The sequence below is a fragment of the Salmo trutta genome, chromosome 4, assembly GCF_901001165.1.
Source record: "Salmo trutta chromosome 4, fSalTru1.1, whole genome shotgun sequence".
Classification (NCBI taxonomy): Eukaryota; Metazoa; Chordata; class Actinopteri; order Salmoniformes; family Salmonidae; genus Salmo; species Salmo trutta.
In genome coordinates, this window is record NC_042960.1 from 25,652,419 (window position 1) to 25,764,219 (window position 111,801).

The 111,801-nt window shown below is 42.8% G+C and overlaps 5 protein-coding genes across 13 annotated transcripts; all 5 read right to left on the minus strand.

Moving 5' to 3' along the window:
• Positions 1 to 13,941: 13,941 nt before the first annotated feature.
• LOC115192153 (trafficking regulator of GLUT4 1) lies at positions 13,942 to 25,179 on the minus strand. Of its 5 annotated transcripts, none has more exons than XM_029750344.1 (5): positions 24,943 to 25,179; positions 17,640 to 17,891; positions 15,632 to 15,918; positions 14,970 to 15,102; positions 13,942 to 14,061 (listed from the first exon to the last, which is right to left on the minus strand). In XM_029750344.1, the coding sequence occupies exons 2-5, from the start codon at positions 17,806 to 17,808 to the stop codon at positions 14,045 to 14,047; spliced, it is 606 nt and encodes a 201-aa protein (XP_029606204.1). In that variant the 5' UTR covers positions 17,809 to 17,891; positions 24,943 to 25,179; the 3' UTR covers positions 13,942 to 14,044. The 5 variants fall into 5 exon arrangements, with proteins under 5 accessions (XP_029606204.1, XP_029606201.1, XP_029606200.1 ...); XM_029750341.1 differs by having other exon boundaries at positions 24,789 to 25,179; XM_029750340.1 differs by having other exon boundaries at positions 24,677 to 25,178.
• An 803-nt stretch (positions 25,180 to 25,982) lies between these two features.
• LOC115192154 (major vault protein) lies at positions 25,983 to 53,313 on the minus strand. 2 transcript variants are annotated; one of them, XM_029750345.1, is made up of 17 exons: positions 53,149 to 53,313; positions 49,274 to 49,443; positions 47,126 to 47,321; positions 45,069 to 45,192; positions 44,110 to 44,241; positions 43,869 to 43,963; positions 42,519 to 42,755; positions 42,202 to 42,327; positions 41,751 to 41,963; positions 37,594 to 37,829; positions 37,158 to 37,355; positions 36,869 to 37,013; positions 36,458 to 36,669; positions 35,595 to 35,711; positions 27,585 to 27,711; positions 27,183 to 27,371; positions 25,983 to 26,811 (listed from the first exon to the last, which is right to left on the minus strand). In XM_029750345.1, the coding sequence occupies exons 2-17, from the start codon at positions 49,441 to 49,443 to the stop codon at positions 26,689 to 26,691; spliced, it is 2,640 nt and encodes an 879-aa protein (XP_029606205.1). In that variant the 5' UTR covers positions 53,149 to 53,313; the 3' UTR covers positions 25,983 to 26,688. The 2 variants fall into 2 exon arrangements, with proteins under 2 accessions (XP_029606205.1, XP_029606206.1); XM_029750346.1 differs by having other exon boundaries at positions 41,751 to 41,960; positions 53,149 to 53,312.
• A 7,786-nt stretch (positions 53,314 to 61,099) lies between these two features.
• Positions 61,100 to 78,315, minus strand: LOC115192157 (protein FAM57B). 4 transcript variants are annotated; one of them, XM_029750350.1, is made up of 8 exons: positions 78,023 to 78,303; positions 77,635 to 77,778; positions 75,337 to 75,979; positions 75,018 to 75,101; positions 71,276 to 71,501; positions 70,806 to 70,901; positions 70,318 to 70,427; positions 61,100 to 65,056 (listed from the first exon to the last, which is right to left on the minus strand). In XM_029750350.1, exons 3-8 carry the CDS (start codon positions 75,603 to 75,605, stop codon positions 64,780 to 64,782), a joined length of 1,062 nt encoding a protein of 353 aa, XP_029606210.1. In that variant the 5' UTR covers positions 75,606 to 75,979; positions 77,635 to 77,778; positions 78,023 to 78,303; the 3' UTR covers positions 61,100 to 64,779. The 4 variants fall into 4 exon arrangements, with proteins under 4 accessions (XP_029606210.1, XP_029606211.1, XP_029606212.1 ...); XM_029750351.1 differs by lacking the exon at positions 77,635 to 77,778; XM_029750352.1 differs by lacking the exons at positions 77,635 to 77,778; positions 78,023 to 78,303 and adding an exon at positions 77,542 to 77,616.
• Positions 78,316 to 78,986: 671 nt separating this feature from the next.
• LOC115192155 (serine/threonine-protein kinase NLK2-like) lies at positions 78,987 to 97,206 on the minus strand. The gene is made up of 11 exons (XM_029750347.1): positions 95,537 to 97,206; positions 95,225 to 95,354; positions 94,654 to 94,709; positions 94,235 to 94,341; positions 93,865 to 93,950; positions 92,393 to 92,602; positions 86,135 to 86,236; positions 82,399 to 82,485; positions 82,011 to 82,209; positions 81,769 to 81,862; positions 78,987 to 81,653 (listed from the first exon to the last, which is right to left on the minus strand). The coding sequence occupies exons 1-11, from the start codon at positions 95,845 to 95,847 to the stop codon at positions 81,605 to 81,607; spliced, it is 1,431 nt and encodes a 476-aa protein (XP_029606207.1). The 5' UTR covers positions 95,848 to 97,206; the 3' UTR covers positions 78,987 to 81,604.
• Positions 97,207 to 97,316: 110 nt separating this feature from the next.
• LOC115192156 (myc-associated zinc finger protein) lies at positions 97,317 to 107,844 on the minus strand. The gene is made up of 7 exons (XM_029750349.1): positions 106,755 to 107,844; positions 106,069 to 106,219; positions 101,832 to 102,196; positions 101,409 to 101,677; positions 99,585 to 99,648; positions 98,764 to 98,935; positions 97,317 to 98,568 (listed from the first exon to the last, which is right to left on the minus strand). Exons 1-7 carry the CDS (start codon positions 106,785 to 106,787, stop codon positions 98,237 to 98,239), a joined length of 1,386 nt encoding a protein of 461 aa, XP_029606209.1. The 5' UTR covers positions 106,788 to 107,844; the 3' UTR covers positions 97,317 to 98,236.
• Between the last annotated feature and the right edge of the window lie 3,957 nt (positions 107,845 to 111,801).

The window sequence follows — 111,801 nt, forward strand, 5'->3', positions numbered from 1 at the left end:
TACAGACAGCAAACACAATTGTGTTTTATTGATGATCATTTGAATTCACAGAGATACTGGGACGAGATCCTGAGGCCCATTGTCGTGCCATTCATCCGCTGCCATCACCTCATGTTTCAGCAGGATAAACACGGCCCCGTGTTGCAAGGTCAACTCTATGTGAAGGAGATGTGTTGCACTGCATGACAGGTTTTCTGATCTATGACCGGCCTTTTTTAAGGTATCTGTGACGAAGTCATGTGAAGTCAATAGATTACGGCCTAATGAATTTATTTAAATTGACTGATTTCCTTATATGAACTGTAAAATCTTAGAAATTGTTTAATTTACATTTATGTTCAGTGTAGCAATGTACCATGTGAAACAGAGCTCGTACTCAACTAGGGTTTATTGTTGTTTACATGCTGCTTTGCGTTTTGTTGCTAGCATTGCTACTTGCCAACTTTACGGTTTTTACTTTTTAATTGCCGTGTTATATTTTTATTTTTTCCTTCGCTCAACGTTTTTCATTCAGCTATTTCATTGTTGTTTACATGCTGCTTTGCGTTTTGTTGCTAGCGTTACTTTGCTACCTGCCAACTTTACGGTTTTTACTTTTTAATTGCCGTGTTATATTTTTATTTTTTCCTTCGCTCAACGTTTTTCATTCAACTATTTCACCCCAGACGTTTTATCTGGACATGGTTCTACAGGACCTCCACCAGCTGAAGCTAAGTAGTAACATTAACATTATGCCTTCTAATTGCAGTCGCTGTACTCATAATATACAGGAGAACGATCGCCTTATTTACATTTACGACATTTAGCAGACGCTCTTATCCAGAGCGACTTACAAATTGGTGCATTCACCTTATGTTTTCCAGTGGAACAACCACTTTACAATAGTACATCTATATCTTTTTTGGGGGGGGGGGGGGGGTTAGAAGGATTACTTTATCCTATCCTAGGTATTCCTTAAAGAGGTGGGGTTTCAGGTGTCTCCGAAGGTGGTGATTGACTCCGCTGTCCTGGCGTCGTGAGGGAGCTTGTTCCACCATTGGGGTGCCAGAGCAGCGAGCAGTTTTAACTGGGCTGAGCGGGAACTGTGCTTCCGCAGAGGTAGGGGGGCCAGCAGGCCAGAGGTGCCCTTGTTTGGGTGTAGGGACTGATCAGAGCCTGAAGGTACGGAGGTGCCGTTCCCCTCACAGCTCCGTAGGCAAGCACCATGGTCTTGTAGCAGATGCGAGCTTCAACTGGAAGCCAGTGGAGTGTGCCTTCTGGTGAGGATTTCGTCTGAAGCTGGGTTTGCAGCACGGCTATCGTTAGGCAAGGGTAATTTAAGTGTAGGAAAGGATGAAACAGCATCTGTGCCACAAATAAGTACAGATAGTAGTATAAATCCCCTCGCACAGTCCCCGCAGCCGGACAATTTTCTCATGAATTCTGGAAGGAAATGCTGTAGGAATGCTCAACCGGTGTCGCTCATTCAGCCAACAGAAACGTTCAACCGGTTCTCCCCATTAAGCACCGAGTCGGAGTCAGAGGCCGTGCCTTCTCTGGTCTCTCCTCCACCCGTTACGGGGTCTGAGACGCCGAAGCCTCCCACCATTAGCTCTGACAAATTCAAAACCCTAGTCATTGGCGACTCCATCACCCACAGTATTAGACTTAAAAAGAATCATCCAGCGATCATACACTGTTAACCAGGGGGCAGGGCAACCGACATTAAGGCTAATCTAAAGATTGTGCTGGCTAAGGCTAAAACTGGCGAGTATAGGAATATTATTATCCACGTCGGCACTAACGATGTTAGGATGAAACAGTCGGAGGTCACCAAGCACAACATAGCCTCAGCGTGTAAATCAGCTAGAAAGATGTGTCGGCATCGAGTAATTGTCTCTGGCCCCCTCCCAGTTAAGGGGAGTGATGAGCTCTAACAGCAGAGTCTCACAACTCAATCGCTGGTTGAAAACTGTTTTCTGCCCCTTCCAAAAGATAGAATTTGTTGATAATTGGCCGTCTTTCTGGGACTCACCCACAAACAGAACCAAGCCTGGCCTGCTGAGGAGTGACGGACTCCATCCTAGCTGGAGGGGTGCTCTCATCTTATCTATGAACATAGACAGGGCTCTAACTCCTCTAGCTCCACAATGAGAGGGTGCAGGCCAGGCAGCAGGCTTTTAGCCAGCCTGCTAAGCTTAGGGGAGTCTGCCACTAGCACAGTCAGTGTAGTCAGCTCAGCTATCCCCATTGAGACCATGTCTGTGCCTCGATCTAGGTTGGGCAAAACTAAACAAGGCGGTGTACGCCTTAGCAATCTCACTGGAATAAAGACCTCCATTCCTGTCATTATTGAAAGAGATTGTGATATCTCACATCTCAAAATAGGGCTACTTAATGTTAGATCCCTCACTCCAAGGCAGTTATAGTCAATTAACTAATCACTGATCATAATCTTGATGTGACTGGCCTGACTGAAATATGTCTTAAGCCTGATGAATTTACTGTGTTAAATGAGGCCTCTCCTCCTGGTTACACTAGTGACCATATCCCCTGCGCAGGGACGTAATAAAATTGTGGTCAAAAGACGAAAACGTAGTCATTTTTTTGTAAATTGAAATTTGGTATCGTAAATGACAGCAACATGAAATCTATGCAGCCTACTCAATCAGTTGCTATAGCTACAGTGGGGCAAAAAAGTATTTGATCCCCTGCAGATTTTGTACGTTTGCCCACTTACAAAGAAATAATCAATCTATAATTTTAATGGTAGGTTTATTTGAACAGTGAGAGACAGAATAACAACAAAAAAATCCAGAAAAACGCATGTCAAAAATTTTATAAAATGATTTCCATTTTGATGAGGGAAATAAGTATTTGACCCCTCTGCAAAACACGACTTAGTACTTGGTGGCAAAACCCTTGTTGGCAATCACAGAGATCAGACGTTTCTTGTAGTTGGCCACCAGGTTTGCACACATCTCAGGAGGGATTTTGTCCCACTCCTTTTGCAGATCTTCTCCAAGTCATTAAGGTTTTGAGGCTGACGTTTGGCAACTCAAACCTTGAGCTCCCTCCACAGATTTTCTATGGGATTAAGGTCTGGAGACTGGCTAGGCCACTCCAGGACCTTAATGTGCTTTTTCTTGAGCCACTCCTTTGTTGCCTTGGCCGTGTGTTTTGGGTCATTGTCATGCTGGAATACCCATCCACGACCCATTTTCAATGCCCTGGCTAAGGGAAGGAGGTTCTCACCCAAGATTTGACAGTACATGGCCCCGTCCAATGATGCGGTGAAGTTGTCCTGTCCCCTTAGCAGAAAAACACCCCCAAAGCATAATGTTTCCACCTCCATGTTTGACGGTGGAAATGGTGTTCTTGGGGTCATAGGCAGCATTCCTCCTCCTCGAAACACGGCGAGTTGAGTTGATGCCAAAGACTTCCATTTTGGTCTCATCTGACCACAACACTTTCACCAGTTGTCCTCTGAATCATTCAGATGTTCATTGGCAAACTTCAGACTTGAGCAGGGGGACCTTGTGGGCGCTGCAGGATTTCAGTCCTTCACGGCGTAGTGTGTTACCAATTGTTTTCTTGGTGACTATGGTCCCAGCTGCCTCAAGGATCCTCCCGTGTAGTTCTGGGCTGATTCCTCACCGTTCTCATGATCATTGCAAACCCACGAGGTGAGATCTTGCATGGAGCCCCAGGCCGAGGGATATTGACAGTTCTTTTGTGTTTCTTCCATTTGCGAATAATCGCACCAACTGTTGTCACCTTCTCACCAAGCTGCTTGGCGATGGTCTTGTAGCCCATTCCAGCCTTGTGTAGGTCTACAATCTTGTCCCTGACATCCTTGGAGAGCTCTTTGGTCTTGGCCATGGTGGAGAGTTTGGAATCTGATTGATTGATTGCTTCTGTGGACAGGTGTCTTTTTTACAGGTAACAAGCTGCGGTTAGGAGCACTCCCTAGAGTGTGCTCCTAATCTCAGCTTGTTACCTGTATAAAAGACACCTGGGAGCCAGAAATCTTTTTGATTGAGAGGGGGTCAAATACTTATTTCCCTCATTAAAATGCAAATCAATTTATAACATTTTTGACATGCATTTTTCTCTATATTTTTGTTGTTATTCTCTCTCACTGTTCAAATAAACCTACCATTAAAATTATAGACTGATCCTTTCTTTATCAGTGGGCAAACGTACAAAATCAGCAGGGGATCAAATACTTTTTCCCCCCACTGTACTGTTTACAGGCCTTCGGGCCACATACAGCGTTCCTCACTGAGTTCCCTGAATTCCTATCGGATCTTGTGGTCATGGCAGATAATATTCTAATTGTTGGTGACTTTAATATTCACATGGAAAAGTCCACAGACCCACTCCAAAAGGCTTTCGGAGCCATCATCGACTCAGCGGGTTTTGTCCAATATGTCTCCGGACCTACTCACTGCCACAGTCATACTCGGAACCTAGTTTTGTCCCGTGGAATAAATATTGTGGATCTTAATGTTTTTCCTCATAATCCTGAACTATCGGACCACCATTTTATTACGTTTGCAATCGCAACAAATAATCTGCTCAGACCCCAACCAAGGATCATCAAAAGCCGTGCAAAAAATTTCGGACAACCCAAAGATTCCTAGATGCCCTTCTAGACTCCCTCCACCTACCCAAGGATGTCAGAATACAACAATTGGTTAACCACCTAACTGAGGAACTTAATTTAACCTTGCGTAATACCCTAGATGCAGTCACACCTCTAAAAACAAAAAATATTTGTCACAAGGAATGAGCTCCCTGGTGTACAGAAAATACCCAAGCCCTGAAGCAAGCTTCCAGAAAATTGGAACGGAAATTGCGCTACACCAAACTGGAAGTCTTCCGATTAGCTTAGAAAGACAGTACCGTACATTATCAAAGAGCCCTCACTGCTGCTTGATCATCCTATTTTTCCAATTTAATTGAGGATAATTTATTTTTTATACTGTCGCAAAGCTAACTAAAAAGCAGCATTCCCCAAGAGAAGATGGCTTTCACTTCAGCAGTGATAAATTCATGAACTTCTTTGACAAAAAGATCATGATCATTAGAAAGCAAATTACGCACTCCTCTTTAAATCTGCGTATTTCTCCAAAGCTCAGTTGTCCTGAGTTTGCACAACACTGCCAGGACCTAGGATCAAGGGAGACACTCAAGTTTTTTAATACTATATCTCTTGACACATTGATGGAAATAGTCATGGCCTTTAACTAAACTACTGAACTACTAAACTACTAAACAACTAAACTACTGAAAGAGCTGCTTCCTGTGCTTGGCCCTCCTATGTTGAACATAATAAACGTCTCCCTAGACACCGGACGTGTACCAAACTCACTAAAAGTGGCAGTAATAAAGCCTCTCTTGAAAAAGACAAACCTTGACCCAGAAAATATAAAAAACTATCGGCCTAAATCAAATCTCCCATTCCTCTCCAAAAAAATTGAAAAAGCTGTTGCGCAGCAACTCACTGCCTTCCTGAAGACAAACAATGTATACGAAACACTTCAGTCTGGTTTTAGACCCCATCATAGCACTGAGACTGCACTCGTGAAGGTGGTAAATTACCTTTAATGGCGTCAGACCAAGGCTCTGCATCTGTTCTCGTGCTCCTAGATCTTAGTGCTGCTTTTGATACCATCGATCACCACATTCTTTTGGAGAGATTGGAAACCCAAATTGATCTACACGGACAAGTTCTGGCCTGGTTTAGATCTTATCTGTCGGAAAGATATCAGTTTGTCTCTGTGGATGGCTTGTCCTTTGACAAATTAACTGTAAATGTTGGTGTTCCTCAAGGTTCCGTTTTAGGACCTCTATTGTTTTCACAATATATTTTACCTCTTGGTGATGTCATTCGGAAACATAATGTTAACTTTCACTGCTATGCGGACGATACGCAGCTATACATTTCGATGAAACATGGTGAAGCCCCAAAATTGCCCTCCCTGGAAGCCTGTGTTTCAGACAGACATAAGGAAGTGGATGGCGGCAAATGTTTTACTTTTAAACTCAGACAAAACAGAGATGCTAGTTCTAGGTCCCAAGAAACAAAGAGATCTTCTGTTGGATCTGAAAATTAATCTTGATGGTTGTACAGTTGTCTCAAATAAAACTGTAAAGGACCTCGGCGTTACTCTGGACCCTGACCTCTCTTTTGACGAACATGTTAAGACTGTTTCAAGGACAGCTTTTTTCCATCTACGTAACAAAAATCTGAAACTTTGTCCAAAAATGATGCAGACAAATGCATCTATGCTTTTGTCACTTCTAGATTAGACTACTGCAATGCTATACTTTCCAGCTACCCGGATAAAGCACCAAATACACTTCAGTTAGTACTAAACACGGCTGCTAGAATCTTGGCTAGAACCCAAAAATGTGATCATATTACTCCAGTGCTAGCCCCTCTACACTGGCCTCCTGTGAAGGCTATGGCTTATTTCAAGGTTTTACTGCTAACCTACAAAGCATTACATGGGCTTGCTCCTATCGGTCTTTCCGATTTGGTCCTGCCGTACATACCTACACGTCATACCTATGGTCACAAGATGCAGGCCTTCTTATTGTCCCTAGAATTTCTAAGCAAACAGCTGGAGGCAGAGCTTTCTCCTATAGAGCTACATTTTATGCAATGGTCTGCCTATCCATGTGAGAGATGCAGACTTGGTCTCAACCTTTAACTTCTTTGGGATAGGGGGTGTTATTTTGACGTCTGGATGAAAAGCGTGCCCAAAGTAAACTGCCTGCTACTCAGGCCCAGAAGTGAGGATTTGCATATAATTGGTAGATTTGGATAGTAAACACTCTAAAGTTTCTAAAACTGTTAAAATAATGTATGTGAGTATAACAGAACTGAAATGGCAGGCGAAACCCCGAGGACAAACCATCAACAAAACAAAAAAAGAATTCAGCATGCCACTGATTTCAATGCCTGGCACTTTTATAATAGGGCGAAATCGTCCCCGATTGCAGTTCCTAGGGCTTCCACTAATGTCAGCAGTCGTTAGAAAGAGTTTCAGGCTGTTTTTTGTAAAAATGAGGGACAAGTTGTAGTTTTTCTAAGTGACTCCCATTTTGGCTGTAGTGTTTCGAAGTGCATGGCCGAGAGAGCACGTTCTTTATCTCTGGTAAAGACAATAACGATTCTCCGTCTTAAATTTTATTGTTTATTTGCGTATTAGGGTACCTAAGGATTGATTATAAACGTTGATTGACTTGTTTGGATAAGTTTATTGGTAACGTTTGGGATTCATTTTTTATGCATTTTGAACGAAGGAAACCGAGTGGATTATTGACTGAAGCGCGCCAGCTAAACTGAGTTTTTATGGATATAAAGAAGGAATTTATCGAACAAAAGGATAATTTGTAATGTAACTGGGACATTTTGGAGTGCCAACAGAAGAAGATCTTCAAAGGTAAGGCATATATTATATCGTTATTTCTGACTTTCGTGTCGTAACTCCCTGATTGAAAATGATTTGTTATGCATTTGTGTGCTGGACGCTGTCCTCAGATAATCGCATGGTTTGCTTTCGCCGTAAAGCCTTTTTGAAATCTGACACCTTGGCTGGATTAACAACAAGTTAAGCTGTATTTTGATGTATTGCACTTGTGATTTCATGAAAGTTTAATGTTTATAGTAATTTAATTTGAATTTCGCTCTCTGCAATTTCACCAGCTGTTGGCCAGGTAGGACGCTAATGTCCCACCTATCCCAAAGAAGTGTTAAGTCTTTATTGAACACTCATCTCTTCAGTAGGTCCTATGTTTGAGTGTAGTCTGGCCCAGGGGTGTTTTTTATTTGTTTATTTAATTAGGCAAGTCAGTTAAGAACAAATTCTTATTTTCAATGACAGCCTAAGAACAGTGGGTTAACTGCCTTGTTCAGGGGCAGAACTACAGATTTTTACCTCGTCAGCTCGGCGATTCAATCTTGCAACCTTGCGGTTACTAGTCCAACGCTCTAACTACTAGGCTACCTGCCGCCCCAAGGTGTGTGAAGGTGAACAGAAAGGCACTGGAGCAACAAACCACCCTTACTGTCTCTGCCTGGCCAGTTCCTCTCTCTCCACTGGGATTCTCTGCCTCTAACCCTATTACGGGGGCTGAGTCACTGGATTACTGGTGCTCTTCCATGCAGTCCCTAGGAGGGGTGCGTCACTTGAGTGGATTGAGTCTCTGATGTGATCTTCCTGTCTGGGTTGGCGCCCCCCTCAGGTTTGTGCCATGGGGGAGATCGTCGTGGGCTATACTCGGCCTTGTCTCAGGGTAGTAAGTTGGTGGTTGAAGATATCCCTCTAGTGGTGTGGGGGCTTTGCTTTGGCAAAGTGGGTGGGGTTATATCCTGCCTAGTTGGCCCTGTCTGGGGGTATTGTCGGACGGGGCCAGTGTCTCCCGACCCCTCCTGTCTCAGCCTCCATTAATTATGCTGCAATAGTCTGTGTCGGGGGCTAGGGTCAGTCTGTTATATCTGGAGTATTTCTCCTGTCTTGTCCTGTGTGAATTTAAGTACGCTCCCTCTAATTCTCTCTCTCTCTTTCTTTTTCTCTTCTCTTAGAGGCCTCAGGACTACCTGGCCTGATGACTCCTTGCTGTCCCCAGTCCACCTGGTCGTGCTGCTGCTCCAGTTTCAACTGTTCTGCCTGCGGCTATGGAACCCTGACCTGTTCACCAGACGTGCTACCTTGTCCCAGACCTGCTGTTTTCGACTCTCTCTCTCTGCGGCACCTGCTGTCTCTAACTCTGAATGATCGGCTATGAAAAGCCAACTGACATTTACTCTACAACCACTGTCATTTATTATTATTTGAACCTGCTGGTCATCTATGAACGTTTGAACATCTTGGCTATGTATTGTTATAATCTCCACCCGGCACAGCCAGAAGAGGACTGGCCACCCCTCAGAGCCTGGTTTCTCTCTAGGTTTCTTCCTAGATTCCTTCCTTTCTAGGGAATATTTCCTAGCCACCATGCTTCTACATCTGCATTGCTTGCTGTTTAGGGTTTTAGGCTGGGTTTCTGTATAGCACTTTGTGACATTGGCTGATGTAAAAAGGGCTTTATAAATACATTTGATTGATTGATTGATTCACAAGGTTCCTTTCAAACTTCATCATTAATAATACAAATACAGAATAGGATCAAGATCAATACAGAGTTCTTTATCAATATCTTGGATTAACATAGTAGTGTACATACATTCTCATACTGTATGTTTATAAAGCAGTCAATTAAGGCATGCACAGTCAGGCAAGTCGGCGCAGATGTCTGATTCAGGATTATAGTATAGATCCGTAACCAACGACAATAAGAAGAACAACACCGATTAACTAAGTGGGCCGATGGTCTGGAACCACCGGTGCTGCAGTCTGTGGATACCTCCCAAATGGCACCATTTTCCCTATATAGTGCACTAGTTTTGACCAAAGCCCTGGGAGTAGGGTGCCATTTGGGAGTCACCCAAGATCCCTCCTCCAAAGAGATAACATATCAAACAGGATATAGATTATATTGGACAGGAAATAGTGCATAACAAACAGGAAACGGGAGCAAATAGATAATTGTATAGTGATCCTGAATGGCTCAGTTGGTAGAGCATGACGCTTGCAATGCCAGGAATGTGGGTTCAATTCCCGTGGACCAACCCTATATAAAAATGTATGCACGCATGACTGTAAGTCGCTTTGGATAAAAGCGTCTGCTAAATAGTATATAACAATATCATAATAAACTATAGAAAATAGAAGGTGAAGAAGAACTAATGTTCAATTGGTTGGGAATAATTTTGTTATTAATGAATTAGTAGGAGAAAGAAAGGCCTGAGAGATTAATATGAAATGACTAAAAAGACATGAAGAAAAGGTGGAGATTACTCAGCTGGTGGCTTGAAAGACATTTATGTTTGTGTATAAATTATCTCATGAACTGGTTGGTCATGATCGTTGTAATCACACAAGGTGATTACAACGATCACCTTCGAAGCATATGAATTGTGTAACTAACTAACTGTAAACATGCTTTTTTAGAGCAGTTTTCTTGTGAAGGAAGCTCACAATCAATCATTTGAATAACAGTGAAGGCCATTATAGAATATTGTTTTCTGCTGTTCTATTGTAATGTCATAAAGAGAACAACAACGCTAGTAGAAATAACAATGAAAATAGAAATAGTAACCATAATAATGACAATAGTAATACTAGTGATGATAATAATGTAATAATACAAATAATAGCACTAATAGCTCAATAACAGTCAATATCAAACCAAAGGCATAATCAGGTATATAAATAAATAAATACATACATACATACATCTACAATATAGTGCAAGCAGGTTAAATATCCATAGTTGTGCACAACCATTGAGAAATGGAAATAAAAGAAGCCAAACGTCAGTATTCACTTTCAGCTGAAAACATTTTTACATATGTGGTTAGTACAAACAGACATGCTACACTTTGGCGTGAATGGGGTTACAGGAGACTTCGACAATGTCCTAATTATCTCTCCTTCCTCCCAAAGTGTGCACTTGTTAACTTCCCTTCACTGATTTGAAAATAAATAACTGGTACAATAAATACTGTAGAAACTGCCTCTAGCCAATGCCATCAGGGTAGGAAATAAAAACCAGCCAACAGCCAAATGATGGTAGATTTTGGCATTGGCTGGAAGAATGTCTATTCTTTCCAGCCACATTGGTGGGTGATCACACAGAGCATTTGGGAGCAGTTTGGTTTTTGTTCAACAAAGCACACGTAAAAAAAATATTTTAAAATTGTGTGTGTGTTTGTGTGTGTGTTTATCTATTCTTGTGGGGACCAGAAGTCCCCACAATAATAGTAAACATACAAAATCTGTGGGGCATTTTGTTAGTCCCAATGAGGTCAAATGCTATTTCTAGGGGGTTTAGTGTTAAGGTTAGGGTTAGGAGCTAGGGTTCGTTTTAGGGTTAGGGTAAGAGTACAGGTTAGGGTTGGGGAAAATATGATTTTGAATGGGACTGAATTGTGTGTCCCCACAAGGTTAGCTGTACAAGACTTTGTGTGTGTGTGTGTTTTCTGTGGCTGGTGGACCAAAAAACGTTATTTCCCACCCTGCATGCCTCCACTAATCCAATGCTTTTAGATTTTTGGGAAGTAGTGAACGAGTGTACACTTCAGTAGAAAGGCAATATTATTGGGACAGACCCCCTCACTAACCCTCCAAACCTCAAACCCTGGCACTGTCAGAGTGGAACATCCTCACTTGTCATTCGCAATGGGAAACCTTCTTTGGTTTTCAACCTTATTGTTGCCTTTCTATGGTAGCTAGTCTAGCCTTCAAGGGTGGCTCGGAGGAAGTGCTTCAAAACAGTCGGGTGGAGCAGAGTCTCAAAATAACAAATTGGCATTGATTATTCTGGACTACTCAAACAAATCTAAGTGAAAAAGTAACCTTTGGACGTGAATATCATGCGTCATCATGGCAAATAAATATGCATATTATTTATTTACAAAGCGCTGCACAAGTCAACGAGCCTCTCAACTACATAAAGATGTCCTTGGTGTAAAAGCATTAGAGTTAACCCATCCTCCATTAAAAACTCTTAAGTATAAACACACTGTAAACGATACTGTAAACATGCACAGGGGACTGGGCTCGGGAAGTGAAGGGAGTGTGGGTGCCAAGTAGAATATGATACCTTTAAACTGAGTGGGAGGGGACTGACTCAACTGCTTCTCCCTAAAAACAGCATTCAGGGGCAGACACACATGCACACTCTTAAAGACTATCACACACACACACACACACACACACACACACACACACACACACACACACACACACACACACACACACACACACACACACACACACACACACACACACACACACGCGCACAGTAAGTGTTACACTGCATTTCTCTCTCACACTCTTTGGCTCTCTCTCTCACACACACACACACACAGACACACCGACAGAGTGCTTAGCCGGAGTCAAGCCAAAGACTGCCTTGCCCCTACTGTACATGGCTTGGCTCACATTCCAGGCTTTGGCACACAGTGACACACTGACTGACTCCCAGAGGGAGAAGAGGTCATTCTGCTTTGTGAATAACAACCAGACAAGGGCAAACACTAAGCACATAGGAGCTGATACTGACCACGGTGGAGAAGGAGTAACAACTGACCAAATACCCCAGCGAGGCATTTGCATAGAATATTAACAATTTTAACCATCAAAGATAATGACTACATATTAGAGAGGTGAGAGGTAAAGTGGGCAATACATTTGCAATACTGAAGGGAGAGGAATGAATTCAAACTGACCAGAGATGGTAGACTATGTTTAGAATTGTGTAAATACTGGCAAGCAGACTGTCATAACATTGTTGTTGTGTAAATTGTAAGATGCATGGCTCCCTTGCAAAAGAGACCTTGGTCTCAATAGGACACCCTGTTAAAATAAAAGGTCAAATTAATAAATAACATTACCAATAAATGATAGATAATGGACAGAAGAGGGTGAAATGAAGAGTAAGCAACAAAAAATTGTATTTATTCTATAACCAGCTCTGCTCAGTTCGTTTTTCCAGTCTAGTATGCTCGGACTTTTTATCCAGCATTAGTAACAAGCACCACACCATCTCTCTCCCTCTCTCTCTCTCTCTCTCACACACACACACACACACACACACACACACACACACACACACACACACACACACACACACACACACACACACACACACACACACACGCACCCTCTTTGCCTCCATCTGTGCCAAACAAAGGACCGCAGCCCATGCAGCTATCCCCAATCCCCTCTCCTCTCCTGTTCTTTATCTCCCTCTTTCTCTCAGCCAATGAGAATCAGTCATTCTAACACTCTATGTGTATGGGTGTGTGTGTGTCCGTGTGTGTGTGTGCATGTGCGCAGGGGGAGGGTGTACGATAGTGTGTTTGAGAGCGCATATGAATTACCAGCCCAGCCTCAATCCCAAACCCAGAGTGGCTCATCCCCAGATTCCAGTTGTTTGTAAACGAAGACGATGAAGCAAAGAGATGGAGACCCCAGGTTTGTCCCTAAATTAAAGTACAGATGGTCCCATCTGTCTCTAACTCCTCCCTCCCTTCACAGAAAATAACCATCTGGAACAAATTCAGAACTAAAAAGCCTCCATCAATATCATCACATTGATCAAAGATCAATTCCAATCCCCGTCACCTCCCTCCCTAACTCTTCCTTTGCCATCATTAACATTATCCTATAGGGTGGGCTGGTTTTGGCGTCACAGTTAAAAGGATCCCTTGGTTGTGTTACAGAGGTGTGGACTGACTGGAGATGAATGATACAGTGGAAGGAAATAATAACATTACAGAGAAAAGCAAATGTCCTTTCCGGCGACAATAGAGACACTTCATGTTTTGTCACATTGGAACAGCCTGGGAGGAGCAGCCTGGTCCCGGAAAATCATGCAGAGACTTTAAATACATTCTGAGACTCAGGCAACCATTGCAGGAGATCATGGCATCGTTGACGAGAGTTAGACTCGTTAGACGCATCTCTCTCATTCAGAGGAACCAGTCCGTTTGTCACCGTCTATCCTACCTCAGTGTTGTTCTACATGACGCCTTCGACCTTCTGAGTGATGGTGGCAGCCAGTGACGAGTGGTCAAAAAAAAATAGGTGGGTACTGTGACTCCTGATCACCGTTGACGGTCAATAAAGTAACGCCCCCTATACTTTCAATGCATTTGTCTGCAAAAGGTGGATAAACACTGGAGCAAAATGTGTGTAAACGACGTTTATGTACGTTTACCCTGCACTACACCACTGGTGGCAGCATTGGGGTCCGATGTGTAGGAGGTAGAGGTGACGGCCATACATGATCGTGCAGCGAAAAAGGGGTCAAAGGGGTATGCTGTAGGTTGCAGGCGACTTTTGTAGAATAGTGTTTTGATCGTAGGAAAGGGGAAAAGTCTGGTTGGGATGGTTGTTGGTGTGCTGTCATGTGATCTTGCTCCTGGTTTCCATGGTGACCCTCAGGATTTTATTATACCTAATAATAAACAGAAAGCACAAGGGTGTTTGCAAAGATGTCATCAATAATGTTATATAGTACAAACACTGAAAACGGTCTAACTCAAACCAGCCACAGATGGACGCAAATTAAGAACCAGACACATCAAACGCAGGTTGGCATTTATTGGGATGAATCTTGTCCTGGAGGCAGCTCTGCAGGGTGGTCACTAGCTGGCCAAGCCACAAAGTCATAAACTCTGATTTTAAACCCACACCCTGGCACCAACCTCCAGGGGCGCCCCACCCCTCCAAATTATCTTTTGGGCACCCAAACCCCAAATAAAACAAGAATAAGAATAATTTGACTGGGGTCCCCTTGGAGGTCGGGGGCCCAGGGGCACGTGCCCTGTGTTACCGTTCTGTAAGCTGGCACTGCCCTAAACTTAACCTCATGCCTAAGACTAACCTTACATTTTTTTTCATAGCTTTTTTACGATATAGCCAATTTTGACTTTGCGGCTGGCCCATCTAGCGGAAACCGCTCAGCTCTGCCTCCGGGACAAGATTCCTCCCATTAAATTTCAACCTGCACAAAAAAAAATCTGGGATTGAATCCGATCGCGTTTGTAGACAATGCAGCTTTTAAAGGCAATGATCCATCGATCGCATTAACGGTAAACTCGGCATATGTCGACACAACAGGAAATTACCTTTAAACGGAGAGTTGTTGACACAATCAGATTGAATCCCGGCCAAGATGGGGGGGAAAAAAACAAAACAAAGGTACAACAACGGGCACAAACCTAACCAACCACCAAAAATCAAGCACAAACATGACCAAAAGCAAGATAGAACACACACAAACAGACAAAAGCTGCACATAACGACAGACACAAAACGGCACCACAACAAGAACTTGAGAACTCAGCCACTTTGGCCACTCACTTCCCCAGTTTAAGACGATGGCTGCGATGATGATGATGACCCCGCCAACTAGCGAAACGATGGACAGCACCATTGCGTTCCGGCCTAGACGCCGCGCCCCGTCTACGTTCCCCAGCTGCAGGCTGTTCCTCGACTGGAGAATAGGGTGAAATGTTATTGATTAGGTTACAAAATGCTGGTTAAGTTTCCCTAAATTCCCAGGTTGTCCAGAAATCCTGGTTGGAAGATTCCTGGAATCAGGAGGGAATAAGCAGAAAATCTTTGGGACCCTAGTTGGTGTATATAAAGGGACAACTGCATGAGGAACACAGACACAACATGTAAACACAGTAATTCATTCACATACCCCTGCTTCAACATACATACACAAATAGACCCATGCAGGCAGGTAGGCGGACAGACAGACGGAGAGACAGACACACAGGCAAAACACACTGTGAAGACAAAAGGTTAAAAGCAGTGGGTGGCAGTCCCATCTCTTCTGACCAGAACATTGGCCATCATTTTCTGTTCATTTCCCAGCAGGTGATCACTAACACACCGCAACCTCCCACTGCTTTTAGCTCTTCTTCTTTGTGGTGTTTCTTAGATATCACACACACACATTCCTTCACAGACAACACGTACAAACCACATGTCAAATACTTAAAAGTTCCACTCGCCATAACAGAGAAGACGAGAGCCACGATGTTGATCGGCCACAAGGGGCAGAAGCAGGACAGGATGGCCAGTATTAGGTAGTCTCTAGGGGGTTTGCCGTCGTCCTCCTCTGTCACGGTGCTGGGCTGACGGCTGATGGAAGGTCTGGGAGACCCTGCCCCATGGCCCAGCAGGGACCCAGAGCGGCTTCCTTTCCGCGCCCGGCCGTTGGTTGGTTTGGCGTGTTGCAGTCGCTTTGGGGACGAGATGGAAGATGTGGGCGAGGAGTCGGCAGCACACATTCCATTACCTGTAGTAGGGTGGGTAGAGGGAGGCAAGGAGAGGGAAGGAGGGTGAAAAGGAGGGAGGAAGAAGGAACGAGAGAATGTCCTCATTGTTTCATCACCAAAATCGGGAATCCTGACATGATTCAACATTTATAGATGGGTTGGCTGGAAGGTGTGTGTTGTTATGATTCTGAACGGTCAGATAACTAGCAACAGTGCCAAGAAGCCGCCATTAGTAACGCGCATGCCCCGCTGACCTGAGGATCTGTCTTTTTCAGCCATCTATTTCCTGTGTTTTGAGTGGTGCAAAATCTACTTGTCACTTAAATCTCGCTGGATTGATTGCTTTCATTTTACTACTGACTGTACACTGTAATGCTACTGCATAATTGTAGATGGTTTACTAACGCGTTACTTATATTAGCTATGTTGACTATGATGTTACTTTAGCTAATATGGTGACAATGATGTAGGCTGTGTGTAGCGTTTATAGTATGGTTTGGCTTGGAAAGTTTTTTTTGCCTGGTCACATACAGCTGATGTGTTGTGCATTGAAGTACATAAGTGAAGGGAAAAGGTCAGAGGAGAGCGAATAGATGCGAGAAGGAATAATCCGTGGCTGTGATGAAAGTGAACTGTGTTTACGTGTGTTCAGGGGTGTATTCATTCTGCAAATTCTGTTGAAAAACGTTTCTTAAACGAAACAAAATGGGGATAAACATACTCTGGTTTGCAACTGTTGGACTAATGATTACACCCTATATCAGCTAGATGCAGGCAAGAGTGTGCAAGGCGGTATTGAATGTGTCCATGTCTGTCCATGTGATACTGTCTGTCTCCTCAAATGTTTCTCTCAACCTGTGTACACCTACATTGTAAACTTTCATTTATTGGCTAGGTTGTAGCAACCTCATGATGGGTATAGGAAAAATTTGAGTATCATGTAGTAGCCTAAACCTATCGCTGTTACATTGAACTGGGTGAATGGAATATGAATGACAATAGAATGTAATAGAAATAAGGCCACGCTCATGATGACACTGACCGCCATTGATGTATAGATAGCTCTAGATTACACCTCTCTTTCTTGCTTCTCCTTCACTCTGGAAGAAATTAAATAGTTCAAAACTGTTCTAGAGCATGTTGATGTTTAATCTGAAGGTATCCTGTTATTGACACACTTGTTGAATTATGCTGCACAACCTGACAACAACAGTAATTAATCAATATATTTGTACAATTCTCAAATGGCTCTGAAACCCCTTACAAAAAAATATTGCAGTCAGAGTGCAGTATAATTGCAAAAACTGCGTCCAAAGTACCACAGTTGATTTTTTTTTTAAGGGCACAAGGGATTGACGTATTGTCTGGTCAAGCCAATAACCTAAATTGACTTTTAGTCTGGGAGAGTGTGTAATTGAAAGACTAGAGAAGGAAGGTGGGGATTGAGTCATTGAAAAAATAAAGGGTGCTGAAGAGAAGAGAAGGCAGCTAGCTATCTGTAAATCATGCATCTGTCTTAAGTGATTCCTGGACAGACAGGGCCAGACACTCAGGGAAATGAGAAGGGGAAGTGAGGGGACAGCTCTAGAACACAAACATTCATAGAGTCGTAGATCACAACAACAGAGATGAGCTCAAAGTGTTGAGAGGGGTGTTAATTGTATGTTGGGATGGTTAGGGTTGAGATGGAGAGGGTGGGAGGGGAGGACGATATGGGGGAGGTTGTTGAATATTTATTTACTGGTCTCCATCTTCTCGCTGATTACTGCCAAGTGATCTTTGGATTCCGATTGGCTGGAGTCAGGGGCTGTCTCTTGGTGCTCAGCGCTGGTTGGCTGGGAGGTGATGGTCTGCTCCGGCTGCTGTTCTCCCTCCGCTCCACTGGGGGCAGCACTGTTGTTGGAAGCCATGGCGGAATGCGGACAATGTTGTTTCACTGGTAGTTTGGGCCTTTTTGATGATTGGTCTTGATTGGACTTTTGATCTTCTTCAACTGAAATGAACGGGGGAAATAGGGAACATAATACATTTTACTTGCATTGTGGTGTTATCGAATTACCAGTTTGTTAGCATAGAAGTCTTACAGCTCCTGCAATGTTCTGATCAACCATACGGTATACTATAGTCTATTGTTTATAAACATTTTATACAGGTATACCAGGAACCAGCCAGGAAGCTATGGCTTTCTTCATTGGGGGACTGCTTAGATTAAACTTGACATTTTACCAAACCGTAGTCAGCTAACCATCTGAGGGGCGGGTCAGCAACATCCAGGGACCATATAGGAAGGAAACTGCTCAGGGATTTCTCCATGATGCCAATGGTGACTTAAACAGTTAAGGAGTTTATTGCCTGTGATAACGGAAAACTGAGGCTGCATCAACATTGTAGTTACTCCACAATACTAACCTAATTGACAGTGTGAAAAGTCGGAAGCCTGTAAAGAATACAAATACTCAAAAAATGCATCCTGTTTGCAACAAGACACTAAAGTAATACTACAAAAATTTGGCAAAGCAATTCACTTTTTGTACTGACGACAAAGTGTTATGTTTGGGGCAAATCCATCCTTATAACACATTGCTGAGTATCACTCTCCATATTTTCAAGCACAGTGGTGGCTGCCTCATGTTAAGGGTATGCTTGTAATTGTTAAGGACTGGGGAGTTTTCAGGATAAAAAAAAATTACGGAATGGAGCTAAGCACAGGCAAAATCCTAGAGGAAAACCTGTTCAGTATGCTTTCCACCAGACACTGGGAGATTCACATGTCAGCAGGACAATAACTTAAAACACAAGGCAAATATACACGAGTTGCTTACCAAGAAGACAGTGAATGTTCCTGAGTGGCTGAGTTACAGTTTTGACTTAAATATACTTGAAAATCTATGGCAAGTCCTGAAAATGGTGGTCTAGCAATGATGAACAACCAGAGCTTGAAGAATTCAGAAAAATATTATGGGCAAATGCTGCAAAATCCAGGTGTGGAAAGCTCTTAGAGACTTACCTAGACAGACTCACAGCTGTAATCGCTGCTAAAGGTGCTTCTACAAAGTATTGACTCTGGGGTGTGAATACTTAAATTAGCAAAGATTTCTAAAAACATGTTTTCACTTTGTCATTATTGGTTATTGTGTGTAGATGGATGAGAAAATGTTTTATTTAATCCATTTTGAATTCAGGCTGTTACACAACAAAATGTGTAATAAGTCAAGGGGTATGAATACTTTCTGAAGGCATATACTGCAGGGAATAGGGTACCATTTGGGATGTAACCAGTATATCCATAGAGACTACGGCCAATAAACATTGTACCTGCTCTGTTAATAATACACTGTTGCCGGTAGCAACCAACTGACTGACTGATGAGAATATCTTTCCACATAGCCTCTGGGAATATGATAGATGTCTTCAAAGAGAGGACATTTTTTTTTAAGAGAACATGTTTGTTACAACTATGCAATACAATAAAGCAATAACACAGTAAGGAGTAGGCTATGACTGAAGACCCGCATTGTTATACAGAGTAAATGGCAGAGGAAAAGGCACTTCTCTTATAACTAGTCTGTGTTATAATCGAGGGTTGGAACCGGTTCAGTGAAAAGAAAGAAAACTGAAAAATAAGGAAATTATTTGAGGAACAAAACCCAAACCAAAAACGAAAGTGATCTATACTGTTCCGAAACAGAACCATTATTTTAAATGCATGGTAAACGGTTAATAACGTTCTATTAAGCTCCGGGATTTTTTTTTCCAGTCCCACAAAAATCGCAACAAGCTGCCTATGCAAAGCCATCACTCTGTCACTTAAAAACATATTCCAGTTTGTGCCTGCCAGCTATAAATGGCAGACTACAACCCCAAAAGGTGCTTTGCCCCTGCCAACACGGACCAGTCGAAAAAAAAAAATAATAAGAAGAAGAAGAAAATCCGATCTGTGGTTCAAACCCCTGGTTATAATGCCACAATATCTAACTGTTGACCATGACAGGAAATGTAAAAATAGCAGTTCCCTTGTAGGATGTGAAGTATCTGACTCCTCCTTAAGATAAGCCACACCCACCAAGCCCCACCCCTCTAACCTTTATGCCACACCCCTCCTATCTGCATACCTCTCTCAGCCTTTGTTTCCAGGCTGACTACACAACGCCTTGATAGGCGTTTTAAATATCTGCTAATCACGTCATATAATAGAACAATCTAATGTCTGAATGCCCAGTTGATGATGTGGCACGCAGGCATCGGTTGGTGAAACGCAACTTCTGCAATGTAGTCGGCCTGGAATGCGACCAAAGTCTTCTGACAGGTTAGATCCCACCTACGTAGCCCTATTCCCTTACACAAGTTACACAACCTAAGTTAGCTAAGTTAGACAACCATATATCACAGTCACTTGACTGACCAAATCTGACATAAGACAATTCTGTCAAACCTCTTATCGTTTTGAATAAGAGTTAGAGTGAGGATTAGACGGAATAAGGATTAGTCCATATTGAACAAACAAAGGCTGGGATTCATTAAACCCGCCATAGAGACAGAATCATTGGATCACTTGTTTCAGGTTTTGGTCGCAGGTTCAGGAATGGCTGAAGAATTGCAACATTTACTTGGAGCTAACTCTTTAGATAGCATTGCTGGGTGATTTGAAAAGTCATAGTCAATCGATCAAACAAAAATATAAATGTAAAGCGTTGGTCCTGTGTTTCATGAGCTGAAAAAAAAGATCCCAGAAAAATTCCACATGCACAAAAAGCTTATTTCTCTCATATTTTGTGCACAAATTTGTTAACATCCCTATTAGTGAGCATTTATTCTTTGTCAAGATAATCTATCCACCTGACAGGTGTGGCATATCAAGAAGCTGATTAAACAGCATGATCATTACACAGGTGCACCTTGTGCTGGGGACACTCTAAGATGTGCAGTTTTGTCACACAACACAATGCCACAGATGTCTCAAGTTTTGAGGGAGTGGGAAATTGCATGCTGACTGCAGGAATGTCCACCAGAGCTGTTTCCAGAGAATTGAAGGTTCCTTTCTCTACCATAAGCCATATCCAACCGGCCTCACAACCGTAGACCACGTGTAACCACGCCAGCCCAGGACCTCCACATCCGGCTTCTTTATCTATGGGATTGTCTGAGACCAGCCACCCGGATAGCAGATGAAACTGAGGAGTATTTTTGTCTGTAATAAAGCCCCTTTGTGGGGAAAAACTCATTCTGATTGGCTGGGCCTGGGTCCCAAGTGGGTGGGCCTATGCCCTCCCAGACCCATCCATGGCTGCGCCACCTGCCCAGTCATGCGAAATCCATAGATAAGGGCCTAATGAATTTATTTAAATTGACTGATTTCCTTCTATGAACTGTAACTGAGTAAAATTGTTGAAATTGTTGCATGTTGTGTTTATGCTCGCACGCGCCAACGAGTGTCTGCGTTATCAGGTGCTAAAATAGAAGTTGCTTATTTTTGTGACGCCGAACATGATGCAAGTCCTGCCTCTCCCATCTCCTCATTGGCTTTTAGAAGCATATACCCACGTGCCATCGATTGTGGTAATACACCTTTATTATGAAAGTCCAAAGAAGAAAAAGCCTGGAAGGAGAGATGACTAGAAATTATTCGGTTGACTGTTTGATGTGTGGATTAATTGTCAGAGTCGAGGACCTTGTGCATTTCAGGTAAAATAGCCATGTTTAAATCCCAGGGCAAATTAGCTAGCAACTGCAAGCTAGCTAGCTAAATTGCCATACATATTTAATGCTTTTCGACCTCTCCCCAAATTAATATAATTGGTTCAGAGTTTGTTTGATATTTCAACCTGCATGTAGTGATCGCGTTTGGTGGGGGGGACAAAATATATTTGCGCACGCGCGGTTTGAGCATGGTGTCTCTGTGCTCCCCAACGAGCCAAGTTCCCCGTGATCATTTGGTTGCACATCTGCCCATGCTGCAGAGCTGATAAAATCACTATTTTAGTAGTTCATCGAAGTAGGTATGGCATACTTTCAAGACTGCTACAACTATCAATCGGGTAGTATAACTAACTTTCTCTATCCCTCTCATTTCTGTGTTGACTACATTCCTCTCCCATGCGGTCTGTCAGGAAGAATATGCGCAATGGATTCTGGTCATTGTAGTTAATTACCACATTTTCGGCGCTGAACGAGGTTTAATATTTGCCTATTGAAAACGAAATTCCTTGCAGCGTTTTTGATTTGATATCTCTCGTGCTTGATAGGATTTCTCTCTAGAGAAACGGCGCGTTGAGCTCACAAAAAAGGAACTATGTAATTGAAGCGACGTTGGTCAATCAGTTGTTTAATAATCTGAGAGAAAAAAAACGAAATTTCGGTTAATTGCTCGGCACTACGTGACGTGGTCCATTATATTAGGCTACCAGTATTATTGGGCTATATCAGCCAATAAGCTAGACGTAGTTCGAAAGAGAGCCAGAGTTGGGGTGAAATAGAATAGGAGACTGGACACTTGCACTTCACTTGAACCACGTTTTGCATAACTTTTAGCAGGCAGAGACAAATAAATGTGTTACCAATACTTAATATTTAGACAAAGTAGGAGCCTAAACTATAGCCTGTTATACTTCGGAAGTTAATTTCCTTGAAAAGACAACTGCCCGGGCTTATCCGCCCATGCATGTAGCCTACAGGCTATTTAATTGAAACAACACATATTAGGAGCACTTGATCTCGCAAGCCCAATAAAAGGGGAATGCAGCTATCTAGCGTCAATTACCTTTAAAAGTTAAGTGCAATGCGCTTGCCGAAAAGGTACCTTTGACTGACTCCCGGCCGAACTTCTACACCTTGATATCTGAATATTCATTGTCTTGTAAATACTTTCATTCCATTTACAGGGTTGTTAGCAGTGGCAGATTTAGGTACAGGCCACACGGGCAGCCGCCCAGGGCGTCATCCGGTTTTCTATCGCTCGTTTGCACGTTACGTCAATGATATCGTGGGACTGTGGGTCAATTAACCTTGTCGGAGTGGGCGCCCTGATTCTAGTTTATGAGCTAGGCAGGCTACTGCCTGGGAATGTCTCCCACTCAGAAATACGAGATGGGGCGGGGGTAGGTTGACCTCAGGTCTCCCCACTGGAAGCCCAAGGCAGGCGAATCTATCAAATAGCCCACCTCTAACTTTGTACAGTACTAATGCAATTAGTAAAATCAGTCACACTACGAAATTATATCAAATAAACCACAATTCATTCATAATACTGCGAATATATAATTTCAGAGATATATTGTTACATTTTTTTCTGGTTTGTGCGAAATCGTTGAAAATAACCGTGTGGCTCAGTTGGTAGAGCATGGTGTTTGCAACGCCCGGGTTGTGGGTTCGATTCCCACGGGGGACCAGTACGGAGAAAAACATGTATGAAATGTATGTATTCACTACTGTAAGTCGCTCTGGATAAGAGCGTCTGCTAAATGGCTAAAATGTAAATGTCAAATGTAATAATATAAAACCAGTCTGCACACCACCAAGGTGAATTGGTTTAGTCTTGACTCAGTGTTGGGGGATGGGTAATGTATTGATGCTCGAGTGCCAAATCAACACAATTTTGTTTCTATTTGTCTTTGGTTACTTATTTTGATATTTGAGTCTTATTTTTGTATATATTTTTATAGTTTTAAATGTTATAAATATTTATTTGCGTTGTTCCAAATGTCTGAATAAAAAGTACAGTTTTTCCCAGGAAGCCATACAAGCTAGAACCGCCACTGGTTGTTAGAGTATACTGTGTGTATCCATTTGGGCTCAACATAGCTCCATCTATGAATCTGAGAGCGGTTACATTTCTCCAGCTCCATCCCTCAGCTTTATCGAAAAACCAAATGGCTGGTTTGCTGTTTGGCTGAAAAACTAATTAAGGATGTACATGTCATTTCTAAAAAGGGTTCGGCCTCGCTAAAAGGAGTTGTTGAGTCATAAAATCTAATCTAAGTACCACCCAACCCACTTTACAAAGATGAATGTTGTGAAAATAGGAACTTCTATGGGAAATGTAATGGGTATTATAAGAAATGTTGTACATTATGATGACATTTAAATATACTGATCTGCAATTCATGCAGGGAGTGAGACTGACATAGTAGAGGAGATGTGGTTAGAATGAAGAGGGGATGGAGGAGAGAAGGGAGGGGAGGAAAGGGGGATGAGCACATCAAGGAAAAGGTGATCTTGACACACCTAGACCTGCGTGTGTGTGTGCGCGCGCGAGAGAGAGAGGGAGGGAGTGGAATATGGAGGACTTGCGGTGAATTGCACATGTAATTCAACAAAAAAAGCAGGAACACTGTAAATTCCAGCAAATTCTATGTAAAGATGATAAATGATGTATTACAATGCAACGTGACTTATGAAGACTAACATAGGTCTGTTTGGAAAATCACTGAATGCATAATAAAGATGCCTACAGACATACATGCATGGCTGCCTTACACACACACACATACACAGAGAGAGAGAGAGAGAGATAAACACATGCACCCTCTCCCTGCCCTTCTCTCATGTACAGGAGTAAAATACTGAACGAAGAAATTACTGGTGCATTCTCTCTCTCTCACACAGACACATGCGCGCGCGCCATTGTCTGCATGCACACACACACACACACAATGATGACACACCCACTTCAAACCACACATGCAGTGCATACTGTGCACTACAGATAGGCTACTGTACACCACAGATAGCAAAATATGAACTAAATCACATAGAAACCGCATGCTATCCGCCTAGGCCTACCTGATCTTATTGAGTGACATGAAACATTATCCTTAACATTTTGCTTTTCTTGATCACAATTCCAAATATTACTGTAAATGCAACGTGTAATAAAAAAGAGAAAATATTACACAAGTTCAGTAGGCTACGATTAAAATCTCCACCCAGAATTCGTCGAATTGTCTTTTTCTTTTGATACAGGCTATGGTAAACGGTAACGGTCAAATTAGGCTACAGACCACGCCGGGGGATGTCAAATTGCGCTCTTGTGCTTGCTATGTTGCTACCTCATCATCTCTCGCTCTCTTTCTCTTTTGTTCAACGGCGCTGCAAGATTGAGGAGAGGGAGGGGGAGACAGGAAACTCCTATGCCCGGAGGCGGGTAGAAAGGAGGGGAGAGAGGGAGAAGTCGACGCAGCACATGCAATAGGATGCTTTCGCTCGCTTTTCTCTCTCACCCCGCTTACCCTTACTTTTTTCTCTCTCAGGGTCTATTTTGCTGATGGGGCAATAGTAGACAAACGCGCAACTTGTGCCGTCCACATACCAATTTAGCTAGGCATACTGCCTCAAGCATTCCTTTGTCGCTGGTTCACTGACTGTTTTATATGTCTATGTTTATTCCTAGGGGTCATGTGAACCAACCATCATGTGGTCAATATTGTTGACAGTATTCACCAGCAATTGAAAATACAGTGCATGCTTGGCTATTATTTAGTCATTTCTGGCCCAACTTTGCTCATCGCACCTGAAGTGGAGTTATAAAGTACCAGTCAGGCCGAGCCATGAGGGATACTTTAACGAAGTGTTGCACTCTAGCGACGTCCTGTGTACAATTTCTGTCCACACACACACACACACGCACCCAACACAAACATAAAAAATAGAGTAAAATTACACAAATGACCTATGTAGGCCAAGTTATAGTGGGTCTTGTTGCTCATTGGACAAACAAAACATTTGATCACGTTATCAGCTACCTGCAACTAAACCACATTTTGTTCTAGTATTTTGCATGGCCAAATATGCATTGGGATGGTTGGGAATAGACCAAATGGAGTAAAAATCTGTGCTAAAATATCCAGTGGTCTTCTAATAAAAATATAATCAGTATCAATTCATTGATTAAAGGTGCAATCAGTAATATTTGTAATGCTCTCCAATGGTCATTTCAATTTATGATATACATTGATATGATACAATTTGAGAGTTGATACATTTCTCAAGCTCTGGCCATCCCTCAGCTTTATAGCAAACCAAGTGGCATGGCTGCCATTTGGCTGAGAAGCCAATAGAAGATTGTGTAATAAGTCAGGCCAGAGCATGTAGCTTAATGTTGTTTTTATTAGTCACTACTGCATGAGCTACAGACATAAGAGGTAGATGAAGAGTTCGATACATGATGGTTATTGCAAAAATATGGTTTGTTCAAATGGATTGAAACACTTTATCCAGTGTGTGTGTGTGTGTGTGTGTGTACAGACAGACCATGGATACAAACTGAAGCCTTGACATTTAAGGTTACGGGGAAAAGCCATGCTTTAATTTCTTTGATAAATTTACATCATTTAGCAGACGCTCTTATCCAGAGCGACTTACAAATTGGTGCATTCACCTTATGATACCCATATCTATAAATGGATCAACAAATGAATTAAACACATTTGCATAAACCTCAAAAGCAGAACAAGGAAAGATTCCTTACTATCCAGGATTATGGTTTGTATAGATATGCAACACATGGAGTGGACAGCACTTTATAGGGCATCGACGGCACCAAACAGATGAGCAAAAAAGCCATGTAAACTAAGGGGAACGTTCACTTAGATGTGTATCTGACTAAAGACGTCTATGTGCGCACACACACACACACCAGAATAATCGCAACCGTACAGTCATACATATCATATCCCTAATTGTCAGTTACTACATCAGACAAAAAACAACCAGAAATCCTACATCTGTAGGGGATATTATCAGACTGGACATTATTCTCTTATTGTCAACGTTCTCCTCCTTTTCTCTTCCCCCTCTCACTGACCCTGGCTCTGAGAAAGAGCTCCCAGAAGGCCATTGGCCGTGCTGAAGAGGTTGATGGGAGAAGAGCCGTCTGTGATCAGGGTTGACTTCAAACCCAGAGACTGGAGCAGCTTGACCTGGGAGAGGGTGGGGGAGAAAGGGAGGGAGTGGGGAAAAGAGGGGAGTGAGGGACAGAAACAGAGAGATTATTAATTTAATATGATCATTTCTCCTTTATGTTATAACTGATTGAATAAGATCCTGTGTTCCAGTTCCAAAATCCTAAACTGTATTTTATAATGTCTTGTCACGCCAATATAGCTAATTTAATTAAATTGAGATTGGGTGGGAGAAAGGCAGACATGCTCAGTGAAACGTTACAGTAAAGTAAAACATTACAGAATGATTCTGACCTGAACAAGAGCTTAATGATTCTCCAGGTGCCATTTTAATTCAGACAAATGTATTGGTGTAGCACAAGTATTATGGTATGTAAGGAGTTATGTACCTGTAGCTCGGGGCCGGCTCTGGCCATCTCCTGCAGGGTGTCGGCGCCGATACTGTCCACCAGCTTTTTAAAGCGGTTGCTCTCTATCTCAGCCAGCTTCTGCTGTTTCTCCACTTCCAAACGATCCATTGCTGACTTATAGTTTAGCTCCTGCTCCCTCGCCTTGGACAGACGGTCCAGCTCGCCCTCCTGCACACAGACTTACAGGTCAGCTACACATAGTATGTGAACCTTTCAGCATTACACAATGTAGAACACCTTCAAACATTTATCAAACACAGACCACACACACACACACACACACGTGAACTACTGGTTGTGTACCTTTCAGAATTACACAATGTGCAACACTTTCGACCATACACACGCAGCACACACACAGCATAGTGAGAGGATACGTACAGCCTCAATCTTCTGGGCCTCAGCCTTCAGTTTAGCCTCGTTGACTGCCGCCTCTCCCTGGATACGGGCTGCCTCTGCTCTGGACTGGGCCTCTGCCTTGGCTGCCCCTGTACTCTCCACCGCCGCACTGCAACACAACGACACACCTTTAGATTTGGTATTTTGTCAGGATCCCCATTAGCTGTTGCAAAAGCAGCAGCTACTCTTCCTGAGGTCCACACAAAACATTACATAATATAGAACATTAATAGACAACAGCTCAAGGACGGAACTACATTAAAAAAAGTATTACAAAAGGCACACATAGCCTACATATCAATACACACAAACTATCTAGGTCAAATAGGTGAGAGGCGTTGTGCTGTGAAGTGTTGCTTTCAGTTTTTTTTAAACCAGGTTTGCTTTTCACTTGAGCAATATGAGATGGAACAGAGTTCCATGCAAAAATGGCTCGATATAACCATTGAATCTATATGTTTTGACCATGACCGTTTACAATCTAAGGTAACGCCAAGTAATTTAGTCTCATCAACTTGTTCAACAGCCACACCATTCATTACCAGATTCAGCTGAAGTCTAGAATTAGGGAATGATTTGTACCAAATACAATGCTCTTAGTTTTAGAGATGGCCACCCATTCCAAAACAGACTGCAACTCTTTGTTAAGGGTTTCAGTGACTTCATTAGCTGTGGTTGCTGATGCGTATATGGTTGAATCATCAGCATACAAGGACACACATGCTTTGTTTAATGCCAGGTCATTGGTAGAAATAGAAAAGAGTAGAGGGCCTAGAGAGATGCCCTGCGGTACACAACACTTTACATGTTTGACATTAGAGAAGCATCCATTAAAGAAAACCCTCTATAGCTCTGAATCCATGATATGGATTCAAAAGCCATAACACAAGTTTAACAGGTTATGGTCAATAATATCAAAGGCTCCACTGAAATCTAACAGTACAGCTCCCACAATCTTCTTATTATCAATTTCTTTCAACCAATCAGTCATTTGTGTCAGTGCAGTACATGTTGAGTGCCCTTCTCTATAAGCATCCTGAAAGTCTGTTGTTAATTTGTTTATAGAGAAACAGCATTGCATTTGGTCAAACAGTTTGCTAAGAGCTGGCAGCAAGCTTATAGGTCTGCTGTTAGAACCAGTAAAGGTCGCTTTACCACTCTGGGTAGCAGAATTACTTTGGCTTCCCTCCAGCCCTGAGGACAAAGACATTCCTCTAAACTCAGATTAAAGATATGACAGATAGCTGACTCTACAGCCACTCCCTACCATCCTCAGTAGCTTTCCATCTAAGTTGTCAATGCCAGGAGGTTGGTCATTATTGATCGATAACAATAATGTTTTCCACCTCTCCAACACTTAACTTCACAAAATTCAAACTTGCAATGCTTTTCTTTCATTATGTTTTTTTATGCATGAATACAATGGCTCACTGTTCATTGTTGGAATTTCCTACCTAAGTGTGCCCACTTTGCCAATGAAGTAATCGTTAAATTAGCAACATCAAATGGTTTCGTGATGAATTCGATAAAAGATGGAGTTGAATTTTTCTTTCTGCCCATAACGTTATTTAAAGTACTCAATTTTTTCCATCATTCTTTATATCATTGATCTTAGCTTCATAATACAGTTTATTCGAATTTGTTGAGTTTAGTCACATCATTTCTCAATTTGCAGTAAGTCAGATGTGCAGCCAGACTTATTAGCCACTCCTTTTGCCACAGATTTTTCAACCATACAGTTTTTCCCAATTCCTCATTAATCCATGGATCCTTAAGTTGTAACAGTCAGTTTCTTAACATGTGCATGTTTATCAATAATTGTAAGAAGCAATTTCATAAATTCATCAAGTGCAGTGTCTGGATGTTCCTCATTAATCACAATCAGACAACAAATATTTTTTAACATCCTCCACATAAGAGTCACAGCAAAATCTTTTGTATGATCTCTTATACACTATTTTAGGCCCAGCTGTTAGAACTTTGGCTTTCCTGGATATAGCCACTATATTGTGATCACTGCATTTAATGGGTATACATCCTTAGAACAAAGTTCTACAGTATTAGTAAAAAATGTGATCGATACATGTGGATAATTTTGTTCCTGTAGTGTTTGTAAACACCCTGGTAGGTTGATTAATAACCTGAACCAGATTACAGGCACTGGTTACAGTGAGAAGCTTCCTCTTGAGCAGACAGCTTGACGAAAACCAGTCAATATTCAGGTCACCAAGAAAGTAGACCTCTCTGTTTACAACACATACATGTTCAAGCATTTCACACACATTATTTAGATACTGACTGTTAGCACTTGGTGGCCTATAGCAACACCCCAAAAGAAAAGGCTTTAGATGTGCCAAGTGAACCTGCAACCACAACACTTCAATAACACTTGACATAAGATAAGGTCGTCATTATAAATAAGAATTTGTTCTTAATTGACTTGCCTAGTTAAATTACACACACAGACACACACTTGAAGTCGGAAGTTTACATACATTTAGGTTGGAGTCATTAAAACTCGTTTTTCAACCACTCCACTAATTTCTTGTTAAACTATAGTTTTGGCAAGTCGGTTAGGACATCTACTTTGTGCATGACACAAGTCATTTTTCCAACAATTGTTTACAGACAGATTATTTCACTGTATCACAATTCCAGTTGGTCAGAAGTTTATATACACTAAATTGACTGTGCCTTTAAACAGCTTAGAAAATTCCAGAAAATGATGTCATGGCTTTAGAAGTTTCTGATAGGCTAATTGAGTCAATTGGAGGTGTACCTGTGGATGTATTTCAAGACCTACCTTCAAACTCAGTGCCTCTCCTTGACATCATGGGAAAATCAAAAGAAATCAGCCAAGACCTCAGAAAAAAAATTGTAGGCCTCCACAAGTCTGGTTCATCCTTGGGAGCAATTTCCAAACGCCCGAAGGTACCACGTTCATCTGTACCAACAATAGTACGCAAGTATAAACACCATGGGACTACGCAGCTGTCATGCCGCTCAGGAAGGAGACGCATTCCGTCTCCTAGAGATGAACGTACTTTGGTGCGAAAAGTGCAAATCAATCCCAGAACAACAGCAAAGGACCTTGTGAAGATGCTAGAGGAAACAGGTACAAAAGTATCTATATCCACAGTAAAACGAGTCCTATAAGCCCTGACCTCAATCCTATAGAACATTTGTGGGCAGAACTGAAAAAGCGTGTGCGAGCAAGGAGGCCTACAAACCTGACTCAGTTACACCAGCTCTGTCAGGAGGAATGGGCCAAAATTCACCCAACTTATTGTGGGAAGCTTTGTTTGACCCAAGTTAAACAATTTAAAGGCAATGCTACCAAATACTAATTGAGTGTATGCAAACTTCTGACCCACTGGGAATGTGATGAAACAAATGAAAGCTGAAATAAATCATTCTCTCTACTATTATTCTGACATTTCACATTCTTAAAATAAAGTGGAGATCCTAACTGACCTTAGACAGGGGATTTATACTAGGATTAATTGTCAAACTGAGATTAAATGTATTTAAACTTCCGACTTCAACTGTATGCATGTATGTATGTATGTATGTATGTATGTATGTATGTATGTATGTATGTATGTATGTATGTATGTATGTATGTATGTATGTATGTATGTATGTATGTATGTATGTATGTATGTATGTATGTATGTATGTATATATATATATACACACACACACACACACACACACACATATATACACACACACACACACACACACACACATATATACAGACAGCAGGAAGAGGTGAGGGGAGTGGTTATTGAAGGGAGATATCTTGCAGCCTGCTGGCTCCACCCCAGAGCCTTATATGGACTTCTTGCCCCAACGAGCGGATCATTAAGCCAGGGAGTACTGGGGGATAAAAGAGGGAGCGGCCTGCACAAAGGGGCAGAGAACGGACAGTGAAGTGTGTGTGTTACGGAGAGAAGTGTGTGTGTTATGGAGAGTGAAGCGTGAAGCGTGTGGGTGTGTTATGGAGAGTGAAGCGTGTGGGTGTGTTATGGAGAGTGAAGCGTGTGGGTGTGTTATGGAGAGTGAAGCGTGTGGGTGTGTTATGGAGAGTGAAGCGTGTAGTGTGTGGGTGTGTTATGGAGAGTGAAGTGTGTAGGTGTATTATGGAGAGTGAAGTATGTGTTATGGAGAGTGTGAGAAGAGAGATTTACACCCCCCCCTCCGTGTACCGAACCGGATTGCCTAAGGACCTGAGTTTTAGGATTACCCCTGGAGAATGGAACAGACAACGAGAACAGATTGTGGACTGTGAAATAGTTGGTGAATTCCCCCCTTTCCCCCAGTGTGCAAAACTCCCCATTTGCATTCTAATTATGCTACTTGTGTGTGTTTTGTTATTGAACTTGGTGACGTGGAAACCCCACACCCTTGAGCCTGCTCCATATGGTGGAGAATGCGGGCACACCAAACCAAGCTCAATAACTAAACAGACACGGAGCACAATGGAAGCATTGGTGAAACAGCTGGTGGAGGCGAACATAGCACAGCAGGCTATGCATCGGGAGCTGCTGGAGGAACAGTGTCAGCAGACCGATCTCCTACGATCTGAACTCAGCCAGCTGCCAGCCGCCCAGGCCGGCATAGCGGCAGGCGCAGCAGTCTCTCGTTCCAAACCCAGTAGGTTTGTACTGAAGTTGACAGAGGCTGACGACATCGAGGCTTACCTCCAAGCCTTCGAGAGGACGGTGGCTAGGGAGAAAAGGCCCCATGAGAAATGGCGCGGCACAGAAGAGCTATCAGGATCTGACGGCTGACCAGTCGACGCATTACGAGGGGCTGAAAAAGTAAATCCTGCGCTGGTATGGTTACACCCTGATTAGCAGGGCACAAAGATTCCACGATTGGGCGTCTGATCCTACAGCGTCCACCCCGATCGTAAATGCATGATCTAATTAGCCCAACTGCTGAACCACTGACGCCCATCGAGAAAGTGGTCATAGATCAATTTCTACGCTCTCTCCAATGTGTGTTGGTCCCCACCTCAGAATGTACGTTTTTGGCCCGATGGAATGGGCCATACGAAGTCCTTGAGGAAGTGGGTGAAGTTAACTATAGGGTCAGACAGCCTGTAAGCATCTGACCCAGATTTACCATGTGAATTTGCTAAAGAAATGGAACACAAGTGATGTACTCTACTCAATTTCCCCGAAGAAGGCTACCACAGAGACCAAGCCGGCGGAGGTATCACTGGGGGAGCAGCTGAAGCAAGCACAGAAGCAGGAGCTGAGGGATTTGGTCGGTCGGCCGGAACCAGGAAGTGTTCTCCAGTGAACCAGGACACACCGATCTGGTACAGCACAACATCATCACCGAGCCCGGGGAAAAGGTGAAGTTGAGACCCTACCGCATACCGGAAGCAAGGAGAGTGGCTGTCAGGACTGAGTTAAAAACAGTGTTGAAAGCTGATATAATCGAAGAGTGAGTGGTGCAGTCCCATAGTGTTGGTGCCGAAACCAGACGGCACCATTCGCTTCTGTCATGATTTTACAAAGGTAAATAAAATCTTGAAGTTTGACGCATACCCCATGCCCCAAACTGATGAATTAATAGAGCTCCAGGACCTAAAGGGAGCACTGTGTTCTGGACCCGTGCTGGTGACCCCTGACCTCTCCAAACCACTGGTGGTACAGACCAATGGGTCCGAAACAGGGGTGGGTGCCGTCCTATCACAGCTACAAGAAGGTGAGGAACACCCAGTTGTGTACATTAGCCGGAAGCTGTTGTCGCGGGAACAAAGATATTCCACTGTGGAGAAAGAATGTCTAGCGATCAAGTGGGCGCTCGAGACGCTGAAGTATTACTTATTGGGACGGCACTTCACCCTCGTAACGGACCATGCACCACTGGTTTGGATGTCACGGAATAAGGACAGTAACGCCCGGGTCACCCGCTGGTTCCTATCCTTACAGTCCTTTGCTTTCTCTGTCATCCACAGATCAGGTGCAACCCATGGAAATGCCAATGCCCTCTCCAGGAGGGATGCTCTAGGGCGGTGGTTCGAAATCCTGGTCCTGGGGACCCAAAAGGGTGCTGGATTTTTGTTTTTTTCCCTAGCACTACACACTGGATTCAAATCATCAAAGCCTTTTGATGAGTTGATCATTTCAATCAGCTGTGTGGTGCTAGGGCAAAAACAAAAATGTGCACCCCTTTGCGTCCCCAGGACCAGGATTGAGAACCACTGCTCTAGGGAGCTGGACCACCCCTCCCTCCCGGTCAGGCGGCAGGGAGAGGTGAGGGGAGTGGTTATTGAAGGGAGATATCTTGCAGCCCGCTGGCTCCACCCCCAAGCCTTATATGGACTTCATGCCCCAACGAGGCGAGGCTGTGGATCATTAAGCCAGGGAGTGCTGGGGGATAAAAGGGGGCAGAGAACGGAGAGTGAAGTGTGTGTTATGCAGAGTGTGAGAAGAGAGAGCAATGTCTGTGTGATTACCCGTTGTGACCTGGACTGTAATCCATGTACCGGATTGGCTGAGGACCTGAGTTTTAGGATTACCCCTGGAGAACGGAACGGACAACGAGAACGGATTGTGGACTGTGAAATAGTTGGTGAATTCCCCCCTTTTCCCCAGTGTGCAAAACTCCCTAATAAACTCTCCATTTGCATTCTAGTTGTGCTACTTGTGCATGTTTTGTTATTGAACTTAGTGACATGGAAACCCTTGAGCCTGCTACAATATATTCTCTAAGCATTACAGGGATATGGCTCTGAATATATACAGCAACATCTCCCCCATAAGCATTTGTTTCTTATATAGATGTTATATCCTTGTATTGCTATATCATCTAATGAATTATCTATGTGAGACTCAGAAATGGCTAATATGAATGTTATTGATTTCATGAACCTTATTTCTAAGGCTACATATTAATATGGGCTATTTTCAGCCCTTTCCTGGGTAGCTTATCAGAGATAAGACATAATATGGAAAAGAGCAAACAAGGCAAGAGGAAAAAAATATACATTCAGAAGTCCATTAATCAATTGGTGTGAGTGCTACGGGTTGAAGCTACGAACCCATAGCCTTGGCTCTCTCATCCTTTCCAGGCTTCTGGGAGGGAGGGTGGACAATGAGCCTGTCATAACAGATGTAAGCAATGTCCCCACAGCTTCAGGATAGTCCTCGTTGAGGAAGATATACATTCCTCTCAAGTTCTTGGCTCTTTCCAGAACAGCTACCTTGTCCTTGAACCTTAGGAACTTGACCACTATCGGCCTGGGACGGTCACCTGGGCCGGTGGTGGGTTGTCCAGTCCTGTGGCCGCGCTCCACCCTAATCTTCCTGTGGTCGATCTTCAATTTCTCAGCGATCATTTCCCTCACTTTGTCCTCAGACTTCGTCCAGGTCTCATGTGGAGATTCGTCAATTCCGCCCCGAACCATGTTATTCTACCTTGATTGTCCCTCCCTTATCAGTCATTGTTATCATGGATTCACACACAGAACTGATGTCCTCTCTCAATGACTTACAGATTGCTGTCATCTAGCCGTTCTCCTGTTTCAACTCATCGAGCTGAACCTGGGAAAACGGCAAAATGTTCTTCAGGTCCTGGACCTCTGGTCAGGTTGTCCATTCTTTTATTAGTTGAATCCACCAATATTTGGACAAAACACATGAAGCTGGGGGAGGGAAAATCTGATCCTAGATCTGTACCTAGGGGAAACTTCACCACAGATATAACCTCCGCATTCACACAACTCACAATAGCATAGCTACATTATGTTAGGATCTCTGATCTAAATGTTACTCAGTACAGCTTCGCATTCACACTACTAAGAACAGCATAATGCTAACGCTAGCCATGCCAATTCTAGCTCCTTGCCATAACTTTTTTCCATTGGCAAAGCTAATGTGTTAGCGTTATGTTAGTGATATCTCTGCCATTTTATTTCCCAAAAGCGATGCTAACGTGCATTAGTTTTAACAGCACAGCATCAGTGGTCACCTGAGGGCCTCCAGCTCCAACAGCTCTTTCCTGGTCCTCTCTGCCTCCGCCTGGTCTGTAATCCTCTGCCTCTCCAGACGACCACGCGCCTCCTGCTCGAGACGCTCTGCCTCATGGCTGCAGGGAGGGAGGGGAGAGAGAAATACAAAGAAAGGGAGAAGAAGAGAGGGGGGGGGGGTAACACTTACCAAACAGGCAAAAACAATTCTGTGTGTGTCTGTCTGGTGGCAGATAGCCTAGCAATTGAGAGTGTTGGGCCAGTAACTGAAAGGTTGCAAGTTCGAATCGAACTAGGTGAAAAATCTGTCAATGTGCCCTTGAGCAAGGCACTTAGCCCTAATTGCTCCTGTAAGTGTGCATGCATACATACATACATACATACATACATACATACATACATACATACATACATATATAAATAAATGGACAAAGCTATCGATCACGTGACACCATTCATTCCTATGTGAAGACTCAATAGCGCATTGAAGCCAAATTAAGTCTTAAGATGGCATCTCATGTGCAGCTTGAGCTACTCCAGGAAGTGAGTTGCAGGCTAGCTCAGTGCTGCCCAATCTCATTAAATAACTCAAATTGAAGGCAGACAGTGGTACTGCAGGCTGCCATTAGCAAAAATTTATTCTGTAATGAGATTTATATCTGTGGTATTAGAAGCAATTTTTGGTACCATGTTTGTTGTCTTCAAATGATTAAAAACAAATTCACGGAGATTGACATTTTTCCATTCACTAGAATGGGGGGATCCTGTTTTATGCTTTGGCCTGCAGTACCACAGTTGACCTTGAACATCGACGGCTTCAGAGGTGGCATTCGTTCTCCCCTGGCGTGCGTGTCATGTGTCCTACCGTGCGGCAGCCTCCTGGGAGTTGGTGGTGATCTCGATGGCCAGCTGGACACTCTTCTGCAGGGCGTCTCTGGTCCTCTGGTCTACCGGCTCCACTGACTGGATGTCCACACTGCTGATGACCAGACTGTTCTGGTGGAAGCGCAGGCTGGGACGCACAGTCAGCTTGTCATCAAAGCCAAACACAGAGGAGCAGATGATCCGGTTGGAGTTCTGTAGAGTGGAGGGGGTTAAAGAAGACGTTAAAGCATGGTGTGTTATTCTTGTCTTTGAATCAATTGGCATCGGTTTTCCAAAGCGGCGTATAGGCCTACCTAACTACGATAGCTAAGGGCTGGAGGCCATGTAGAATTAAAAAGTGTATTAAAAAGCCAGAAAAGCGCAGATTTAGATGATTGAAGTGTGGACGGACCTTGTGAAAGTCGTCAAACTGCACGGAGGCGACGGCTCCTCTGACGCGGGAGGCGATGGCTTTACAGGCATCCCCCACAAAGTCAGGCACCGAGAACAGAGCCGCAGCCTGGGACGGGTCCGCAGGAGACTTCAGGTCAAAGTGCCTGAGAGAGAAAGAGAGATCGAGAGAGAGGGGAGGTAGAGATATTAAATACATCAGCTGGCCTACAGACTAGACTAAGGACACCAAATCGCAGAGGATCCTCAAACACACACACACGTCGTCGTCCCCCACCCACAAACCCTACCAGTTGTAGCTGAGCTGCAGCTGCAGGCGTGCGTGGTCGGCCGTCTCTATGGTGATGATGTCAGTGAAGAAGTCCGGCCCCAGCAGCAGACACACGGCCTTGATGACGTTGGCCCTCTTGGGCTTGTCCCCTGACAGGGACAGCACGGTGAACTGCTCATCAGGACCCAACATTACCATCTCTGGCCCAAACACCACCCTGAGAGAGGGGAGGGAGAAAAGGAGGGAGGGAGGACAAGACAGGAGAGGGGGGTGGGAAGAGAGAGGGAGGGCGAAAGGGAAAAGTTAACACTAGGGGCCCAATGTTGCTCTGGTCAAAAGTAGTGCACTATATAGGGAATAGGGTGCCATTTGGAATGCAGCCCTGTGCTAGTATATGGGTTGTTTCTGGACAGGGCCAGTGCCTCCACATTCGTCTGTCTGTCAGCCATGTTTACCTGGCCTTCTTCTCCCTGTAGTCGTAGACCTGCACGGCAGCGTTGTGGGGAACCCTGTAGGACACCACCTTGGTCTTGTCCCGGTCCTTCACCTCCACTTCCTTGCTGCGGTCCGAGCGGTCAGCCAGGGGGTCCTTTGTGGAGGCCAGGAGGGCCTCAACATTCTGAGGCAGATTCTTCGCCCACAGCTCCTCGTCCTGCGTCAGCATGTAGGTGTGGCCAATCACAGCACGGACCTAGAGCCAGGCAGCCAATGGGGGAGAGGGATGGTGAGAGGTGGGTGGGGATTTAAGGCTGATAACAGGTGACTGGATTCCCTGGATCATTCGAATCAGGTGTTTTAGTGTACGTCCCAAATGGCCCCCCTACAGTACATGGTGCACTAGTTTTGACCAGAGTCCTGTGGGCCCTGGTCAATAGTGCACTATATCAAAGGCACCCGAGCAATGGAGCAGGTGCAATCCCGCTTTGTTTTTTACCATAAAAGTATCAATTGGGAATGTCATTTTCAATGACTAGTAATGTTTTGAGCTAGTCTACATTAAAATACCTGTCGATGTTATATAATAATTAAAACTGCAATATGTAACTTTTTGGGCAACCTGACCAAATTCACATAGAAGTGAGAGTTACAGATAGACTTGCTTTCATTGAGAATGACAGCTCTGAAAAGGGGTAGATCTGTTCCATGTGCACTACTTCTACGCTTCCTGTTAAGTTTTGTTTTTGAGTCTTTGACTTTCGATTTTGTACAACAGCTTCAAACAGAAAAATTGTATATGTTTGGTTACGGTACTGAAAAGATATATTTCACAGTGGTTTAGATGGTACAATAATGCTTATTTTGTCACAAACAAAAATTAGGCAAACTATTACAATTTTAGCAACCAGGAAACGGTGGAGCGATTTCTACATATTGCATTTTGCACACCCTCCCCCGTCGCCTCAAGATGAATGTTTAGCCCACTGGAAAGTTTTGCTTCCCTCCTGCATGCCACTGTGTTGGTTCAGTGCCGTCTGAAAGCACTAGTTGCACCACTGGTGTTTCAAATGAATAAATGTATAGTGGCGTACAGCAGGTCAGCCACCAGGGGAAGACGAGGCCTGGTAACAGATGGAGTATACATCACAAGGCGATGGCTCCATCTGCTGGACGTGCCAGGTCTCGAAGGGTGATCCGGCCAGGACTAATTGGGGCTGATTGGGAGTAATCAAGGGCTGACTGCTCACCAGCTGTGCAAGGCCAATAAAGCTGCCAGAAGGGCAGCACACAGGGAGAGAGTGCGGAAGAAAGGACTCCTGTATAGTTGGGGATGGTTATAGAGGTAACAGGAGTTACAGTTTTGACCCCGACAGGATACAGCAAGACCTGGAGCCCAGAAGATGGTATCCCGGAGAGGGTCTCATGGGGGAGACATATCGTTTTCTTTTTGATTTATTATTTAAATAAACACCCTCGAAACCGAGCTAATCCTACACTGTCCGTGTCTGATCTGTGTTAACGTCTTGACCAAACCCCCTGGTCAGCCACAGTATCCATTTTGTTGTGCCACTACATTTGTATCATTGTTTCATGTCCGATGCACTCAGGGTGTTTGTTGTTACATATCTTTTGAGAGGTGTGCACCATTTCACTTTGCCTGTACGAACCATGGTGAGCACGGCATGTCTGATTTAGGCTTTGCTGGACATCTGGCTTTCTCACCCAATCGGTTTTGAGAAGGAGAGAGGACGCAATTGAGATTCTCCCACTGACTAAGTAGCCTTCCATCAGCCTAGAAAATATTTCACCTTTGCAGAAAACTGCATGTCCGGTGGCTCGCAATGAGTAGTTCACAAGAAGATTCTGAGAAATAATCAGTAGGCCTAATATTACATGACTAAATCTGTGAAATAATTTCTCCCCAAGCTGTTTAGAGGCATTTAACACCATTCTGCATTTGCATCAGTTTTCCAACATTAAAAATCAGCTAAAATGTTCTCATTCGGTTACAAAAGTAACAGTCCTGACTGAGCCCCATATGCAAGCGGACTGTAGCCGCTTTGCGGTTATAACCCGGAAGCCAGTGCGGCTGGCTTCCGGGTTAAGCAGGTGAGTGTTAAGAAGCGCAGCTTGGCGGGCCATGTTTCAGAGTACTTATGACTCAACCTTCGCCTCCCAAGCCCGTTGGGGAGTTGCAGCGATGAGACAAGATCGAAATTGGGGAGAAAGGGGGTAAAATACAACAAAACAAAAAATATATAAAAACACTTCACTGGAACTAAGGGACCTACCCCGAACCATAAAAAACAGCCCCAGACCATTATTCCTCCTCCATCAATCTTTACAGTTGGCACTATGCATTGGGGCAGGTAATATGCATGTTTCTCCTTATAAATCAGACCGGTCGTAAAACTGTGTGTGAACAAGCATTAAAACTCTGCCTGGAAAACGCCCTCCATTCAACCTTTGGATGTTGAAAATAACACCCGTTATTTACTGTATAAATTGGAACTATTGGAATTAAGCCACAGCAGTTTCTAAAAGAGCAATGGCAAGTGTGAGCAGAATGTTTTGATATTTTGCAGAGACTATTTCAAACTAAACATGCATGCTGTCTATAGCGATTGCCTGTCCGTGCATTCAGCAAGATCGATAGTGTATTCGAAACAACTTAAAAGTAGGCTAAATGCAAAAGAAGAATTGTTCAATATTTCATTTATCAATAAATTATGTTTCTAGGTCCTGCCATGGTATAGGCTCTGAGATTAATAGGCAATGATGCTGTGCTCCAATCGCACAGCAATAGCCTATCCGTAGGCCTACTGTCAAATATTTTACATAAGTTACCGGTATATTTACTGTGTTGGCAGAATGTTTTAATCTTTTGCTGTAATTTATTTCGGTTGGCATTTATTGAGATTGCTCATGTAATGGAAGCAGCTCTCCAGAATGGTCAATAGTTGGCAAAGCCACAAAGTCATGAAATCTGATTTTAAACCTAACTCTAACCTTAACCACACTGCTAACCCCAATACCTTAAATTAAGACTAAAAAGCACATTTTTCTTCTATTTGAATGATATAGTCAATTTTGACTATGCAGCTGACCCATCTAGCTAAACCACTCAGTTCTGCTTCCAGGGCCAGACTCATCACAAAAATGTCAACCTGCGTAATTCATGCTGTATCGGGCAAAGGACTGTGTTAAAATGGTTGCGGACCTGTCAGCAGAACGTTTGAATTCAACAATGTTTTGCGTCGACTTTTCCCCAACCTAAACATGGTCTGCCCACGAATTCTGAAACATTGCCTATGGCTGGCTACAAAATATATATTAAAAAAAAGCAATTACAGAAGCGTACAGTAGGCCTACTTCAATGCAAAAGATAAACTGTTTACCTGTTAAATTTGACTGTATATTATAAACCGCAGTGCCTATGGGATTGCAAAACCTGATATAAAGCCTATATCTATTTACTAGGTCCAATTAAGTGAGCGATGCACATGGTAATGTGTTGTATGGCTACTTCAGGAATATGAACTCATCACAAGCCAGAAAAGGTGAGGAATTTATTCTGCAATGGTTATGAAAATAAAATAAATAGGAAGATTCCTATGTCTTAATTATTTTAGATTAAAAACATGTTTAAAAGATTTTTGCTCTTCTCACTAACAGTAATTGGCTGAATTCGTTTATGCTTTCCTGCTTTTAAATTTTCGTAATTTCCCCCATTTTCACAAAATAGCCTACTTACTTGCCAGCTTTCAATACAATATTTCAACCACTAGCAGATGTGCATACACATGGTCTAAAGTTTGCAGAGAGGTGAGCACATTCTCACATCAAAATTGTTTTAATATAAATGCCAACTTTTGTGTGAAAACTGGAGCACCCCCATGTCGGGGTGCATTTTGTACATAAGCACAGTTTATAAATGGAGGCCCCTGGTCCCCAAGACGTGGAGAGATACTGTCCACTAGGAGGAATGTGAGCGCCTATTACCATCTAGTTAAACCGTGAGCTACGGCTCTTAAGATGGTGGGTTCAATCCCAGTGCTAGGCACTTGTTTACATTTTTTCTGTTTTAACAGCCCATCTCAAACCTTAACCAGTCGGAATTAATGCCAAAAATGTACTAGCCCGTCTTCAAACATTTAGCTGGGTAAAAACTCACCTTTCCTGTCTTGATGTCTCGGACATAGATCCCTTCGTTCTCGTCCAATGGGATGGCCTGTCGCCTTAGCATCACCTCCACGGCAGCCGGGGGGACGTACTCGAGTGGTCCACGTAGCATCCAGCGGTCACCGGGGCGACGTTGGACTCCACCCCTCCGGGAGAGCTTGGCCCTCTCCTCCTCCTCCTCCTCCTCCTCTTCCTCCTCCTGCTGGCAGAGAGGAGAGGAGGAGGGAGAGAGAGAATGAGGGAGAGAGTGAAGGGGAGAGAGAAGGAGAGTGGAGGAAAATGAGAGAGAGAAAGAGAGTGTACATTGAATGGATTGTGTACCGGCCAAACCAGTCAGTCCTGTTAAGGATCGTTGTTTTATTTGACTGAGGTGCATTCGTTTCCCCTCCCATCTGCATTTAAATTCTTCCACCATTCCCTCTCCCTCCCCCCCCTTTCCTCACCTCCTGTGTATCTTTGAAGGCCTCTACGGCCCTCAGCACCAGGCCCTCCTCCTCAGAGAGAATATAAACATCCTGGATGCCCTCCTCTAAGTGCTCCCCTGGCTGCAGGAAGAACGAACGCTCACCCTGGGAGGAGGAGAAAGAGCAGTGTTAAATTAAAGCTAATTGGGGAAGTGACTAAAAGCTACAAAAGGCAAATTAATAAACAAACAAAGTCACTGAACTTCCTCACCAGTGTGTAAAACAGCAATGAGTGACTAAACAAACATTTGACCAAACAAAGGAGTGAAAGACAGCGCTCTCTTTCACAGTCTCACCTTGCACACCCTCTTCTGACCCAGCTGTGGTTTACCGTCTGGTCCCACCGGGTCCAGGATCACACAGTACTGACGGCTGCTCAGCGTGGTCACGTTGACCACTCCCACCACTTCCTCGGCAACAGACGGGATGTGTGCCTCCCGCTCCGCCATGGTAACAAGCCACTCTTCCCCAGTGCGCCGGTCCCGCCCCCCGGCGTCACGGAATGGCCGTAGTGCTCGCACGTGCAGTGCTCTCTGAGAGTGAAAAAAAACATGAATTTGTTTAGGGAGGTCCTAAGAAACATCATAAGACTAATTACATGTATTTTCTAAAGAATAGAAGAGCATATGGAGTTTAATTAGGCCTATGTTACGGGTCAGTGCAACCCTGGCTGCGCCATTCAAATGAAATCAATAGTTTGTTATTTGTTTATTAAATCAGACAAGACACACCTATCCACAGTCAGACATATTTTATAGTAAGAATATAATGGAATATAACAGAATAAAACACAAATAATATTTTTCCCACAGGGATGTGTGGAACCGCTATCAAATAAAAAAAAAGTTATTTTGAAACATGCATTTTTTTTTTTTAAATCCACGTTTCATCCCTTTCCTACCCTCACTCCACCTCGTTAGGAGCAGGATCTTATCTTCATCACGATACCGATAGAAAAATAACATCCAATCCTATTTTCAAAAACATGTGAGTCTCATATTCATATTTCACAACCTCCGAGGGTTTTTGGAGTTGCTAATACGTAAGCAAAAAAAACATTTGATCAGCGAATATATGAGATATACCACCTCCACTTGTTTTCCCAGCCAGAAACCAATTAAACAAATAGCCTATACAGATGGAAATTCAGTGAAACAAAATCACATTGATTGATTATCAGTCAGTCAAATAACAGGCTTTTGGTCAGGAATAGGCATAGGCTACTAAGCAACTGCGAGTGAAGAGCAAAATAATCCAATAGTTAAACTATTGGAGACCGCCAATCAAGAGGAGGGAGGGGGAAAACAAGAGATGGTGAATGAATAAAACAATTAAAGGGCGGGAGAGAGGAGGGAAAAGTAAAGAGAGGGGGAAAGAGGAGGGAGAGGGAATAAATGGTGAAGAGAGAGGCGAGAGAAGGAAGGTGAGTGATAGGTCAAAGAGAGGGAGAGAAAGGAGGGAGGGAGGGAGGGGGAGTAAATGGTGAAGAGAGAGGAGGAATGAGGAGTGATTGGTAAAGAGGGAGACAGTGATAGATAAAGTGAGGGAGCGAGGAGGGGGGGGGTTATAAGTAAAGCAAGGGATGGAGAGAAGGAGGGAGGGGGAGTGCTAGATAAAGTGAGGGCGAGAGAGGAGGGCGATGTTACCTTGTCAGTGAGGATGAAAGCGTTGACGATGTCAAGGACCTCCTCATGAGCTCCTGGTAGATACGCCCCCACCTTTATCACCTGCCACTCCTCACCTGGACAAACACACACAGGGAATCACTCAGCTAGGTAGGCGTGTGTGTGTGCAAATCTGTGTATGATAGTGATCCAACATCTGCTGCTTTTGTGTACATACATTATATGCACAATAAAAATATACTGTATTTTATATGTGTCTCACCAGTGACCCTGCGGACTCCGCTCCTGTCCACTCCCTCCTTGCGTGCTCGGAGGCGGATGGCCTGGTTCTCTTTGATCACCGTGGCCTTGATGGTCTCCAGCACTGCCACCTCCTTCCTGGGGATGTACGTCCCTATGGGGGGGCAGAGGTTAGGGGTCGGGGGTTAGAGAAGCATTATTAGGCAATCAGGCTGTGTTTGGAATCAGGTACTACATACTGTTTGGAATGTCAAATAAAATAGTATTTGTCACATGTGCCGAATACAACAGGTGAAATGCCCTTAACCAACAATGCAGTTAAGAAAAAAATACCCCCTCCCAAAAAAAAGAAGAAGAAATAAAAGTAACAAATAATTCAAGAGCAGCAGAATATACAGAGGGTAGCGGTACAGAGTCAATGTGCAGGGGCACCGGTTAGTTGAGGTAATATGTACATGTAGGTAGAGTTATTAATGTGACTATGCATAGATAATAACAGAGTAGCACCAGCAATGCAAATAGACTGGGTAGCCATTTGATTAGATGTTCAGGAGTCTTATGGCTTGGGGGTAAAAGCTATTTAGAAGCCTCTTGGACCTAGACTTGGTGCGCCGGTACCACTTGCCATGCGGTAGCAGAGAGAACAGTCTATGACTAGGGTGGAATGTACTATGTTTTTTGCATACTACTTTCTTCTACTACTTGTTATTTTTTATTGATATTTGTACTGCATTGTTGAGGGAGCTTGCAAGAAAGTATTTCACTGCACCTTTTATACCTGCTGTAAACTGTGTGCGTGATGAATCAAATTGGATTTGACTTCAACAAGTCAAATTAGAAACAAATTGAAAGATAACTAGTGATCTTGTTAAAACAATGCTCAGATTTGGTAAAAAAATATACACATTTATCAATATGACCCCTGTAAGGACCGAAGGAAATTGTAATGGATGTGTTAGGAGTTGTACCCAGAGAACTCACCTGGCCCTTCGAACAGCCACTCATCTCCAGCCACCCTCTTCTCTCCTCCCACCTCCTCAAAGTCCAGCAAAGCCTGAAGGCGCAGGGCGGTGTCTGGGTAGACGATCTGCAGCGCTGTCACGTGCTGGGAGGGGAGAGCACGCAATCAATATATATATACACACACACACACACACACACACACACACACACACACACACACACACTTGAAGTCAGAAGTTTGCATACACTTAGGTTGAAGCCATTAAAACTCGTTTTTCAACCACTCCACAAATTTCTTGTTAACAAACTATAGTTTTGGCAAGTCGGTTAGGACATGCATGACACAAGTAATTTTTCCAACAATTGTTTACAGATTATTTCGCTTATAATTCACTGTATCACAATTCCAGTGGGTCAGAAGTTTACATACACTAAGTTGACTGTGCCTTTAAACAGCTTGGAAAATTCCAGAAAATGATGTCATGGCTTTAGAAGCTTCTGATACGCTAATTGACATCATTTGAGTCAATTGGAGGTGTACCTGTGTATGTATTTCAAGGCCTACAAACTCAGTGCCTCTTTGCTTGACATCATGGGAAAATCAAAAGAAATCAGCCAAGACCTCAGAAAAAGAGTTGTAGACCTTCACAAGTCTGGTTCATCCTTGGGAGAAATTTCCAAACGCCTGAAGGAACCACGCTCATCTGTACAAACAATAGTATGCAAGTATAAACACCATGGGACCACGAAGCCGTCATACCGTTCAGGAAGGAGACATGTTCTGTCTCCCAGAGATGAACGTACTTTGGTGCGAAAAGTGCAAATCAATTCCAGAACAACAGCAAAGGACCTTGTGAAGATGCTGGAGGAAACAGGTACAAAAGTATCTATATCCACAGTAAAACGAGTCCTATATCGACATAACCTGAAAGGCCGCTCAGCAAGGAAGAAGCCATTGCTCCAAAACCGCCATAAAAAAAGCCAGACTACGGTTTGCAACTGCACATGGGGACAAAGATCGTACTTTTTGGAGAAATGTCCTCTGTTCTGACGAAACAAAAATAGAACTGTTTGGCCATAATGACCATCATTATATTTGGAGGAAAAGGGGGAGGCTTGCATGCCAAAGAACACCATCCCAACCGTGAAGCACGGGAGTGGCAGCATCATGTTGTGGGGGGTGCTTTGCTGCAGGAGGAACTGGTGCACTTCACAAAATAGATGGCATCATGAGGAACAAAAATGATGTGGATATATTGAAGCAACATCAAGACATCAGTCAGGAAGTTAAAGCTTGGTCTTCCATATGAACAATGACCCCAAGCATACTTACAAAGTTGTGGCAAAATGGCTTAAGGACAACAAAGTCAAGGTATTGGAGTGGCCATCACAAAGCCCTGACCTCAATCCTATAGAAAATTTGTGGGCAGAACTGAAAAAGCATGTGCGAGCAAGGAGGCCTACAAACCTGACTCAGTTACACCAGCTCTGCCAGGAGGAATGGGCCAAAATTCACCCAACTTATCGTGGGAAGCTTGTGGAAGGCTACCCGAGATGTTTGACCCAAGTTAAACAATTTAAAGGAAATACACTCAATTAGTATTTGGTTGCATGTAAACTTCTGACCCACTGGGAATGTGATGAAAGCTGAAATAAATCATTTTCTACTATTATTCTGACATTTCACATTCTTAAAAGAAAGTGGTGATCCTAACTGACCTAAGACAGGGAATTTTTACTAGGATTAAATGTCAGGAATTGTGAAAAACTGAGTTTAAATGTATTCGGCTAAGGTGTATGTAAACTTCCGACTTCAACTGTATATATAAAAAAAGAGATTAACACCCATGTAATAAGAATTGCTTCAACTCTCCAAACTTCTAATGCCTAGGCTTTAACTCCGCAGACTAACACAGTTGTAGCATTCAGGAGAACCAGGTTAGCACCCAGGTCCCAGACAGTTAGATTATCTTGTGTGCTGAGCAATCTCTGCACTGAGACCTGAAGACTTGCATCAGCTCCCTGCACTGCTAACACCTAGGCTTTAGCGCTGACGTCTAACAAACAGACTGTACCTGCTGGATGTCCTCTCCAGGGTAGAGGGGGAAGGGGTCCTGGGTGAGTCGGATCTCCAGGTCGGCATGGCGAAGCTTGGCCTGTCCTGATTGGTCAAAGAGCACCTGTCCTTGGTCGTCGCGAGCAACGGGGTTGAGAACCACGCAGTAGTGGCGAGGAGGGACCATGGTCATTCGCACGGGGGAGAACAACACTCTGAGAAGGAGGGCACAATACAATCACCTACTGACTGAAATACTAGTCTACACAGATACAGTGAGGGGAAAAAAGTATTTGATCCCCTGCTGATTTTGTACGTTTGCCCATTGACAAAGAAATTATCAGTCTATAATTTTAATGGTAGGTTTATTTGAACAGTGAGAGACAGAATAACAACAAAAAATCCTGAAAAACGCATGTCAAAAATGTTATAAATTGACTTGCATTTTAATGAGGGAAATAAGTATTTGACCCCTCTGCAAAACATGACTTAGTACTTGGTGGCAAAACCCTTGTTGGCAATCAGAGGTCAGACGTTTCTTGTAGTTGGCCACCAGGTTTGCACACATCTCAGGAGGGATTTTGTCCCACTCCTCTTTGCAGATCTTCTCCAAGTCATTAAGGTTTCGAGGCTGACGTTTGGCAACTCGAACCTTCAGCTCCCTCCACAGATTTTCTATGGGATTAAGGTCTGGAGACTGGCTAGGCCACTCCAGGACCTTAATGTGCTTCTTCTTGAGCCACTCCTTTGTTGCCTTGGCCGTGTGTTTTGGATCATTGTCATGCTGGAATACCCATCCACAACCCATTTTCAATGCCCTGGCTGAGGGAAGGAGGTTCTCACCCAAAATTTGACAGTACTTGGCCCCGTCCATCGTCCCTTTGATGCAGTGAAGTTGTCCTGTCCCCTTAGCAGAAAAACACCCCCAAAGCATAATGTTTCCACCTCCATGTTTGACGGTGGGGATGGTGTTCTTGGGGTCATAGGCAGCATTCCTCCTCCTCCAAACACGGCGAGTTGAGTTGATGCCAAAGAGCTCCATTTTGGTCTCATCTGACCACAGCACTTTTACCCAGTTGTCCTCTGAATCATTCAGATGTTCATTGGCAAACTTCAGACGGGCATGTATATGTGCTTTCTTGAGCAGGGGGACCTTGCGGGCGCTGCAGGATTTCAGTCCTTCACGGCGTAGTGTGTTACCAATTGTTTTCTTGGTGACTATGGTCCCAGCTGCCTTGAGATCATTGACAAGATCCTCCCGTGTAGTTCTGGGCTGATTCCTCACCGTTCTCATGATCATTGCAACTCCACGAGGTGAGATCTTGCATGGAGCCCCAGGCCGAGGGAGATTGACAGTTCTTTTGTGTTTCTTTTGTGTTTCTTCCATTTGCGAATAATCGCACCAACTGTTGTCACCTTCTCATCAAGCTGCTTGGCGATGGTCTTGTAGCCCATTCCAGCCTTGTGTAGGTCTACAATCTTGTCCCTGACATCCTTGGAGAGCTCTTTGGTCTTGGCCATGGTGGAGAGTTTGGAATCTGATTGATTGATTGCTTCTGTGGACAGGTGTCTTTTATACAGGTAACAAACTGAGATTAGGAGCACTCCCTTTAAGAGTGTGCTCCTAGTCTCAGCTCGTTACCTGTATAAAAGACACCTGGGAGCCAGGAATCTTTCTGATTGAGAGGGGGTCAAATACTTATTTCCCTCATTAAAATGCAAATCAATTTATAACATTTTTGACATGCGTTTTTCTGGATTTTTTTGTTGTTATTCTGTCTCTCACTGTTCAAATAAACGTGTTTGTACATGGCATATGTTGACTAACCTAAAGAAACACCTAGAATGCAGCGCCTACTTCCACTCTAGCAATGTAATCAACCTCTATGCATTTGTTCATGTGTATGCATGTGTGATTGAGTAATCATATGTTTAAACCAGCCACAGAGGACGGTTTAAAAGATGCCATTAAAAACGTGATATTTGTTAACTTTCAAAGTGTGCTGTCAAACATTGTGTGATGCTGTAACCCCAGCGATAACAGCTTGTTTGCCGTCAGTAGGCTTAGAAGAAACCAACAACCAACCGCACTTGTAATTAGGTAATTACACGCAGACCTTATCAGATAAACGACAGATAAACGCACCAACACACACACACTCCTCACCTCTCATTGTCCTGTCTGATGTAGGTGAGCGGTCCAATCTCCACACGGGCGATATTGGTGTTTTGGTCCAGGACATGGATGTAGTGGTGGGGCGGGACACGGATGATTGACGCATCTACCAGCCCCTCAAATTTCATCCCGGCTAAGCTCCCGCCATTCTTGGATGTCATCTGGAATGGCCGGAGTGGAAAGGGTTAATTCAGTGATGTGAAACGTTCCGAAATATAATTAATAGAGCTGACTCGATTTCCTATTCTATCTGACAGATAGACAAGTATCATGTAGAAGAGATCTATGATTATCTGAAAAGTTCTGTAATGTTCTGTCCTCCAGAACAGGCCCCTGAAGTAGCCTGCCCTACTGCCTAAAGGCGACGCTGGCCATGTTCAAGAGCATCAAAACTGTGATGTATCATAGGTCAATTGTGACGGACTGACCTACAAATAATATTGAGCAGTTAATTATGATGCAAGGTTATTTGTATATCAGTCCGTTTCGACCCACCTTTAAAGTCGGCTGCAATGCTGAACACGCCCACTGACTGCCCACTGACCTCCTGACTCATTGAGATCCACCCAATCTCCTCCTCCGACTAGCCATCTTACCGTAAGTGGAATGCACTGACTGTAAGTCCCTCTGGATGAGTCTGTTAAATGCCCAAAATGTAAAATGTTTCTCCCCTTCTTGCCTCTTTTCTTTCAGTGGTTCTGATCTGAAGGAGTTGACCAGGTGAAAGCTGATCCCCCATTAGGAATCCATTATCTAGCTCTCCTCTCAAGCAGCTTCTCTCTGCCATTTTGAAACACTTGTGTAAGAACATGTGCCAAGAATTCGATTGGCTTCAAGCGTACTTCTGGACTAAAAAGATGTCCAATAGAGGAGTGCCTTTCAGACCAGGACAAGGCTTACTGTCACCTGTGGTGTAAAGTACTTAAGTAAAAAATACTTGAAAAGTACTACTTAAGTCATTTTTTTTTGGGGGGGGGGGGTATCTGTATTATATTTTTATAATACTTTTACTTCACTTACATTCCTAAAGAAAATAATGTACTTCTTACGCCATACATTTTCCCTGTCACCCAAAAGTACATTTTGAATGCTTAGCATGAGAGGAACATTGTCCAATTCACACACTTATCAAGAGAACATCCCTGGTCATCCCTGCTGCCTCTGATCTGGCGGACTCACTAAACACACATGCTTCGTTTGTAAATGATGTCTGAATGTTGGAGTGTGCCCCTGGCTACACAAAAAAATAAAATGGTGCCATTTGGTTTGCTTAATATACGGAATTTTAAATCATTTACACTTTTAAGTATACTTGAGCAATTACATTTACTTTTGATACTTAAGTATATTTAAAAACCAAATACTTTTACTCAAGTGGTATTTTACTGGGTAACTTTCACTTGAGTAATTTCTATGAAGGGATCTTTATTTTTACTCAAGTATGACAATTGGGTACTTTTTCCACCACTGTCTGCATTCAGGGGACTATTCTTTATACTATACTAGAGTGTATGCTATAACTAAAGAGAAAAGATTCCCATTAGACAGTGTCCTTTGACATGCTCAGACATTTCTGGGAGCGCTTCTGAATGGTGAGAGCAAATACACCTGACAATGACACTACATAACGACTGACGCAAACTGGCTGGACCAGGTAATAGTTACACAGGGGGGGCTTGAGAGAACAAAACTAAAGTACTACATTTCTATTTTTATAAGACAAAACTACGGACACTCCCACCATGTACACACATCTGTCATTTACACAAATCTGAGCCAAACATGACAAATCGGTCATACAGGCACACACCTTCCACAAACTGGCACGCCCAATACTATTTCACTATACATTCCAGTGCCTCCACCCACTCAAGAACTATCAAGCAAGAGGGACAGTACACATACCTAATGGATTATAACGTGTACATTGAATTATAAGGTGTGCGCTGTGTACTGTACTAGGTGTGAAGGTACAGTACAGTAACCATCGTCACCCACACCATCTCACAGCAACAATCCCATCCATGACACCAAAAGCACATATGGAACACAAAATGTCAAGTGTAAGTGTTGGTTCAGGAAAGTTAGTGGTAGTGGACGCATAAATTCTGGCCTAATGACAATGGCTAAATGTCATTACACTTTTTGTTGATGTGTAACATATGTCGCTTTCCATTCATCACTATTTGGAGGCTGGAAATATGTTTTGAGTGGATGAATGTGTGCGTGTAGTAAAGGAGCTCATTGAAGTGATTGACAATCAGATGACAACATCATGACTGGTTGTGTTTATGTCACAGTAAAAGGTAATACATTTTTCCAAAAAAGCTAAATGACAAATCTTTACGACTTGGCCCACAGAGATCCTATTGAACAAATCGGGATTCTATATGTAATTCTATGATTAGGCCCATACGCAAGCTTGTGCACACATACTGTAGGACGGTGTGTCAAACTTTGTGTGCTGCTATTTTGGCCAGGTCTTTCTTGTTAAAAGGGATTTTTGATCCCAATGAGACTAACCTTGGTGCTCCCGAGTGGCGCAGCAGTCTAGGGCACTGCATCTCAGTGCTAGAGGTGTCACCACAGACCCTGGTTCAATTCCAGGCTGTATCCCAACCAGCCGTGATTGGGAGTCCCATAAGGCAGCACACAATTGGCCCAGCATCGTCTGGGTTTGGCCAGGGTAGGCCGTAATTGTAAATAAGAATGTGTTCTTAACTGACTTGCCTAGTTAAATAAAGGTTAAATAAAAAAACTGGTAAAATAAATGTGTCCTAGTTATTGGACTGTAGGGGGTGTGGTTAAGTTAAGGAGGGTAAGATTTGTTTGTGCATTCTTGAGCGTAAGAGGTAGTGCTTTCTGTTGAAGTGGCTTTAACAAAACAAATTCTAGAAAAGTTGACAAATTGTAATTATGCTCTAAAACTCATCTGTCATGTGAAGTTTGCTGTCTCCACAGCAACATGTTTGGCATTGATAATGCCCTGTGTTTGAGAGGCAGAAATACAGATCTAAGTGTGCGTATCGACAAAATAAATCTCTCTTTTAAACTTGGGTAAAATCTAAGCCAGACATTCAACTTCCAGACCACAGAAAAGTTAGCCTGCCCTGTCCTACATTGAACACCACAGTGGAAAATATAAGGTTCCGGAAAGAGTCACAGAGCTTAACGTTCATCTTTGTAGTTTAGAGGGAGGGAGGAACCAAATAGATATAGCATTTACTATCAGTGGTGTAGGAGATATGGACATAATAAAGTTTCTATGAGGGGGCAAAGTGCATCCGTTTTGCAGTGAGTTCAGTACCAGGTGATATGGGCGTTGCCCTTATAGAATTAGGAAATAGAACACAAAACATTCTAGTAAGGGCTGGTTCCAATACTTTAACAGTACATTATTCAGTCCTCACTGATCCGGGCCCGGTTTCCAAAAATCATCCGAAGGCTAAATTTATCGATGAACATAGCCTTAAGATGTTTTTGTGAAACCGGGCCCTGTGTTTCCTCGTATTGCTGTCACCAATCAACTCCAAGGAAGGATGATGCATTTTCATTTGGAAGAGTAGTTCCGTTCTAGGCGTTTTATTAGCAACTTTTGAAATGTCTTGAGAGCAGATGTAAATGTGAACCATCGACCAAGTTGAGGTGTAAATATATATATATTTTTTAAGTTGAAAGAGCAATCTTTTTCACAACTAACCGTCATACAAATAAACGTTGTCATTTTTTAAAGTAGAAGTTTACTTATCCACTACCAGAGCTTTAAGGCAATCTACATTTATTAGGTCTACTTTATTGCCACTATTCAATGCGTTTGAGAATGGCAACCAACCAATCTAGAGTTGGTAGCTATGAGAATTTCTTACCTTCGTTGAATAATTGGGCAGATTCTTCTCCTAGCTTCGCAGAGTCAAATGGTCAATGCGCTTCTCTTTTATTTTGCTTTTATTACGCTTCTGTGTTTTCAGTTGGTTGGTGGGCGTGCCGTCATTAGTTACCACAGCCACAAAGTCATAAACCCCGCCTATTTCTACAATTTCTCATCATTAAAATGTGATTTAACCAAACTGCTAACTGTATGCCCAACACTATAACCTTCAAGTTCATACGGTTATGCCGTAGGCAAGCCAAAAATGTTTCTTTTTTTGTGATAGACATTTTGACTTTGTGTCTGGGCTATCTAGTGGAAACCATGCGGAAGCAATCCCGGAAGAACGATTACAAGTGACGTGGTTTACTGGACGACAGCTGTTATTTGATCTTTATTTAACTAGGCAAGTTAGTTAAGAACAAATTCTTAATTACAACGACGATCTAGCGGCGAACAGTGGGTTATGTGGACAGATTTTTACCTTGTCAGCTCGGGGATTCGATCAAGCAACTTTTCAGTTTTTGGCCCAACGCTCTAACCACTATGCTACCTGCCGCCCCATTCATACATGTACTAGATACACTTGACCATTGTAGTGTCTAGTTACTTTGCTCTAGGGGCCTATTGACGCAGTACTGCCAAATGTTTTTTTATAAATACTGTGTTCAAGTGCTAGTCGGAACCAGGAAACTCAGAAATGTCACGGCGCGCGTGTATTACTACAATCGAGTTAACAAATCTGAAATATCCGAGTTTCTAAATTCCGACTGGCACATGAACGCGGCATAACCCTGTGGTACTACTGCGCTGTTTCTTTCTTACGTCATCCGTGAGGGATTTCCAATAACGCGCCACCCATGCACTCACAGTTTAAAATGCATCACAGTCAACAATTTGCTGCAACGTCGAAATGGGTTGTTTTGTTTGATTTAGGCTATTCGTTTTTTTTCTATTTCTCAAAACGTCTTAACTTTTCAGTCAATCTGCGGCTTATAAACATCAGATATATGCAATACAATCTAAACGCTATCAAAAACAAAAGAGCTGCCTAAAAAACAATAATTGAATACACCTAAAAAATAACTACAGTTGTAGCTACACATTTACAGGAGCTCTCTGCTTAGGCTGCTACTAGGGTGCCATGGCAAATACAGTGCTGTGAAAAAGTATTTGTCCCTGATTTCTTATTTTTTTACACATGTCACACTTAAATGTTTCAGATCATCAAACAAATTGTAATATTACACAAAGATAACCCAAGTAAACAAAATGCAGTTTTTAAGTGATAATTGTATTTATAAGGGAAAAAGCTATCCGAACCTTCATGGCCCTATGTGACAAAGTAATTGCCCCCCCTTGTTAAATCATGAATACTGTGGTTAATCACATTTTTTGGAAAGCTGAGTTCAATTTCACTAGCCACACCCAGGCCTGATTACTGCCAGACCTGTTGAATCAAGATATCACTTAAATAGAACCTGTCTGACAAAGTGAAGTAGGCCAAAAGATATCAAAAAGCAAGACATCATGATGTGATCCAAAGAAATTCAGGAACAGATGAGAAACAAAGTAATTGACATCTATCAGTCTGGAAAGGGTTACAAAGCCATTTCTAAAGCTTTGGGACTCCAGCGAACCACGGTGAGAGCCATTATCCACAAATGGAGAACATTTGGAACAGTGGTGAACCTTCCCAGGAGTGGCCGTCCTACCAAAATTACCCCAAGAGCGCAGCGACGACTCATCCAAGAGGTCACAAAAGAACAACATCTAAAGAACTGCAGGCCTCACTTGCCTCAGTTAAGGTCAGTGTTCATGTTCATGACTCAACCATAAGAAAGAGACTGGGCAAAAATGGCATCCATGGCAGAGTTCCAAGGCGAAAACCACTGCTGACCAAAAAGAACATAAAGGCTCGTCTCACTTTTGGCAAAAAACATCTTGATGATCCTCAAGATTTTTGGGAAAATATTCTGTGGACTGACGAGACAAAAGTTGAACTTTTTGGAAGGTGTGTGTCCTGTTACATCTGGCGTAAAAGTAACACAGCATTTCAGAAAAAGAACATCATACCAACAGTCAAATATGGTGGTGGTAGTGTGATGGTCTGGGGCTGCTTCAGGACTTGGATGACTTTCTGTGATTGATGGAACCATGAATTCTGCTCTCTACCAAAAAATCCTGAAGGATAATGTCCGGCCATCAGTTCGTGACCTCAAGCTGAAGCACACCTGGTTTCTGCAGCAGAACAATGATCCAAAACACACCAGCAAGTCCATCTCTGAATGACATTTTTCTTTTCTTTTTTAAATGAAGGTTTTGGAGTGGCCTAGTCAGTCTGGACTTGAATCCAATTGAGATGGTGTGGCGTGACCTTAAAAAGGTGGTTCATGCTCGAAAAGCCTCCAATGTGGCTGAATTAAAACAATTCTGCAAAGAAGAGTGGGCCAAATTCCTCCACAGCGATGTGAAAGGCTCATTGCCAGTTATCACAAACGCTTGATTGCAGTTGTTGCTGCTGAGGGTGCCACAACCAGTTATTAGGTTTAGGGGGCAATTACTTTTTCACATAGGGCCATGAAGGTTCGGATAGCTTTTTCCCTTAATAAATAAAATCGTCACTTAATTGCATTTTGTGTTTACTTGGGTTGTCTTTGTGTAATATTTACATTTGTTTGATCTGAAACATTTTAAGTGTGACAAATGTGCAAAAAAAATCAGAAATCAGGAAGGGGGCAAATGCTTTTTCACAGCACTGTATATAATTGTGTGATGGTGTCTATTCCACAAATTACCACCTGCTAAATCTATGACATTAAAATGTCCTATTTACTCTTTTCCATCTGACTGCCTCATCAGCCCAGGCAGGGAAGTTATAAATTTGATCTCCATCATAAACAGCATCTAGACATTATCTCACATTTCTTTTAGACTAACTAATTTGTTTCAATATTCAAATTCGATCTCTAACTGTCCCATAGTAATGAATGTGTAGGGGTCGGGACGAGAGAGCGAGGCAGGCAGCGTTTCTCAGCCAGTCGAAATCATGAATCAGCTGGCATACTTTTATGGATATATACAAATGTCAATTGAAAAAAGGTGAAACGAAGTGCAGCTAAACTCAGCAAAAAAAGATACGTCCCTTTTTCAGGACCCTGTCTTTCAAAGATAATTTATAAAAATCCAAATAACTTCACAGATCTTCATTGTAAAGGGTTTAAACACTGTTTTCCATGCTTGTTCAATGAACCATAAACAATTAATTGACATGCACCTGTGAAACGGTCGTTAAGACACTAACAGCTTACAGACGGTAGACAATTAAGGTCACAGTTATGAAAACTTAGGACCCTAAAGAGGCCTTTCTACTGACTCTGAAAAACACAAAAAGGAAGATGCCCAGGGACCCTGCTCATCTGCGTGAACTTGCCTTAGGCATGCTACAAGGAGGCATGAGGACTGCAGATGTGGCCAGGGCAATACATTGCAATGTCCGTACTGTGAGACGCCTAAGACAGCTCTACAGGGAGACAGGACGGACAGCTGATCGTCCTCGCAGTGGCAGACCACGTGTAACAACACCTGCACAGGATCGGTATATACCAGAACATCACACCTGCAGGACAGGTACAGGATGGCAACAACAACTGCCCGAGTTACACCAGGAACGCACAATCCCTCCATCAGTGCTCAGACTGTCCGCAATTGGCTGAGAGAGGCTGGACTGAGGGCTTGTAGGCCTGTTGTAAGGCAGGTCTTCACCAGACATCAGCGGCAACAACGTTGCCTATGGGCACAAACCCACCATCGCCGGACCAGACAGGACTGGCAAAAAGTGCCCTTCACTGACGAGTCACGGTTTTGTCTCAGCAGGGGTGATGGTCGGATTCGCGTTTATCGTCGAAGGAATGAGCGTTACACTAAGGTCTGTACTCTGGATCGATTTGGAGGTGGAGGGTCCGTTGTGGTCTGGGGCGGTGTGTCACATCACCGGACTGAGCTTGTTGTCATTGCAGGCAATCTCAATGCTGTGCGTTACAGGGAAGACATCCTTCTCCCTCATGTGGTACCCTTTCTGCAGGCTCATCCTGACATGACCCTCCAGCATGACAATTCCACCAGCCATACTGCTCGTTCTGTGCGAGATTTCCTGCAAGACAGGAATGTCAGTGTTCTGCCATGGCCAATGAAGAGCCCGGATCTCAATCCCATTGAGCACGTCTGGGACCTGTTGGATCGGAGAGTGAGGGCTAGGGCCATCTCCCCGAGAAATGTCTGGGAACTTGCAGGTGCCTTGGTGGAAGAGTGGGGTAACATCTCACAACAAGAACTGGCAAATCTGGTGCAGTCCGTGAGGAGGAGATGCACTGCAGTACTTAATGCAGCCGGTGGCCACATATGACTGTTACTTTTGATTTTGACCCCCCCCCCCCCCCTTTGTTCAGGGACATTCCTTCATTTCTGTTAGTCACGTCTGTGGAACTTGTTCAGTTTATGTCTCAGTTGTTGAATCTTGTTATGCTCATACAAATATTTACACGTTAAGTTTGCTGGAAATAAACGCAGTTGACAGTGAGAGGGTGTTTCTTCTTTTGCTGAGTTTAGTTTGCAGTCTTTCCAGCAGTGGTGTAAAGTATTTAAGTAAAAATACTTTAAAGTACCACTTAAGTAGTTTTTTGGAGTATCTGTTCTTTACTATACATATGTTTGACTACTTTTACTTTTACTTCACTACATTCCTTAAGAAAATATTGTACTTTTTACTCCATACATTTAGCTTGACACCCAAAAGTACTCGTTACATTTTGAATGCTTAGCAGGACAGGAAAATAGTCCAATTCACACACTTATCAACCGAACATCCCTGGTCATCCCTACTGCCTCTGATCTGGTAGACTCACTAAATGCACATGTTTCGTTTGTAAATTATGTCTGAATGTTGGAGTGTGCCCGTGGTTTTCTTTGGGGCTCTCGAGTGGTGCAACGGTCTAAGGCACTGCATCTCAGTGCTAGAGGTGTCGCTACAGACACCCTGGTTCGAATTTAGGCTATGGGACTCCTGTGATTGGGAGTCCCATAGGGCGGTCCAAAATTGGCCCAGTGTCGTCTGGGTTTGGCAGGTGTAGGCCGTCATTGTAAATAAGAATTTGTTCTTACCTGACTTGCCTATAAAGGTAATAAGAAAATGGTGCCATCTGGTTTGCTTAATATAAGGATTTTTGTATTATTTATACATTTACTTTGATACTTAAGTATATTGTAAACCAAATATTTTTAGACTTACTCAAGTAGATTTTTACTGAGTGACTTTTACTTTTGTCATTTTCTATTCAGCTATTTTTACTTTTACTCAAGTATGACAGTTGGATACTTTTGCTTTCCACTGCTTTCCAGCTTCAGTTCTAAGTTATTGTGTTAGCTGTGTTGTTGGCTAGCTCCTCTGAACAACAGTGTCCTAACGAGAGAGCACATGTTCGATTCCAGGCGAAATCGTGGCTTATTAGCTCATTGTTATGGATGTATCCAAATAAATGTCACTTGAAAACAGCTTAAACAAATTCAGCTACGTTGCTGTTATTTGGATAACTAGCAAGTAAGGGATAAGAACGGTCAGTATGGCAATGGAACATTTAGAATGAACGACTGGGTCGCGTCTAGATACAGAACAAAAAGAACGAACAACTGGGTCGCATCCATAGATGGAGAACAAAAAGAACGAACGACTGGGTCACTTCTCTACTATATCTTGTGGAAGGATGAAATAGTACGAATACATTAATCAAAATAACGTTTTTAATTAAAATATGTCGATCATTATTTTAATATGTTGGTAACCTGTTGTATAAAAGTGATAATACCCTTGAAGCCGGTGTTTGTTGGATATATTGGCACGGTTTGCCGGCCCTCGACTTCGTCTGGGGCCTAACAACACCCGTGCCAATATATCCAACAAACACCGGCTTCGAGGGCATTATCACTTGAGGATCGTACCTTTTTTTCAATTTTCGCCTAAAATGACTTACCCAAATCTAACTGCCTGTAGCTCAGGACCTGAAGCAAGGATATGCATATTCTTGATACCATTTGAAAGGAAACACTTTGAAGTTTGTGGAAATGTGAAATTAATGTAGGAGAATATAACACATTAGATCTGGTAAAAGATAATACAAACAAAAAAACCTGCGTTTTCTATTACATTTTTTTTGTAAAAATGTACTGTACTTAGAGTGCATCGAACATGATTTAGACCTTGTTTATGGAAAACTGTTTATAACTGTATTTCATGGTTGCAACTTGCTGAAAATTGTCGAGTGTTCCTGTCATCACGTTTAAACAGTACCGCAAAAAATGTTACTTACAGAGTGCATCAAACATGATTTAGACCTTGTTTATGGAAAACTGTTTATAACTGTATTTCATGGTTGCAACTTGCTGAAAATTGACCACAGTGTTCCTATCATCTAGTTTAAACAGTACTGCAAAAAGAAAGCCATAATATAATATTACAGTTTAGGCATAATTTAGATTATGTAGGAACCCAGTTCCTACATTTGAATATAAAAATGGATTTCATCAAACAAAACTATGCTACATTTTATCTCTGGGACTCTCAGGATGACAAATCAGAGCAAGATTACTGAATGTAAGTACATTATTTACGTTCAGAGGTGAATGTATCAAACCAGTTTCTGTGATAAGTTTTTTGTTGTTGTGCACTCTCCTCAAACAATAGCATGGCATTTATTTTACTGTAAAGTAGACAGTGCCGTTATATTAACAAGAATTTAAGTTTCTGCCCATATAAGATATATCTATGTCCTGGAAAGTTTGCTGTTACTTACAACTGTCAGGATCAAAATAAATATGAAAGGAGCAAAGCCCAGGTAAAACGTTAGAGGAAAACTCCCTCAGTCTTCTGAAAACCTAACCCTGGGATAGAGGTTTATTTTTCAGCGAGACAATTACACAAAATGCAATGCCAAAGACACATGAGAATTGCTTTCCAAGAGGTGTTAAGTGTTCCTGAGTGGTCTAGTCTCAGTCCTGCTTAAAAAAATCAGCGAGGTTTAAATATCACTATCCATCAATGATCCCCAACCAAATTTACTGAGCCTGAACAAATTTGACAAAAACTATCGATATATAATGCCCTAAGAGTTGGGCAAAGTTGGTCAAATTTTTATGAAAATGATTCACAGCTGTAATGGCTGCCAAAGGTGCTTCCACCAAGTATTAACTCAGGGGGATGGAGACTTATCCAATTATATATTTTTTCTTAATTTGGAAAATGTCTATAACTTTCTTTCCCTTTGAAAATGTGTAGGTTGTGTAGATTTGTAGAAGAAAATGTAATTGAATCCTTTTTAGATTGGATTTTAAGTCAGCAAAATGTGAAAGAAGTTCAAAGGGGTGTAGACTTTCTATTGGCACCGTACACAATTCTCTACAAACTAATATGTTATCACAGGTAAAAGGAATTAGTCTATGTCAACTAAGATATATATTATAAATATAATACAGTATATGTTTTTCATTTATAGAATCCCACTCAAGTTTAAAAATGAAATCATTATTTTCTAAATTGAGGTACAGACATGACATGCATTTCAGACAGGATTAGCAGTATTTCACAACCAGCAGTAGTCCTACTTTGACCCTTCAGAAACAGAATTGCAGAGCCCTGGGTACATACTCATAAAGCGTCTCAGAGAAACAGTGCTGATCTCTGATCTGTTTAGCTTTTTAGATCATAATGAATACGATTCCATGGACATGGGGGACCTGATCCTAGATCAGCACTCATACTCTATGAATGTGGGCCAAGGACTGTAAGAAGGATATCCAACAGCAGTCTTGAGAGAATTGATCAATGAATACCATTTAAAGTGACATCATTGTTCAAAGTATAGTGATTCTTGAATGAAATAAATGGACTCAACCAGGAATCTTTATGCACAAACAATGGGGAGGATTTTATTGGTCAATCTGTTGCATGTAAAGCAAAACTTCACTCAAAGTTCTTGGTGCTTATTTTGAAAAGCAGTGCAGTGGTGCTAGAACGTTAGAATCATGATGTCATGTTGGTAGTCAGAGCAGAAGACGAGAGCAGAGTATGTCAGCAAACAGAACAGGTATGCGTCCGAAACGGCGCCCCAGTGTTCCCTACATACTGTAGTGTACTACTTTAACCATACCCTGGTCAAAAGTAGTGCACTATGTAGGGAACAGGGTGCCATTTCAGATACAGAGCCCACGGTTAGTCAGGCAGCAGTCAACAGACAGAACACAAGCCCATATGTACAGGAAATATATAATTTATATATGTATTCGTATGTACATTCAAACCATTTCAATAAATAACAGACACATTAAAATAAATGTATAAAACAAACAAACAATATGGAAAATGCGGTCGATTTGTTTGTAATACTTTCCATGACAGGACATACCGAACTGTAGGAACTGATAAAATGGATAATGTTTTCTTTTGGGAGGTAACACTACCTAGTGAGCAAAATTGGTCAAAATACATATTTTTTTGCTCATCGGGTTTAACATGAAGGCATCATTTATAATGGACTAGAGGGGGTCAGTTGCAAAAGTAAACACTAGAAGAAGATATCACATTTTTGGCTTAAATCATCACCAACTTGTCTTAACTCCAACACCTATCTCACTCACTCAAAGAGTATCTTCTCGAACTAAACTTTGTAATCGAGTGCAAATTAGATTTTGTGGCAGTTTCAGTGACCTCTTTGTCAGATGAGGAACAGAAAAAAATTGCTCTTGGTGTTGAATACGCATAAAAATAATCATAGGGCTCTATTCAATCTGTAAAGCTGAAGCGTTACAGATTCCGCTATAGAAATGTATAGGCAATTTCCGATTGAGTCGAAATATGCAGCGTTTACCGTCAATGCAGTCTCTGATAAAGCGGGAACATTGCCTTTAAATTTCAATCACGCTGAAAAGCTGAACTTCCGTGATGCAGATTGAATAGACCCCCTTAATCTTACATCTACCTAGATGTATATATTACCTCGACTAAAGGGTGCCCCCGCACATTGATACTGTACAGGTACCCCCTGTATATAGCCTCGCTATTGTTATTTTACTGCTGCTCTTTAATGATGTTACTTTTATTTCTTATTTTTCTTTAGGTATTGTTCTTAAAACTGCATTGTTGTTTAAGGGCTTGTAAGACGCTTAGGTCTACTTTTTGGCATGGAAAATAATGTTGATCATACAATTTCCTAATCAATGTACCTTTAATCAGTGCCTTTAAATCAGTTATAAAGCAAGAATGAAAAAATAAATATCTATCATAACAAAACATTTCAAAATGTTAAAATCGAGCAGCTGATTTGGTTCTGGGTGCAGCAGTTATGGTACTATTTAAGCCATTTTAAATAGTACCATAACTGACCATTGTAAATAGTAACTCTAAGTTAAGTGTTACAGTGTTCCCAGGTTAATATCGGCCAATTGTCAAAAAGCCATTCTCTCATTCCCATCATGCAGCTATTCAGCAGAAAACAGCCTGATGCAATAAGTATAGTCCAGCATATTATACAGTAGTCGCTCTATGTGTTCACTTTTCTTCTATGAACCGGTAGAGATCTGAGACCAGGCTAGTAGAGACCCAACCCAAGGCTCCAAGTTACAACCCAAGGCAGTGGTCAAGTGTTCAAGGTCCGCTCACCTTGGGATTGAGTTTCAAGGACCACATTTCAACCCTCTTGACTTAGGCTTCGTCCCAAATGGCATTTATGACGCAACCTTAGATACAGTAGATAGCTACATTAGTGCCATTGCACACTGTGTCAACATGAGTAAATGACACCAACACATAATTAAAATCACAAGTAAAACAAACACACAAAAAACTAAAACTAAATAGTGGTTGAAAAATTTGAAAATTATTTCCCCACCACAACCACCCAATCCAACCTCATCAGTCCCTTCTCTCAGTGCATTGTCAATATGTTTCTTCTTCGGCCCTATCGCACAAATCCCTCAATGCATAAAGAGTACCACAGTTGCCAGTGCAATCTATTTCAAATTCCCCCCATACGGTTGAACACACTGCAACAACTTACTCTGTCTAAAACCTTCATAATCCTGCTTTAGATCATCTAGGAATCCCTTACATCAGCAGACTGTAGAGCGCCTGTAGAGCGCCTGTAGAGCGCCTGTAGAGCGCCTGTAGAGCGCCTGTAGAGCGCCTGTAGAGCGCCTGTAGAACGCCTGTAGAACGCCTGTAGAACGCCTGTAGAACGCCTGTAGATTCTAAAATGTGGTTACCCTGTTTAGCCTGCAGGAGACCTAATTCCACAACAGCCTTCCCTAACATTACAGAACCACGGTGACAATGGCAGTGTTCCTGATCATTATTCCATGTCGATGGGGTTTCTGAGACATTAAACAGCTCTCCAGGCATCGTAAAGATCTGGTAAGCTGCACAGACCCGCCCAGTCGTGTACTGAAGACTGCCTGCCAGCATTACTCAACTTGGGTGGGTGGCTGGGACATCATTTTCCCATTTGAGTCTACTACCCCCCCCCCCCCTTCTCTCCCTCTCCCTCTATTAATCTCTCCAACATTCCATCTCTCTTTCTCTCCTCTTTTGATTGAAGTGGGGAGTGAGTACAAGAGGAATACAAATGTCTACCAATACTAAGAAGTCACAATACATCAAAAAAAATAATAAATGCTTTGAATGAGAGCAATATAAAAACCTAAAATGACATTTACTCATCTACTATTATAAACTTGTCACATTTTGAGGTAAACCCCCTTCCTCTCCTCCCACATTAGTTTTCTAACAGGAGAAAAGTGGGAGAGAGAGAGAATTTCAGAGTGGAGAGAAGGCAGAACGAAGCAATACCAGAGGCGCCGATGCATGTTCCTCTGTCCTTTCCCAACACAAGACCCACTCAATCGATCCAGAGTGGATCATTATGACGGACAAATAACACAGTACAAGGATCTCAAGTTGAAATACTGGTATTGTCTTCATCCCCCTTTTTGCAGTCACCAAAATCAACTGGTCACCAAATAATCATTTACTACATATTTCTATACATTATATATTCATTTTGTATCCTTCCCTAATCTAGAACAGCAGTTGCATTTCTCTTTCAAGAGAATAATATGTTTTATCTATCCTTTTAACTGCATCCCTCTATCACTATTGATCTTCAATGTGTTCTCTCACCCTATCATCCTTTTGCTTTCAATTCATTCATTTTCCCCCCATTCAGTTTGAAATCAGTGTGTACAGACACGTAATATTTAAATACTTGCCATTTCACAAGTCTTTCTCCTGTCTATGCTTCTCTCTCTCTCCCTTATCCATTTCTTTCTTTCTTTACTCTCTCCTCTTTCTGTCTGTCTCTCTCTTTTTTCAGAGGTCCATGTAACTCTGAAGGGGCACTAGAGGGAGGGAGAGAGTGGTAGAGGATGAGAAACAATTTCTCTCTCCCTCTCTTCTCTCTCCTAGGTTTTAGTGTCATTGCAATACAGTACCATAGATTCCCTTGACAGACCTGTCTTCCCAGCCTGGTCTGGCTGTCCCCGTCCCCACAGTGATCCTTCTTCCTCTCCATCTCTCCCTCCCTCTTTCTCAGTGTGTGTCGGTCTCTCTGTCTGTCTGGTGGGGGACGGGACTGTAGCCGTTGGCCGGGGGAGGTAAAGGGGCTTCCTGGCCGGGGCAGCAGCCCCCATCAGGCTTGTTGAGGGTGGCCGGGGGCCGGGAGCGCGAGGCCCCGGTGAAGAGGCGGAAGGCGCCCCTGCAGATGAGGGTGAACCAGTAGACCTGTGGGGCCATGAGGCAGAAGGCCCCCACGTTGCACTGCCAGGGAGCCACAAGGGGCACTGTGTAGAGGGGGATGGAGGCATACCTGCAACACGAGGAGGAGGTGAGGTGTAGGGGGGAAATTAGGGTTAATGTTTGCATAATGTTGCTAGCTAACAAGCTTACCCAGATTTTTTAAACTTACTTAGCGCAAACTTGTTCATTTGAACAAGTTCTAAAATAAGACACCTTGTCACAAGCTAGCTACTGTCAAGGATTTTGCTTTATGGCTAATGACTTTAAACTGAACAATCTGATTTAATACAATAATCAAGGAAGAATGCTTCCCTTATGGAAAAAAACAAGAATTTCACATTGTGATCATGTCCTTTTATGTTAAATTGATGTGATAACATGTGAAGCAACATGTGATAACATGAAACTACACGTGACAACATGTGAAAACGTGTTTTTGGATCAATTCACATGTGAAATCATTTGCAAACATGTTTTTGGAACACTTCACAAGAGATCATGATTTCACGTGCTGACATGTTGTCACGTGTATGGTTTCATATTTGTATCCCCATATTTCACATTTATTTCACAAGATCATGTTTTCACGTGTGCTCACATGTTGTAAAAGACGTTTCATGTTATCACGTTCCTTTACATGTTGTCACATTAACTTTACATAAGATCACGTGAAATTCAAGTTGTTTTTCCGTAAGGGACCATGTTAAGGTGTTTATAAGGCATTTGTTTTACCAGTCGTCAGGACGTCACGTGATGGTCCCAGATTGTCCCAAACCATCACAAACCATAATAAGTAAAGTAATGAAATGGTATGGTGTTTTTTAGGGCTGACCCCATTTAGTCGACTGATCGATTGTTTGGTCGATAGGCTGTTGGTCTACCGAGATCTCTTTAGTCAAGCAGTAGCAAAAAAAAAATATTTATATATCATGGTGTACAAGACACCTGTCTGATTCGCGCCTGTCTGAGTGGACTAATCCATTGTGGAGGCCTTCGAGTCCATCACTCTGACATGTGCTACTGAAATTGTATATGGTTATATTACATAAGAACAATGGTGCAACTCTAATAAAAATGGGATTATTTTATAACAAATGCGCTTCCTCCCCATTGGATGGATAGTGGTCGCTGTCCGCGGTTCTGAAACACAGTGCGCTGTTGAATTGGCCTCTTTTCCTAGACTATGTTGATATGTGCATAATAGCAAAGTTTACCAGCATATTGGTGTTGAGAACAATTTTTTATTTATTTATTTTATTTCACCTATATTTAACTAGGCAAGTCAGTTAAGAACTAATTCTTATTTTCAATGACGTCCAAGGAACAGTGGGTTAACTGCCTTGTTTAGGGGCAGAACGACAGATTTTTACCTAGTCAGCTCGGGGATTCGATCTTGCAACCTTTCGGTTACTAGTCCAACACTCTAACCACTAGGCTACCTGCCGCCCCGTTGAGAACAATGCGGTGGAAGCAGTAGCAGAAAACAGACCTTGCCTTAATTGTCTAAGAAAAGTGAGGAAACCCCAACTTAATTAAGTCTATAATCAATAGTCTAACTGTTAAATGTGCCTTACCAAGTCATCAATATACATCTACAGAAATAAGACAGATCCTACTTCTGTTGCCTGTTTGAGTGTTTAATAGCCTACTGATTCCGTGAGCACCAAGCCTCACGCAATAAATTCACAAATTCGGCTGTTTTTAACCTTTGCTTTGTCATTACTATTGGTATGCTTAGTATAGCAGCCTTGAATAACCACCATTGAGCTGTAGGCCAAAGAGCGCATCCTGTTTAGTCTTCATACCGTAACTTACTTAGGCCTATATTTCAAAACGTATCTAGGCTACTGTATCAATCATTCATTCATTCATGTCATCACAGAGCATGAGTCATTCATGATTTGAAATGCATTTTAGATTTAAAATAAAATAAAGCAAGCCTTGAATAATTAGCTTAAACAATAAATAAACCATTCCATTTCGGAAATTGCATTCATGAATGAATGTGACTGTTTTTAGTCTTTGCTGTAAAGGATTAACAAAAATCTCTCTGGTACGCTTATAATGTATTTAGTCTTCTTTACATTGTTCCAAAGAGTCAAAAAAAGAATATTGTAATCTAACAGCCCCTGTTTGGCACGCATAATATGCACGCAGCGCTTGCTCCTTACCTTATTTTTCTTTATCTCCAGTATTTTCCACATCTAGTCACATTTATTCCACACATCTGACTTCCCCTTTACCTTATGAGCAACCAGTAGCCTAAACATTCTCCCCTTTCGAGCTTATTTGTCAGGTCCTCTGAATCCATTTTGCGGTTACATGTTTGGAGTTTGTTATAACCAATTTATTGATGTGATTATGGTATGCTATAGGTCAGGCCCTGTTGGTCACATGCATACATGTGTCACGTAAAGAGAGCAAGGTTTGAGGTAATAGGGAATGTTTTTCCTTAACAAATTATGGAATTCGGTAAATGAACCTTTCAGTCAGAAATGGCTGTAATTATGTTGCAGCTTCAGCAACAAGGACAGCATGATATACACTGTGGTGGTCTCTGCAGCAGGGAGGAAAGAGATAACGGGTGCTAGTCACAGTCACTCGCTGTCTTTTTATTTTATTTTTTAAACACAGCACAGCAAGTCTAAGCCCGGCAAAATCAAATCAATTGCTGGACTCCCTCTAAATAATTATTAACAAAATGACTCAAACAGTGTGCTTAAAGCATCAGACAAGCTCAGTGAATATAGTTGACTTGATTAAAACACAGAATGCATCTATATATGGAAGAACACACGATTTAAAATTTAGACCAATCGATTGGTCGAAAGAACAGACAACTCTTGGTCGACCAAGATTTTTTTAGTCGGGGACAGCCCTAGTGGTTTTAAAGTAAGTGGTACACTGTTCTGCTAAAATATGACCCCACCTAGGATTTAAACTCACAACTTCTGGATTTGAGGTACGCTGATTTATCTGCTGCGCCAGTCTGCACTTCCCTACCCATTAATTACCTATAATAAAGTACATCTGTCACGGATCCCTCCGGAACGTTCATTACGCACACCTGGCGCACACCTATTCCCACTGATTGTATTTGTATATATGTGCCCTTTGGTTCAATTGGGCAGTCGATTATTGTTACAATGTCCGTTGGTGCGTGTGAGTACCTGTGCTGTGTGTTTTGGGCTTTCGTGTCCTTGTGGATTGCGCAGATGATTACGGGTCTCGTCCCATGTGTTAATCATTGTGCACTTTATTCTAGGTACTCCTCACTCTTTTGTTTTGGGTTTCTACCCAGTGTTTTGTTACGTGTTTGTTTGGTCTTCGTCCCTGTGCCTTTACATGGCACCCCGTAATTTGGGCTTAATATAAACCCTTATTACGCAATCCTGTGCCTGTCTCCCGAATCTCTTTTTACCAACGTGACAGAATAATCTACCATTAAGGGAGACAGTGGGAATGGCTCGTCTGACGACACTGTGACTGGTCCGTCCGGCGCCACCAGAAATTCGGCAGCTGCAACTGCCCCGTCCGACGCCCCACAACCAGTCCGTCCGACGCCACTGCTACTGGTCCGTCCGCCGCAACTTCGGCCGCGGCAACAGGCCGATCCGCCGATGACACAACTTCGGCAGCTGCATCGGGTCCTGATCGACCTGCACTGCGTTCCTGTTGCGCTGTAATTTGTGATTAATAAAAAACTATATTACGCATTCCTGCGTCTGTCTCCCGATCCTTCATGCCAACATCTCTGCACTTAGCTAGAGTGCCATCTGCACTGCTATTTTAGTTATCATTTAATCTGGCTATTCTCTCATCATTGATTTAATTTACTTATATCAGTAATTGGAGGTTTTTCTGTATAGTTGTCTAATGTTGGTGGGGAATATTATTTAGTTTTAATGTCATTCCTGAATAACAATGATAAATAAAATAGTTTTTCTTAAGTGTATTTTTTAACAAAGCTGAGATTCACTTTAATGTCCAAAGTGTAGAAATACAGGTGAAATCAGTTATTGACACCGACATAATGACGCAGCAGAAAGATCGGAATGTCGTGAACCAAGAGGTTGTGAGTTCAAATCCCAGGTTAGGACACGTTGAATAATAATTACTGTATCAATAAACATACACAACGTAGTCCTGTACACCGGGTGTACAAAACAGTAGGGACACCTGCTCTTTCCATGACAGACTGAATCCAGGTGAACGCGATGATCTCTTATTGATGTCACTTGTTAAATCCACTTCACTTACTGTAGATGAAGAGGAGGAGACAGGTTAAAGAAGGATTTTTAAGCCTTGAGACAATTGAGACATAGAACTGGCCCGTCCGACGCCGCCACAACCAGTCCGTCCGACGCCACTGTGTGTGTGTGCCATTCAGAGGGTGAATGGGCACGAAAAAAGATTTAAGTGCCTTTGAACGGGGTATGATATTAGGTACCAAGCGCACCGGTTTGAGTGTCAAGAACTGCAATGCTGCTGGATTTGTCACGCATAACATTTTTCCGTGTGTATCAAGAATGGCCCACCATCCAAAGGACATCCAGCCAACTTGACAACTGTGGGAAGCATTGGAGTCAACATGGACCAGCATCCCTGTGGAACGCTTTCGACACCATGTAGAGTCCATGCCCCAACAAATTTAGTCTGTTCTGAGGACAAAAGGGGGGACAACTTAATATTAGGAAGGTGTTCCTAATGTTTTGTACACTCAGTGTTTTCAACTTACAAACTTGACATACTCTATGTTAAAAGCACTGTGTGAAACATAACGACTCATGTTCCAAAAACACGTTTTTACATGATTTCACGTGTGATTTTCCACATGTGAAATCACGGTTGATAGAACTAGATAACACAAAAAATGGTGACATGGTGCTGAGTACCTAGACAGCTTCATACAAGCAAGCAAGATATTTTCAATCAAACAATGAGAAAGAATATTGCTTATTTATGAATGATATTATCTGCTAGCTAAGTAGCTAGGCCAGAAGCCTGCAAACTTAAACTTGTAACCTACCATCGTAGATCTTGAGAACGTGAGATTAAAAAAAATATGCATGGATGAAGTTGGGGACAGACAGACAAGCACACAGACAGAAAGACACAGCTAGACAGAGACAGACAAACAGGCAGAAAGAGAGACAGACAGGCAGGCAGGCAGGCAGGCAGACAGACAGCAGAAAGAGAGACAGACAGACAGACAGGCAAGCAGGCAGGCAGACAGACAGACAGACAGACAGACAGACAGGCAGGCAGGCAGGCAGGCAGGCAGGCAGACATACAGGCAGACATACAGGCAGACAGTGTTCAGTATGTTACCTGCTGTAGGCGTAGTAGAGGTAGGGGAAGAGCAGAACTCGACAGATGAAGAAAGTGACCAGCATGAGAGCGCCATTCACTTTATGAAGAAGAGTGTGCTGCTTCTTGTACTGAGGGGGACAAAGAGAGATAGAGAGGGCAGCAGCAAGGGAGGGGAAAAACGAGAGCAGGGTGAAGGACCGAGAAAGAGAGCTTGGGTAAATGTTAACCCAAAATCACAGGAGACAAGAATGTTAACATGAAAGCTAGTAAGTGAGCACTTCAGAATCAGAAAGACTCAAGTTCTTAGACTGCTGCAAGGAGAGTAAGAGACTGAGGAAGAAAGGTAGAAGGAAGAAGAGGTGTAGAGAGAAAGCAGGAGGAAAGAGAAAGAAAGAGCGAGGGAAGGAGAGAGAAAGAGAGGAGAGAAAGATTGAGAACGAGACAGCAAAAGGACAAAAGAAAGAGGGAGAAGAGGGGTTAAAAGAGAGGAGAGGAGTGAGTATTACCTGGATGAGGATTTTCCCCAGGCAGACGGACGGAGTGCTGAGTTCAGCCATGAACATGACACCCTGGAAGTAATCCCCCTTTCCCTGCCTCCAGAACTGAGAGAGAGAGAGAAGAGAGAGATGAGATGGAGGGCCATGATATGGCTGATAAAGCATTTAGACAGATCATTGAAAGAAAAGCTCACAAACACGCACACCTTATCTCCCCGTAAAAACACATGTCCATAGAAGGGATGTTAACATTGGCTGCCAGTAGCAACAGGAGGCAGATGGGGATTGGAGCAGGAGTGTCTAGTCTGCAGATGGCAGCCCGTTAGGGACAATTTTAGGGATCAGAAGCCAAGGGTTAGTGTGTGTACATGTGCATCATTTATCATGAGCTCCCCCCCCCTTTAGACATAAGACAGACCGTGGCACGGTAGACTAATAAAAGAGTCCGCTAGAGCCACCCTAGTTACAGCAATAGTTACCACGGAGACGGGGAAGCAGATGGTCACCATGACGACGTGGTGCAGCACCATGAGGAACTCTCTGCGCAGGTAGCTGGCCACTGCCGAGCCCATTGGCTTTGGCCTGCCGCCCTCTTCCTCGTGCCCTTTAACCTGCAGCTTGTGCCAGTAGCACAGGAACATGGCGTAGATGTCGTACACAAAGTAGGGCACCGCAAACAGGATGTAGGTACTGGTAAGCCAGTGTCTGGAGAGGTGTGGCGCAAGGGGGGGAAGAGAGGGTGGGGGGGTGAGAGACAGAAAGTGAGAAAGGAGAGAGCGAGAGAGAGAAAGAGGTGTAATAGTTTAAGGTGTATGTAACAATGTGTACCTACATGTACACTGTAGCTGCCTATGTGACTACCATATAAATACGCTATTGCCTATTTCAGTGCGATGAATCCTGTATGTGAAGCTCTAGCCTAGACGTCAGGGGGTTAAGTGACTGGCCAGGATGCACTGCTCTGGGGCACGTGCGTGATTTGGACAGGTTCGTGATTTGGTATTCAAATGGGCCGGCACGAGCGCCTCCCGACTTTGACTGGCAAATGAGGCCAAGGGGGAGGGAGGGAGTCGGTGGCTGGCAGTATCTCCCCCCTCTCCCTTTTTCTCCCCCCGCCTCCTAATTGATGGAGAGACGAGGGGGAAGAGGAGAGGGAGGGGGAAGAGGTGCAGCTGTGTCACATTGCGAGTTATCTTAAGACAACAGTGTCTGACTCACAGCATCTCACTAGTCTAAAGTATTTTCCTTTCTTCCTCTCCTCCTCCAACCCAAAACAAACCTTCTACTTTCAGTGTGCATTTTAGTTTTATGTAGTCCACTGTTAACAAAGTTGCAGTTGTAAAACCAGTGGAGACATGTTTGAGTAGCTACTCCTACAGATCCATAGCAGCATGCTGCAGTCTAGGTTTATGGCTTCTGTGTGACTGCATTACAGATACTAAAATAGTGCTGCTGGCTTTGGGACAAATAGAGGTTAATTGGGTTAACAGGGACAAGGTGAGCAGGGAGAGAATGACAGATTATTCAAGTGTGTGTGCGTAATACTTTATTTGGATCGAAAGTTAAACATACACAGCAAATTGGCCAGTGTTAACTTGTGTTGATTTTTCAATGTCACGTTTCTAGTGTTGATTCAGGAGTTAAATTAACTCTGTAAGAGTGAAATTAACACTCAGTGGTGTAAAATAACCCCAATGTGGGGGTTAATAACAAGTGTTGAGTGTGAGTGTGATTGTGTCAGTTTTACTCTGTGGAGAGTAAAACATTCCCATCAAAACCACCCCCACCATTATCAGATTTCCCAGCATGCTCTACTACCAGGTAAACCTTTTTAGGATTTTTTTAATATCTGTATTTTTGCATGTACATTGACTGATTAATCTCATGCTACACAAAGATAAATAACATACATTCTTCTAAACTAATCCAATCAGATTTATTGCACCATTTACTGAAATGGTTGTTCCAGTTCAAAATGGTTTTGGTCGCGAAAGAAACTCTGGGGGAAAAAAATTGCGCTTGGTTCATAGAACCGGGGTTACGTGTGTGACCTCCGGTAGCCACTAAATGCGGGTGTAAGTTTCCGTTTTCTTCCAAGAAATGTTGCTCTAACTTTTAAACATTAGAAGCCACAAAATATTATGACCCCTGAAAATATAAGACTTTCAGAAACACACCTGTCTTCTGTTTCCCTCAGAACAGAGTGGACAGGACCAGGCAATTAATCAGACTGGTGAAGCAAAAAAATAACATGATCAATTATGGTTCTTTTCTACACAAAAAATCATACACAATTATTGCCTGATGTTTTCCTAAATCCTGAACTTCCCAAATCCTTTCTGATGTATTTCAAACCATACTTCTGACTGAAATAGTATTACAAATCAGTCTAAAACAATGTTTGACAGGCCGTCATAGCTCCAATTAAAAAAGTAAAAACATTGTTCGTTGATTACGTCACTTTTTTACATGGTGGGGTTAAGAAACATTTTTTATATCAAAATGGGGTCACGGAGTAAAAACGTTTGGAAACCCCTGCTTTAGGTCTCCTCACAATGTTACTAACCCTAACAGTCATTCTGAATGCAGATGCAGGTGAATAAAAATTCCAACTGTTGGATGTCCTAACTGGCTGAATTCCAATAGGAATCATACATCACTTTGCAAGTCAGCAGAATGTGACTTGCAGGCCTGATGTGGCCTGTAAACCAGGAGGTTTCTAACACCACTGTGGTAGGGTAAAACTTGGCCATCAAACTAAGGCTTTATGATATATTAAATGTATTGCCCTAAAGAGCTTCATTTTAATGATAACATTTGTCTACAGTAGGAACTCATTTGGTGGTCCACAGGACTAAAAATGAACAAATTCAACAACCATGTCTCTGTCACCAACAAATACAGTCATGGGTGGTAAACTCCACAATTTACTCGAAAAAGCAAGACACACTGGGAAATTATATTGGAGGAGTGGCTTAGTGGGGGTGTGGCTTTCAATTAGTTGTTTTTGGCAAGTAAAGTCATACTGTATAAAATAAAAAAAATCAAGATAGCTGTGATGGAAATAGGTAGTTTAGGTACAATTTTATAAATGCCAACAGATAATTTGTTCGTTGGACATGGTGTGATTTTTTTGTGTTGGTAAAATTAATTATTTGAGAAAGTGTGGTGGAAATGCCTTTATGCGCAAATATTTATATAATAACCATCATATCAAAGTAAACTTGGAGTCACGAGATGATATGGTGTGCGGTCCTCCCACTATGACTCGGGAAAACATGCAGTTAATTAAGCTTCAGATTAAGTAAATTATGATTAACTTCTCAGGGTGGTGAAAGTGCATGGTGATTTTGATACTCCTTTCCAATAAATATTGTGGGTCTTATTCTGGTGACACGACACCATTTGACAAATAAAAATATTTATTACATTTATTATCAATAATAATCTCATCATGTAGACTAGCCTACCCACACTGTATCTGCAAGCTGTTGGCTAGAGCGCACATGCCAAGACCAGAGTAGTTTGTGACAAAACTATCCGCAGAGTTTAAAATACGATGGAAAAACATTGAACTTTAGACTTTTATTTGGTACATGAAAACTTAAGTGAAAAAGCACATTGTGTGCACTACGTCATCACACACTGACTTTTATCTGCAACAAGGTCATTTAGTGGGAACCCACCGCTGGTGGGAAAATATGCATATTTTCTTTATGCAGATTTTAGAATATTTGCATGGAAATCTGTCGCCAATTGGATGGAAACCTAGGTAGTGTTGATTTAACACTGGAAAATTTGCTGTGTAGTTAAGGACCAAAATATTTTAGACACACCTCTTCGACGCACACAGTCACACACACACAGGGCCATGCACAGACTTTTTGGGGGGCATGTGCTCAAACAAAAAAATATTTGTAACTGCGGTTAATGACTCGTTGAGCAATGACTGATTATTTAGTTACATAAAAGCAATAGATGGCAACATCTTAATGGCTAATTAAATTACACATATTTAACAACGACTTGCGGGCAGTGGGTTCAGAACAACAATGACAACAACTGTATACCCAAAACAAAAGGGCACTTTAGAGACTGGAAGGGCAAAGAGGCATGTGCTCTGTACAGGAAGAGCCTATCTGTGCAGGTGCCTGCAAACATACATACACACACAAAACTTTAACAGCAACTACTACTGCATTATCATTATTTTGTAATTACTGATCCTCGACGATGTCCTCACAGGAGGATGCGATGATGTAGCCAGCTGAGGAAGCCATGATGGCTTGGATGGATGACACCAGCCTAGTGGGGGGAGAGAGGGCAGAGAGTGGGGTTTCAATGTACATATTTATACCCATAACTCCATAGAAAAAAAGTATTGACATTCAACAATGTAAACCATAGCAGAATAGTATAAAATGTCAAGCAAAGCAGAATAGCATAAGATAAAGGTACTGCATAGTCCTCACATTGACTCATCTGACTTGTGTGTATGTGTATCTGACTTGTAAGTGTGTGTGTGTGTGTGTGTGTGTACCTGGCAGACACAATGGTGGCCTCTCCCTCGCTCAAGGCCAGGCCTGGGTTGTGTTTCAGGCATCTCTTAGACAACAGGAACAGGCCCGGGAAGAAGATGGAGCCAGCAGCCAGGATGCTCAGCATGGTCCCTGAGTGTGTGTGTGTGTGTGTGTGTGTCTCAACAGGTACCTCACCACTGTCCCCAAACCACTTGACAAGTGGGAAAGGTTGAATGACTGTTCTATGCAGGGTACTCTCAAAGCTATGGTAGCAGTTTCCAATTATCATTTGCTGCTAGATGTTTGAAGGTATTGATAGCTATATCGTTAGAATGAGTGGCAGCGTGTAAGTACTGTCAATAGAACACTAGTACAGAATTCTAGTAGTGTTATCCTAGTTATGTTATGCTAGTAGTAATTTTATGCTAGTGTTTTGCTAATGCAGTATGTATTAAAATGCTGTATTTGTTATTAGTAGGCTCGTTTTGGGGATATTTGGGGAATGAAAATGGACTTGCTAGTGGTTACGGTTAATGTTAATAAAATAGATGCATCAGGAAAGAGAAGGCTACGATAAAGCTGTGGGTGGTATGTTTGTTAACTCCCCACACCTCCCTCCCAACCCCCTGCTCATAACCAGCAGAGGCCTGGTGGCTTCTGGGTCTACACACACACACACACAAAGACAGACAGAGAGACAGAGAGAGAACAAACAGAAGATGGGGGGGGGGGCAAAGAGAAAAAAATATGAATCAAATCTATTTCACACACTTTGATTAAGAGTTCAGTAAATGTACAATAAATGAGTTATATGCACATAAAACTGTTCAACTGCCAGCATATAGCTTCTACGAATGTCACATTTATTCAGTGTCATCATGCAGCCTTTAAAACATGATCAACATCGTATCCACTCAAGTGTGTAGACAGCCCTACACTACACTCTAATCTCACAAATGCTGACAAATCCATTGGCTACACCGTAGGTGTCATGTATCGCTGGCTGTACCAGTTGTGCTACATGACTCCGGTGGGGAATGAATCAATTTAGGTTTTCCACTGTCATTGCTCTCTAGGTAAATGCATGTACTCAGTGGGACTGGAGAGACAGGATGAATAGGTGGAGAGGGAAAGGTGTCTGAAGCCAAAATAGATTTAGAAAGGGATTAGAAAAGCAGGAGATTTAGACAGAGTACAGCTGGGAGAGAGGGAATTAGAGAGAGAGGGAGATGGGGTGACAGTTGACAAAGGGGAGTACCTACAGTACAGATGAGAATTGATGAGGGGTATGAGGGGTGGGGTGGAGGAGGATGTTGTTGGGGCGGGGCCCATTGTTTCATCCTAGGCTATGTTGGACAATAGGGGTTAGGTGATGCACCATCACAATATAACAGGTTCATCCAATAACCAACAAACGGTTTTGATTGACGGGCTAAAGGCCTATCTGGACATAATATAAATACTTTCAGATTTATCTTGGCTAGCTGGATTTTTTTTTGGTCAGCACAGCAGTACATAGGCTACACCTCCTAACTGTAGGCTACCAACAATTTACAGGGTGGAATAAAAAATATAACCCCGTCCCCTATGATGCCAAGCATATCTTGACGTTGCTATATACAGGCTCACTTCACTCAAAACCTAGCTGGCAAGCCCGTGCAACAACGTGGCTCAGACTCAATTATCAAAATACGCAATGCGAGTAAGTAACACGGGTAACACGGGCAATGCGAGTAAGTAACACGTGGACAAGTCTGTGTTGCACTAAATAGCAGTTATCACGACCCATTAAGTCAAGTCAACAACACATTCTTTTGAAAATGGCTTGTGCCGGTCTTTGGAACGGCTCCAAATCTGCATAGGCTAACCTTTGTCATATGTTTGATTGCTAGCTACTGTTGCCTACTGTAGTCCAGTGTAGACTACAAACTGGACAAATCAATGTAACTATTTGTGTGTGACTGGGAGCTCGCTTATATTTGCATTCAATACATTTTTTTTTACCTGGAGTCGTTTCATGCACAAGAGTGATTGAAGCTTGTAACAGGTAGTGGGCACGCGGTTTGCCTAGTATGAACACATGCAAGGGATAGCCTATTTTCAGTTTTTACAGACAATGCATGCTTGCTAAGGGTGACAGATTATTCAGGCCTGTATAAACTAAAGCGTGACTGTTTGCGACAGACACCACATTTATTACAGACATATTGAGTTTCTTGCCTAACCTCGGAGCAGGATGGTGAGAACGAAGAAGAGTTGGGTGTTGAGGTAATACAAGGGAGAGTAAAAAAGAAAAGGGATGGATAAGCTAAATTTACATTTGGGTGGTGCGGCGTCCCGTTCTGCGGCCCGGTCGGTCGGATCAAGGGGAAAATCAGTGTGTTGGGTCCTGGTTTTGGCCTACACGTCGAGAATTGTTCCACATTATTATGTTTTGTTGCCTTATTCCGTGTTCTGGATATCTGCAAGAAATCAGAACGTGCGTCAAGCAAGACAAATTGATGTGTGTCCTCCCCGCTTCTGGCGTGTGGTTTCGGACGTGCTGCCTTTGGATCGTTGCTTCAGTAATTGTATTTCTGAGCGGCAAAATGCTTTTGAAGTCGATGTCTCTCTCGAGTGTTTTGATTTATATTGCGAGGGCACAGCTCTTCTCGCGTTTGGCCGCCGCACTACTGATATCTGAACAGTTATGCCATATCAACCGACCTTATTGCTTGCCCGATGCATTCACTGTGAAGTCTTCAGCTGCATATTATTTTATGACCTGTCGCACTGGATCCGTTGTCGTAGAACTAATTTCAGCAAACATTAGTCTAGGAAAAAAAATCCTAGTGTATGCATGATACAGTCCCGCTGAGGATAAAGTGTAGCCATTAAGCCGGATACATAACCAGCTCGCTGTCACCTCTATCTCCTCCCCCTTGCTCCCGGGTATGGTAGGCTTTGACTCCTAGGACAAGCCGTGCTGTGATAGCCTACTGCTGTCCCTGGATAAAGTATTTTTTTTATTTTCAAGGGCAACGGACTTTAATAGCCTACCCGAAGTCATTTTCAGATAAAGCTGGCTAGGAAAGACATCAAACTGCAAGCTGACAAACCGTTGGTTGAATTATTCATTTGACTATTTTGATAATGAACGTATCTATGCTCAAAGTCAGATAAGACTGTAAAAGTTCCAGAAACAGTGGGGTCCGCTAAACTACCCAGCCTACAGTGGTTAATTAGGTCTATAGGCCAACAGCTCTCTAAACATGTCTGATCTTGGAAATTATGTTTAGCACATGGATAGAACATATAGAAGCAATCTAATGTGCACAAGCTCTGCAGGTCAACCTGATAACCTGTACAATAATGTGTGATAAATTGGGTAACACTTTACTGAAAGATAGACACTTGTCAAATGTGTAAACTGATTATATCTCAGTGTCATATATAGGATATAATGCAATAGGCATAATAACCAGAGTTATCAGACATGTTGGAAAATTGCCATATAGAAAGAGAACATAAAACTTTCTGAACACAAGAAAAAGTATACAACCAAAAAATACAAATATTGTATGGGGCAAAAATAACTTGTAATTTGAGGCAGCAGCCCTTAAGTCAACAACCTGATACAGTACAATTTAACCCCCTCCCCATTGATAAGCGGACAGACACCACACAGGAATATTATCCAGTGACTATGCATTTATTCATTCACTACTTTACTCTTGTCGTTTTTTTAAGAAATTCAAGTATTTGTTGGGAGCACAAGTCCAAAACGTTTCCTAAACATCATGACAAAAAAAACAAACCAACAGAATTTTAACATTTTCAAAACAGCAGTATTTAACATTGGTTTCATATTCAGAATAATCAAAAAACACAAGTATCACTTTTTTTTCTTATCAGAAACATTTCTAACATCTACATTCCCAGGTGGTCTTCTCTCCAGTGCCTATTGAGCTCATGAACAAAGGATATAGACCTGCTTCCTTTTCCTTCAGTAGCTGCATCCCAAATGGCACCCTATTCCCTATATAGTGCACTACTTTTGACCAGACCCTCAGTAGTGCACTACAAAGGGAATAGGGTGTCATTTGGGATGGATCATAGATCTGATCTGAAGAGAACTGGACATCTGAAAGAAAATCCCTAACGGTGCTACTCTCTGATGCATTGCTTTAACCATTGCTTTAGCTGGGTCATACTCCTTAGTGCACACTGTAGGAAAACATTTTGCAACAAGTTTCTTATTGGACAAGTTCAAATAGTCCCTCCCAGTTTTAGTCAGTTTTATTTTTTTGGTGCCTAATGAATATGACCCTGCTATAAAAGGCGAACAGAGACGAGAGGACAGTGTGAGGGGGATAGAGAGAAGAAAGGAGGGTGTGAGGGAAAGAGACGGACCCTGGTGAGCTCTTCTAAAACTCAGCCTGCTTGGGCTCTCTACTAAAGACAATAGCAAAGTTGTGAAACCAAAAAATAACTTTTTAAATGGATCACATCACAAAACATAAAAATATGAATCATATTTCCTAAAATCTAAATAATTAACATCACCACAAGGAAGGCTTGTCCATGGCGACAACTCCCATTGCACTGCATTCAAATCCAAAAGCCTCTTCCTTTTTTTATATATATCATAAATACAGACATGCAGGTTTAAGTGAAACATTCTGGCAATCCCCGTCAACCCCTTAGCCTACACTTAGCACACAATAGCACCATCTGGTGGCGGAACAAGGGCCTGACCACTGCCATGACGGCAATGCCAACTAGCACAGTACAGCGTCTTCAGGAGCCTCATTTTAGTTAGTACTAGCTCCAGTCAGAGCTTCAGCGCACAGAGCTTTGCGGTTCCTCTTTGTGGAGAAGAAAAAGAGTTGAGGCACACTGTTATTGGTGAATAATATCTGTGTGTATTTGCGTGGTCGGGTCCACAGTCTTTGCAATGGAACACCTGAGCCGTGAACTCAACTGGAAATAAACCAACAACCAATAAAGGAAAAACAAAATACAGCAGCATTTCACCAATACGTTTCAACAAGCTGTTCTTCCTGTCATCTGTCCCTCATCCTCCATCCCTCTCTCCAAGAGGGAGCGACAGAGGTTAAGGAGGACAGTGATTTAGTACAAAGGAATGACATCACGTTACAGTGCGTAGTAGTTGAGTTGGGTCTATGTACACTTTACCCAGTAGACTCTCTGGGTTCCCTTTTTGACTCCAACTTTTTTTGAGGTAATGAAATCATTGAAGCAGAAAACTGCACTTTCCCTTAAACTCTACACACAGACACACGTGAGTGTGCGCACACACACACACACACACTGAAAGGGCTGACTACTCAGTACATGGGCACAACACGTGCTCAAGCTCGAACCGCCACTCACAGAGAAGCTAAAAAAAAAATATAAATAAAAAAATATAAAATAATATGATTTTAAAAACATGAGCGAGGCTTCATCTGCCTCAGAAGCCGTGGCCCCACCCAATCAAAGAATGCGGTCAATTTGTTGTCTAGGAAATGGTTTGATCTTATGGACGAAGACAGATTGGGAAGGAAGATTCACAAGTAGCACGGAGTGAACCTCAAGGCCAGAGGTTGCATTGTAGCGCAGATCTAAAACCAGTTTACCGAAGATATTGAGAATGGGTCCAGTGAAACTATCAAACCAAATTTTATGGAATCGATGATAAAGGTAGGGTCATCAATGTAACATTAACATGACTAAGTCACTGAGAGCACAGGTAAGAGAGTATGGTATCGCCAGGAGCACGTTGCTTAGACACTATCATATTGCACGAGGCTGGAATGACTTCAAAATTAACAGAGCAGAACAATTATTCAACATAAATTAATTAAACAGCTATTCCTTTGTCTCTACCTTCAACCACATTTGGAGCACAACACAACCAACTTCAACTTCCAGTAATAAATGTTTCCAATTTCCCTCTTCTACCACTCTTCATTCCTTTTTTAAAATTCAGCAGCACATTTTAGTTTCAGCATTGGGGAAATGCCTATAGCGTTGGTGTAGTCAAGTCTTCACCAGTGTCAATAGTCATTTTCATAGTTGGGAACTGTAGTTTTCATTGAAGGGAAATGTAGTCTTTAGTAAAAATGAGCATTTCCTCTGACACTGTTCTTCTCTCTGAGAGGCTGGCGTACTGTTTCATTCACACCTCCCCTCCATCCAGAGAAACCCAAACCTATCTCTATTATATTGACCAAAGCAAGTCTTGTTCTTTTTTATCAAACTGAATTTCCCATGATTGTTCTTGAACATGAACGATACTCCCCTTCATCTCTCCTCCTTCCTGGAGACTTTGGAGGAATGCCACGCAGTAGACCTGAGAGATCGAGAAAGATAGACAAAGAAAGAGAGATGTAGATAGTCCATGGCAAAATAGTATTTTAAGCTGCATGTATATTAGTTGTGTTCATCCCTCCCTTGGTGTTCCTCACCTGATGAAGGTCTTGAAGGCGGCACTCTGGGGGTTGATGCACAGCGGCACTCGTTTCCCCTGCTGGTGCTCTGTTATGAAGCGATGGATGAGCTCTGATAGAGCGAGAGAGAGAGGAGAGATTGCGAGAACGAGATCGCAACAGGCCATCAATTTCAATAACAAGCTGGGTTGGAAAAAAGTCAAAGAGAAGAGAATTGAAGAGAAAGAGGAGTAGAGGGAAGAGCACCAGATAGCTCCTACCTTTGCCCTGCCAGACAGAGAGCAGGCTGTTATCGTAGCTGTGGCTGAAGTTGCGGTCGGCGGGCGGTTCAAAGTCCCGCGTGTACACGCGCCCACTGGGCACCGAGTAGCAGCACTGACACATGCACGTGTGGTAGCGCAGACGGCCCTCGTCCAGGTAGGGGTGGGAGAGGGCGTCGCTGCCCGAGATCCGTTTGGCCTGAGTCACACACATGGAAAGAAAGTTGGTCCCTCTCTAATCTTGTATTTTCTCCCTTACTGTAGCTAGCTAGGCGTTTTCCTTCTCAGAGGTTGCTAGCTACATTTTCAGCTTTTGTTGCTTAAACTTAAAACTTCCCTATAAGAGAGGTAGCCAATTGTGTGACAATAGACTTCTGTCTGTACTCACCGGATCAAACACCAGCATACGACACAACAGGTGCACGGCCTCGTGGGTCGCCCCGTCCGACAGCATATATAACACAGAGAGCGACGGCTGAGGGGGAACGAGAGATTTTACATCATGAACTGCTGCACCTGGTTTTAAATAAGGATTGTGGGTGGGGTATAGATTAGATAATATCTGGGCCCAGTTTCCCAAAAGCATCTTAAGGCTAAGTTCACCAATTAACTTAGTCTTCCAAGATGCTTTTGGGAAACTGGGCCATGAGCAGTAATATTTTGGCACCCTTAACCTTAACACAAACACGTTTGGCTGTTTGTTTGTGTTTGTTTAATACCCCCCAATTTTTTTGTTTTAAGAAAGAGAATCGTGCAAGGGTGCCAAAAGTGTCCATCTTCCATGCATAGCCTACAATCCAAGTATAAAAACTATAAGAAATGAATTTTATATAGCATACACCATCTCAATAAATCCATTATTTATTTTAGACAGGTTTAAAGAAACATGATGAAGAAAATGTAGGCTATTTCAGAAAAACAGAATAGCATATTCTGAGTTGTCCTTATGTTAGGCCCTGATCTGGCTATGCCATATGGCCGTGGGCTACACTAGTTAATTTAGCAGACAGGATTTGCTTAGAATTCCGTGGCATTCTTTTATAGTATGAAGAATACAATTGAACATAGCTGAATACAATAGAAAGCATATTTTCCACCAAACGATTTCCGAGGGAGTGACACATGTAGCTATTCAGTGTTGAGCGGTTAACAAAGAAACAGGGACTCCTATATGTTTAATGTGTAGTTCTTTTTGCAACTTTAGTTGTGATACAAACTTAGAATGCATTAAAAATCTAAACATATAGCCTAAGGCTGCATGATGAGACAAATGACTTGGAAAAAAAGTCTCATGAAAGACATGAGCTCTTCTTCTTGCAGGCTGCATTCTGTCATTCACAATTTGACAAGCACTTGATAATATTCTGACCCATCAGACTATTCTTCATTTAAATCTGGTCTTTACATATGGCAATATACAATATACACTACAAGACCAAAAGTATGTGGACACCTGTTCGTCGAACATCTCATTCCAAAACCATGGGCATTAATATTGAGTTGGTCCCCCTTTTGCTGCTATTACAGCCTCAACTCTTCTGGGAAGGCTTTCCACTAGATGTTGGAACATTGCTGGTGGGACTTGCTTCCATTCAGCCACAAGAGCATTAGTGAGGTCAGGCACGGATGTTGGATGATTAGGCCTGGCTCGCAGTCGGCGTTCTAATTCACCCCAAAGGTGTTCGATGGGGTTGAAGTTCTTCCACACTGATCTCGACAAACCATTTCTGTATGGACCTCACTTTGTGCATGGGGGCATTGTCATGCTGAAACAGGAAAGGGGCTTCCCCCAAACTGCTGCCACAAAGTTGGAAGCACAGAATCGTCAAGAATGTCATTGTATGCTGTAGCGTTAGATTCGTCCGTCCGACTGCCAGATGGTGAAGCGTGATTCATCACCCCAGAGTACGCATTTCCACTGTTCCAGAGTCCAATGGCAGTCACTCCAGCCGACGCTTGGCATTGGTGATTTTAGGCTTGTGTGCGGCTGCTTGGCAATGGAAACCCATTTCATTAAGCTCCCGAAAACAGTTCTTGTGCTGACGTTGCTTCCAGAGTTTGGAACTTGGTAGTGAGTGTTGCAACCGAGGACAAATGATTTTTACGCGCTTCAGCACTAGGCAGTCCAGTTCTGTGAGCTTGTGTAGCCAACCACTTCGCGGCTGAGCCGTTGTTGCTCCTAGACATTTCCACTTTACAATAACAGCATTTACAGTTGACTGAGGCAGCTCTGGTAGGGAAGACATTTTACGAACTGACTAGTTGGAAAGGTGGCATCCTGAAGGTGCCACGTTGAAAGTCACACAACACTTCAGTAAGGCCATTCTATTGCCAATGTTTATCGATGGAGATTGCATGGCTGTGTGCTTGATTTTAGACACCTATCAGCAACAGGTGGCTGAAATAGCCAAATTCACTCATTTGAAAGGGTGTCCACATACTTTTGCATATATAGTGTATGTGTGGAATTATTTTTTATTTAGAACGGCCCACAAAAAAAAAAGTTATACAAAGCCTGCACTCGAATAGCAAACGGAGGTTACGGTTTTTAATATGCAAGCATATACGGCGTGTCCATTAGGCTAGGGGAAGCTTTCCCGAAAGAAATTGAATTAAATTGGCAAAATTATATAGGAGAAATAAATAAAATCATTCAAAATAGAATACTAAAGCATGATTTAGCCACGGAAGATCATTAGCTTCTTTAAAAAAAAAATAAGTTGTGGATTGTTTTAAATCGCATCGCCTACAGTCGGAAGGAAAGGCAGCGTGCGCAATATGGGCAGATTCATTGTTGAGTTGCGACGGACTGTGAAAAGTGGGGAGACCAAGCCAGGCATATCGCAATTTAAAAATACAATCGCGGGGAAAAAAGGCAAAGAAAGAAGAAACATATCTGATATAGCTGATAGACTAGACCTACTCTAGGTTATACGCACTCAGCCATGCATTGAACTTTCTTTTTTGCTAACACTGATTGAGTTATATTATGACTATCCAACCTATTCATCACACTACGAATAGTAGGCTCTTACATAAGTCAGCAAATGCGATTATGCATGTAATGTTTTTATTATAAAGGTGCATTTTTAATGGGGAAAATTATCTTCCCCAAACTTAACTCACGCACTGTCTATGTATGCCTGGTTGGCTACACTGCTTATAAAGCGGATTAATGTGCTTAATTTTAAGAAGTGTGAAGAAATATAGCAGCACAAGAAAGCTGGGATCCTCTTTTAAATAGTGGCCAGTCAAAACTCTGTTTACACACGCAATGGCGCAATGGCTGGGCTTATAAGAACACGTTTCACTAGGCTCTGTAAACTATGTGCTCCCCAACCGTGTTCCAGGGGTCCTATGCCTAGGCTATAGGCTACATTTGGAATTATTTGGCCACTTTAGTTGTGATACAAACCATATCAAAACATATAGGCCTATGGACTAGGCTACATGGTGTGATTATCTATGCATCTGTCGGAACAGGGGCAGAAAAAAAATCAATAATACATGTCATCATATACACAAATAGCAAATGGAGGACACTTTTCCTGCGGTTCATTTTCATACCAGCCAGGTAGGCTGCTCCTGTTGTAAAAGTGAAGCAATGTGCTTAATATTAGGAAAGTTGAGAAATAAATAGTAGGCCTAGCCTATAGAAAGCTGATGGGATCCTCCCTCGTTTTAATAGAGACCTTCAAAACTCTTATTTTCTCACACAAATGCATAGCATATAGAAATGTTCATGGGCTCTCATGAAGTGTTCAATTTGATTTTTGATTGCATTTATGTCGGAGTGATTAGAGGGACAATAAGTACCAGGCCATTAGTGACTGGCAGTTAGCAAGTTTGGTAGGATACTAATGACCATCAGCGGCATCAGAGCGCAGTTTTGGAGAAGCCTAGTTACCGTGACTAAACGGTCATATGGAATTTGATTGCGGTCATGACTCGGGACCGCAGGTGTGGTGGTAAAACGGTCACCGTAACAACCCTAGTTGGAAGTAAGGTATTTCCATTTGTAAAGTGCAAGGGGGACAATATTTGACCACATGTGTCTCATAGTAATACAAAGGAAGTTCTGATCAGTTAATGAGTAGTTCATAGGTTCAGTGAGGAGGAAGTACCGGTTTGTGAGGTCCTCTCAGGATGTGAGCTCTGGCCCCCTCACAGGCAGATGCCATGGCAGAGAGAGGAGGGGTACCCAGCAGATCAGTGATCAGATCCAACTGAGGGGTAGAGGGAGAGAGAGAGAGAGAGAGAGAGAGAGAGAGAGAATATAGAGAGTGAGGAGATTTAATTTGACAACAAACCAACAAAAAAATGTGATACATTTGATTAATAATTGTTAGACAAAAGTTTAAATTATTGCCCAGACAGATTACACCTTCAGATGGCTTTCCCTCTTTCCTCCCTCCCAACCTGTTGAATAGGGTTCTGTGCCTCCCACCCCTCTACGAGAGCTGTGGTGGGCACACAATTTCGTCAGTCGGTGATTGTCAAGCAAATAACTGTCGGTCTCACAGTAATTGACTGTTAATTAACAAACACATTTAGCATCTCCTGGCTTCCACATATAGCCTACAAGCCACTGATGCAGACCTTTGGAACATCCACATTTTAAAAAGTTTAATAAATCCATGTAATATAGCCTACACCTTGACAATAAATCCATTATTTATTTTAGACAGGTCTAAGGAAGCATGATATGAAGAAAATGTAGTCTATTTCAGGAGAACAGAATAACATACTCTGAGTTGTCCTTATGTTAGGTCCTGATCTGGCTTTGCCAAATGGCTGTGGGCTTCACTAGTTAATTTAGCAGACAAGATTTACTCAGAATTGCATGGCATTATTTTATATTATGAAGAATACAATTGAACAAAGCTGAATAAAATAGAAAGGATATTTTCTCCAAACGATTTGAGGGAGTGTGCACATGCGGCTATTCTGTGTTGAGCGGTTAACAAAGAAACAGGGGCTCCTATATGTTTAATTTGTAGTTATTAATGTAACTTTAGTTGTTCTACAAACGTTGGGCTATATATTTTGATTTTTAATACATTATAAGGCTGCATGATGCGACTAATGGTGATTTTTAAAAAGTAACTTGAAAGGCATGAGCTCTACTTTTTTTTGCGCAGGCTATAAACACTTCATCAGTCTCTCATTCACAATTTTACAAGCACTTAATAATGCCTCGAATTTCATAGCGGCATCCCCTTTGTGTGGCCGTAATGCACCCTAAAAAAATCCATGCCTTTTGCAGGCCAGTGGCCGATGTGCCCTTGGCCCAGAGTGCTGCGTTGTGCCCTTCTCCCTGAGTGCTGCTTGCTCCGAAGCAACTCTCTCTGACATGGCTCTCCATCACAGGCTACAAGTGAAGACAGACACATTGGGGACGCAACTGCGCAAGTTCTTATCCAATTCCGAGGTGCATACTGAAAATATTGGAAGAACTGTCCACATTTACTTAGTCAGCAAACAAGATGAGTAGGCCTTATGAACAGCAAAAGATCTTATTCTATGTGAGAAATACATATTCCCCCCAAAAAATGTACGCAATGTGGCTGACGCAACAGATCAGAACGTTTAGCTTAAAATGTTGATAAACAATTCAGTTATTTCTTCACATTATAAGCGCAGCAATACGCACACGGCAGTAGGCTATAAGAGTGAATGTTCCATTAGCGGGAAAACTAGAGACTAAAAAACAGCTTCTATCTCAAGGCCATCAGACTGTTAAATAGCCATCACTTGCACAGATAGGCTGCTGCCTACATACACAGAATTTAAATCATTGGCCACTTCAAAAAAATGGAACACTAGTCATTTTAATAATGTTTACATATCTTGCATTACTCAACTCATATGTATATACTGTATTCTATACTATCTACTGTATCTTAGTCTATGCCGCTCTGACATTGCTCATCCATATATTTATATATTCTTAATTCCATTCCTTTACTTAGATTTGTGTGTATTAGGTATTTGTTGTGAAATTGTTAGACATTACTTGTTAGTTATTGCTGCACTGTTGGAACTAGAAGCACAAGCTACACCCGCAGTAACATCTGCTAAACACGTGTATGTGACAAATACATTTGATTTGAACACCATTATCAAGTGACCGCAAAAGCAATTATGCATGTAATGCTTTCATGTATGCAAGTTAGGTTCTTCACCCCTTGTAAGAAGATATTTTGCCACTTTAGTTGTGATGCAAACCTCAAAACATAAAGGCCTATGGGCTAGGCTACATGAGGTGTGCGACTATCATTCGTAAAAACCTAAAAAAAAGGCATTATTTCTTGCCTTACGCTGGGCATCAGTGATAATATATAATTCACAAGTGATAGGCTAATATTGTCACCCATCAGACTATTCTTGATTAAATCTTGTCTTTACATATACTAAATAATATACAGTAACAGTCAAAAGTTATAACACCTACTCATTCCAGGGTTTTTCTTTATTTTTACTATTTTCTACATTGTAGAATAATAGTGAAGACATCAAAACTATGAAATAACACATATGGAATCATGTAGTAACCAAAACAGTGTTAAACAAATCAAAATATATTTTATGTATAAGATTCTTCAAAGTAGCCACCCTTTGCCTTGATGACAGCTTTGCACACTCCTGGCATTCTCTCAACCAGCTTCATGGAGGTACAGTAGTCATTACTTTAAGACATGAAGGTCAGTCAATCTGGACAATGTCAAGAACTTTGAACGTTTCTTCAAGTGCAGTCGCAAAAACCGTCAAGCGCTATGATGAAACTGGCTCTCATGTGGACCGTCACAGGAAAGGAAGACCCAGAGTTAGCTCTGCGGCAGAGGATAAGTTCATTAGAGTTAACTGAACCACAGATTGCAGCACAAATAAATGCTTCACAGTTCAAGTAACAGACATCTCAACATCAACTGTTCAGAGGAGACTGCTTGAATCAGGCCTTCATGGTCAAATTTCTGCAAAGAAACCACTACTAAAGGACACCAATAAGAAGAAGAGACTTGCTTGGGCCAAGAAACACGAGCAATGGACATTAGACCGGTGGAAATCTGTCCTTTGGTCTGATGAGTCCAAATTTGAGATTTTTGGTTCCAACCGCCGTGTCTTTGTGAGACGCAGAGTAGGTGAACAGATTATCTCCGCATATGTAGTTCCCACCATGAAGCATGGAGGTGTGATTTACAATTACGTCATTTAGCAGACGCTCTTATCCAGAGCGACTTACAAATTGGTGCATTCACCTTATGATATCCAGTGGAACAACCACTATACAATAGTACATCTACCGTAATTTCCGGACTATTAAGTGCACCTGAATATAAGCCGCACCCACTGAATAAAAAAAAAAATATTATTTTGAACATAAATAAGCCGCACATGTCTATAAGCCGCAGGTGCCTACCGGTACATTGAAACAAATGAACTTTACACAGGCTTTAACGAAACACGGCTTGTAACAAAAAAATATAATTAGCAGTAAGCTTTAGTTGTCTTTTTGCACTGAGTCAATTCCTCACGCTGCTGTTTCCAACGTCTTATCATCGACTCATTAAGACCAAGCTCCCGTGCAGCAGCTCTATTTCCTTTTCCAACAGCCAGATCAATCGCCTTCAACTTGAAAGCTACATCATATGCCTTTCTCCGTGTCTTTGCCATGATGAGGGTGACAAAATGACTACCGTAATCAGGATGAAGTTTGAGAGCGCTCGATTTAATCTAAACAGTAAACAAAAAAGTTGTTTGACCTTAACCCGTTCGGCAATTTCATTCGTCTAATGAAAGCTTCATGCCGCCAAAAAACTGAGCACGTCACAGAATGTTTTTTTTGGAGAAAAAAAATTGAAAGCGGGAAAAATCCATATATTAAAAATCCATTGTTTAAGCCGCGAGGTTCAAAGCCTGGGAAAAAAGTTGCGGCTTATAGTCCGGAATTTACGGTATATCTTTTTGGGGGGGGTGGGGGGGTAGTGGGGGGTGGGTAGAAGGATTACTTTATCCTATCCCAGGTATTCCTTAAAGAGGTGGGGTTTCAGGTGTCTCCGGAAGGTGGTGATTGACTCCGCTGTCCTGGCGTTGTGAGGGAGCTTGTTCCACCATTGGGGTGCCAGAGCAGCGAACAGTTTTGACTGGGCTGAGCGGGAACTGTGCTTCCGCAGAGGTAGGGAGGCGAGCAGGCCAGAGGTGGATGAACGCAGTGCCCTTCTTTGGGTGTAGGGACTGATCAGAGCCTGAAGGTACGGAGGTGCCGTTCCCCTCACAGCTCCGTATTGGCAAGCACCATGGTCTTGTAGCAGATGCGAGCTTCAACTGGAAGCCAGTGGAGTGTGCGGAGGAGCGGGGTGGCGTGCGAGAACTTGGTAAGGTTGAACACCAGACGGGCTGCGGCATTCTGGATGAGTTGTAAGGGTTTAATGGCACAGGCAGGGAGCCCCGCCAGCAGCGAGTTACAGTAATCCAGACGGGAGATGACAAGTGCCTGGATTAGGACCTGCGCCGCTTCCTGTGTAAGGCAGGGTCGTACTCTGCGAATGTTGTAGAGCATGAACCTACAGGATCGGGTCACCGCCTTGATGTTAGCTGAGAACGTGTGATGGTGCTTTGCTGGTGACACTGTCAATGATTTATTTAGAATTCAAGGCACACTTAACCAGCATGGATACCACAGCATTCTGCAGCGATACACCATCCCATCTGGTTTGCGCTTAGTGGGACTCATTTGTTTTTCAACAGGACAATGACCCAACACACCTCCAGGCTATGTAAGGGCTATTTGACCAAGGAGGAGAGTGCTGCATCAGATGACTTGGCTTCCATAATCACCCAACTTCAACTGAATTGAGATGCTCTGGGATGAGTTGGACCGCAGAGTGAAGAAAAAGCAGCCAACAAGTGCTCAGCACATGTGGGAACTCCTTCAAGACTTTTGGAAAAGCATTCCAGGTGAAGCTGGTTGAGAGAATGCCAAGAGTATGCAAAGCTGTCATCAAGGCAAAGGGTGGCTACTTTGAAGAATCTAAAATAGAAAATCTATTTTGATTTGTTTAACACTTATTTGGTTACTACACGATTCCATGTGTGTTATTTCATAGTTGATGTCTTCACTATTATTCTACAATGTAGAAAATAGTTTAAAAAATATATATATTTTTTTTTAAAACCTCGAATGAGTAGGCGCGATCAACAGGTGAAGTTGCCGATCCTATCCTCGTCGCCAAGAATGTCGTGGAAATTCAGTACTGAGATAGACTTGGTAATTTCTCCAAACAACCATCTTTATTTAATATCAATTAATTATTGCAATGAAACCGACGACCCCACGCTCCAAAGTGTGTTGCCGAGTGCTTAACTGATAATGAAAAAAACAGATCTTATATAGGACCTAAAACAATGCTTAGTCAGGCTGGTTCCAGCCCCTCCCATGCAGAGTGGGAGCACCATAAGCTACTTTGGGTTCATCCTGTGGTCATCTGCATGGTTGTTGTTCTAACCCTCCAGGCTAAGTTTCCCAGATGCCAGGATGATGAGACAATGAGGGTTTTGTTCTATTCCTCCAGGCTCTCTTTATCTCTGTTACACCCACCACATCTTATCTACGGAATGCCAGCTGTAGGTTTTTACCTAGCCATCACTTAATCAGTTGCCAGCCCAAGCTTCAAAAGACTCCTCTCAGTTCACTCAGAATGAAGAGAGAGAAGTGTCTTACTATTAGTTATGTATATAATCATTAACTATTAATATCAAACAAATCAGGTGAATATGAAAATGTTCTATCACAGTAGGTGTGTGCAACCTGTTGACTGGTACTGTATGTGTGAAATTTGTTTTGATTTAGGATGGATCGTTATCATGCACCTGTATCGAAAAAGGGGCAGGGGGAAAAAATACACGTCATCTATGCACTTAAATAGCAAATGGAGGACGCTTTTCCCGTGGTTGATTTTCATGCCAGCCAGGCTATACTCCCGTTGCAAAGATAAGCAATGTGCTTCATATTAGGAAAGTTGAGAAATAAATAGAAGGCCTAGCCTATAGAAAGCTGATGGGATCCTCCTCTTTTTAATAGAGACCATCACCCTGTTTTATTGCGCAATTGCATAGGCTATAGAAATGTTTCGCAACATAAGCTCATGGGCTTTCATGAAATGTTTGATTAGATTTTTGATTACATTTGCATTGATGTCAGAGTGATTAGAGGGACGATAGAGTGCTGAGTACCAGTCAGTTAGCAAGTTTGGTAGGCTACTAATGACCATCAGCAGCATCAGAGCATGGAGGAGCCTAATTACCGTGACCGTGGAATTTGACTGACTTGTGACCGCCGGTGTGACGGTAATTACGGTCACTGCAACAGCCCTACCCTCTACCTGTTGTATGGGGCTCTGGGCCTGGAACAGGATGCGTCGACCCAGTAGTTCAGCAAAGATGCAGCCCACCGACCAGACGTCTATGGCAGAGCCGTAATGGCGGCTCCCCATCAGCACCTCAGGAGCCCGGTAGTACTGAGTCACCACCTCCTGGGTCATGTGACGAGACGGGTCCGGCTCCTCCACACGTGCCAGCCCAAAGTCACAGATCTGAGAGAGAGAGAGAGAGGAGAGGGAAGAGAGAGAAAGAAAGAGGTGAGTGGAAGAGGGGGAATTTAGTTACATGATAATAACACTGAGTATACAAAACATTAAGAACACCTGCTCTTTCCATGACAGACTGACCAGGTGAAAGCTACCATTTTGATGTCACTTGTTAAATCCACTTCAATCACTGTAGATGGAGGGCATTTTTAAGCCTTGAGACAATTGAGACATGGATTGTGTATGTGTGCCATTCAGAGGCTGAAAAATGGGCAAGACAAAAGATTTAAGTGCCTTTGAACAGAGTATGGTAGTAGGGGCCAGGTGCACCAGTTTCACTGTGTCAAGAACTGCAACGATGCTGGGTTTTTCACGCTCAACAGTGATGGGTTCGGATTTCTAAACTTTAAATATAGTTAATCATCAGTTATACTAGAGACATGAGGGGTGCCATAGTCTAGGGTCTACACTAGAAGTTAATGGTTATCTGTAGGAGGAATGTATATGGTGGATGCAATTAAGCTTGGAATGTACTGAGTGGAGGAAAGACTGGGTGGAGAGCGGTGGATTAGTGAGGAAGGGGGTCGAGGTCAGGTCACATTAAGGGAGAAGGAACAGTTTATTGCCCGTATCACTTAACTTCCTGCCTAGCAACCAAGATGTAATGTTTAGAGAGAAGGAGGAGACTCCATCCAAATTAGGGTATATATACTACCACTGGTGGAAATATGTTTTTGTCTTATGCATCTGTATGACCAAATGGGTGAATAAACTTGGTCTAAGCTTTACTAATCGTCCATGAGTTTTAGAACCTAACAACAGTTTCCCATGTGTATCAAGAATGGTCGACCACCCAAAGAACATCCAGCCAACTTGACACAACTGTGGGAAGCACTGGAGTCAACATAGTCAAGCATCCCTGTGGAACGCTTTCGACACCTTGTAGATTCCATGCCCCAACGAATTGAGGCTGTTCTGGGGGCAAAAGGGGGGGGGGGGGGGGTGCAACTCAATATTAGGAAGGTGTTTGTAATGTTTGGTATAATCAGTGTAGGTTGACCAGTGTAATTACAGCATAATACACGTGTATGTTTGTCAAAAGGTGTATAGATGAAATTCTTCAGCCCATATTGACCTCTACTAAGTTATTTTCTTTTTGGCCAGCATAATGCTTTCTTGTCATGTCTTTTGAGGAAGTTCACACACAGATTCACACATTCATACATGCGGACACACGCCAAAACAAACGTGTACACACACACAGTTACCTTGAGCAGGCAGTTACTGTTGACTAACAGGTTCCCAGGTTTGATGTCCCTGTGCAGGATGCCAGCAGAATGCAGGTACTTCAGCCCTGAGAGAAGGAGAATCACTGTTACTCATAACAGTTCAAATACAGCCCCGAGCCAATTCCCCTTCAGTGTTTGCAGTCAATGACAACATGAATCCATCAATATGGCTCCATCACATGAAACAAGCTGGCTCCTTTAAACCTGCAAACCCAGAAAGGCTAGGAGGCAAACTCACAAATGGGTTGATTTTGGGCTCAGGAGTCAACCTTTAACTTTGAATTCCAACTCCATTTCAACCTTCAACTTTGCCCCTTTCCCTACTCACTCCTCCCACCGTCCCACTCACCTCTGAGAATCTGGTAGAGGAACACCTTGATGTGGTCGGTGGTGAGGGGCTGGGGAGACACGATGACTTTGTGGAGGTCACTCTGCATCAGCTCAGTGATCACGTAGCTACAGTCAGGCATGGCCCACGGTCAAGGAAACAGAAGCCTATAGGATGTGGATGGACCACATAGAAGAAAGCGTAATACTACATCTATCTATATTAAAGTTAAATGTATCTATCATAACAAGACTATCACTAATGGTATCATCTCTGTCGAGGTTTATCTTGATTTAGATTGTACTATGTAGATTCAGACTGTTTTGAAAGGAGGAGGACATGATAATAGAGAGAGAAAGTGCAGGAGTGAACAATGGCTGACACATAACAATCATGTGTGCAAGTGTGTGTGTGCACATGAATGTGCGTGTGAAGGATACATTTCCTCGAAGCAGTCCATCTGTGGAGGCTGCAGAATGTCCAGCGCTGACAACACCTGTAAACACACATCATCATCATCACCCTTCTCGTTGTTTTAATGATTAGAGATCTAAAGGACAAAACAGACAGACGAATGGTTAAAAGCAGTGAGTGGCCATCCTATCGCCTTTGACCACAGAACATTGGCCGTCATTTCGTGTTCATTTTCTGACGATTGTACATCGCCACCATTCATCAACACTCAGAAAGTGATCTACCATTCACAGCCAACGTTTGTTATGGCACTTCTTGTCCTTAAGTGTCTAAACTATAACAAAACTCTAACTTCACAGTGATATTTGTAAAGCTAGCCTCTCTATGAAAACATATCAATGAGCAGTGTGAAGACGCATCGCTATGTCTTATGTTATGGATGCAATACTGTATGAAAATGTCTCAAATGGCACCTTTTTCCTATAGCAAGTCTACTATTTTTTTTTTACCAGAGTATAGGAAATAGGGTGACATTTAGGACGCTACCTATGTGTGTTGTGCAGCCCTGTGTATAGATGTATCGCTATCCATTCTTACATTGTCGTGTTTGAAGAAGCAGAGCATCCTCAGCTCTCTGAAGACCCTCTTACAGGAGACTAGGTTCTGGAAGACATTGGGCATCTTCTTCAGGGCTACCTTACGCCCGTCACGAGGGTCTGTCACTGACCTGCAGGAGCAATATGAAGAGGGGCATCTGTTAGCACTGGTCAACAATGGGGAGAGGGCACGTGCACAGTATGTCTATCTCATTCCCTTGTCAGATACACACCCTTTTTTTAAAGGAAAAACACCATGCAAAAACTCACATGGAAATCAGTCTTAATTCTCATTTGAAATTGCACAACTTACCAGACCACACCAAATGCGCCATAACCGATAGGTCGATCAGGCTCCATCTCAGCAGGGCTTGGTACTTCACTGGCAGGACTACTATGAGGCTGTGGTACAGCGGCCCCGCCGCCTGTGCTTCCCCCAAGAGATGTTGGATGCCGTGGCGTCCCCGCTGGGGCAGTGGGTCCAGTTAGACTCGGTGTTGCACTGAGGCCCGTGGAAGTGGCTCCAGTTGAGGTGTTGACGCAAAAATACTTATGGCCTAACTCAGATCCGGGGAACAGGTTACCACATACTGTCTGCTGCCGGCCTGTACCATGGAATGCCATTCTACTTCAAACCCCTATCAGAAGAATTCATTTGGGAGCCATGTCTAATACTGTACTCACTTTGAACGTTGCATACATTACATATACATGATCCGAGAGCTTCACTTCAATGTTCTATGCAGGCATGATTGTGACTATGTTTCTTGCTTGTAGAACATGCAACGGAAAATGTAAACAATGTCTGATATGGTTGGCAGCTACCTTGCTAGCTATATAATAACAGGAGCAGTGCTGTTAAGCTTGCTATTAGACTCGTCGTGGAATCACCAGTATTAGCTTCAGTGAGGTAGGTTGGTAGGTCACGACAAAAAAACTAAAGTATAATTAGCAGTGCGTGTTCCTGAGCTAACGTTATATAGACACAAACGCTATCTATTTGGCCAGTGATCACATAATCAATGCAAGTCTGGTTGGGGCAAACAATGCCTGTCACTGTCAATACATTTTGTGGCCTAATTGTACGACGAGAAAGAAGTCTCCCCTTAGCTAACAATGCTATGTTACATTACCTGGCTAACAGCTCGCGCTACATTAGTTTATTGCCCGGGCTCAGCTAGCTACTGTAGCTACCTTTGTCTGGTTGAAGTTAACTAACGAACTAGCTAGCTAAACCTTAAAGTAGACACACCTGTGTTTGCATATAGTTAGCTGAGTAATTACACTAGCTTATTATATAGCTAACCAGTTGCACTGTGTTGCAGAGGTAGCTAAATAGAGGTAGCAAACGCCCATTTCATCCACTTCAGATGTCGGTCAATGACATTAAGATTCGTAGAACGTTAGCTAGCTGGCGTCAGTCCGATTGCTAACCAGCTGTTCCATGCCCCTTACAGATAGCCGGTATTTAGCTAGTAGACTATCGTGACATATATATTTGCTTTGAGCAAAAGCACTTTCAGTAGACGAAACGATTCCAGGAAAATGAACGAAAAACAAATCAGCAAACGTTGTTCGCAGCGCGAGGAAATCCTATTTGATTTTACACAACGAAAGTCAGTTGTGCATCGCTAGCTGCGTTAACCGGGGTTGTCAGCTAGCTAAATTGCTAACAAGCTAGCCATATATCATACCCAATGCTAAAAATGAAAAGTGCCAAGAGAGATTAAACCAGCTGCTATGTGATATATTCCATCGCTCTTCTCTATATCATCTGCTAGACATGTCTTCCGAATTATCCCTTTCTTTCTTGGAAATCAGCTGTTTGAAAGAGTGGGATAGTGAGTGAGTTGGGGGATGGATAGAAAAGGTGGGGGAGGGTTAGACCACTAGTGTAAACAATGCCATGGACAATAGATATACGGCTCATATAATCACTATTCAGATTATCATAACTACATTTTATAGAGATAAAAAATAAATATTAATAGTTCAATAATTACATTTTTCTCCATTCAGAGAAATACTAATTTTCTATTCTACTGCATCTCTGATATCAGATGCTGTACATGTTCACAGATAAAGTACATATAGGTTATACATACTACCGCTTTAATACAGTGACGTTAACAGAGGAGATTCTACACCAACAGATGAACAGTCAAGAATACAGTCTCACAAAAACGTGTCACAAAAGTACAAATACTTTTCAGACCAATGCAACTTTGAGAGAATAAAAAAATCAGAGCATCCAGAATAATAACAAGATCATAGAAAGCAAAGAAAGACGAGCATTCAGTGGCCAAATATACAAATAAATACCCATTTTGATGCCACCTGTCTATCAGTCATAGGGTAAAGTTACATGGTGATGACATATTTCTGATGAAAAGGCAACAGTCCTTTCTTGGAGACAGTTAATTTGAAAAAGCTAAAAGCCAATGTAGGACCACAGCTCATACTGCGTCTGGGTGATCATATACTGTATAATCAATATTTCCAAGGAAAAGAAATGGCGATGTATTTGTAAAATCCCAAACATTGTTATGGGAGTTTGTGTTCTGTGTGAATGGAAAAGTGGCATATTGCACCGGAAAACTTTATATTTCGTTCAGTAGGATTTAAGTGAAAAAAAAAACAGGGATTCCATGGTCTCTCCTTTCCTCCCCTCTCTCGTGTCCACCAATGGCAGTTGAGAAAGTGACATTTTAAATAGGATCAAATACAAAGGGAACCTGGTTTGCCGCATACTTTGGCCTTCATAACATACATAGACATCCACTGGAGGGTAAATGCCCCTATATGCTGATCCTGGGTCAGTTTTTCAGTTTCCCCACTAATGGTTAAGGTTAGGATTGGGGGAGGGGAAGCTGATCCTACATCTGTACTTAGGGGAAACTTCATCCCGGAGCCACATCCAGTCCTCTCTCACCTGTCCTGACTGCAGTCTCCACGAAACCCCTCTACCTCCATCCTCTCTCCCCCTTCCCCATCCCTCCAATAGGCCTGGCTGCTAGCTGAGAGGCTGGGGGGCGATGCTGGAGCAGTCAGTGACCAGCAGGCCCACGGTTGAGCTGCCTGACAGAGACACGGCCACAGCCATGGTACCGGTCCCCGCGAGGCTACTGCTGGGGCTGGGGGCGCCCTGGACCTGGGTGACGGCGTGGGTGCCCATGTGGCCCTGGAGCTGGGTGGGTGTCTTGCACTGCACCCCACACAGTTGGCACAGCAGCACCCCGCCGGCACCGACCCCGCCGAACATGCCCCGTGTCCCGCCGCTCTCCTTCCACTCCTGGCCATGGTGTTTCTGAGCGTGGACACGCAGGTAGGTGAGGGTGGTGAAGCCTGGAGGGAGACGAGAGGGAGGAAGAGAGCGGGAGAGAGAGCATTGAGAAATAAGAAAAGGTGTGGAACAAAAGATGACGAACAAAAGATAAGGACATGAGGAATAAGAGAGGGATAACTGTGTAACCACCTCCGTTACACAGGTATTCTCCTCTCCTTTCACACATTTAAAAAATAACATGGAAGTCCACTCACTGCGGTTGCACAGGTGGCAGGCATGGTGCTGTGATTGGTTGTGGACCCTCATGTGATCGGTGATGTAGGCGGCAGAGAGGAGCTTGCCACAGATGTGGCACGGCACCTTCTCCTCATGGCGAATCAGGTGGGCACGGAGACGGTCCCTCGTGGCGAAGGCAGACGTGCAGGTCTGTGTAGCGTGCACGCCCGCACACAGACACACACAAAACCATTGGTGTATCTTGGACATTTGGAAATGTTTCTTTGCCATTATATTTTAGAAGCTAGGCAGGTCAATGTCATTAAATTGCCTATAAAATAATTCATACAGTGCATACAGAGAAGCAAGGGACATACGACAGGAAACAAGGTTGAAAATAGAGAGAAAGAACAAGGCAAGAGTTAAAATGTCGTCCCCCACGAATTATGCAGTTTCGCGCAGATAGGTCATTCGGTGCCAGGAGTTATGTTTTTCACAAAATCCAAAATAGTGTAAAATCCATCATGGCGGACCTTATGGGTCCCTGAGTAAAATTTGTTCCTTGTGAGGAGGGACCTATGTACCGAATTTCATGACTTTAGGTCAAACGGGTTGAGGGGCGTGACCTTTCAAAGTTAGCATTTGAATCGCTGGTTATAGCGCCACCATCTGGCCATTCAGTGTAATTTTGTAAATTACTGATCTTTATGGCAAGACCCATCTGAGATATCGCGTGTGACTTACTAACTAACAGACAAATGGACCGAGAGAGATTCATCGTGGGGGTCAAATATACATGCAGAGAGTAGAAAAAAGAGAGAGTGAAAGAGTTAAAGTGAGTTATAAAAAAGAGGATTACCGGGCATTTGAAGGGTCTCTCAGTGGAGTGCACCTGTCTGACGTGACTGTTGAGGTGGTCAGGTCTGGAACAGACAGGAGAAGGGATTAAGACCCCACGTGTGTCTTATCGTAATTTCTCGTCGATAGTGCTACCCATGCACTACAGACGTCAGTTAGAACTGAATTCTATTAGAACTCCAGACTAGTTTCACAAAAATGTGCATGTACATATACAGTACCAGTCAAAAGTTTGGACACACCTACTAATTCAAGGGTTTTTCTTTATTTTTACAGTTTTCTACATTGTAGAATAATAGTGAAGACATCAAACTATGAACACATATGGAATCATGTAGTAACCAAAAAAAGTGCGCAACAAATCTATGTATATTTTAGATTTTAGATTCTTCAAAATAGCCACCCTTTGCCTTGATGACAGCTTTGTACACTCTTGGCATTCTCTCAACCAGCTTCACCTGGAATGCCTTTCCAACAGTATTGAAGAAGTTCCCACATATGCTGAGCATTTGTTGGCTGCTTTTCCTTGACTCTGCGGTCCAACTCATCCCAAACCATTGAGGTTGTGTGATTGTGGAGGCCAGGTCATCTGATGCAGCACTCCATCACTCTCCTTCTTGGTCAAATAACCCTTACACAGCCTGAAGGTGTGTTGGGTCATTGTCCTGTTGAAAAATAAATGATAGTGCCACTAAGCACAAACCAGATGGGATGACGTATCACTGCAGAATGCTGTGGTAGCCATGCTGGTTAAGTCTGCCTTGAATTCAAATAAATCACAGACAGTGTCACCAGCAAAGCATCCCCACACCGTCACACCGCCATGCTTCACGGTGAGAACCACACATTGCGGAGATCACCTGTTCACCTACTCTGCGTCTCACAAAGACACATGGTTGGAACCAAAAATCTCAAATTTGGACTCATCAGATCAAAGGACAGATTTCCACTGGTCTAATGTCCATTGCTCATGATTTTTGGCCCAAGCAAGTCTCTTCTTCTTATTGGTGTCCTTTAGTAGTGGTTTCTTTGCAGCAATTTGACCACGAAAGCCTGATTCACGCAGTCTCCTCTGAACAGTTGATGTTGAGATGTGTCTGTTACTTGACCTCTGTGAAGCATTTATTTGGGCTGCAATTTCCGAGGCTGGTAACTTTAATGAACTTATCCTCTGCAGCAGAGGTAACTCTGGGTCTTCCTTTCCTGTGGCAGTCTTCATGAGAGCCAGTTTCATCATAGCACTTGATGGTTTTTGCGACTGCACTTGAAGAAACTTTCAAAGTTCTTGAAATTTTCCAGATTGACTGACCTTCATGTCTTAAAGTAATGATGGATTGTCATTTCTTGCCATAATATGGACTTGGTCTGTTACCAAATAGGGCCATCTTCTGTTATACACCCCTACCTTGTAACAAAACAATTGACAGGCTCATACACATTAGTGAGGAAAGAAATTCCACAAATTAACAAGGCACACTTGTTAATTGAGATGAATTCCAGGTGACTACCTCATGAAGCTGGTTGAGAGAATGCCAAGTGTGCAAAGCTGTCAACAATGCAAGGGGTGCTACTTTAAAGAATCTCAAATATAAAATATATTTTGATATGTTTAACACTTTTTTGCTTACTACATGATTCCATATGTGTTATTTCATAGTTTTGATGTCTTCACTATTATTCTACAATGTAGAAAATAGTCAAAATAAAGAAAAACCCTGGAATGAGTAGGTGTGTCAAAACTTTTGACTGGTACTGTATGTGCATGTGTGTATACTTGTCTCACAATTGAACCCCCCCCGCACCACCCAGTCATCCCCCTTCTCACCGTGAGAATCCCTTGGCGCAGTGGGGGCAGACGTAAGGTTTCTCCACCCCTCCTTGGTGTGAGCGTACATGGTAGCTCATGCGGTCTTTCCTCTTGAAGCGCTGCTGGCAGATGGGGCAGTGGTAGGGCTTTTCGTCCGAGTGTGAAAGCCGGTGGCGGTTCAGGTGGTACACGTCTCGGAAGGCCTTCCCACAGGCCTCACACGCATGGTTCTTCCTCACCTGGTTGGGGCTAGGGTTGGGGTTGGGTTGAGGCCCCAGGTTCTGGTTCTAGGTTTGATGAGAAGAAAGGGACATTTGGCTAGTGTTGGCTGTGTAGCTACTCTGGTTACATTGCACAATAAAGCAGACGAGGAAAGAGAGAAAGGCAAAGGGAGCAACAAATTATTCTTCAATAATTATGACAAAACAGGCTCCAACCAACCTGTACCATTGTCCCGGCAACCACAACTGCAGCTTGGAGCACCTGGGGTGCAGCCATGGTGATGGTAGCTGGGGCGATGGACACCGCAACAGGTTGGCCCTCCTGGTTTCCAAGTGGGGAGGGTTGGGGGAGGGATTCTGCGGGAGGAGGATGAGAGGGCAGAGAAAGGTGGAGGAGGGAGAGAGGGATTGTTTGCCGTCCTCCTCTTCCCTTGCTCTCGTCCTCCCTCTCTCTGGCTGCTCTGTCCTTCATTTTGATGCCAGTGTGCACCGACTGATGGCGCCGGAGGTTGTAGTTGTTTTTAAACTGCTTGTTACATGTGGCGCAGATGTGTGTCGGCCGGCCAGGCTTGGAGACGGCCTTCTCTAAAAGGAGAGAGGGAAAAGAGAGAGAGAAAGAGAGAGGTGAAAGGGAAAGAGGGAAAACAGAAGTGTGAGAGAAGGTAACTCCTGAAAGGGAACTAAGGGCAGAGTTTGTGGGTTGGATTCCTACATGGGCCCCACATACTGAATAAGTAAGCTATTGGGCTCTTCTAGGTCCAAGAGGCTAGGTCCAAGAGGCTAGGTCCAAGAGGCTAGGTCCAAGAGGCTTCTAAACCGCTTCTACCCCCCCAAGCCATAAGACTCCTGAACATCTAATGGCTACCCAGACTATTTGCATTGCACCCCCCTCTCTTTTACGCTGCTGCTACTCTCAGTTATCTATGCATAGTCACTTTAATAACTCTACCTACATGTACATATTACCTCAATTACCTCGACTAACGCGGTGCCCCCGCACATTGACTCTGTACCGGTACCCCCTGTATATAGCCTTTCTATTGTTATTTTACTGCTGCTCTTTAATGATTTGTTACTTTTATTTCTTTTTTTTAGGTATTTTACTTAAAACTGCATTGTTGGTTAAGGGCTTGTAAGTAAGCATTTCACTGTAAGGTCTACACCTGTTGTATTTGGCACATGTGACAAATAAAATTTGATATGAAATGTTTTGGAGCCTTTTTGTCCCATTTCAACAGAAGTAAATTAACTTAGCTAGCTTTCGCCAGTTGATGTACCATCAGAGAGCGAGCTGGCCAAAAACAGGTATTATTTTTGCCTCATTCACATTAGACCTGAATCAAACTATGAAACCAGCGGCCAAATGATTGAAGACTGATAATGCCGATGTTTTTTGTTGTTGTATAATGTGAGTTTTTATTAGAGTCTGTATAGTAATGTAATGTTATTGATTTGTCAGTTTCCCTAGCTAATTCCCTACTTTTAAAACTGACAGTAATAAACAGCTCTACAGGCTTCACTGTCATGGTGCACCGTCAGTACACAACACTATGATCATCATGTCTTAGCAGGATCAGATGGTGATAGCTGTCCCAGTAGGGTCAGACCGCCAGGAAAGACCAGTCTACAGAGCTCAGGTGAATTTTGCAGTATATTAACAACATCAGTGATTGATACAAAGTTCCATCTTGAGTTGATGGGTAGACCTACAGTAGCTACAGGACAGCATTTTAAGATTAAGGTTACAGTCTGGGATCTGGGAATAATGGTCATTTCAATTATTGAACCATTGATTCTATTCTTGGATAATATAATGTATAAATGTACACCAAGGTAATTCTTTGTCATGCCTCATCTTAGGAGGATCAGATGGTGACCGGTCTCAGCAGGGTCAGGCAGCCAGGGAAGACCAGTCTGTGACACAGCTGAGGTGAATTTTAGCAGATACAACACTTTATTCTCTCTGTGCAGCAAACACTGGACAAGCCAGATACTTCAAAGATTGAAACTATTTTAAGGCAGTCTGACAAACCTCCAAAGTTGATTTCCAAACTGTAACAAGGGTTGATAGAGGCTTTTCCTGATTAGACAAAGCATGTAAAACAAAAATGTGAGGAAGACCCGGTAGAAGATATTGATGATGATGAATGGATACAGATATGTTTGAATGCCCAGTCATGTTCATATAATCTTAGACATGAATTATTGCAGTTTAAGACCATCCATAGAACATACTAGATGCCAGTGTAACTGAATAACATGCACTCAGAAATGTCCTTCCTCTGCTGGATGTGTAAAAAACAAAATGGGACATATTTGCATATGTTATGGTCTTGTGAAGGATGGCTGAATTCAGGCAGAGTATGTATTTTATCTCAGCATGTCTACAGATTCTCCTTTCTCTGTTTTTGTTTGCTTGTAAATGTTGATACTGGAGACTTATCAAATGAAACTAACTAAGCATCTAAGAAATGCATTGCCATTAATAAAAATATGACAATTTTTCTTTATTGAATATTTAAAACATGCAGTGAAGCCGCTCAACAACTACATCACATTAGTCATCTAACAGACTCCCATCCAGAGCGACACACAGAAGCAGCCAGGGTCAACACCCTGCTCAAGGGCACGTCGACAGATCTCCCACAAGGTCAAAAATGGGAACCCGAACCAGTGATCCATCAGAAACCAGCCAAAGCTCCCAACCGCCAGGCCACCAGCCCTCCAAGATCCCCCCCCCCCCCCCTCTCAGTTCCCCAAGAGCTGCCCCTCAACCATCCGAGCCCCCCCCCCCAATAGTCCCCCGAGAAAAAATTATAATAATAATAATAATAACAACATTCCCGACCCCCAAGACACCCCCCCCATGCATCTACAACCACCAAAATGAACAAAAGAGAAAGACAAAGGAAAACAGAAAATAACAATGCAAAAAACTAAAGAAATCAAGGACAACAAAATCATAACAGCAAAGCCAACTGAATATGTTGGAGTGCATGTATGGCACTATTTATTAAATCATCTATTTACATGTGTGTGTGTGTCCATGTGTGCATTTGAATGAGAGTGTGTTCATATGCATGTGTACAAACACCTGCACGTCATTGCTATTCACTGGAAGGTTGGTTATCCACGATGTCACAATGCATGGCAGAAATGTCAAGTTATGTATCACTAGATTTATTCCAATATTAATGGTATACTGGGCAACTTTCATAAGGTCTGCATGCCGTATATGGAATACAGTATGACAAAATGAGACTGTATTGAAAACATGCCCACGTCAGGGGAGATACCTATTTAGGTCATTTTTAGCTGCTGGACGGCTCAGTCCTGGCCCTGGGGGTCGACCGTCCAGTGGGTTGTCACTCTGGCCTTGGCATAACACACCCAAAAGCAATAATGAATGGGTCATATTGGATTGTGTAGAAATGCAGGAAATTAGCTTTAGATGCCCCCGAAAAATATGGGAGAAGACCCCCAGACCCCCCGCCAGGTTATGCCCCCCCCCACCCACTTCTAAAACCAAAGTTGTGCCCCTGGTTAAAGTAATGAAATACCAAGAAAAATGTCAAGTTCCTTAAACGTGCTGAGAATGTTCCAAAGCCAAGCAACTATCCTGCACCATTCCCAGAAAGCTGTAGGAAGGTTACATGCAAAATAACCACAGGACAAAAAATATATGGTTCTCAGAACATTATGTGCGTGCTGGGCAGAAACTATAATCTAGCACTGTTGCACTGCTCTCACCATCATAGATGTAGACAATCCACTCATAATTTTTTTAATTACATTTCTTTATCTTTTTCATCTCTCACAACCTCTCTCTTTAGTCCTTCTCTCTCTCTCTTTATCCACCCCTCTCTCCCTCTCTGTCTGTCACAAACATATGCAACAGACACAGGGAGTGTGAAAAGGACATTGTTTCCTGAGGTAAGAAATCCCATGGATCAGGGTGGGGCTGAAGAGATATCGGATTGTGTGTGTTTTCAGCTTTGATATGTAAAGGTCAAGGTGCATCCGCTGAGTCTGCAGCAGCTGTGACTCTTGACAACAAGAAAACCTCTCTCTGCCCCTCCACCCCCCTCCTATCTAGTTGTTTATTGGGGATTCCATATGTTTATTGAATTGGAATAATATTGAATAGACATTGTGGTCCTCTGTGGCTCAGTCAGTAGAGCATGTAGCTTGCAATGCCAGGATTCGATTTCCGCTGGGACCACGCATACAAAAATGTATGTATGTCGCTTTGGTTAAAAGTGTCTCATAAGTGGCATATATTATTATTCTAATATTATTATAGACTGTGTAGAATTGATTAATTGAGTAAATTGTACCTGATCCTGGCTGTGTGTCAAATGGCACCCCCCACCCTATTCCATACACAGTGCACTACTTTTGTAGTGTACTTTATAAGGAATAGAGTGCCTTTTGGGCCACAAGACCTGCATTCTCACCAGGTAAAGGCTCTTCATTCAGGGCGGCTGTGTCCACTGTGGATGGGGGAGGGGCTATGTGCTCTGTAGGGGGGCTCTGGGCAGAGCCAGTCATGTCCGGAAGCAGCTCTGATTGGAGGGCTGTCTCAGACTGGGTCTGTGAGAGAGGAGTCTGGGGAAATGAGAGCAATAATTAGCTGCTGAGGACTTGAAAGTGGGATACCTAGTCAGTTGTACAACTGAATGCAAAAAACTGAAATGTGTCTTCTGCATTTAACCCAACCCTTCTGAATCAACATCCACATCTTCCACACCCAGGGAACAGTGAACTGCCTCGCTAAGGGGTAGAGCAACAGATTTTTACCTTGTCGGCTCGGGGATTCGATCCAGCAACCTTTCGGTTACTGGCCCAATGCTCTAACCACTAGGCTACCTGAAACATCAATGGGGGATCATGCCACCTTTGAACCCAGTCACCACACACACAAGCTCTTACTCTTTCCCTCATCAGCAGTACTACAACAAATCTGTAAGGGGCACAGTTAACAAGCTGTCAGTTTAAGACTTATATGACATCACAAACATAACAAGCATGTGTATGATCCCAGGATCCCAAGTGCATTCACTTCTGCAGCCATAGCACTCCGATGAGTGAGACACTAAACAGAATTTGTATCTTTCTTTCTCTGACACACACACAAACTTACCTGAAACAGAAAATTACTCCAAGAAGAATCCATTTTGAAGCACGATGATGTCAGATACTTTTATTCCAGGTGTCAAAACTAGAAATATATATCCCCCTGAGACTCGGGGCCAACCAACCATAGGCTGGGGCCAACTGATGAATCACTCCACCTGCTGTAATAGCCTACCTAGTTCCTCTCTGCAGTTTCAAATATCAAAGGTGAATATTTCTGTGTGAAAGTTTAAATCGCGGTGCATTCAATAGCTGAAATTATTATTGAAGATGAATGATCAATTTTGAAAGGCTGTCAGTTATATGACAATATTATATGACAGTAATGATGTTAGACTAAAATGTTGTTATATGGTGTGGGACTAAAGGATGCAACATGACTAAAATGCGACAAAATGGTTGATGCATGCTTTTAATGATGCATTTACAATGCAATTTACATTGTATATTTATATTATAGCCCAAGGAAAAATTATATTCTCAATTTGCTGCATAAATTTGGCTATTGAAAATAAGGAAAAATATGTCAAAAGTAATAATAAGTCCGCAGTTGTTTGTAAATGCGTGGAGGAAGAGTCATTTATTTCGATAGCTCCGAGAGGCCAAAGCGGTGGTGGATTCCAAAGCCTCGGTGTTGCGTAAAATCGTGTCCCTAGCTAGAGAGTCCCTGATCGGCCGCAATCCAAGCTTCGCCTCGGCTTTTCAAACGAGAGGATGACATCTTTCTTTTTTTCTATTTCTCTCTCCCTCCCACCCTCGCTGTCTTTCTTCCTTCCTTTTATTTATTTTTTTAAAATCTCTTCCCTCTCCCCTCTCTATCTATCCCCCGCCGCCGTGTCCCCTGTTTAAAGGGAAAGTATTTTGTGTAGCTTCTGCACCCTCCTCTCTGTTCTCGTCTCCTCCGTGGCGTGCGCTGTTTTCAATAGACCCGTGCATCCGCCTTCTTGCCTCCGTCAGTTCGGCCGACAGAAATACATATTTTATTAACAGCTAGTAATGCAATAGAATTGCACAACTCCAAACTTACATATCACAACATCCTTATAGTGAGATAATATTGAGAATACCCAACTAGCTGACATCAAGAGAAACGTATGAGAGCAATAAAACAAGATCACACGCACCTTAAAGGTAAATATACACGCTGCAGGTGCAACAGCTTCATAGCAATAGGAATATATACAGTTGAAGTCGGAAGTTTAAATACACCTTACCCAAATACATTTAAATTCATTTTTTCACAATTCCTGACATTTAATCCTAGTAAAAATTCCCTGTCTTAAATCAGTTAGGATCACCACTGTATTTTAAGAATGTGAAATGTCAGAATAATAGTAGAGAGAATGATTTATTTCAACTTTTATTTATTTAATCAAATTCCCAGTGGGTCAGAAGTTTACATACACTAAATTAGTATTTGGTAGCATTGCCTTTAAATTGTTTAACTTGGGTCAAACGTTTCTGGTAGCATTCCACAAGTGTCCCAAAATAAGTTGGGTGAATTTTGGTCCATTCCTCCTGATAGAGCTGTTGTAACTGAGTCAGGTTTGTAGGCCTCCATGCTCACACACACCTTTTCAGTTCTGCCCATAAATGTTCTATAGGATTGAGGTCGGGGCTTTGTGATGGCAACTCCAATACCTTGACTTTGTTGTCCTTAAGCCATTTTGCCACAACTTTGGAAGTGTGCTTGGGGTCATTGACCATTTGGAAGACCCATTTGCAACCAAGCTTTAACTTCCTGACTGATGTTTTGAGATGTTGCTTCAATATATCCTATATCCTATATCCAATATATCCTACCTCATGATGCCATCTATTTTGTGAAGTGCACCAGTCCCTCCTGCAGCAAAGCACCCCCACAACATGATGCTGCCACCCCCGTGCTTCACGGTTGGGATGGTATTCTTCGGCTTGTAAGCCTCCCCCTTTTTCCTCCAAACATAACGATGGTCATTATGGCCAAACAGTTCTATTTTTGTTTCATCAGACCAGAGGACATTTCTCCAAAAAGTACAATCTTTGTCCCCATGTGCAGCTGCAAACCGTAGTCCGGCTTTTTTATGGCGGTTTTGGAGCAGTGGCTTCTTCCTTGCTGAGCGGCCTTTCAGGTTATGTCGATATAGGACTCGTTTTACTGTGGATATAGATAATTTTGTACCTGTTTCCTCCAGCATCTTCACAAGGTCCTTTGCTGTTGTTCTGGGATTGATTTGGACTTTTCGCACCAAAGTACGTTCATCTCTGGGAGACAGAACACGTCTCCTTCCTGAGCGGTATGACGGCTACGAGGTCCCATGGTGTTTATACTTGCATACTATTGTTTGTACAGATGAACGTGGTACCTTCAGGAATTTGGAAATTGCTCCCAAGGATGAACCAGACTTGTGGAGGTCTACAATTTTTTTTCTGAGGTCTTGGCTGATTTGATTTGATTTTCCCATGATGTCAAGCAAAGAGGCACTGAGTTTGAAGTTAGGCCTTGAAATACATCCACAGGTACACCACAGGTACACCTCCAATTGACTCAAATTATGTCAATTAGCATATCAGAAGCTTCTAAAGCCATGACATCATTTTCTGGAATTGTCTAAGCTGTTTAAAGGAGTCAACTTAGTGTATGTAAACTTCTGAGCCACTGGAATTGTGATACAGTGAATTATAAGTGAAATAAGTGAAATAATCTGTCTAAACAATTTTTTGAAAAATTACTTGTGTCATGCACACAGTAGATGTCCTAACCAACTTGCCAAAACTATAGTTTGTTAACAAGAAATGTGTGGAGTGGTTGAAAAACGAGTTTTAATGATTCCAACCTAAGTGTGTGTAAACTTCCAACTTCAACTGTACATCAAAATAACAAAAATGGTTTTGTTTTCAATAGATTGTTAATGCTAGAATGCACCACATTGAGGCAGGCTAATGCTCCAGAGATAGATATGCAGATAGGAGTAAGAAATCTGTCTGTAAAAGAATGCTGCTGCGAATTTGACTATTGTAGGAGAGTTACAATAGTTATTCCATTAAACTTTAAATTACTGGAACAGTACACAAGGCAGAACAGAACACATCCAGGTTAATGGTCAGTGGCCCAAGCCCAGTTCAGACAGAAGGTGGAATCAGATCGCTATCATCTCCAGGAACTTTACTTTTGGTTTATATTTTCATTTGTTGCGCTACTAGTACTGCCTATTGATGTTTAGGAGGCAGCTACAGTAGCTGGAAGATACCATCTTCTGTTTTTATTTCATTGAATGTATTTTATTTAATCTGGGTGCTTACATCACCTGCTAGCACCATGGTACTACTCGTAGCCTCCTTTTTTCTCAGTCCCTGAAAACACTGAGTTGCCATACCAGGCAACCAGGCAGTGATGCAACCCGTCAGGATGCTCTCGATGGTGCAGCTGTAAAACCTTTTGAGGATCAGAGGACCCATGCCAAATCTTTTCAGTCTCCTGAGGGGGAATAGGTTTTGTCATGCCCTCTTCACGACTGTCTTGGTGTGCTTGGATCATGTTAGTTTGTTGGTGATGTGGATGCCAAGGAACTTGAAGCTCTCAACCTGCTCCACTACAGCCCATCGATGAGAATGGGGGTGTGCTCGGTCCTCCTTTTCCTGTAGTCCACAATCATCTCCTTTGTCTTGATCACGTTGAGGGAGAGGTTGTTGTCCTTGCACCACACGGTCAGGTCTCTGATGACCTCCCTATAGGCTGTCTTGTCGTTGATCAGGCCTACCACTGTTGTGCCATCGGCAAACAATGATGGTGTTGGTCGTGCATGGCCCACCAAGAAGTCCAGGATCCAGTTGCAGAGGGAGGTGTTTAGTCCCAGGGTCCTTAGCTTAGTGATGAGCTTTGAGGGCACTATGGTGTTGAACGCTGAGCTGTAGTCAATGAATAGCATTCTGACATAGGTGTTCCCTTTGTCCAGGTGTGACAGGGCAGTGTGGAGTGCAATTGAGATTGCATCATCTGTGGATCTGTTGGGGCGGTATGCAAATTGGAGTGGGTCTAGGGTTTCTGGGATAATGGTGTTGATGTGAGCAATGACCAGCCTTTCAAAGCACTTCATGGCTACAGATGTGAGTGCTACGGGTCGGTAGTCATTTAGGCAGGTTACCTTAGTGTTCTTGGGCACAGGGACTCTGCTTGAAACATGTTGGTATTACAGACTCCGACAGGGAAAGGTTGAAAATGTCAGTGAAGACACTTGCCAGTTGGTCAGCACATGCTCAGAGTACCCGTCCTGGTAATCCGTCTGGCTCTGCGGCCTTGTGAATGTTGACCTGTTTAAAGGTCTTACTCACATTGGCTGCGGCGAGCGTGATCACACAGTCGTCCGGAACAGCTGATGCTCTCATGCATGTTTCAGTGTTACTTGCCTCAAAGTGAGCATAGAAGTTATTTGGCTCATCTGGTAGGCTCGTGTCACTGGGCAGCTCTCGGCTGTGCTTCCCTTTGTAGTCTAATAGTTTGCAAGCCCTACCACATCCAACGAGCTTCGGAGCCGGTGTGGTACGATTTGATCTCATGCCTGTATTGATGCTTTGCTTGTTTGATGGTTTGTCGGAGGGCATAGCGGGATTTCTTATAAGCTTCCGGGTTAGAGTCCCCCTCCTTGAAAGCGGCAGCTCTACCCTTTCGCTCAGTGCGGATGTTGCCTGTAATCCATGGCTTCTGGTTGGGGTATGTACGTACAGTCACTGTGGGGACGACGTCATCGATGCACTTATTGATGAAGCCAGTGACTGATATGGTGTACTCCTCAATGCCATCGGAAGAATCCCGGAACATATTCCAGTCTGTGCTAGCAAAACAGTCCTGTAGTTTAGCATTATCTGACCACTTTTGTATTGACTGAATCACTGGTGTTTCCTGCTACCAGACTGGATAGACTCATTGGAGGCCGGGTGCATGGGGCAGGTACAGGATATACTGGGCCCTGTAGGCGCACCGGAGGTGATATGAATACTTTTCGGATGTACTGTAATGATAGAGAAATGAACATCGAATTGTCTGGCAACAGCTCTGGTGGACATTCCTGCTGTCA

Excerpts from the sequence above, each read along its gene's own strand:
- LOC115192156 (XM_029750349.1), bottom strand. The coding sequence starts at position 106,787 with ATGGATTCTTCTTGGAGTAATTTTCTGTTTCAG. Across the intron at positions 102,197-106,068 it reads GAATGAAGAGCCTTTACCTG|AGAAGGCCGTCTCCAAGCCT; the intron begins GTGAGAATGCAG and ends CTCTCCTTTTAG. Across the intron at positions 101,678-101,831 it reads TTGCCGGGACAATGGTACAG|AACCAGAACCTGGGGCCTCA; the intron begins GTTGGTTGGAGC and ends CATCAAACCTAG.
- LOC115192154 (XM_029750345.1), bottom strand. The coding sequence starts at position 49,443 with ATGACATCCAAGAATGGCGGGAGCTTAGCCGGGATGAAATTTGAGGGG. Across the intron at positions 47,322-49,273 it reads ATCAGACAGGACAATGAGAG|AGTGTTGTTCTCCCCCGTGC; the intron begins GTGAGGAGTGTG and ends CCTCCTTCTCAG. Across the intron at positions 45,193-47,125 it reads CTGGAGAGGACATCCAGCAG|CACGTGACAGCGCTGCAGAT; the intron begins GTACAGTCTGTT and ends CTCCCCTCCCAG.
- LOC115192155 (XM_029750347.1), bottom strand. The coding sequence starts at position 95,847 with ATGGCATTCCATGGTACAGGCCGGCAGCAGACAGTATGTGGTAACCTG. Across the intron at positions 94,342-94,653 it reads ATGGACTGCTTCGAGGAAAT|CTACGTGATCACTGAGCTGA; the intron begins GTATCCTTCACA and ends GCCTGACTGTAG. Across the intron at positions 93,951-94,234 it reads CCTCTACCAGATTCTCAGAG|GGCTGAAGTACCTGCATTCT; the intron begins GTGAGTGGGACG and ends TCCTTCTCTCAG.
- LOC115192153 (XM_029750344.1), bottom strand. The coding sequence starts at position 17,808 with ATGGCTTCCAACAACAGTGCTGCCCCCAGTGGAGCGGAGGGAGAACAG. Across the intron at positions 15,919-17,639 it reads CAGCGAGAAGATGGAGACCA|GTAATGGAATGTGTGCTGCC; the intron begins GTAAATAAATAT and ends ACCCTACTACAG. Across the intron at positions 15,103-15,631 it reads CTCTCGTCTTCTCTGTTATG|TCGAGGAACAGCCTGCAGCT; the intron begins GCGAGTGGAACT and ends CCTATTCTCCAG.
- LOC115192157 (XM_029750351.1), bottom strand. The coding sequence starts at position 75,605 with ATGATAATTGGAAACTGCTACCATAGCTTTGAGAGTACCCTGCATAGA. Across the intron at positions 71,502-75,017 it reads GAGGACATCGTCGAGGATCA|ACACTGGCTTACCAGTACCT; the intron begins GTAATTACAAAA and ends ACACCTCTCCAG. Across the intron at positions 70,428-70,805 it reads TGGGGAAAATCCTCATCCAG|TACAAGAAGCAGCACACTCT; the intron begins GTAATACTCACT and ends TGTCCCCCTCAG.